This window comes from Juglans microcarpa x Juglans regia, chromosome 1D, assembly GCF_004785595.1.
Source record: "Juglans microcarpa x Juglans regia isolate MS1-56 chromosome 1D, Jm3101_v1.0, whole genome shotgun sequence".
Classification (NCBI taxonomy): domain Eukaryota; kingdom Viridiplantae; phylum Streptophyta; class Magnoliopsida; order Fagales; family Juglandaceae; genus Juglans; species Juglans microcarpa x Juglans regia.
In genome coordinates this window covers 49,278,611-49,387,673 of record NC_054594.1, presented here as the reverse complement: position 1 = coordinate 49,387,673, position 109,063 = coordinate 49,278,611, and the positions used below count along the sequence as shown (strand labels likewise).

The following is a 109,063-nucleotide window of genomic DNA, read 5'->3' as shown; positions in this document are numbered from 1 at the left end:
AAATACTAAAAATACTGATTGATTGATCAATAATTATGAACTTAAAATTGTTAGTATATAGTTTAAACTTTAGAACATCAAGTACTGGCCGAGGCCGTACTGGTATATATATTAAACCAAGTAAAAAATTATATATATATCATAATTATAATTCGATGCATATATATATATGCATGTGTGTGCATGTGGTGTTTCATTTCTCATATATAATTCCATGCATGTATATATATACACATATATCATGTTATATATGTTTGTACTTCTGATCTGCTAGATATATAATATATTGCACAAGCATACATTATAATACAAATAAACAACTACTTGCGATTATTTTCTATCTTACTAACAATATTCCGATCCCTGCTGCATGATGGTTGAGAAGAATTAGGGCTGGTTTGGTTACACAAAATCAAACTATCTCATCTCATCTTATATAATTATTATAATTTTCTAAAACTCACATATAAAATATAATAAGCAATTCAATTTTTTCAAATTTTAAAATAAAACTATTATTAAAAAATTATATTATAATAATATTTTATTCAACTTTTAATAAAATATTTCATCTCATTGTATCTGAATTGCATAACCAAACGAGACCTTAAAGAACCTTAATTATATAAAAATTCAACTAAGCATGACTACCAATATTGGGAATTAATGATCATGTGGATATATATATGTATATATATATATGTATATATATATATATATATAGATCAGTACGTAGCATGCATATCGTTATCAAGCAGTAACGAGAAGTTGCATCCTAGTCGAATTACAAAATCTAGAAATTGGTGATTGAACCAGTATTAATGTAATTAATTAGTCATGTGTCTAGCAGCTAGCAATTAGTACAAATTACTAAGAAATTATTAATTCCATGGTTTTAGGTATAGACTCTTCTTAGTATGCATGGCTTCAGATAGAGAACCGTCCGATCATCATTAACAGAAATGCTTTGGAGATAATGAGTACTACTGTGGAGATAATATATATAAATATATAATAATATTGATAGTTATATATATAGGGACTTTTCCGATCAAAATAATGAGTACTCTGACTTTTCCATATATATAGTACCATATATAAGTATTCAAGTACTACTTTGTGCAGATAGTCCCGGCCGGCCCTTTGATATCTACGTTCCAAGTCAACTGAAGTAGTTGATCAGTAATAGATCTTCTACAGCGATGTCGTTGAATTATAAGCATGCATGCAGCTTCTGCTTTTTCGTTATGCCTACCTTTCTCAATCGGTGCCACAAAAAGGCCACCAAGAAAGATCAGTACCTAATTCATTTGGTAATTGCATGCTTTGAATAATTCACAATATAATCTTTAATTATCCTCTCCTTAATCTTTCTTTTTTCTACGACTAATGATCCTATGATCTTACTTTTATAATAGCTAGGTTTTACTTCCATGGAAGAGGAGGAGAAGAAAACAGCAGCTAGCATTGGGATAAAACCGTACTCATGGAATGAGTTCCTCCGTATGGCCAGTTTCTTGATGTCTTCTGAGAAAAAAGTATTTGTTTTTCTCCATTGGTAAATTATTTGAAAGTTATGCTTATAGTGTTTTAACATTGGGCAAGAAAGTGAAGAAGAGGTGAGGGCCTTGTAAAGATAGGAGTGACTTATATTTTTACTTTGATATTTTATATCTTTCTTTTCCCCCACTTTTCACATTCCATTATTGTGAGAATCATATTTTCTACAGCATAATTTTAATTTCATATACTCTTTTCATATTGAAACATATAATCTGAAAAATTTTAAGGATTATATTTTGTAACTATTCTGATTTTAATTTGTAGTAAATAAATGGCATGGAGAAACCAAGATAAAACAACTATTTATCTTGTGATTCTCATCTACTTAAGGAAAAAAATGAAAGCGTGTAATTATTTATCATCTACTTAATTATAATTAACTTTTAAATTTTTTATGTTAGAAATTATATTTTTTTTTCAAAAAGCATTACATTATTAATCAAAATTTTTTTCTTAATAAAAATAATATTAATTCATAAAAATAATTGTATAATTAAATTAGACAAATATTTTTTGTATGTTGCTTTCACCTAATATATATATATATATAGATGGTGAAATAGGAAAGTCAAATAAATGGGCTGAAGTCTGAACCGTATCTTTGGGCAGGTAAACTAACACGCAGAGAATAGCTAGCTTTTGGCATGGATGCAGATATTTCCTTTTCTAGTCAATTTTAATTTTAAATTTTTTAAAAATTATAAAAATATCTTTCTTAAAATGATAATTTTTTTATTTAATAAATGATCTACATATACAATCTTCAAGTAGAAATTATAAATAAAATTTCTCTTTTTTATATATTGACTACTCCTGAGGTGAACTTAATTAATATTGGCCATGGAAAAAGATAGGGAGTTCGTTTAATTTATGACCTATTTGATGTAATTAAAATCGTCGTCACAAAAGTAGCAACTCTCACCGAATTGCATGCAAAATATTTATCGACTAATGGTTGGTAAAAGTTTTAAAAAGATAAATTTTATATAAGTTTTTTTTTTTTTGTAAAAATATAGGTTCTACTATTAAATAATAATTTTTTTTATATTTTTTTAAAGGTGATATTTACTTTTTTACAGGAGCTTGCGTGAAGGCTGTTTATTTAGAACTTTTACAAATCATTTATCATGTTAATTTAAGGATTGTTTAGATGTAAAAATTTTCTCAATTTATTTTATTTAATCATTTTAATCTTTTCAAATTTTCATATTTTTAAATTTTAAAATAAAAATAATATTTTATTTAATTTTTATCTACTAGACGCGTGTCGGCTCAACCCATTATCAAAAACCTCTCCTTAGCCGGTACCGGTGAAAGTTCCAAGTCTTTACCAAACTACCAAACTAATTAATGCTGATGCGGTAGTAGTATCCAAAACATCTCCTTACACCATAGCTCCTGCTGGGAAGCTTTCATTAATATATTTTATGTATATTTTTTTACTCTTTTTTTACATATATATTTTTTAATACATTTAAGTATTTTTAAAAAATAAATAAAATTACAATATTATTATAAAACACTTCATTAATCATGAAGAAAGGAAAATCTCAACGGGAGCCCAAGACTAGTATTGTGCTTGCATATAAAATTTTTAAGGGCCGGGCCGGCCGGGTCACGCCATATTAATTGGCATCGAACAAGTAATTTGCATTTGAACTAATTAAGCTGATAAGTAGTTAAAAACTCAAACGGATATAATTTATAAATTCAAATCTGACTTCTTTTAATGCGTTCACAAAGGGCAAGGTACGATCAATAGCAATCTTCAACACGTATACATGACCACATTAATATTGTTTACTACTTTCTTCGCAACTGGCATGGCATGCGTATATATGATCAGTTTTAGGAGTGCAACTAGTCCGATTGAATTCGGTTTTGTATATTTTTTAGAATCAAATTGATATATATCTGTTTTGATATATAGTAATAATATAATATTTACATATACTAAATTATTAGTCTATTTATATTATAGTATAAGTACATTATTTAACAAAAATTAACAAATACTAGTATGATATTGAATAAAACTATAGTCTATATAAGTTATAGACTTTTTATATGAATATATATGATTAAATGTGTAAAAATATATTTATCCTTAAAATATATATATATATATATATATAATTTATCAAAAGTAAGTTTATATTAATAACTTAATATTAATGTTTATGTTTAATTTTAAAATTTATATGTTATAACATCAAATGTTGTATTAAAAATTATAAAATTAATTTTATGTTATAAGATTAATATACTTGAATAATAAGATTAGAATTTCATGTTATCTTAATTAGCAATTTAGTATATAATATATATAATATAATATAAAAAATTATAAATATATATACCTATCCAGTCCGATTTTCAAAACATGAAAACCGGTACTGCACCGGATTAGGACCGATTTTGATTTTTAAGAATTGGTACCGATTTAGATCGCTTACAAACTAGAGTGAACCCACTACAAGGGAAATCACTTTTACCGGCGATTCATTTTCATTAGCAAAACCAATAAAATCGCTGCCATTGACCTTTCCCAGCGATTTAAAACTCGATGTATGTTCGTCGGTATTATCCCCCTGCTTCTGATCAACCCCAACGGAAGCCAAAAATCGCTACTAAAAAGGTTATCTTTTCCGGCAATTTTGTTTCGCCGCAAATTTGAAATAAAACGCTGCAAATACCTATTTCGTTTGTCTATTAAATCGCCGGGAAATATTTTTGCGGCGAATTCTAGTCATCGCTAAAAGTTAATTAATCGTCGCTAATAATGAACTATATTCCAACGACCAATTTAAATCGTTGGTAAAACTATTTGCGGCGACTATTAATCGCTGCAAATAATATAAAAGTATTTACGGCGAATTTTACTCGCCGGAAAAGATATTTCACAAAATAAAATAAAAAATCTACAAAATTATCCCTGATGATCTATACCCAAGCTATACTTTATATTAGAGACCCTTATATATAATATCTGCAAATGTTTATAATAAGCCATATGATGAGAATATTCTTCTTCTACTCAATAAAATCTCAAAAGACTTGAAAAATTCAAGAAATGCCAAAAAGAGCATGACAACCACAACAATGGTAAGAGCCAGTCTTCTGCATTGCAGAACAAATATAGCAGAGACAGATAATGGAGAAGGTTAGACCAAAAAGCACAAACCAAACACAATTATGTTGAATATCAAACCTTACTTATAAAAAAAGCCAGAGCAAAAAAAACATTTTTCAACATCAAATTTTCTAAGGATAAAACATAAAAAATATAATACACATCCAAATTATATTCACTATGAAATTTCTGGATGGCCACACAAAGCTCAAGCTAATTGCAATTTAACATTTATATCAAACAATAATGTGAATTACTAAAAAAAAAAAAAAAAAAAAAAAAAAAAAAAAAAAAAAAAAAGACCCAAACAAGCACTAACATCAAGCAACAACTTTAACTCAAAATCCAGGTGCTCAAGCCTTGGCTAGCATTTGTTGGTTAAGTTAAAAAAGAATTTAACTTAGAATTTTTAGTTATTATCATCCTTTCTAGGGAAGGTAAAAAAAACATCCATCCATCCCCTGTAACCATCCCTGTAACCATCTCCTTTCGACCAAATTGCCACTTGAACCTCTGCATTCCACCAGTCTCTTTGGACAATGGTCCACCAGACTTACCAAGTACCTCTTTGGCCACTAGTCAATAGAATCAGTTCTACATCTTCTAATACTAACATATGGCAATACCAACCTAGGATGAGTGATTATAATCTCTCTCCAGGAATCGCTTTAAAATCTTGACAACATGCACTATCAAACTTTAAACGATTTGGCTGACAACTGATTCATTTTTATAGGTTATAAAGGGTGATCCCTCTTGTTAAACCAGTTCATTGCCAAAGATAAACAACGAGCAAATTAAGCTACCAATATAAATGTAACACATAGTTTCGCTTCTCATGCATTTAATGCATGGAGCACGTCCTCAGAGTCTTTCATATCATTATAAATCTCTTTCTCTCTTTTCTCTATTAACTTAACTTACATATTTGATCACTAGTCTTTATCTAACTGTCCAAGCTGTCATTTTAATCTTTTTTACATTATCACTGGTTAATTTATTTTTTGATTCATGTAATGTTGAGTTACAAGATAAAGAGAAAATAGAAGGCCATAAGTGAAGAGGGAAGACTAACCTTTGATAATGCATTGCAGCATAAGAGGACAAAGGCCATGGAGGCAAGAAAATCTGTTCAGAACCTTACTGAAACAATTCATTCTCTACTAGGACTAAAAGCCCATTTTACCTCCAGCTGGGTCAAATCGTTTTGTGATATAATAAGACACTTGCCATCCGAAGGACCATCCAATGACTTGAAAGCAGAAAATTCTAAAACAAGTGTTTCTTTTGGCAACAAAGAAGATGATTTGGCCAGTGCAATCTCAAAAATCAAAGGTAAATCCTTGATTTTCAAGTACGAAAATGTATCAAAAATTTCACTCTCTCAATTTCCTCCTTACGCTAATGCCAAAACTTTTCTTTTCCCATGAACAGATGAACTTACTGCCTTAACTGCAAACATAAATCAATTAAATATTCAGAGAAGGCAGGTCCTCAATGATTTTCTGGACTTGAAAGGTTAGTCTTATTTGGCTGAAATTATTATTCTGTACATCTAAGTATGATATTTCAGCTAACTTTTTGTGAAAGATCAGTATTGCTTGCTTCAACTCATAAAGTTTGAGTGGCCACCTTAGAAGGGTTCGATTCATTAGATAATAGGGGTCATCTTTAATCGGAAAAATCTATGTAAATTCTTTACTGAGACACACTAATATATGTTGTAGTAATATGCTCATCATACTTGCACTGCAGGGAACATTCGTGTATTTTGTCGCATAAGACCCGTCGCATTGGGGGAGAATTTTGGCAATTTTAAACCTATTGTAGCTATGGATTCAAGTTATGTTCTTCTAAGGCTTTCAGATAATAAGAGTAGATGTTACAGTTTCGACAAGGTTTTCCTACCAGGTTCATCACAGTTTCGATAAAGTGAGAAAGAGATACAATTAAAGTCAGTACCTTTTTAAGAACATTTTAAAAACAACAAAAGTAAGGATGTTCCCATTTTCCGACAAAAGCAAGAACTTTCAGCCTGTGAACTGCCAAACACAAGCTACTAATTTAATTTAAAGTCAAATATACAGGCAACCAATTAACTAACTAACTAACTAAGTACTATATATTAAAAACATGCAAGCATTAAAATCAGTTCATAGGAGCTTGTCAAAGATGCAGGGTATGCCATTCAGTTCAGCAGCAAACAACTTGCTGGTATGCTAGCCTAATCCGCGACCAACTTCACTTGCTTACATTTGGAATCAAGTCTGAGCTTTGGAACTACTTAGTTTACGCCTTAAAATCAAACTGAGACTTGAACAGCTAACATTACCAGACATTAACCAACATAGAGATTCACAACTGTATGTGTTTACAAAGTGTCTTACACAAAAAATAAAAGCATGTAAATCTCTTAAACAAAAAATCAAAGCATTTTAAAAGTGATATTGAATCTCAAATAAACAAAAAATAATTTGAACTGGTTGCATAGAAAATATTCTCAAGGAAAAAGAATCCATTTCTATAGTAACTTATTCACGGGATCCCAAGATAGGTATCCTTCAAATGTTTCAATCTTCAAATTGAACAAAGATCTCAATAAAAGCTGCAAAAAAAAAAAACAACAACAACAACAAAAAAAATGATGGGTACAAGGAGAAAACAACGCATCCCTAAACGAGAACCCACAACTTTTCCAGAGACATTACATACAAAAATCTATGGGAAGAAAAAACAAAAGAAAAGAAGAATCGAAACTCACAACGGAGTGGCAGATCAGTAGCAAACCGCGTGGGGGCCATGGTTTGCGAACAGAGCAAGGGAGAGAGGGAGGGCCTCGGGCTGCTGGGCTAGGCGTGGAGGAGAAGGGGGCTCCGACGGAGGACTAGCGATGGCGTCGAGGTGTGAGTGGTGGCGAACGGTGCCCCTAACGACAACAACATAGAGAAATCTGAGAGAGAGAGAGGTCGAGGCTAGATTCGGGGGAAAGGATATTCCCACCGTGGGGGCTGGGGGAGAAGGAGGGGGTGGCCGTCGAGGTGAGGTGGCGGTGGCGTGGTGGGGTCGCTGGCGACGAGCTGTGTGTGGCGGCGTGGGTTGAGGGAGAAGATGGATTGGGGAGGTAGAGCGAGAGAGGGAAATAAATTAGGCGAAAATATAAAGCGGGTGGTTTAAATTTAATTTCACTTTCCGGCGATTTGGATTTACCGCTAGTAACATTTAATTTACTTAGATATGCTCTTGCGGCGAAAATACAGTGAATATTTTCGCCGCAAATAGTATCTGTTGCTTGATTTCTCTAATCCATAGAAATGTTTGCCGCTTACTCAATTTGCGACAAAATTAAAATCGCTGTAAAAAGTAAAAGTAATAACTTCTCCACCAGCTCAAAAATTCGAGATGGAAAGCAAGCGGCGACTTAGAAATCGCCGGAAATAATGTTTATTAGTGGTATTTTTTGTTGCGACGATATTAAAATCGTTGGGAAAGGCCTATTTTTATAAAAGACTATTTCCAGTGCTTTTTATTCGCCGCAAACTAACTATTATGGCGATTTTCCCATTCGCCGCAATTAAAATACTGCTATAGTTTCTAATATTATTTGCAGCAATTTTATGTCGCCGCAAAAGGTCAAATAGTCGCCGCTAATGAATGAACAGTAATTTCACATCAAATTTTCGTCTACATGGCTTTGGATTTCAGCGGCAATAAGAAAATCGCCGCAAATAAGGGTTAATTGCAGCGATTTTTATTGCAGCAGTAATAAAATCGCTGGAAAAGACGTTTTTTCTTGTAGTGACCCACTGGTTCGGTTTGATCCAACCAAATTTTTTTTTTTTTACATCCCTAATCAACTTCTTCTCTCTTCTTTCTACCACATTTATGATAATTTTTTTTTTAGTCTTTGAATCAGTTGTAATATTTGTTATAATTAGGGATGAAATCGGTTTGGTTCAGTCTAATTTTGAACATTTTTTGAAACCGAATCGGTACCCACCTATTATAAAAACTTGAAAATCGATATAGACCAATTCATTATCAAAACTAAAACTTTTTATTTTGATTCCACTATTATTAATGAACATAATAATGATTAGTGAACAATAATGGAATAATTCCTTCATATTTATAGAGATAGGGGATATAATTCACATGGATATAGTAAGTCTCGCTTGGGCTGCTTTAATGGTAGTCTTTCTCATTTAGATCTAGTCCGATCCGATTTTACCTACTTACCGTTATCAATTTGATCAACTTATTTTAACTTTGTGCAAGCACATCACTTGAAGTGCTTGTAGTACTAATAATTACATAATAACGTTGGCATATTAATACTGACTAGTAAAGGGATCATGTTTTATGTACAGATAATTAGAAGAAAGAAAGGATCGAAGACAAATCTGCATGAATAACTGAAAATACTAGCTAGCAGTAATGAAATTTTTCTAGTACCGATTTCTGGCCCGTGGACTAATAGTTTGGCGTTAACATTAATTTTAATAAACTATATATATTGAGAAAAGATATTTACAACTGTGAATTGTGCAATCATTGCGTAATCGCTTTAAAAAAATGAATGAAATATGAGATCTACGTGAAAAAAATTAATTTTTTAATAGTAGACCCTACACTTTTTCAAAACGATTACGCGATATTTACACACTTCACAATTATATATAAAATTATTCATATATATATATATATAGCTAGTACTAAAACTTTAATCAATTATAACAATATTATCAAACCTGGCTTGATGTATTTTTTAGTTAATACCTACAATTTTTTGCTTTTCCCAGTACCCTTCGACATGCATTTGCAGTAATTAGCTACAAAATCGAAACCTTCTTTAGTGGCAGTACTTCCCATCAAATATTAACTATTAGTAAACTCAAAGTGCTAAGTCTTGTTTTGTACACCGTTGGATCATGTTTTAATAACTCAGGTTTGCAGAATTGAGTCTGTGAAAATAAAGAAGGAGGCAACTGGGAGAAGGTGGCCTTAGAGTCGGAGAGTCTTCGATGCCAAAGTTAATATCGTATTTTGTAAGTTTGTAAATAATGAAAGAGTCTAGAGATCAAAAAGACGTTTCTCACACCTGAGAGTTGCTATTTATACCGGGAGTCTGGGAGGAACAGATTGTGTCTCCCCCATGGAGTCCGTATCATTTTACTGTTCCTTTTATCAAAGTTATTTAAAGCGATGTGCCTCTACGACAACGTCATTGATGTGGCGTGTAGCTCGGATAATGGTGCAATTAATGCGGCGTGATTCCCCGATTTGTCTTACCCTGCTGGCATAATTGGTGGTTCGCCGATGTCTCCTTATCAGAGGATCGATGCCTTACTTTCCGCCCGTTATGTGGACAGGTACTCAAGGAGCTGGACACTGTTCGAGGGGTCTCCAAGACGGCAAGTCTCATCCCCTGTAGTACGCTCTCTCAAGGAGGTTGCGTTCAAGGGGCCTACTCGTGAGCTGGGTCGAAGATTTTATTCGTTCTAGACTGGGCCTTCATTTCTTATTCCCTTAATTGCCATCTTCAAGCTTATTAAAAACTAGAGGGGAAAAGCCCTTTACACAAAATTTAGTAATTATTAACTATCAAATAAAAACTATTATTTTCTATAATATAAAAAATCATATAAAAAAAAAAATTATATATATGTATCGATTCGGTTCGGTTCGGTTCAGTTCGAATTGGTGTTCTAAAGATCAAAATAAAAATAGGACTGATTTTCAACCGATTTTGCTAAATTGGAAACAGACCGAACACATCGATTCGGTTTGGCTTACTGATTTCTCGGTTTTTTTAAAGCCCTAATTATAACCTAAGGTCCTAATTAGTTGATTTTCGTTGATCGATAATTCAAGTTAATTTGGACTGCTTATAATTAATAGATGCCCAGTTTTCATGGTTAGATCTAAATTTTATATTTCACCAAACTTTTTATTTTAGTACTGTGTAGTAGTTGTTCATGCGTGGGGCCCCAAGTCAGGCAGTCCGGTCCCATGTTAATGCCATGTAAAATTTCAATACGTGGGCCAATAATACGCTCACAAACCAAATCTATATATAGATATATATATTGGGCTGCAGCCAATCGTCCATATTATTTTAATTAGGCATCTTTGAAAGCATTCAAATGATCCATGACCAATTCATGGATTGAAGCCGGTGGATAATGCATGCATGGATTGGTTAAATACTATAGTATCATGACCAATTCTTTTAACATTTATAAATCATGATTCTGGCCTTAATATTTAGTAGTACTTAATTACTAGCTAGGTAACTCTATAATATATAATAAAAATATTTGATTTGTCGTCAAAACCTAATTAATTAGATCAAGTACTAGATATATCATATCTAGAAGTAGATTATATATAGCACCTAGACACGTACATGCATTAATATCTGTCTTTTAATTCATATAAAAACTTGTCAGTCATATATATTAATTAGCTAGGAAGAAATATAATCTTACAACTATTTTACAACAATGGAGGATAGTTTTGTAATATTAAAATTTAATTCTAAGTGGAATGTAGCACTGTTTATCTGGGTATATCTGAACGTGCATTACAAGAAAAATAAGCTTTTGTGCCCATTTAATTGTGGCGAAAATACTATTTGTGATCAAAACAGACTTATTTTAACAGTAAATAGTCATTTCGTTGAAATTAACTGGTCATAAATAAACAATTTTCTTGTAGTAACGGCCAAAACCCGTATTTCAAACTCAAGCCAAAATCTGGCCCTGATTAACCCAATTATAAACCAAGCAGGAACGAATCCGAGTTTTTGAAACTCAGAAATCTGGTTCCGACTTTACCTTTTTTTTTCTCCAAAAAAAATTCAACTTAGTGATGATATATGTGAAAATAATAAACCGTCATGCTGCATTCTTATATTTTTTATAATTTATTTTTAAAAACCGCACAAACCGTTTATTTAATAAGGGTCCAGCAGGTGGCAAAATATTGAATTATAGCGCGCTGCCTTACCGATCGATCATCGAATTAAGCGTTACATGCTAGCTAGCAAGATCAGCACCATGCAGGTGATCACACATGCATGCATGCATCCATCCATCCCTCCCTATATATTATATTATATATTCAAACTTGTAACCCCAGAGGAGACCTATCTATGACTACTTTGCCCTCCGTTTGATGATGATAAACCACCTCCTTCGCTTCTGTGACTTCCTTCTTGTAAATATACTTACTTGATGCCCACAAAAACGCTACTAAATTGAGTGTGGATATGACCAGAAGGAAGCCATAGTAGTAATCCAAGTGACTCTCATTCAGATTATTACCTATCCAACTCTTCCCTCCATCCCTTCGTGTGACTTTGTCCACCATTGTCACTAGAAAGCTGTTCATGAAGTTGCCAACACCAACCCCACTTGTGAAGAACGTTGTCCCAAGGCTTTGCATGTCTTCTGGAGACTGATCATAGAAGAATTCTAGCAATCCAATTGCATTGAACACATCGGCAATGCCTAGCAGAACATACTGGGGCAGTAGCCAAAATATGCTCATGGGGACAATTTCCTTCGCACCTACTACATGGTTCTCTCTTATGACATGCATCCGCCGAACTTCCACAACATAAGCAGCTGCAGTGGCTATAACTTGGATGACGAATCCAATACCAAGCCTTTGAAGCAGTGTGATTCCCCTAGAATTTCCAGTTCTTCGACGCATGAATGGCACAAAGTAACGGTCGTACATGGGCACAGAAAGGAGCATGGAGAGAGTTACGAAGCTCCCTAGGGAGGCAGCTGGAATCTGGAAGGTGGGGCTTAGGCTTCGGTCCAAGGTGGTTCCTTGCTTGACAAAAAGAGTGTTGATTTGTGCCCAAATCGTGTTGGGAACTAGTGTCACTACCCATATCAGGATCATCCCCAATACTAGCTTGGCTCCTTCTACCTGAGTCACTGTGCATGGTGGCCTTGAGACGTCCGAGCTGGCATCTTTTATTATTGCAGCCTTGTCCAAAAACCTGGGGAATAGTGGTAAATCGCCTTAGTCCATCACGTGTTTTGCTGCGTTCAACATAATATCTTTTTTTTTGTCCAAAAAAAAAAAAAAATGCCATTAAGAGTTGTGGAGGTGCCCACCATTAGGGACACGCACTTAAGCGCTGCCATCCCACGATGAGATCCTCTATCAGAAACAACTTGACTTAAAGATTGTGACCATACATATAATTCATTCAAGACGTGCAGAAGAAGCAGTGTGAACAGAGCATATGGGGAGAGTTTTCGAAACGAATGGCCAGCAACGTGCTCATATGACACCACCCTTTTCTTTGAAATAGAAGATTTCCTAGCTATGCACGATAAATGGGAGCTGGTCCACTCATTCTTTTTCTTTTTTTTGGGAGGGGGGTGGGGGGCTGTGGAAGATGGGCTGATATAAGTGTTCTTATAAGTTAAGTGTTTTGGAGAAGTCATGTTAAGTGTTCTTATATAGTTAAGTGTTTTAGAGAAGTAATGACGCTCCATGTATATATATATACCTAGTAACGGATAAGCAAGCTGCGTTATATATATAGTCTCAAAAACTAAAACTGAATGAGGAAAAATTCGTAAGGAATTCGGGGTCACTGTTAGATTATGATCACCACAACCGTGGTTAAAAGAAATTAAAATACTAGTTAGTAATATGGGTTTTAGAGAGCTCACCTGAAAATGGGGGTGTGTTGGACCTGCCTCTTCCCGCTGCTGGTGTAATGCTGCAGCTCAAACTCGTGAAGCTCTGAGGGGTTGTTAGGGAGCTGAAGCTTCCTATTTTTGAAAGCTGCAATGGGGACTCGAATCAAGTCCGTTGCAGGGCTCTTAGACTTCCTAACTTTGTGCCTGTACATTGGTGTCCCTAAATAGAAAATAAATACAGATAGCAGAAGCGCAACTGTAGGGATACCATAGCCTAATCCCCATCCCAAATTATCTTGAATGTAAACAAGGCCAAGAGTGGCAAGTAAAGCCCCTAAGAAAGAGCTGAACATCCACCAATTGAAGAACGAAACCTTAAGCTCTTTCTCGTGGGGGTTGAAATCATCAAACTGGTCTGCGCCAAAGGTTGATATGGTGGGCTTTGTTCCACCTGCCCCGATTGCGATAATGTAGAGAGATAAGTAGAAGAAGGAAATTTGTGAAGCTGTAGCTTTGTTGCAGAATCCATCTGTACATGATGGCTTCAAGCTTTTGAGTGAAACTACTGCTGTCAGAAGCACCATTCCCTGTTGAGACACCACATGATCGAGAGTATAATTAGCTTTTACTACAACGAGGAACAAGACAGCGTACGTTGTTCATCGTGGGCACGTGGAAGTTACAAGGCTTAAAAATCCTGCTATGTTAATGCATGGGAAATCGCACCGAAGTACTGCCAATCTTCTGTTATAAGTAGCATGACATGTTGTTCCTATGATCAGTACTAATTCATGATCAGTAGTACCGATTGTTTTTTCGGGCCTTATTCCGCTGATGGAGATAAAATTTAGGTTCCTTGCAAGCAGTCGTCAGTTGAAATTCCATCTTTGATAATCTATTAATCAAGCGTTTAAACTAAATAATTATGACCAATACAGCTTAGTGTAAATTGATGGGATAATTGGATGGTCCTACGAGCAAAAATAAAGAAGCTCATTGGTGTTGGGGAGTAGGTAATCTAAAATATGGTCCAAACATGTGCATGGTGCATTTTGCTTTGCTTGGAAGCTAAAGATATATAGTGAATGTAATACTACTTGATTATCATCTAGCTAGCTAGCCAGCTAGAAGATTAAGATCGGCTAGCTCAGAAATATGGTCAGGAATTAAAAAAAAATTCTAATTTAATGCAGATTATATATGTTTAATGATTGATAAACACAACATATATATATTCTTAGTGGACGAGGCATATTAATTAATTAATTTATATATATATATATATACCATGACGTATACAAGCAATGAGACAGTGAAAGTCCAGAAGCGACCGATGTAAGTATCTGCTATGTAAGCTCCAAGAATTGGTGTAATCCACACCGATCCTGACCAGTTATTCACATCCCTTACTGACGAGATTGTGTCTTGATGAAGTTGGGTTGTCAAGTAATTTACTAAGTTGGACGCTACTCCGTAAAAGGCCATCCTCTCAAATGCTTCATAACCTGAATTAAACATTCAACAAATTATTAATTAATTAGACGGAGCAATATTATTATATAAATACCAGTCTGCTATCTACGAGTACGTACGTACAATATTAAGAAATGTACATGCAATTTATATAATAACTACTGCAAGAAACTTATGATCAAACAATTAATTTGGTACAATTAATGAAGTTAATTTTTGCTGCAATCCTCTTAATTAAAGCTGGTTTCTTTGCGCGCATTCCACCCGAAGTTTACGTATGCCTAAGGACCAAAAATAAAATGCTTGCAAATAGTAGCTAGCGATCGAACGTTTTCTTACGAAGGAAACAAGCGTACGTACGTACATGATTTGTAGGTCTTAATTAATAGTTAAATATTTATCATGTGCCTGCCGGCCGGCCGCAATCTTATTACAAAATATGAAGTTTTTGACATTCAATTAATAAATTAATGAGCTAGGTGGAACCATATATATATATATATATATATATATATATATATATAAAGGATATGATGATTACCAACAAGGAAAGCACAAGCTCTCCATTTCCCAGTTTTAGATGCTAGTACGGGGCGACCACGAAGATCAACAGTGCCATCTTGGGTGTAAGCACTTCCTTTGGCTTCCATCAGATCAGATATATATATTTGCTTCTTTAATTTGCTTTGAGGATTGAAGCAGGAGATCATCAAGCTTTATAGGAAGCTGCTAGTGAAAGATGAGAAGAACTGCTTAGGGTAGCGGAGGCGGTGTCCTCGTATAAGTAGGCAAAGCTCTCACAAAGTCACGAACCTGATTACCCAGCTGTGACGTCCCTTGCTAGCTAGCTAGAGATTGTAATATTATAGGGGAAATGATATATGTCCCGCTGGGGGAAATGTATTTTTTTTTTTTTAATTTTTTTTATTTAATGATTAAGTATGTATTTTTTAATAATATTGTGATTTTTTTATATTTTCAAAAAATATTTAAAAATACACATATAAAAAAAGAAAAAACAATCTAAGACTAGCGGTGGCTCCTAGCGGGAGCTGGGAGCGGGGGCTGTAGAGCCACTCATATTATAGAGAAATGCTAAACATTATTCATTATTCACTTTTACATCTCACACTTTTTTTTTTTTATTCATGAGGTGCATGCATGGATATTTTCATAAGGCGTGTGGTGTGGGGTAGTGAATAGTATCTGATGAGAATAATTTTTCAATATTATATATGGCCATATGATATATATATATATATATTCATATATAGTACTTCAACCTGATCGAGCTTATATTAATTAATCTAATTCCAATGCTTAAGTTGAGATAAGAGACCCCAACTTCGATGGGCCCAATTGCTAGTACTAGTCTCGTCCATTGCGTTTGAGAGTACTGTTTGGGCACAAAGGTGGGGTGGCCCTGAGATGAGACCATGAAGTACCAGTTGTGGTATAACTAAAAAAAATCAAATATTGGCTTAATTATATATAATGTGAAAGGGGATAAAAAAGGACGTTGGACCCAATATTTGAATTCAAGCACTGATTAAATCTTTCTGTTCTGTTAGATAATCAATGATTATTATCGATCGATATAAGATTTATGACTCAGAATTCCAATAATATATACTTAGAACCCACTAACTAATATTAATGCATACGATCGATGATCATATGTTTGCTTTGACTCTATTGTCAATTGATAAACAATTATCCTCTGATCTACTCGATGGTTTTAGCACTACCTACCTCTACATTAACATTATCCCCCGCAGATCCATTAATTTCTTTTATATATATCTTTTTATTTTCATTTTTCCCAAAAATGTTGTTGCTAATTAAATCAACAACTAAAATTGCTCTTCCAAAATTGGCTAAATTATTAATATTCTTTATTCTGAGAAATTAAGTTGGGAAACACATGACCATATTCATGACGTGTTTTCCGGAAATTAGATGATGATCATATATGTTCACATGATCATGGAGCCTTATCCAACTGACACGCGGAGCAGCAACTTAGTCCTCCTGTAATTGCTTACGCTCTGACCATATACCTTCTTCTTATGATCTATATAGTTTTTTGTTTTTCTTTTTTTGTGCTCGACCGACCATTATTCATCTTTGGAAATTATGGGCTTCTTTGAATACATATTTTTTATTCCCTCATCTTTCGTACTTTTCAATAATGACTTTCTAGCCATTTCAAAAAGTATATAATGTTTTCTTTCGATCGTACCCTCTTACACACACATATAAAAGCTAGTAGGGGCGTATAAAATCCGCCTAACCCAGCCGAAAATTGATCAGATTGGCTGCCGGAGTAAGGAATCGACAAAGAATTGGTCGGCGGGTGGTAGAAATTGATGAAAATCGATATCGGCCGGTTCGACTCCTTAGAAAACAGCTGAACCGGCCGACCCTTTATATATATATTTTTAAATATATGTATATAAAACGGCGTTGTTTCACTTAAATAAGTGAAACGACATCGTCTTTACTTTGGAACTTAAAAAAAAAAAATGTATGGAATGGCGCCGTTTGGCTTTAATAAACCCCTAGCCCCTCTTCTTTTTCTTCCTTGCATTTTCTTCCTTCCTTCATTTCACCTGCAACTTTCTTCTGCTCTCTTATGGTAAAAGTCAATGCATCCCTCCTCCATCACAGAGACGTCGACGGCAGACCAAGGACCGAACCACACTGCGTTAAGATCGATAATATCGATTTTCTCTCTCCCAATCGACCAGTCTCGGCCGGTTCTTTCATCTCATGGCAAACGTTGGTTTGGCACCGCAATCGCACCGAACCCATCGATTTTCAGCCCTAAAAGCTAGCTAGCAATTTAAAGAGCCTCCCGGGCCATTTTTCATTTTCCTTTTAAAAGCAAGACATTAGTTGGACCGTCTCGGCCCACTGCATCCCAGCCTTGTGGGGGGTCACCGGTCCACCTTGGACTAGGTACTGGTGGGGGCCAGAGGTCTTAATTACCGCTTACCATGCAGTGACATTGTGGTAGGTCAAAATTAAAAGGAACGACCCGACCAACTAGCTTTTTGTGACCACAAATTAATTGCAATAAAATTGAAAAAAGGATATTTATTGCTGACCGACTAAGGAGTTTTTATTTTAATTTCCCCCTAGTTGGCTAACTAGTTTTTTTTTAAGGAAACAGACTCATTTAATTAATAATCCGAAGTTACAACTGTGACTTATAAATACATGAAAAATTCAGACTATAAGCTAACTACGCATCAGCTTTGGGGCTTCTCCACACAAAAATTTCTTTGTGATAGACATTGTCTTAACTTCACAACAAACTCTCTCCTAACAGAGAAATGAGTTCTGTAAAAACAAAATTTAAAGGCCCCCTCTATCCTCTCAAGAAGGAAGAGAATAGGACACTGCTATGGACACTAAATTCAATAGTCTATTTCTAATTTATTAATAACTACAATAACAAAAAAAACTACAAATTAAACACACTAACAACTACATAACCACAAGCACCAATGTGACCCTGGACGTCACGTCCACCACAAGCATCGGCATCTCGAGCCATGACGGCACGATCACCTAGCTCACGCACAGACAAAACAACCTCCATTGGGCATGTGGCACCTACGCATGAGCACTGGCCGTACGACCACTAGCCGTAGCGTCACCCGCCACTCTCAAACAACTCTTGCTCCAGATTACGTCCAATCCAAAAAACTAAACACCTCACTCGGGTCAACAAGAAAACAATGAGACAAACAAAAAACAAAACACTAAAACGGAACACCAAGAAACAAAAAAACAAAAACATTGAAATAACGAATGAACAATACACAATGAACAGCTGGCTAACAAGTTTGGTACGTGCACATGAGATCATTTACGTTTATGACTCCAAAATCATGATATTCAGGTAGTGGTGGTGTCAAAATCTTGATCTCACAATAATGATCCAAGAAATATATGATCAAAGGTAAATATATTTTTTAAATTATTTATTTATTTTATTTTATTTTTAATATTAATTTATTTCAAATTCCATTTATTAATATTAAACTATTATTTGCTCTTACTTCAATTTTGTAACTTGAACTCTATATGTTTGATTATGTGAGCTCGATTTATTCATGCTGAATGTGAACAAATTTAAAAAATTATTGAAACTAAACCAACAATTCTTACTACACGGTTAAAAGTCACTTCTTAGTTCTTCCAATGGTATTATTAAAAAATAAGAATTTTATATTTTAGTTTTATATAATATGCCTACACTATATCTAATACATATTTTTAACATATGACTTTCTTTATCATCACGACCAACAAATGTGTTTACAATCAATCCTCTCATTCCTAGCGTAACATCATTGCAAAAGTGGCAATACATGTTTTGTTCTTTTTCCTTTTTTTTTTAAAAAAAAATTTTAAGACTAACACTTAATAATTCATTACTGATACAACAACTATTACATTTTCAAAATTTTTGTCTTTGTTTTCAATATTCTTTTTTAAGAAATTTCAGAACAACACTCAATGATTCATTACTTGAAGACATAATTATAAAACGCTTGGATCAAACACATGCATCTGCCTCCAGTCATAATATCCATCCATTAACCAACATTTCTGATGTTGCAGAATTGCTCAAAACTTCACAATCCATGACGCTAAAATCATATTTTTAACAATAAATTCTTATTTTTATGAAAATTTCATCAACTTTCTTCTAAGTACATCACAAAATTTTCTTAACTATGTAATATTTACAACAACTTGATTTTAATATTTGTTATAAATATGATGTAGAAACCAAAATTTTTGGTAAAAGGGAAGATAAATGTGCTCGACCTCCACCAAATCTTTTTTTCCATGTCTTGCATTGGATGTAACAGAGGAACATGCTATGAATACAATGAAACATTTCTGTGTTATCATTGTAAATATACAAGCATTGCACAACCACGGTACGTACTTTTTCTCTAAACTTTTAGTTTTCATCACTCACTTAAAAAATTTAATATATACTTTCTATCCATCCTAACACATAAGTTCATAACTATATTTTTGTTACTAATAGTTGTCGAGCATATATTGAAGTCAATGATGGTACAGGACAATTAGTTACAATGATATTTGGTGCAATTGCAGAGGAAGCACTAGGTTGTTCAGTAATTAATTTTATGAATTATGCTAGCGATGTAACATAATATTACATTTTTTTTTAGCTCTTTTCAATTCAAATCATAGAATCTTTTTTTCTTTTTGCCATCGCATTTCAATTACTCTAATTTGCAAAAATATCATAAATCAAAACATGAATTTTTATAATAAGCTGATATTTCCATTTCAAACTTTTGAACCTTCAATTTTGTACATTTAGATTATTTATTTATCTAATAATGACATATAAATACTAAACTCATATCATCTAGGAGCATCTCCCATTCTCGAAAAATATTGCCAAAGAAACTTCACAAAAAGAGTGGATAACTCAACTTGGCGCTGACATAGATCAACTCAAACAACAGCATCACAAAATATACAATATTCTCTCAATTGATATTGCAAAGAAATACGAAACATGATGATTAACTTATTTACTATCTGATTTATCCTCTCATATATATTGTCTATATGACTTCATTTTGGAAACTTCTATCAAACTACAATTAATATTAAGCATGTATATTGCTTTGTTTTGTAAACTTGTATCAAATTTCTTTAGGATATATAATGCTATGATTAATACTAATACATATATTATGCTATGATTGATGTGTATATTATTTTATTTTTTCCATATATATAGTTGATATATATTTTCTCTCAACTAGGCGAACATCCCTTGGACGTTGCTCTGCTACCGTCGCATCTCCAGACCTGTGGGAATATATTCTCGTTATAATATACATTACGTAACTTATAAAATAAAAGGAGGAGAAGTCGCTTTTGAAGAAAAAACAAAACATGCTCTAATACAAATTAACATATGTCAATGTTTTACCGACTCCTCCCGATATATTCTTTCCGTTGCGAATCCATATCCATAGCTGCTCGATATTTATCCCTCCTAAGGTTGGCGTGTGCAATTCACACCCCTCCATTGCCCCCTTCTCTCTCTCTCAAGATTCTTAGCATCGCTCGCTTTCGCAATCATCCCTTGGGCTGTTCTCAAACCCTTCTTGGATTCTCAAAGGTAATTTTTTATGCTTTTGAAAATTACGCAATGTATAATTCATTTTTTCTACCTCTCTCTCTATGGGATATGTATTTTCTTTTCTTTTCTTTTTATGATTTTCTTGGGCCTTTTTGAACTTAAACATCGGAAAATTTGAGAAAGGCGATGTTTTTTGGTTTAGGGTTTTGCGATTCTTGTCATAATTCATAGGCGAAGTTTTTACTGGGAGGGACTCGGGAGGGAGGGTGGTGGAGCCCGTCAAGGGCTTTAATTTCCTGGGAGGGATATGAGAGAGAGAGGGAGAAAGAGAGAGAGGGAGAGGGAGAGAGAGAGAGGGACTAAGGAGGGAGGGAGGACTTGGGAGTGATAATATGTGGTGTCTACGTGGCAGACCACTTTTAAAGGCTGTTATTTAGAGAAAATTGAAAGGACCCGTGGGAAGATATTCTCTTAATTAAACTGCCTCTGCCGGCTGATCTGTGCAATGCATGCGGTGATATTTTGTATTATAATTATATATATATATATGTGTGCGCGCGCGCTCGTAGGAATTCGGCGCCACTTACACCCACTGCATGCATGCATTATATATCTTGATCTATCGCCGTGCCGCTTTGTCTTCCTTTACTACGTACATACGTAGTAAGTATACTGATCATCATGCATGCTGCATCTTCGATCACTTTGAATTTAATTTCTTCATGATGATCAGTACTTTTTTTGAGTTCCAAATTAGGGGATTGGTGATATATATTTAGGAAATTCAGTTTATGAGCTGACTGTAAATCGGGGGAGTTTCAAGTTGCAAAGTGATCATTACGACAAAAATTAAAAGGAACTTGTTGATTTCGTGTTTCGCGGGCCTGGGCAAATCCACACTCCCGGTGCCGCGATGTGAATTATTTGAAGCCCCTGGCAGTGTTCCGATGCGACTGTACGGTGGCGTTTAGTATGTCCATGGCGACGAATGGAAAATAAGTACTGTGAAAGTAAAAGTAGATGACACCAAGATTTATGTAGTTTGGCAATATGCCTACGTCCACAGGGTTGAGGGAGGGAAATATCTAATATATTATATCAGTTTACAATCACTCATGGATTCTTATATCTCACTGTATAGAGAAGGTTGAAACTCTTCTTGTTGAGGGCAATGTTTTCCTCCAAGGACTGCTTGAAGAAGAAGATCTTATTAAGGGAGAGCTCGGTCCCTCTGAAAAGTAGAAGTCGTTCATTATTCTATATATTTTCATCTGGTTGTATGCTTTATATATGTACCTATTTGTTGCATGTGTCAGCTTCCTTCCTTGGTCTACTTTCTTTCTGACATACTCTGAAACTCCCTACCATGAAATGACTTCTCTCCTTGGCATGTCTGACTTGCTCTCCTTTATTCCTTCTTCTCTTTCTGACATTTACAACTTTTATATCTCTTTTATCCTCCTTTTATCTCTAGTAATATTTTGATGGATTGGTCCGAATTTATGAGCTAGTATATTTTTTTTCCCTCACATAACTCATGGCTTTATAATTAATTGTTACAATATACATGATGAAGAGGCAACGTACATTAATTTAGTTTGTCGGCAAAGTACAAAATATATTGCTGTTTATTTTCTCATGATGATGATTAAAAAAAAAAAAAAAAAATTCCTCATGAGTCATGATGATGATGGGAAATTATTTTATGCATTAAGACCAAGGGTGTTGCAAAGAAAGACGTGTGCATGATGTGGTTGGGACGTTGTGGCTTCGCACTAATTGGTACCAAAAAGTTGAAGAGCCGTGGTAGGCTTCATTTCTCTCAATTCATTTTAATTTATTATTATAATTTTTTTAAATTTTAACATAAAATATAATAAATAATTCAATTTTTTTAAATTTTAAAATAATAATAATATTAAAAAATAATATTTTAACAATATTTTATAATCTCAATTCAACTCAGTTCAACATTTAAACGCAGCCTTACACCCACAGCCCGACAAATTCTAGAAGGCTAAATATATATATTTTTTATATAATATTTTATATTTTAAAATATTTTAAAAAAATTCATAATATTATTAAAAAATACTTATTAAATCACTAAATAAAAAAGAAAGAAAAGAATGTCAATAGACACTCTTGAAATTCAATCTTATGAGAGCACTCTTATTAGATTAGTTAAAGTTAAAAGATATTTTTGATAAATGTAAGAGAAATTTAATTTTTAGCTATTTTATTCACATAAATCTCTACATTAGAATAGTTATTTTTTCATTATATAATAATAAAATAATATAAGATAAATTTGGTTTTAGCTATTCACATTAAATCTCCACATTAGATTATATATTTATTCATTATATAATAATGAATAATTAATAATTAAAAAAATATTTAATTTTTTTAATTATTAATTTAATTTATTTTATCATATTTTACTATTCTACCTATTATATATTAATTAATAATCATATTCTTATTAAATTAATATATCATTAACTCAAATTAATATATCAATTGTGATAAAATATGTGATAGAAAGAAAAAGAAAGAAAAATAAATAATAAAATATATATTTAATGTATGTACAGAAATTTTTAAATTTAAAAAAATATTTAAAAATCACTATAATTAAATTCTAAATATTTAAAATTTAACTAATTCAATATAAATATATTTTACTCTCTAATAATTAAATATACATTAAATTTAGCTTTTAGTTTATTTAATCCAATGAAAGAGCTCTGAGTGAGTTCAACGTTATTGAAAGTTAAAACTAGGTAGCTAGTAGCTACAGCTTTACGACTATAGTCTGATGGACCACAGTGAATTGGAACAGCTAGCTAGCTTCTAATTGCCAGCTGAACCCTTGCATTGGTAGCTAGGGCGCCGACAGCTAGACGTGGACGAATCATTCTCGATTTGAACGTCTTTGAAGGTACGTGCAGGGATACTCATGAATTGCAAAAAAATATGTATATAGAATCTGTGTGATGATCTCTATATATCAATGCAACGCCACTGTCATGAGGTTCATGCAAAGATCGACTGCGTCGAATAGTTGCTTTCGTATGTGGTCACAAAATTACGGCTAGCTAGCTGGTCAGCCCAAACATGGATGGATCGATAGAATATAGAACGCCATAATTAATTAATTAGGTTATATATATATATATGATATGTTCAATTAATAATGTCTTGGACCTTTGACCACGACTTAATTTGCTCGGTTATAAGATTGTTCATTCGGGTTTCAACTCAGAAATTTGGATATACTCGGATCGCAATCCGGATTTTAAATTTGGGCCGGATTGATCCGGGTCAACTCGAGCATGAACCCGAGTGGATTCGGATTCTTGAAACCCGAAAATCCGGGTTGTACCCGATTTTTCTTTTTTTTTTTTCTCGTTGGTTTAGAAGCATAATTTTTTTTTGATAAAAGCCTATAATTAAAATGTTGAAAAGCATAATTCTTCTTTATTTATTAAAAAAAATTTAAAAGAGTGTTGAAAATCATAATTTTTTTATAAAAGAATATATTTATGAAAAACTTTTCTGAGTCATCATTAAAAAGTATAATACTAACATTTACCAGAATAATAAAAATATATAAAAATGAAAAACTAAAATGCATGCAATCCACTACATATTACATTATTTTGTTATTTACACATTACATTACATTGCAAAATACAAAATTACAAGATATGAATTGTAAAATAATTCCGGCAAGTAGCAACTTCAAGTGATCTGACTGAGAAAGATCCTACACATTCTGTAAGCAAAAAAGGTCAGTACAAAATTACTAGATAAGGGGCTAATACAGAAAAAAGAAAAATATTAAAATGTGCAATGCAATTACAAAATACAAAATTAGTACAAAATTAAACAACTATGTATAACTTTAATTATCACCATATTGAACAAAAATTAGCATCTATAGATTTCTGAGAATACCTTTATAAGTTGGATTCTGTAAAACTTCTATGCTCTACACATCTATATAATTGGCTATTGCAGGATGAACAATGTTCCCAATACACTTAGTGCGCTGCTGGTTCCCAAGTCACACATTTCTTTTGAAGATCCATATTAAAGTTCAATGCATCTAACTAGCTAGCTACTTTGAACTATAACAAAAGGTTATGATCTAGCCAGCAAGGTTGCATTCCCATTTTCCTTCTCGAAGGACATACAATGCATTTGGATTCAAAGTGCTAGTTACTAGTGTGTGTATATATATATATATATATATATATATATATATAGATATATTAGGATGCTAATATTAAATGCTTATCATATATATATATATATATATATGCTATCTGCAATGATCTGAGTCTTGATCACCCTTATATTACAGTCATAATCATGAAGATAGAAACAAAAACAAAAACAACAACTACTACTACTAGGAGTACTCCTGCAACAATATATAAGAGAAGAAATTAATACACATTGATTCAATAAGAAAGATGTATTATTCAAAACTAATGTGGAATCCATGTCCAATATATTGCAAGACAACAAACAAAAGCTTTATGAAAGATTAGCCTAGCTCAAAATGATGTCCAATATATATCTAAACCATCAGCAGAGCAACAATATGTCAGTACTTGTGTTGTCTATCAAGTTACAGAAGTATCATTTTTTTTATAGGTAAGTTGATATTATATTTAGTTAAAACAATCTGGAAATGATTTAACATATCAGATTGAGCTGATATATAAGGAAAAGTTGGATTTCAAAGTTCAAGTGAAGATTTGCAACAAAAATCAGCATATGTAAAATCCACAGAAACAACACATACAACATAAATATGGAAAATGCCAGATTATAACGTCCTGCTTCCAATGCTCTGGCAGATACGAGAAAAATGTATGAGCCAATAAAATTTCATTTAGAAAAAGAATCCAACCACAACAATAACAACAATGTTATACACCAAAAGTCTCAGAACACAAATTGCAATGCGATGCTACAAACACTTCGAAGAAAAAACTAAAAAAATGCAACAAAACCCATCAAAATCTTTCAAATACTGAGACTTTAGGTATAACTTTCTCGAACACCCAGCAAACCTACCCACCACTCAGAGAAACAGTGTAACTTTCTCGAACACCCAACAAAAACTCAAAGAACCCAGAGATAGACTTGCCCAGAACAGTCTCTCGTTATCTCTCACAGAGACTCCACATGCTCACAGATCACAATGTTTAAAGTCACTACCACAAATGAAGTCAACCAATTATGAACTCAAAGACCGGGTCGGATAAAAATCCGGCCTGGATGAACAGCCTTACTCGACTACCCAAATTAATTCGCATTTTAATTAAATAAGGAAATTATTAGTCATTGATTGTTCCATCCATGCAGCGCATGATATACTTGAACCTCGACGATCAATTCTCGTACACAACTGAATATTGTCCCGTGATCGTGACATGATTCTAAAACTGATCCAGTCTATATGTCTGCATGCAGGAAGAGTACTAAACATAACGATAAATTAATATAAATTGAGCATTAAGCCGTTAATTAACTTCGTGAATTTTATTCTCCATATATATATATATATAATTAATCTTGTGGAATACGACAAGTAATTAGTCATCATCACTCGATCTGCGTTGCTTTCTTTTCAAGTCCAAATTAAGTGACCTTAATTTGTGATATATATGGAGTCTTTTGCAAATGGCATCAGCAACAGCAAGACACATGCGCACAAATCCATTAGAGTCCAAATATTTAAACCTGGGCAATTTTGGAATATTCAGGCCTCTCATCACATCATCATGGTTAATTTGGGCCAGAAAGAAAGAGTTCGAAAGCGCGCAACTAGGTTTTGATGTCTGCTTTTAATGCGATGATCAGACGAGACTTTTTTTACATACATGATTTTCTAGATCCAAAAGTACGTACTAGCCCCACCATGTTAATTTTTTATCATGAGGCTCTGATCACTAACTCCAAAATGACGCCCATTAATATTGAGGCCAGCTAGCTAGGGTCGATGAATTGTTAGGGCAGCCTAGCTATCCTGCATATATTATACTTTGTGTTTCAGTCGTACTCTCTAGCTAGCTAGAAACTATATATGTGGGGCAGAGACAAACCTACTTATTTCTCTCGATCTCTAAAAAATATACAAGTTCACAGAAATTAAAGCAGATTTATTCGCAAACAAGATCAAATAAAGCAACTTGATTATTGTCTTCCAGGTAGTAGTACTATTCTTACAACGAATATCTATGATCTTTCAGTCCATTATGGTACAGATCGAGAATAATATAGATCATATTATATATATATATATATATATATTAATTCCTTTCAATATCATGGCATCGATCGATCATCGGCTGAGAATATATATAGGAGTCTACCGAATTGGATACGTGAATTAGTTCGCTTTCTCTGATCAATCCATAATAATGTAGGCTCCATTGACAGGCGGCCTGTTGTTCCTTTAATGGGAATAGGGAGAGATGAAAACAGCTACAATATCTCGATCTCTAGATAGTGTAAAAGATAAGAAGTGCACGCCACTCATCGTAGAATTACTATTGAACTTTCAATATTTTATATATGGACGAAAACGAGTTGTCATAATGTTGATCATGATCACGATCATCAGCTGCATTGCAACTTGCATGAATGGTAGTACTCATGACTAATGGTATTAATAAATTGAACATTGACTAACAATAACCAATAATCCCAAGCTATATATATATATATGCATGCACGAGTACTCGAATCAACAAAGAAAATGTGGCTCCGATCCGCCGGCAGAATATGATTCAGAAAGTTTTGGAATCTTCAATGGATTTTAGATCAATGGGAAAATTAAAAATGGATTGAAAATATTATGGGTCAACTGTGAGCATGGTGCTGCAGTATCGATCATCATGTCTATTAAAGGTGCGCATACACTTGCAGTGGCTCCAAAACATGAACCACTTAATTTCAACGTTTCTAATGATAATATTTTCGGTTTTAAAGACCGCCGTCGTACGTGGTATATGGAGTCACAAATGCTCCAAAATATAAACAATTATTAATATTAGGTAGTATTTCTGATTACACAAAAGTAGTGGTGTTTTCAATCGATCATGATAACATATCATTATTAAAAAGTAATGGTTATGCAAACAATTTTAATGATATATATATATATATATATATATATATATATATAAACCTAATTAATCATGATAACCCGATCGATCGAGTACATATCATACTATAGATCCAGCAGTATTGTGAGGCAAACTATATAATAATTAGTCTCAAGACATGATTATTAATCTTGGTCGTCCAAAATATTGCATCGCCCCACCCAAAAGGAAAATTCAGTAAACACCCCCGGCTGCCTCCTAGTCACATTGATAGGAAATTCAGAAATCTAGATTTTTCTAAGCTTATAAATTTGACCTTAAGAAGTTTCTAGAAGTTAATTAATTGATAAATTCTCTCTTAAATCCCATATATACTGCCTGATTTTCCTTTATCCGTCTTCCATGACTAATGTTACGTACCCTGATGTTGAGGTTTATATATATATACATACATATATATATATATATATATATATATATATTTCTGTATGTCCATAAATATGATATATGTTGAGGTTTTTTTATATAAAATAAATTAGTTAGGTATAAGAAATTTCATAAGTCTTCAAAAGGAGGGTACGTCCAACGATGAAAAGAATTTAGAGAACACAAAAAGGGTAATTAGAACCAAATCTATCTATATAGGAATTACTACTCCGGTTGGAACTAGTTAGTACTTAGTAGTAACACCTCCATGCTCCCCCGGCCCACCCTTCCCTACCCTCCCCTCCTCTCAAGAGTAGGGCTAAGCAAAAATTCAAAAGTCCGATTCTGAATCTGACTCTTCTTTGACTCAGACAAAATGGAGTTAGAGTTAAATTTTTTTTTTAATTTTTCAATTGGAGTTCGGAGTGTCGTTGGACCGACTCTGACTCCGACTCTGACTCCGACTCTGATATTGTATATATGTTATAAAAATATATATTTATTATATATACTAGTATAATTATATAGTTATATAACTAGAACTTATATAGTTAAATTCAATAATATACTAGTATGAGCTAATTATTATAAAATAGTATACTTATACTATAATATAAATAGACTAATGATAGTTTAATATATGTAAACATTATAGTATTACTACCATACATAATTAAGTTGGACACTAATATTTAAATAAGCCTAGTATAATAAGTTAATAATACATAATACTAATTTACTAAAGTATAATAACATGTAAATAATATAGTATGATAACATGTAATTAGACATTATAGTACTATATGTCTAGTATAAAAATAAGTTAGATATTAGTATATATAGAAGTAAATTAGCAGCGAATGATTAAGTTTTAGTTTTTAATTTTTTTGAACATTGATATTTGAAAGCTTATAAAAAATTATTTTTAAATGGGCTAAATATGAGGCTAAAAAATAAAGAATCCCAATGTAATGCCTCAATGGAAGATCTAAATCACATAACTTATACTTTAAAATGATTAGTCAATGATACAATTAGCGCCTCATTGGAACTTTATAAAGAGCAAGAACTTCTTCTTCCAAGCAATGTGGGATCTCATACACCACCTACCTTTATCCTTATTATATGGGGTATCACAATCTACCATTCTTAAATTATTGACGTCCTCATCAGGCCAGTCCATTATAGGTGACATAGTTCAAGTCCCACATTTCTAGTTGAGATAGACTCTGATACAATTTCTAACGCCCCAATGGTAGGCCCAAACTACATAATCTATACTTTAAAATGACTAGTCAATGATATAATTAGAGTCTCATTAGAACCTTATAAGAAGTAAAAACTTCTCATTCTCAAATAATATGGGATCCTATACACTATCTATTTTTATCCTTATCATATAGGGTATCAGTACACTTAAAGTTGAGAGCCCAGATCCGATTCTGCTTCGACAACTTAGAGTCGGATTGAAACCTACACAATTAGTCAGAAACAGCCTAACCCAACCCAATGAAGTTGGGCTTAACTCAACTAAAGTTTGGGCTTAAGTGGCTGAGCACTTCAGTGCAACTTTTCATCTGTTGCATGCCGAATAGGCTTTTGACATGAAAACTGAAGGAGTTTTTGGTCGGTCCTGCTCCTAGATACGTGGTGTGCAGGTTTACTCATGATGTACTGTCGGTGAAAGTAATGGACAATCTAAAAAAGACGTAACATTTAGAGATTAAAGGTTTCTTAGAGATAAGATCTATATAGATTAAAAGATAAGATAAATAGGTATACCAGTTTTACTCTCCACATGGTTTTTATTTAGTATTTTCTTTTCTACCTAGATGCATGTGACTTAACATTCTACCTGCTTGGAACCAGACATGGGCTCAAATAGCGATCGAGAAACCAATTTTTATTTAAGTTTATTTTTTTCGTAAAATTGTCTGCAGTTTTACGTATACGTACAGGTGATGTTATAATTTGCAAGTCTATTATATATATATATATATATATATATATATATATATATAACACATCATGATTTATTGTGAGGTACATTATTTTCATAAAAAGTCAAAATACTATTAATATTATTATTATTATTTATGTAAACTGATATGTATATATATATTTTAGACTTTTAAATGAGTGATCATGTATATTTTAATGTATCTAGTGGTGGAACTAGGAATTTGTTTTAGTGGGGCAAGCAAAGCTAAAACTATAATAGAACAATTTTTATTCTATTTCTATACAATTTTTCCTGCAGTATAGAACAATATGATATTAAAATCTAAAATAAAAATAAAATACGTTTAATACAACCTATGTATTAAAAAAATATATGATATGTCAAGAACAATATATCATACAAATAATATAAAGACACTCATATAAATATATGTCAAAAAACACAGTGTCTAAATTAATTGTAACTTGCGTTCTTTTAAAAAAAACAAAATCATCAAGTATTAAATCTAAATCAAAATTTTTAAATATTTCTCTTTCAATATAGACAACTAAATTATTTGCTAGAAACACAGTTTTAATTTTGTTGCGAAGTCTTGTTTAACAATTTTTATAGTTGAAAATGCTCGTTCACTGGTCGCTGTAGATACTGGAAGAGTCGAAACAAGACGAATCAATCTATCAATAAGATAGTATATCTTTGATTTCTCTGTTTTTACCAATCTTCGACATAAATCTGCAATGGATGACAAATTCTGAAATTTCGGATTAGTAAGCACATCAACTTCAAAATGCTTCAATTGAAACGTTAAATTAATTTTCTCATTCTAAAAAAATCAAGAGAATAATAATTTTCCGCAAGAGAATAGATATCTTCAATATTAAAGGATTTGTAAGCATCATTTGGGTCCAAAGCTGAGTTAAGGATTAAAAGCTTTATCTCTCCTTCACCAAACCTACTGTTTAGCACTTGCATTTGAAAATCTATAGTAACGTTAAATATTTCAAAATGATAATGATGTTTTATCGTAATGTGATCTCGTTGATGACAACCATGACCTTGTATATAACGAGACCTCAATTTTGGAATATCAATAGTAGTAGAAAGTTAGAAATTGCACAATTGTAGGCGGCAGCGGGCGGGTATAGGAGAAGAAAACCATCCGACTTCTTTTTTTTATTTTTATTGATAGTAAAAACGTGTCATCATTTTATTAGATCATTTTATTTTATATGAAATGTATTTTATTTATTTTATTTTTAAATTGGATTAAATTTTTTAAAATTAGACTTATAAATAATTAATTTATAAGATTAAAATAATTTTATAGAGGGGAGGCTAAGGAAATTAAACAAAAGTTAAATTGAAGGTACAATCTTTTACAATCTTTTGTCATGGAAAGTCAAAAGTTTCTACCCTGAGAAGTACACGGGTAATTCAACTGAACCAAGGAAATTAAACAAAAATATATGAGATTTACTGAATACTCCGCGTCATTACTCCGGGAGGGCAACTTGAAGGTACATCTATCGACTTTGCTTTACTCTTTTGGTTGTCTGCCGTCTTTTTCCACTGTAGACTGAACAAGACTCCAACACCACACAATCACGCCTATACCTAAACCCAAAACAGAGGACACTTTACTACACTGCACATACATGGAATGCTATGAATGCAGAACGACATAGCAAAATGAAGACAATGTTGATAAGCACGAGAATAAACAGAACGGAGGAATTCATTATATATATATATAAGCTGCATGCTAGTATAAACGGACCCTTCAAATATACGTACCTACTCGGTTATAAATAGCAGCAAAGTGCCTACCATCAAGCTAAGAAGAAAAAAAAATTCCAGTCAATGCCAATAACCTAAATTGCAAAAAAAAAAAAAAAAAAAAAAAAAAAAAAAGAAGGTTCCCTAGACAATTCATCATAAAACAATTCTACCAAAATCAAATACAGACTAATATGGTTTGATATGATACTTTTAAAATTATTTTTATTTAAAGTAAATCTAACATATCATATAAAAACATGTCATTTGCGAATTTATTTTATAAAATCTTTTTGTAGTTGTAACTAGCACTTCTCTCTTTTTTTATATTCAACTTGGAATGTTACAATCTTTGATCTCCTTAAATATATGATGTACTGTTTAAATCATTTTTTTTTAAAAAGATGACGGTATCTCAATTTTATTGATAATCCTCATTTTTTGTGAGAAAAAATTATGGTTACAAATAAACATAAAGACTAAAACTCAAGTATCAAAAACTAAAAAGACCCAATCACAAACTAAGAAAGTCAAAAAATTACAAACCAAATAGAAAAAACAACCTTAAGAAACCAACCAGCAAAAAATCAAACATATAAGAAAATAACAAAGAGAGGAGAACCAAAAACCAAGTACGCTTTAAATCATTGATAGACGTTTCATCCATTGAGAGTTCATAAAAGTAGATTGACAAATTTATGTAATTTGATGTGAGACGCTAGTTTATAAAATTATTTTTATTCTTAAAGAAATCTAACATATCAAATCAAATTACGTTAATATATGAGTTTATTTTTAAGAGATTATTTTATAGATCTAACACTTTTCTAAATCAAGAAAAACTTAAGTCATGTCTAAGTTTATATTTCAAAAGAATTTTGTTATAAATTATTCACTGTTCATATTATATAATCCACACTTATAATTTTTTTTATAGGGTGTGAGGGTATTTTCATAAGATGTAGGGGTATTTTTTAATAAGAAGTAAAATGAATAATAATGAATAATAGTTAATGAAAATAATTTTTTATTTCAGAATGATTGGTTAAAATTTGGTGCAGTTCTCAAGATTTTAGTGGGAATAATTATACAGTTCGGGTGAAGTTTTGGAACATGTATATTGTTGAGAAGCATTAGCCTTTGCAACCCCGTGTTTCTCACAAAACCATATACATGGATCTGTGTACCCTGTCACCCAAAATGGTAAGCGTCAAAACAACCATAAAAGAAGTCGGCAGCTCTCACTAAAACGGCTTTCCGTAGCACTTTCCACATGTTTACATCTCACCCAAAATAAAGAAGCCCAATGTAATGTTTCAATATAAGATTCAAATCACATAATTTATACTTTAAAAGGATTAATCAATGATATAATTAGCGTCTCATTAGAATCTTATAAAGAGCAATAACTTCTCGTTTCAAGCAATGTAAAATCTCATACACCACCTACATTTATCCTTATTATATATGATATCATAATCTACTATCTTTAAATTTCCGATATCCTCATCAGACCAATCCATCATAGGTGACACAACTCAAGTCTCACATTTTTTGTTGAGATAGACTCTGATATAATTTCTAACGCTCCAATAGAAGGTCTAAATTACATAGTCTATACTCTAAAATGACTAGTCAATGATACAATTAGAATTTCATCAGAACCTTATAAAAGTAAGAAATTTTCTTTCTTAAGTAATGTGAGATCCCATACACAACCTATTTTTAACCTTATCATATAGAGTATCAGTACACCTAAAGTTGAGAGCTCAAATCCGATTCCGCTCCGACAAATTGGAATTGGATCGAAGCCTACACAATTAGTCAGAAACAGCCGAACCCAACCCAATGAAGTTGGGCTTAACTCAACTAAAGTTTGGGCTTAAGTGACTGAGCACTTCAGTGCAACTTTTCATCTGTTGCATGCCGAATAGGCTTTTGACATGAAAACCGAATGAGTTTTTGGTCGGTCCTGCTACTAGATACGTGGTGTGCAGCTTTACTCATGTACTGTCGGTGAAAGTAATGGACAATCTAAACAAGACGTAACATGTAGAGATTAAAGGTTTCTTAGAGATTAGTCGATTATATAGATTAGATAATATATATTGGTATACCAGTTTTACGCTCCACATGGTTTTTATTAAGTATTTTCTTTTCCACCTAGATGCACGTGACGGAACATTCTACCTGCTTGGAACCAGACATGGGGCTCAAATGGCGATCGAGAAACCAATTTTTATTTAAGTTTATTTTATTCGTAAAATTGTCTGCAGTTTTACGTACAGGTGATGTTATAATTTGCAAGTCGATCTATTATATATATATATAATATATATATATAACACATCATGATTTATTGTGAGATACATTATTTTCATTAACAGTCAAAATACTATTAATATTAATTTTTTTTTTTATATGTAAACTGATATGTATATATTTATATATATATTTTAGACTTTTAAATGAGTGATCATGTATTTAATGTGTCCAGTGGTAGAACCAGGAATTTGTTTTAGGGGGGCAAGCAAAGCTAAAACTATAATAAAATATTTTTTATTCTAATTCTATACAATTTTTTCTCGGTATAGAACAATATCATAGTAAAATTTAAAATAAAAATAAAATATGTTTAATACAACCTATGTATTAAAAAAGTATATGATATGTCAAGAACAATATATCATATAAATAACATAAAGACACTCATACAAATATATGTCAAGAAACACATAGTGTCTAAATTAATTGTAACTTGCGTTCTTTTAAAGAAACAAAATCATCAAGTATTGAATCTAAATCAAAATTCTTAACTATTTTTCTTTCAATATAGACAACTAAATTATTTGCTAGAAACTCAGTTTTAATTTTGTTGCGAAGTCTTGTTTAACAATCTTTATAGCTGAAAATGCTTGTTCATTGGTCGCTGTAGATACTGGAAGAGTCAAAGCAAGACGAATCAATCTATTAATAAGATAGTATATATTTGATTTCTCTGTCTCTACCAATCTTTGACATAAAGCTGCAATGGATGACAAATTCTGAAATTTCAGATTAGTAAGCATATCAACTTCAAAATGCTTCAATTGAAACCTTAAATTAATTTTCTCATTCTCAAAAAAATAAGAGGATAATACTTTTCTGTAAGACAATAGATATCATCAATATTAAAGGATTTATAAGCATCATTTGGGTTCAAAGCTGAGCTAATGGTTAAAAGCTTTATCTCTTCTTCACCAAGCCTACTGTTTAGCACTTGCATTTAAAAATCTATAGTAACATTAAATATTTCAAAATGATAATGATGTTCTATCGTAATGTGATATCGTTGATGACAACCACGACCTTGTATATAATGAGACCTCAATTCTGGAATGTCAATAGCAGTAGAAAGTTAGAAACTGTAAATTTGTAGGCGACAACGGGCATAAGAGAAGAAAACCATCTGACTTTCCTTTTTTATTTTTATTGATAGTAAAAACGTGTCATCATGTTATTAGATTATTTTATTTCATGTGAGATGTATTTTATTTATTTTATTTTTAAATCGGATTAAATTAATTTTTTTTTTAAATTAGACTTATAAGTAATTAATCTATAAGATCAAAATAATTTTATAGAGGGGGGTCAAGATAATTTTTAGAAAAGGAGCCAACACAAGATGGGATTAATATCATCTTATTAAATTATAAAAAATTAATATGTATTATTTTTTTTTCAAACTTTTGGGGGGGGGGGGGGGGGGGGGGGACATGGCCAACCTGCCCCTTCATAGTTCCGCCACTGAATGTGTCCTCCATAAATAGATTTGTAAACAGAAATAATATTCTCGTTAATTTTTTTGCAAAGCTAATTTGTAACTTTATTAAACCAGCCAATTAGCACCTAATTGTGAATTGTAACATGAAAATGCCTTCATTTTTAAGTGACCAGTACCGTAAAACTCTGCTAGAGAAGGCTAGTAGCTAGCTAGTATGTGATGTGAGATTTGGTCTGCTTTAAAGCTAAAAAAATGGTGGATATGACGAGCGACCAAGACAAAATGTTTAAAAATTAAAAAGTACTTCCCTGAAAGAGGGATAGACGTCGTTCCATCCATCCGAAGGCCGGGTCCTTCACAGCTAATGCTAAAAGACAAATCATGTATGTATGTTACTTGAATCATGTGGACTCTGTGCTGTAAACAAGTAGAACTATATATGGATTGTTCTCTCAAACACATCATTAGCTTAGGCCAGAGGGGAATTAAGCTACTAGAGAAGTCACGCTCATGACTTGGAATAACCTTATAATCAGTGCAAAGTAGTGGGGAGTTGAAAAACATGGTCATGATGAGTCTCGCTTTGTGGGTAAAAGAAATGGATAGCGAGTTTATAGCTTCAATTTTACATGCAATAATTGCTACATTTGTCAACATGGATTAACCCATGCATGCACGGTGTTTTGTTTTTGAAAAAAAAAAAAAAAAGGAGTACCCCAATTATATTGATAGCTTTCACTTATGACGAAGAAAATCGTAGTTACAACGAGACTCCTAGATTATACAATGTATAAAATAAAAAAACTCAAGATTCAAAAACCAACTAGGCATCCTAATAAAACACTATAGTTCTAAAAATACAAGCCCAAACCAATCCAAAAACAATCTTGAATAATAAAAATAAAACCTGCAACCTGCAAAAAAGATGGCACATAGAAATAATGATATGAAATAAAGTAACCAAAATACAAACTTACCAAGGACAAATCTATGAGATGCGCAGGCGAGGGAGACCAATCTTATCCAAATAAAAAAGACCTCTTAATTGACTAGGAAGAGAATCATCACTAACCAAATGCATATTTAAGTCTCTACCACTTTGCTTAGCAAGGAAGTCGGCCATTGTATTACTTCACGAAAAATATGACGAACACGACACTCCATACAGTTAAGGTAATCATGCATGGTTATCACTAGCTAACTAGCTTGGTTATGGGAGTAGATTCCTATTCCTTTTCTAAATTAAAATATTTCCTTGTCATCGGTTGTTCAGCAGCCACTATCATACTTTGCGTTTATAAGGCAATGCCTAATTGCTTTGTTTAGTAGTAAAGACTAAAGGTAGCTCGCTAGCTAGAATGGCTTTCTACAACGTCTTGCTTCTGATTGTCCTCATCATTGCTTCCCGGGCATTAATTCTCAAAGCCGATTGCAAGCTTTCCCCAGAATACTATTCCTCCAAATGCCCCAAAGCATTGTCTGTTGTTCAGGCAGCAGTTATAGCAGCCATCAAGCGCGAAACACGTATCGGGGCTTCTTTACTCCGCTTGCATTTCCATGATTGTTTCGTAAATGTCAGTGCATATATAGCTTTCTAGCATATATAGCTTTCTAGCCCACGGGCACGCACACATGCACACACACATTTGTCATCGACGTTTTGGTAAATTGAAAATGGTTGTGTTGATAAAATGAATGATCAGGGCTGTGACGCATCGGTACTGTTGGATGATACGGGCAGCTTTATAGGAGAGAAGACAGCAATTCCCAATAATAACTCGGCTAGAGGATTCGATGTCGTTGATGCCATAAAGGCCAGATTGGAGAAGGTCTGCCCCCAAGTGGTGTCCTGTGCTGATATTCTTGCTCTGGCTGCTCGTGACTCGGTTGTTTATGTAAGCGCTCCCTTTTGCATCACCTAATTAACATCTAGCTTTAGGAAAATTGTTCTTAATTTTGTTTCTCCCCAAATTAAGGTTCGAAGAAATATAGTTCTTTTACCTATTATGTTGGACATTTGCAGTTAGGGGGTCCTTCATGGGAAGTTGGTTTGGGAAGAAGAGATTCTACCACTGCTAACAGAAGTGCAGCCAATACCTTTATCCCTCCACCTACTTCCAGTCTAGGCGATCTCTTATTAAACTTCTCCGCGCAGGGGCTCTCAATGAAGGAAATGGTCGCCCTTGCAGGTACATTCAGTTTCAGTTTGGACCAAACGAGTATTAACTGTCAAGAAAGCCATGGGCACTAGTACCAATGCTTACATCTCTCTCTCTCCCAAAAAAAAGAAAACAAAAGAAAATGAAAAGCCCCAAACGACAAAACGGGGTGGAGAACTTTTTATTTTTTATTTTAAGAAAAGCACCTCTAATATTATAAATAATAAAGTGGTAGTTGCCAAAACAGCAACAGTAGAGCTGAAATAAAATTTATATATATGAGAAAATATGCAAATCAGCTTACAGCTACAGCACATCATGTCTAAATTTATATATATATATAATATGTGAGGTGTGCGGAGAGAGCCGCACTCTTTATACATTAACAGGTGGGTATGAAAACGGGGTGGAGAAATTAATGTTTCTTCCGGCATAATGTCAAAAGTAATCGTTCCTTGTTTTGCTTTTAGTTTTTCAAAACTTATAGTACTGGATTGGGATATCACGCAATTCGATCCGACTTGATAGTCTAAAGCAATTACTACCCTTGGTGGCAGGTGCACATACTATTGGCCTGGCTAGATGCACATCATTCCGAGCGCACATTTACAATGAATCCAATATTGATTCCTCCTATGCCCAGTCATTGCGGCGCAACTGCCCTGTTAGCGGAAATGACAACAAGCTTTCACCCCTTGACCTCCAAACCCCGACCCATTTTGATAATCTGTATTATAAGAATTTGTTGGCTAAAAAGGGTCTTCTTCATTCCGATCAGGAGTTCTTTAATAATAATTCTACTGATTTCCTGGTCCAGACTTATGCTGCGGACACTCAAGTATTTTTCCAGGACTTTGCTAAGGCTATGATTAAAATGAGCCAAATCAAGCCTCTCACAGGAAGTAAGGGAGAGATCAGAATCAACTGCAGAAAAGTCAATCAGAATTAAACTATCTGTACATGTCTTAACCTAAGCACAAGAGAAGAAAAATCATGAGCTGAAGAATTCCACATCAGCAGACTCACTAGAAGCTTCAGGAATATGATCCTGCAACTATGTTATTCCTTTTTACAGCTGTTGTAACTGCTTTTTTATTCCTTTTCTGTTATTTTCCTATTGCTCATATGTGTGTACTTATGCCTATATAAGGCGTTGATGGTATTGTACAAGTGTGAGGAAATATTTGCAGAAGACTACTTTTCTGTTTCTCTTTATTCTGTTCTGATATGGTATCAGAGCTGTTGACTAGCAGTCTCTTTGATCCCTCATCCACAACCTCACCATGACCACAGAACTAGTGAACCTCACCACACCTTCCACCTCCATTTCCTCTTCTTTTTCACATATAGTCACCAGTAAGCTCAATCCTGATAACTATTTGCTTTGGCGTGTTCAAATCTCAGCCTAGACAAGACCTCTTCTCCTATGTTGATGGAACGAAGACACCTCCAACCCAAAACCTTCCCACTGACTCGGATTACACCACAAAAACCAACCCAACATATCTTTCTCGGCGTAGAACAGAACAATTAATTCTTAGCATTCTTTTTTCTTCACTTACTGAATTTATTGGCCATGTTGTTTCAGCAAGAATCTCAAGGGAGCTATGGCTAGCGCTTTAGTCAATGTTCAGCTCACATTTTCAAGCAAAAGAGTTTGAAATCCGTTTCCAACTCACCAATTTATCCCGTGGAGAGCAACCTATCTTAGATTTTTTCAGCAAATAAGAATGCTCGCCGACACCCTTGCAACCACGGGCAACCCTCTTTGTGATAAGGAGTTTGTGACCTATCCTCTCAATGGCCTTGGCCCTTCCTATGAATTCTTTGTTACATTCATAACCACCAGAATTGATGTAACGTCCCGTTCCCGAAAGTCTGGAGAGTTAACTCCTATTACTCAAGAACAAATAAACAAAAATTTCACAAAATACTTAACTTACTTGTTCGATCCAAAAATCCGTGTTCCTCCATAGAAATACTAAACAAAAACCTTAATAAAATAACATCTCCACAAAGATTCAAATTATTCATATCTTGACGTTCTGAAATAACCGCTAGAGATAAAACTACTAAATATGATTCTCCAAAATACTTGCACCCTTAGCACTCATTCATCTATGATCGTCAGACTTTTCCAATACGTCATACTCTTGTTCTCCAGTTGAACCATAAAAATATTTGAAAAATGTTATGGAGATAAGGGGTGAGTTATCAACAACTCAGTAAGCGGAGAACATATACTAGTATGTAAACATGAGCATTTTTATAGAGTTCGGAATGCAAAAACAAAACATTTCAGTTTCAATATGCAAATCTCAAAAATACATATTATCAGAAAATCAGAGCGACATTTCAAACATTTTATATTCAGAAACCAACTTTTCGTATTCAAAAACTCCTTTGGCACAACATGACTAAACATTTTCATCTTATCATATCATATCAAAGCATCATATCAAAACATATGCCATGTTTAACCCCCGTGGTATGGTTGTGCATTCTGCGGAAAGCTAAGCATAACATAAATCACTATGTTATCAAAGCGATTGCACTCAGAACAGAAAACCTCTATTATATCTCGTGGCGGGTTAGAGGTCATTATTATCTCTCATGATAGGGTCAAAGGTCACTATTATATCCTGTGACAGGGCCAGAGGTCACTATTTTATCCCGTGACAGGGCCAGAGGTCACCACTGTATCACGTGACAGGACTAGGGGTCACTATTGTATCCAGTGACAGGGCCATAGGTCACTATTATATTTCATGACATGGTCATATATCAAAGCAAAACAGAATCAGAAAGTTATACCAAAGGTTTTTCAGATGCCACATCATATCAAATCAGAGTACTGAAATTCAAATCATTTCACATTTTCCAAAACAGATTTAGAATATCTTCACGTCACATGCAAAAATGATCAATTTTCATATTCGCTCATATTTTTCTGAGTTCAATAATAGAATGTCAAAAATAAGTTCATGTCTACACCAGTCATGCTAGAAAATATTTTATTCTTATACATAATTTCATGAGTAATGCAGAACAAATAATTGAAGTCGTTTCAGATTTTTTTTCATAACAAAACATGCATATTTTCCAAAAGAGACCTCAGTTCATTTTATTTTATGCAAAGTCTAGTATAGAAACCCTGTTTACCTGGACTTCTTAGTTTTTCAGAATTTTCCTAAAAAATGTCGAGTTAACTATAAATTGTTACCGAGAAGGGAGGAGCTGCGTGCTGTGCGACGAAGAAGGATGTTGTCTCAGCTGCGTCGTACTAAGAGAAAAAGAGATGAGCGAGAGAGAGAGATCGAGAGGGCCACGGCATGAGGGAGAGATGTTACCGAGAGAGAGGGTGGTGGTTTGAGCCGGAGGCAGTGCAGCAAGGCTATAGGGTGTAGCAAGATTGGGTTGTGGCCATTTCCGTCGAGAACGTTGGCTGAACTCGTGCTTGGGGAAGAGGGTCTGGCTATGGAAGTGCTCTATTTCTTGGTGCAAAAATTGAGCAGTTTCGACTTCTTTCGGTGATTTGTTTACAGGTTGTGTGGCTTCTGGTGGAGGCTTGCAGTGGTTGGTTTTGCTTCGGGTCTAGTGTCTTCTGTCGGGAAAGGGGCCAGTCATGTGGGCTGCGGCATGGAAGAACTTGGCAGTGGGACTGCCCTTCAGTGGTGGTTGTGCGGGTTCTCGTGGGGCTTGGGCAGTGCTTGGCAGAAGCTCTAGGCTTTGGAGGAAGAAGACAAGGGTGCAGGGGCAACGATGCTAGTGCGAAACCATGGAGCTGCTGCGGCAACCCTAGCTTTAGGTTGAAGATCATTTATGTCTAATGTGTATGAGTTCTATATTATAAAGGGATCGTTGCCGTGAAAATAGAATGGAGATATGCGTGAACTGTGAAGTTAACGTGTGAATATATAGGTGATTGGAACAAAAAAACAAAACTCTAAAGCTGAGGAGAAGAGAGGCATACATGCATGAGAGTGCAATCATGCGAGGTGGCCAAAATATCATAAACTCATAGTTGGTTTTCATGGTTTAAAACAAACGGGTGTGGGCTTGGGTCTTGGTCTTTTTCTTGACTCATCGGTCACAACTCAATTTCTAAAAATAATTCAACTAGTCCAAAAATTTTCTCAACTCATAAAAATATTTTTAACCTAATTATCAACACAAAAGAAAAAAAATCATAAACCTCCAAAACAAAGATTTTAAGCCCGTAGTCTATTTCAAAAAAAAAAAAAAAAACTCGAACACTCAATTAGATTTTTCATACGCATAAGCAAAAATATATAAAAAATCGGGTTTGGCTCGATCTGGGTGTTACAACTGAACCTGTAACTTCTCATGAACTCTCCATTTACTGCTCATCCATGAAAGTCACATATCCCATATTTCCCACAGCACTAGCTCTCCCACTCCTTTTGAACCATCTGTAAATTTGAGTACTGGAAGCCCACGTGATCAATGAGGCAGAGGTCGTTGCTGTGGTAGCAGATATGGTCGTGGTTGGAATAGATTTGTCTCCAACAGAGGTCGATTCTCATCTTTGCCACATTTCACTAGCAACCCTCACCAATCCAACCCAATCAGATGTACCTGCCAAGTTTGTCTTAAGCCTGGCCACACTGCCCTCCAATGTCACTACCGATTTGACCATGCATATCAATATGAACCACCACGTTCCTTTTCTGCCAACTACACATCTCCCCCAGCCTCACTTGATTCAATGTGGTACCTTGACTCTGTTGTCACTCATCATATTATACATGACCTCTCCCAACTTAACCTCTCGTCTAAACCGTATCCTGGAAATGGGCAGATTTGAGTTGGGAATGGGACTGGATTGCCCATCCACAACATTGGTGATTCCTCATTTTTCTAATTTTTCTTCTTTACATCTTTATAATTTTCTCCATGTCTCTTCTATTACAAAAAATCTAGTCTCATTCTCACAATTTTGTACTGGCAATTCATATTTTTTGAATTTCATTCAACCCATTTTTTGGTTAATGACAAGTCAACCGGGAAGCTCCTCATCAACGGTCCAACTCATGATGGCATTTATCAGTTCCCTCCACCCTTGTTCTCCTCTTCCCCAATTGTCACATTGGTGAAAAGCATCACTCAGTCAATGACATAGAAGATTGGGACATCCCTCTCTTAATCTTGTTTCAAGAATTGTGCGCACCAATTGCTTGCCTTATTTTCCAAATGCCTATGCCTTCACTTGTCCCAAATTTCCTCTAGTTAAAGCACATCAACTTCCTTTTTCTCTTAGTTCAATTTGTACTGTAAAACCATTAGGATTCATTTGGGCCGATGTATGGGCCCAGCCCCGCTTGTTTCAAGAAATGGCTTTAAGTACTACTTATTAGTTGTTGATCATTTTACAAGATTCTCTTGGATATTTCCTATTAAATACAAGTATGATGTCTTACAAGTCTTCATTTATTTCATTAATTTTGTCAAAAGATTTTTTAACACTAAAATCATTTCCTTACAAACTAATACAGGAGGTGAATTTCACACTCTCACATCACTTTATAAGAATCTTGGCATTTCTCATCGTTTTTCATGTCCTCACACTTACAAAAAAAATGGGTTCATTGAACGAAAACACATACATATTATGAAAACTGGTCTCACTCTCCTAGCCCAAGCCTCTCTTCCATTATCCTTTTGGGATGATGCTTTTGAAACGACTACTTATCTAATTAGTTTACTTCCTACACATGTTCTTCAGAATAAATCACCATATTTTATGGTCTACCACAAGCCCCCAAATTACTCATTTTAAAAAAAATTTGGCTGCGTGTGTTGGCCAAGTTTACAACCCTACAATCCTCATAAATTGAGTTTTCGATCCACTTCTTGTCTCTTTCTTGGGTACAATTCGTTTGCCCCATTTCTCAGCCCAACTCACCCACGGTCTCTCTTCCTTGTTTTCCCCATTTAATTCTAGGCCCAGCTCCTCTAATTCCATCTGGCCCATCCAATCTCTCTCAACCCATACTTAATTCTTCTCCTTCACACTCTTCTTTACCGACAAATTCAATCCCCTTTAACTCAAATTCTCATCAGACTTCATCTTCCCCCTTTACCTCACCTCCCCCTTCCTCTCAAATTGTTCAACGTCACCCCTCACTCATCCCTCCTCAATCACCAGTCATTACAAGATCTCAAACAGCCTCTTCTTGACCTCGTATACTCATCGATGAAACGATCATTTACCCTCCTCGCCTCTGTCTCCTTTCCACCGCAACGGTACCTGTCGAGCCATCCTCCTTTACCCTAGCCTCCAAATATCCTGAATGGCGCACTACCATGACCCGTGAATTCAAAGCCTTCGTTCAAACAAAAACTTGGACTCTTGTTCCCCCTTCATATGCTTCTAACCTTGTTGGTTGCAAGTGGGTCTTCCGGACTAAGCTACACTCAGATGATTCAATTGAAAGGAGGAAAGCAAGGCTTGTCGCCAAGGGCTTCCATCAATAGCCCGACGTCGTTATACTGAGACATTCACTCTCGTCGTCAAACCTTCCACAATCTGTTTGGTCCTCTCCATTGCTATTGCTCAAAGCTAGTCTCTTCGATAATTTGATATACAAAACACATTTCTCCATGGAACTCTCAATGAGACTGTGTTTATGCAACAACCATCAGGTTTTGTTGATCCCCATCGACCCGATTATGTGCGTAAGCACAACAAGGCCATTTATGGCCTTAAACAGGCTTCTCGTGCGTGGTTTGCACATTTGAGTTCTTGGCAACTTAGCTATGGATTCTCGGCTCCAAAGGTGATCCGTTCTTATTCATCCTTCACAAAGGAGATCTCTACATCTTCATTTTAGTCTATGTTGATGACATGGTAATTACCTAATCTTCACCAGCTGCTATTGACAATTTTCTTACTGCTCTTAGTCAAGTTTTTTTAGTAACTGATTTAGGACGTCTCTCTTATTTTCTTGGATTGGAACTTGATTATATGCTTGATGGTATACTAATTTCCCAACGAAAATATACATTTGATATCCTAAGAAAAACAAATATGCTTGAAGCCAATCCGATTTCATCCCCTATGTCTGTCTCCACTAAACTTTCCAAATTTGATTCCCCATCATTAAAAAATGCCACATTATTCAAAAGTGTTGTAGGCAGCTTACAATATCTCTCTTTAACTAGGCCGGGCAATTCCTTCGCTTGCAGCAAGGTCTTTCAATTCATGCATGAACCTAAACTCAATCATTGGACAGCTGTTAAAAGAATTATCCAGTATCTTAAACTCATTATTAATCTTGGTCTCTTCTTTGCAAAAAAATCTTGATTCATTCTTAATGCTTACTCGGATGCATACTGGGCTGGTTGCCCAGATGATAGACGTTCCACAAGAGGATTTTGTATTTTTCTAGGTCATCACCTTATTTCATGGAGCTCTCGTAAACAACACACAGTAGCTTGATCTAGCATTGAGGCCAAGTATAAATCCTTGGCCAATATCACTACTGAGCTTATATGGCTGCAAACTCTGATAAGAGAACTTGGTTTCTCACTTTCTCTACCACCAGTTTTGTAGTGTGACAACTTGGGTGCCACATACTAATTAACTGCTAATCCTGTCTATCATTCACGTACCAAACACATGGATGTTGAATTTCATTTTGTAAGGGACATGGTAGCTGCCAAAACTCTTCAAGTCTCCTTCTACAGCAGTAAAGATCAATTGGTTGATGTTTTTACTAACCCCTTAGTTGCAAACAGATTTTCTACTCTTATATCAAGTCTTACTGTGCTTGACACCCATTGGACTAAGGGGGCATATTAACCTAAATCAAACTAGTGCACAACAGAAGAAAAATGAGCTGAAGAATTCCACATCAGCAAACTCACTAGAAGCTTCAGGAATATGATCCTGCAAATCTGTTATTCCTTTTACAGCTGTTGTAACTGCTTTTTGATTCCTTTTCTGTTATTGTCCTATTGCTCATATGTGTGTACTTATGCCTACATAAGGCGTTGATGGTATTGTACAATTGTGAGGAAATATTTGTAGAAGACTACTTTTCTGTTTCTCTTTATTCTGTTCTGATAACATGCAACTACAAATCACAAACTATTAAGTACATGCAAAAAGGATCGAACCACCTTTTCCTTTCCAAAATATATGTGCAATACATCTTCACTCTTTGAGAGATGACCATATATGTTTATCAATAAAACATCCTATTTATCCATGTAGAGGTTTATGAATGAAGTTCATCATCAAATATATATATATATATGTATGTATGTATGTATATATAGAAGTTGTCGATTTGTAATTGATAATTTTCTCATGAACTGCAACCCACTCAAGCATCATTCTACAATCTTTTGTCATGGAAAGTCAAAAGTTTCTACCCTGAGAAGTACGTGGGTAATTCAACTAAACCAAGGAAATTAAATAAAAATATATGAGATTTACTTAATACTCCGCGTCATTACTCCGGGAGGGCAACTTGAAGGTACATCTATCGACTTTGCTTTAGGCCTCGTTTGTTTTCAGGAAACTTCTCATCTCATCTCACCTCATCATTATAATTTTTTCAAATCCTCACACAAAATAAAATAAACAATTCAACTTTTTCAAATTCTAAAACAAAAATAATATTAAAAAATATATTCTAACAATATTTTATTCAACTTTTTAACTTTAATCTCAACTCATCTCATCTCATTTCTAAAAACAAACAAGCACTTACTCTTTTGGTTATCTGCCGTCTTCTTCCACTGTAGACTGAACGAGACTCCAACACACAATCACGCCTATACCTAAACCCAAAACAGAGGACACTTTACTACACTGCACATACATGGAATGCAGAACAAACATAACAAAATGAAGACAATGTTTATAAGCACGAGAATAAACGCAACGGAGGTATTCATATATATCTCCTTTAACTTAAAAATGGCTATAAACATCAACAGTAATAAACAGTACTACAGTATAAACAGTGCAAAACAGTGCAATAACGAATGGATCATGCTACAGCACCGCTGGGCTTAGTATGAAATTTTTTTATGTGTATTTTTTTAAGTTATTTTTTATATAGATTTTTTTTATACTTTTAAATATTTTTAAAAAATAAAATAAATTTAAAATATCATTAAAAAACACTTCCTTAATAAAAAAGTAAAAAAAATTATTAAAAAATACTTCCTTAATTACGAAGTTTATTTCATGATTAAGAAAGTATTTTTTAATAATGTTATAATTTTTATTTTATTTTTTAAAAATATTTAAAATTATTAAAAATATCCATATAAAAAAAAACTAAAAAAAAACACATATAAAAAAACACTAGAGCCGAGCTCCCAGCGAGGATCTAGCATTTTCTATAACGAATAGTGCTACAGTAATAAACAGTGCTTCATGAACAGTATGAACAGTGCTACGCTACAGTAATAAATACTGTTGAACAGTTTTACACAAACAGTAATAAACAGTGTTACGTGCATCCGTATCCTTCTTTATATCCTCACAGTAAAATCACCACATAAATAACCACAAAATTACCACACAAATCACAAAATCATTACAAAAATCACAAAATTACCATACAAATCATAAAATTACCACACAAATCATCACAAAAATCACCACACAAATCACTACACAAATCACAAAATGAGGGAAAAATGACGGAAAAAGTTAGGGTTTGGAATTTTAAATCTCAATCCTTCATCTTCAATCTCCAGATTTGATCCAACAGTGGAGGTTAAACTAATTTAAAATAGATAATTAAAATATAAATTCAACTTTAATTTATAAAATATTAATCCTTTATCATTAAATAAATGATAGAGTTTTGTTAAATATTTTTAAGAGAGTGAAATCATATAAATAATTAGAGTTTTTAATATAATTTAAATCTCATAATATTCTTAATTAACTAAAATCATTTAGATAAAATGATTTTCTACCATTATAATATTTTTGGAGTTTTCAAAATAGAATAGACTTACTTTATTGATGAAAAAATATGAGAGCAATATAGAAATAAAAGATTCTGTATTTTTTCAATGCTTCCTGGGTCATTGAGTATTGTGGTTAAATTCTACACAATTCATATCTTTTGCTAAGAAAATTATTGTTAAAATATCTAAAATCTTTTAATTTTCATATTACTCATATTACTATAACGTTTTGTTATCATTATGATACTTGTTAAAATTTATTTTCCTACTCTGTACATTAAATTATTAACTAATTATTTTTCTTGAAAAAAACATTATTTTTACACATCATATTATTTTTTTAGACACATAATTTTCAATTAGACAAATGGACAAACGTCCTTTGCACGTTATATAACTGCTAGTGTGTATATATATATATATATATATATATATATATATATATATATAAAAGCTGCATGCTAGTATAAACGGACCCTTCAAATATACGTACCTACTCGGTTATAAACAGCAGCAAAGTGCCTACCATCAAGCTAAGAAGGAAAAAAAAAAAAAAAAAAATTCCAGTCAATACCAAACTAATATAGCTTGACATGATACTTTAAATTGTAAATTTATTTTTATTTAAAATAGATCTAATGTATCATATAAAAATATATTATTTGTGGATTTATTTTATAAAATCCTTTTGTGGTTGTAGCCAGCACTTCTCTCTTTTTTATATTCAACTTGGAATGTTACAATCTTTGATCTCCTTAAATATATGATGTCCTCTTTAAATCATTTTTTTTTAAAAAGATGATAGTATCTCAATTTTATTGATAGTCTTATTTTTTATGCAAAAAAATTGTGGTTACAACAAGACACCTTAGGGTTACAAATAAGTATAAAGACCAAAACTCAGATATCAAAACCAAAAAGACCCAATCACAAACTAAGTCAAAAAATTACAAACCAAATAGAAAGAACAACCTTAAGAAACTAACCTGTAAGAAATCACACATATAAGAAAATAACAAAGAGAGGAGAACCAAAAACCAAGTACTCTTTAAATCAATGATAGACGTTTCATCCATTGATAGTTCATAAAAGTAGACTGACAAATTTATATAATTTGATATGATACGCTACTTTATAAAATTATTTTTATTCTTAAATAAATCTAACATATCAAATCAAATTATGGTAATATATGAGTTTACTTTTAAGAGATCATTTTATAGATCTAACACTTTTCTAAATCAAGAAAAACTTAAGTCATGTCTAAGTTTATATTTCAAAAGAATTTTGTTATAAATCAGTTATTGTTCACATCACACACTCCACATTTATAATTTTTTTTATAGGGTGTGGGGTGTTTTTATAGGTTGTAGGAGTGTTTTTCATAAGAAATAGAATGTGTGATGGTAAATAGTGGTTGATAAAAAGAATTTTTTATTTCAAAATAATTGGTTAAAATTTGGTGCAGTTCTCGAGATTTTAGTGGGAATAATTATAGAGTTCGGGTGAAGTTTTGGAACATGTATATTGATGAGAAGCATTAGCCTTTAGCAACCCCTTGTTTCTCACAAAACCATAGATATGGATCTGTGTACCCTGTCACCCAAAATGGTTAAGTGTCAAAACAATCATAAAAGAAGTCGGCAGCTCTCACTAAAACGGCTTTCCGTAGCACTTTCCACATGTTTACATCTACTGTGTTCCCTTTTGCATTTTTTTTTTTTTTTTTATGATGATGATGATGTGCTCCGTTTTGCTTGTTTTGCTAGGTTCCTGACATAATATTGCTCGGATGAATTGGCAAGACTCCCTAAAGTACTATCAAAATAGCACGTAAAAAAATGATAAACATATCCATTCATCAAATCCAACGGCTTTAATGGTTTGGTCGGCATTTCTTTTATTTTTTTCAATTTTCTCCACAATTTTAATATCTAGTTCCTTGATCACGCACGTGCACATCTGCAGATTCCTTGCTTTTGTACGTTATATGTAGATCTCATAACCATTTTGAGTAAAATGGGATTATATGTTTAATGCTTGATAAACACAACATTCTAATTAGTGGACGAAGCATATTAATTTATTAGCGTCAATAATATGGAAACTAGTGTTTACTGTTCCCAAAGACCGTCCAATTACTTTAGAAACCTTATTGCATCGAAGCATCAAACAGTACTATATATAATTCTAGAGGTTGGAAAATCCATTTCCATTACCAACAGGCAACAGTACCATATTCCAAAAAAAAAAAAAAAAAAAAAACAGGCAACAGTACCTACTGGCCTGGCCGGTGAAAAGTAGTTCGAAAATTCTATACTATATAGTCTGAGATTCTGAACATCTTCAGCTCATAGATCGGTACTTTCATCTAAGTAGGAATCCAACGGCTAACAGCATTTGGGCACAGGTACGCAAAAGCAAGAGTCCGAAACATGCAGCGGGGCAGTCAGAAAAACCGGATAAGTAGGCCTCTAGTTTAAAACGTCAACTGGTTTAGGGAAAGAGAGGAGTAAAATCAAGGGGCCACACCAAACACAAAAGCACGTTTTTCAACAGTCACTCCTATATATATACCAACATCCCGATGCCTCCCTCTTTCACCCCACTCATTCTTATTCACTACTATTCTGATCAAGAACATTTTTTTTGTGCACAAAGAAGAAGAAGAAGAAGAAGAAGAAGAAGATGATGGAAGCAATTCAGTCATGGGTTTCGGAGCATAAGCTCACTAGCATTGGTCAGTACGTTGTAACCCTCTTTCTGAATTGATGTTACTCTCTCTCTCTCTCTCTCTCTCTCTCTCTCTCTCTCTCTCTCTAACAGCTAGGCTAGGTAATTAACTAATAATAATATAATGAAATGGCTTGACATTATAGGGGCACTCTGGGCATCAGGAATTGGGGCATCGCTCGCTTATACACGCACAACATCTCCCCTAAAGCCAAGTCTCAGGCTTATCCATGCCAGGTACATACGCACTTACCATCTCTTCAAGACGGCCTCTTCCTTTTTTTGTTTACATAACGAGTGAGTTTGTGCACGCACGATCGATCGAGATACTAAAATTAAGGGTGTGCCTTAATTTGTTGTGAATTGTGGGTAGGATGCATGCACAGGCCTTAACATTGGCGGTGCTCTCTGGCGCAGCGGTCTACCACTACTACGAGAAGCGTGCCTGCACGGAACAAGCTACCAATGCTTCTCCAAAGTGATCGGATCATAGAAATCCATCTGTCTCTGATTTGTGGGTATGCGTATTAGGGGGCCTTTTTTTTTTAAAATCATGAGCATCCGGCCGGACTTACGCGTGCATGGATCGAAGAGAATGAAATAATAGATAGTGATCCATATTATAAGTTTGAGTAGTAGTACTAGTACTAGACCACCATGATGTTGCTAGCTTGTCTTGTAAGTACTCTTAATCCCGCAAATTAAGAGTACTCTTAATTTTTCAATAATATTCTGTCCTTTGTTGTAAATGCAATGAACTTGGAACTCCTTTTTCTCAGCAAAATCTGATTTTAGAGCCTCTAATCAATTGATCCCTCACTGGCTATACGCCTCATGTAGTGATTGATGGATATATAATTTTGCTAGTCCTTGGGACCGAATTATGATATTATTTTCCGCCTGCTAGCAATATATGGTCACAACAACGTTTTCGACATTCAATTTGATTACAAAGTTCAGCACGTCATCAGCACGTACGGATCATAACTGGAACTTGATCATGCACAGGTATGCGGGCACGAGCGTTTAATTTGTTAAGGGCTAACATATGTATGAAACTGTCACGCGCGGCAGCGTTTGACATGAATATATATTAATGTTGATTTGCTGCGCGCCAACGTCGACGGGGATGGTAGAATATTATGGAATTATATCTTTCAATCATTTACCCTCCTTAATTTTGGTTCACAATAGGATGGAAAAATTAATAAACAATTATATATTTTCCATTGTTCATTTATTCGTTATCACACCTAATTTAATTCTCTTCAAATTCCACCTATTTTGAAAATAAAATGATACATCCAAAAACAAAAATTAATACTGATGATGCAAGACTAAATAATGGGTCCTACTTATAATTAGGTTAAAAATTATGTGCAAAACGTTCTAAGATTAAACTCCGTTTGTATATATGAAAACGGTTTCATCTTATATCATCATCATAATTTTTTTAAATTTTCACATAAAATATAATAAATAATTCAACTTTTTCAAATCTCAAAACAATAATAATATTAAAAAATAATATTCTAATAATATTTTATTCAACTTTCAACCTTCATTTAAAACCATCTCATATCATCTCATAGCTATCCAAATAGGACCTAAAGAAAAAAGTTCAAATTAGAAAGTTGACAAAAGGAAAATAGCCAGTCATCGATCGGCGACCAACTCGGCTCATTATAAACCATCCTAAAGGATGTCATGCAACCACTTGCCAAGCTATTTATTTTACCCTCTTGACCTCCAAATACATCCTTATACTTATGATCAATATCTCTTATATGTGTGTGTATATCTATTCTATTATAATAAGTGGATATCTAGCTGTTACAGTAATTTTTTCTAGTCCATTACTTTTAATTAAGTCCATTACTTACCCTTCCAGTGCACCTATTACTGAGACCAACCATGCAACAAAGATGTCCATATTCAACGAGAGTGGAGGAGCAGTGCGAAGAACTAAGAGGTGGAGATGAGTGACGGTGGCAAGTGGCTGAACAACAGAGAAAAAGAGTGATGAGTGAGAGAGCATGGAGAGAGAGAGAGAGAGAGAGAGAGAGAGAGAGAATGCTTTGGGTGGCTGAAACTTACCCAATGAAGGAAGAAGAAGCAGCGGCACCGCGCAACAGAGGTTGAGTTTATGGTACTTCCAAGCTCGGCTAAGAACGTGGGCCAACAAGTTTGAAATCAGCAAAGGTTGATCTCGACATGAAGGTTGCAATGGAATTGGCAAGTGATGGTTTGCTCTGTTTCGGGAGTGGGAATACAGGGGATAATGCTGCCCACTACCAAAGCTCCTTCACACAACTGCCATAACACTACCCTACCAGTCTGAAACCCAGCCACAACCTCCCTTTAACACCAAAAAATCACCTCTATTTTGCTTCTTAAAAGCTGAGCAAGTTCTTGCTCAAGTCTCCGATCATGCTCCCCTTCATCGACCTCTCACTAGGTGTTGAACCTTGCGTCGCCTCCACCTGCACGGAAGCTGCCGCCGAGTACTGTGTATCACTCCAGCGGCTTTCCTCTCAATAAGTCATGACCAAACTCCCCCATTACTTTATGAACAGATTGTAATTACTTTGTATATTTATTTAATTACTTTATGGTTAGATGTTAAAATCTTGGTTATGCATTCTTTGAGTGTGGTGGCAGTATTAATTGTCGTGGCAATGATGCTATTTTTATTTATCTATGTTATTCTAATGTATCTTGACTTTAATTTTGAACTATTCTTTTTGTTTTCTAATATATCCAAATATGTAATTATTATACTTATCGACCTATTATTATCTAAAGATATTTGCTAAAGTTAACTCTCTTTTTTTCTCTCTATATGCATTAAATTATTCAATAATCAAGTTTTTTTAAAAAAAAACCAAATTATTTGTATAAAAAACCTGCCAGCTAGGCAAACTTGCTTTGCACGTGCTCTTGACCTAGTATGTATGTCATGTGTGTGTGTATATATATATATAAATATATATATATATATTTATATATATTATTATTATTGTTTCTGCGTGTTTTAATCTTGGTAGTGATCAGTCAGATATCCGTGTTGATCATAGGCAAGTTGATGATCCGGCTTATATATTCGAAACCAGAGAAACAAGATCGATCGAGACATCCATCATCATAATTGGACCAATCATATTATCACAGGCTGGCGGCTGGCCTAATAATTAATTAAACTGATTTGTTATGTAGAATTTGATTATATTGAAGAAGAAATTTGAAAGCTTTACATTACAAAATTATAAATTTTAAAATCTATTTTAAAAATAAATTATGTCACGTGGATGATGTTTAGTGTAAAAATATTTAAATAAAAATATTCTATTATAATTATAATTATTATTATTATTATTATTATTAAGACGTGCATGCCTGCCTTGCACAGTCTTGCTGTTGTAAGGTTGGAAAGTCTCTTTCTTCTTCCTAACTTCCTGATTCCCCTACTCATACTCATGAAGCTATTGTTTAAGTAATTCTTTATATAATGATTACTCGTAGGCCATGCCCACCAACTTACAGTTTTTCTTTGATTGACCGCTCTGCCCTCCACCTTATCTTGCTGTGCATGCCTGGCCTCAATTTTTTTTTTTTTTTTTTGTATCAGAAAGACCATGCATACATACATACATACATACATATACGGTATCAGAGAGAAAATATCAGAATTGAAAAGGAAAATTACTACAATTGCTTCTAAAATGCGTTTTTAAAAAAATAAAAATAAAAATAAAAATCCTAGCTAGGCTGAATGCTTCTAAAATGCAGTAGTACCACTTGGCTGGCCTGTTGTGCAAATGATGCCTCCTGTTAAATGACCAAAATAGCAATCCCTCCTTTTTTAAAGGCTAAATTGGTCTTTTCAACCACATTAATTAAAGTATAAATGTGCACCTTACGCAATGCAATTATAGTTGTGCGTTTATCATATATATAATATTAATATTAATTACAAAAGGGGAGGAATAATTTATAGCGTCCAACAAACCTCTCACGCGTAAACAATAAGCTAATGGCCAAGTGCCAACCTTACCTTTTAAATTGAGTTCAAAAGACGAAAAGGGTTCTGAGAAACCTTTTCATCATCGTTTCCTCTTCTACGTACGTCTTCTTCCTTCCGGAGCTCATCAAGCTAGAAGTTCTCAGACTGACACACAAAGAGATCGATCGAAGCCAATCAATCTCTCTCTCTCTCTCTCTCTCTCTCTCTCTCTCTCTCTCTCTCTATATATATATATATATATTAGCGCGGAAAGAAATTAGATAATTAAGGCGGATCATCATGGACTGCTCTATATGTACATCAATGCCCGTTATATTAAGGTCTCCGAGGAATACAATATGCGGGGCTTGCTATGAGGGAGCTAGGGCCATAATCGACCTGGTGAACAACCACCTTCATAGTCATGATGATCAATTCGGAACTGATTGTCAACCAAATTCCTGTAAGGCAAGCTAGCTAGCTCCACCTCTAATTCTTGTTTCTACTTGATCGATCTCCGGTCTTACTTTAATTTCCTGCTTTTGTGCGCGTTTGATGATTTTCGTCGTTAATTAGCTGCTCGCTCTTGATCTTAATTTTCAGAGTTGTCACATGTCTTTAATTAAGTATATTAATTAAGTAGGCCATATCGATTAATTTCATAGGAAACTCTATTAATTAATGCGTAACCTTTTTCTTTAAGCACACCGTATGTTAGTCCTCCCATATTCGACATGCCCCTCCTGGCCTGTATATAAAGGTTGCCCTTGTATAATGATATATATGTATAATGATATATATATATATATATATATTATATATATATATATATATTATATATATATATATGTATATGTATGTATCATTCCGTACTGTAAGTTATGGGGATTTAATAGTTTGTACATGACCCATGGGCTCAAGATTATGTCATGCTGTGGGTTTTGCCCATCCGAAGAATCAGATACTCTCGATCGTTAGCTCGGCCTATTTGGAGATAGAATTGGGCAAACACTCTCATGTGCCAGCGGCTGCTGCTCCTCACCTCAGGCTCGCCTTAATTTTTTTTTTTTTAATTATTTTCTCGGCCAATCACTTTAAATTCTATAATAACTCAATATATATATATATATATATATATAAATTAAATGAATAACGTATATGTCAATGTAAAGTGGCCAATTCCATATATGCATGTCGCTCTTGCTAGCTACAATCTTCGAGAGATTATTATTATTATTATCATTGTTATTATTATTATTATTATTTGTAAATTTGAAATTAATTAATTATATATCAATATTGGAAGTATAAAATATTATAAGTCATATGAAAGAACAAATATTTCGTAGCTCTAATTTGGATCAGAGACCGGAAATTGCTAGCTACAAACCTATCATGTATAATTATTATATATATTGTCATGATTACAATTAAGGGTGTTATATACATTGATCATGGAGAGCTAGAAGAGTTTTAGGTACCTAATTAAAGAAGCCATGGAAAAGGATCTATTTTAAATACAAATCGAAAATATGATGAAGCTGTCAAATCACCCGTACTAAAATAAGATATATATTGTTTAATTTTACCATCATGATAATATGGTACGGGATATGCATGTGTCTAGCTAATTTCATGTTTCTCGATCCTCAGACACTCGGAGATGTTTCACGATGGATGTCGGATAAGAAGGACATGGAAAATGCGATAAAAGAGGAGCAAAGTTTTCTTAGGGCGGGCTTCTTCACTGCGCTTAGAGATCAAATTCACACCGATATTCAACTCAAGCCTGCCAATAATGGGCTTTCCATACCCGCTCATAGAGCCATACTGGTTACTCTCTCTCTCTCTCTCTCTCTCTCTACATTTTTTTTTTTTTTTTTTATCGAATTAGGGGATTCCTAGATCTAATAATTCGTGATCGATATCATTATAGACGTGATCGATATATAATTTATTAATTGACTTGGTTGGATCTAAAATTTGTAATTCACATATATTCTTCAATTAACATTGGTTAACTAATTTTCTACCTAATAATTGTGAAGTTGTAACAGATCGATCATATTATATATAATTTGGTACATATATTAATAGGCAATAAGATCACAAATCTTTAAGAACATGCTAGACTCGGATGTATGCAAAGCCCCACCACTGGACGCCATAACATTGCCCGAGTTGAGCTATGAAGAGCTGGAGTGCCTTCTGGAGTTCCTCTATATTGGGAGCTTGCCCACCGACAAAGTCAACAAGCATGTCAACTCATTGTCACTAGCAGCCGACAAGTACGAAATCCCATACTTATCCAAGTTTTGTGAGCGTCACATGCTTGGCTCTTTGAGTCCATCCAATGCTCTTGATGTTTTAGAGATCTCAGATGTTTGTTCCTACATATCTCTAAAGGAGACAGCTTTGAAATTCATCGTCAAAAACATGGACGAGATAGCCTTCGAGGCTAGATTTGAAGAATTTGCAATCAAGAACCCACATCTCTGTGTACAGATAACAAGGGCTTCGTTGATGGGAGCCAAAAAAGTTTAGAGTTCATTGTAAGGTCCGGCCGGGCATTACTGGAGTACTGGACAGAATAAGATCATGTATGCGTACAAATGCTTTAGATTAAAAAAAAAAAAAAATTACGAACCCCATGATGATGACGAGATTACCGAGCATATTAATTGCATGGTGGAATCATATATTAATCTTACGAGTAGCCCTACGTGAGTTTTCTTTACGATACCAAATTACATATTATATATAGAGTTAAGCATGCACCAACAAGGCTTTTTTTTAATATGAGATTTGAATAAATTAACTAATTGCGTTTGTTTTGCTTTTGATACGCCTCTCTACGTTAAAACCACGCGTTTGCGTTGCTTAATTTGCACTATCGATTAGGTTAAAAGATTGAATAGCCAATTCTCCTCCAGGCCAGCTGTCGATTCCATTGTTTTCCAAGATTAATCATGTTGAGTTTGGGTGAGCAATGACGTTTATACTTGTTAGGGACTAAAATAAACTTGTTAGGGACTAAATTGATTGGGTCCAGCGTTTTGAAAACCTATCACTAATAATAAAGGAAGAGATAAGGTAAGTAAGAGATAACTCAAAAGAAATTGGCTCATACTCCTAAAAGGAAAATGATTCACAAGGCAAGTTGAACTCTATCACTCCAAGGAAGAAAATAAATCTCTATAAAATGAGGAGATCTCCACAAATGAACGATGGACTCTTCAAGAGCTCGGGATGACTTCTCTACACCTGGACTAAATTCATCTATTGTATTGAACGATATGTGAGGTCAAGAAAGATTTTAAAATCATCAATCATAGTGGATTTTGTCTCCAAACAACCTGTGGACGTAGGCTTTTATGTCAAATCACATAAATTTATGTCTCTATTTATTTATTTCTATTGACTTATTTGCTATTTATTTCATGGATAAACGCAAAGAGAATCGTATCGAAGCCCGAATCATGATTCATGTAGGTTGGGGATAATTCTTTCCTTCATTCTGATCTGTTATGTGAATTTAGGCATTAAAAATTGGTACCATCTATGGGATTGACTCATTTTCTGCACCGGAATTGGGAGAATGATATTCTCTAACTCACGAGATCTTTCCCAAAAATATCATATAAGTTCCTCATCTTTGCACCTATAATTTTAACTCGGCAATACTGTTAGATCAGATTATATATATATATATATATATATATATATATATATATATATATGGAGGGACCCATGAAATGGGGCGTGCACTATGAACATGCACCAAGCACTAGGCGACGTATGCCATGCACGTTACGTGCTCGTGCATGGCCCAGCGGTATGTGCACCTACTTGGCCCCTTTGAGGACTGTCGCGCATGGCGAGTTCTCTGCCCACCGCCCCTATATGCGGTGCGTCATAGTCCCAACCACTGAACCCAGCACTGGGATAGAGCCAACTAGGGTTCCCCCGCCGGTGTCTCATCACGAACAACCTAGAAACATGTGGGAAACCACCCATCAGTTGCCTAGGGACAGTTGAGGCCTTCAGTGGCCATGAATGGGCCTACCAGTATTTTCTTTCACCGGCGATGCCCTTCCTGCATGATGACACACCTGGATCCGAAAAACAGAGGCAAGCAACATGCTGCAGGCTGCCCCACCCTCCAATGACTCACTAGCCAGCGAGGCTGTCAGTGACCGCCACATAGCTCGCCGGTGGCCTCTGTAACCAGCACTCCTACACCCCGTAGCTCCCTTTGCCGTGATGCTCCTAGACCCAAAAGTCGTCGACAAGCTCAACCACTGGAAGCTAAATGAGGCGTGGTTCAGCTGAGCCATGTATGTGCAACCGAAGCCAACCATTGACCACAACCTAGCTCGCCGGCATCATTTGTCTCCATCGTGGTGGACCCCAACCTCACTAGAGTTACTCACCACCGTTCCTCGCCGTTCTCACTAATGCACACTACTGGATGCTTGCTCGACTGTAGCTGGCCACAAAGGTTTAGCCATCGACCACCGCTTAGTTTGCTAGCACAATCTGTTGTTGGTGTGATGGTTCAAACCTCACAGAAGTTCTTTGCCGCTAGCATAAGTTGCTTACCACAGTTGCTCGCCCGAAGGGTTTTGCTCGCCATTTGTTCACAGAGAATTCCTAGCCAGTCCCAACGGGTCCTCCCCACCAACCAGGTCTGTCGTAAGTTCTTCGCCACCATCGACGTTCGTGAGCCATGGTGTAACTGCAGAGACGATGAATAGAGGGCGAGTTTGCTACCCACGCCCATCGTTAATCGCCACCCCTGTGGCAAGTAGCGATCTTGCCAAGAAACTCATAGTCTACGAAGGGTAATGAAATGCGACCAGCAACCTTGCATGGCAGGCAGCGTCCCTTGGCAAGCACCTATCCGGTCTCCACCGTGTCAATGCCCATCTTGCCATTAAGCTCAATCGCAAGCATGTGGAGTCAACCTGGTCCACACTCTCTGTAGCCCATAACTATTGTGGCGGCCAGCGAGTCGTTCACAACCAAGTTTGGATGCCACGGAAGCTCCCTCACCCATGGATAGAACTCTGAGGAGTCCACATGGCAAGCAATGTTGCATGGAGGGCAATGTCCCTTGGCAAGGCATCCTCCACCATTGCAGATTCTTTCTCACTAAGAAGATAAATGAAGTATACTGCATAGGCGTTTTGCAGATTTGCGATTCTCTCAATTGTGTATGAGTGCTCCGTCAACAACTGCATTGCCATAGGGAAACAACCGTCGCCCAACGCTCTCACTGCCAACTGCTCCCTACTAGATACACAGTGAAGCACCAAATTGCTCAAGTGGTTGGAGCATTAATAGTTGTAAAGTCAAGATTCACACAAAAAAATGGTGAAAAAAAATAGTACTCAGGAGTAAACGACCCCATTTCGCAAAAATCACTCGGTAGCGAACAACTTCAGTCAAAGGAACAGTTGGACACAACAACCAAATTACTCTGGTTTGTCTCTTTCAAACTTTCTATTTTATTTTTACTAACGAATTTGATTTGCGGAAGATTTTCTCCGCAAAACTCCTTGAGGTTCCACAAGAAACCTAGTGGTTGTACAACCCGAGAATATAATTTGTTGGGAATTACCTGCGTGGCAAGAAACACCGGCTGCGTAACCCCTCTCAAGCATCACTTATCATCTTAATTTGTTGTCATCAAAACAAACTGTTTGGTATTGCAAGCATCATGTGTCCTCATTATTGCCATAGCATAGTTGCCAACGGGCATCGCTCATTTGTCACCAGCTTTCACCATACTCAAGCGAGATAGCCAAGGTTTGCAAATCTCAAACTTGTGATTTGGATTATTTAATCTAACATGTTTGGTTTTTATTTTGGTACAAGGCGAGCTCTAGCTCTCGCCACATAGTGTGGTCGCATTTTGTCTTCCACCAATTGAGCTTAACTTTAACATCAATGCAATCGAGGCATCCTCCCGTCACGCTTTCATTGCCAGATTATGCGATCGAGACAATCTCCCTCTACATTCTTATCGCCAAGGTTACACGATCGAGGCATCCTTCTGCTACACCCGTCACCAGAGTTACTTGGTCAATGCATCCTCCCGATACACTCTTATCACCAAGGTTATGTAGTCGAGACATCTTCCTGCTACACCCATCACCAGAGTTACGCGGTCGAGGCATCCTCCTTCTACACTCTCATCGCCAGAGTTACGCGATCAAACATCCTCCCGTTACACTTGCATCGTCAGTTTTACGCGGTCAAGGCATCCTCCCGCTACACTCACATTGTCAAGATTAAGCAGTTGAGACATCTGCCTGCTACACTCTCATCGCCAGAGTTACACGGTTGATGCATCCTCTTGCCAAAAGTAAGCCGAGTGTCTTCACTCGCCACAACTGCCATAAGTGGGTTACCTTCGGAAATGAGCCTCTGAGGTCTTCAACCGCCTCACACGAGTGTCTTTCGAGAACGAGTTGACGGACTCAACAATCGCCTAAGATGAATCCGGGGGGTCAACGAGCTCCCTGACCACTTAAGCGCGAGTCACTACAAACAAACTCTTACATCTACATGAAAACAGAAACATTAATCACCAACAGAAAATCGTGATAATGGGCAAAACCCACTGAAGCCACCAAAAACCAAAAACGATCACCGAGCACGGAAATCTGCACACTTCACTAACCATCACATACAATCATCAGTGCACTCAATTATCACGCAAATGTTTTTACAAATAAACTTCACAAAAGTCTATCCTCGAAGGCCTTTACTACAAACTACAAAGTTCACAAATTCTTCTTGAGAACTGTTCATGGAGATCACCATTGCATTGCATAACAGTGACAAACTATGAACCAATTCCCAGAATTGCTTTTTCTACAGTTTCTTATAGGTTACCCACATCACCATTGACTTGAAGATTCTTAAAACCTTCTTAATAAACAAGTTGACCTTAAGAATTACGGATGTCTATTAGGGACTAAATTGACTGATCCAGCCCTTTGAAAACATATCATTAATAATAACGGAAGAGATAAAGTCAAGAGATAATGCATGAAAGAGATAAGGTAAGGAAAAATATAAACTTGGCTCAAACTCCTAAAAGGAAAAGACTTCACAAAGCAAGTTGGACTCTATCACTCCAAGCTAGGAAGAAAACAGATCTCTATAAAATGAGGAGATCTCTAGAAATAAAGGACGGACTCTCCACAAGCTTGGGATGACTTCTCTACGCCTAGACTAAATTCATCCATTGTATTGAGCGATATGTGAGGTCATGAAAGATTGTAAAATCATCAATCATAGCAGATTTTATCCTCAAACAACCTGTGTACGTAGACTTTTATGCCGAACCACATAAATCTCTATGTATCTCTTTATTTATTTCTATTTGTATTTATTTTATAGATGAACGCGAAAAGCACCATATCGAAGCCCAAATCACCATCTTAGGCCAGAGATAATTATTTCCTCTATTCGGGTTTGTTATGTGAATTTAGGCATTAATAATATTTTTCCCAAATTAATAAAATTCTAATTAATTTGGCCGTGAGGTGATCAATTACGTTCCTCATTAGTAGTGATATCGATCCTAGCTAGTTAGTTTGAGGCGAGGTTGATAATTTTCATCACTGGCGTACGTCTTCTTTGGTTTTTCCTTCTCTCGTGTATGATCTTCTTATATTCATCAGACTATGTGGTGATACCACGTACAGTTTAAAGTGATCTTGTCTTGGCATGACCAGTTTGAGGTATAAAGCATACACACAAACACACGTATATATATATATATATATATATATATATATAATTGCGGAACCGGACACTGCATAAATATAAAAAGACATGAAGAATAGTCTTGTACTACGTACGTGCATGGCTAGTAATTTTCTTGCGCTTCTATACTTCACCTTCTCAGATCGAAGAGACTTAGGACGTGTACGTAGCTACTAGCAAAGTTGTTCTTCTTGGTCGAGGCGTCACATGTTGTACCACGTGCTATATATTAATTTCCACTTTCTCATCCGTAACTCCATAATACTTAATTATATAAGTATGTAATGGCCTAGTCCATATTATAGCCCAGCCCATCATTTTCTTTTTCTTTTTCTTCCCCGTAACTTCCCCCTTCTCTGATTCTCTCGACAATTCCCTCGTAGCCTCTATCTCTCTCTCTCTCAATCCTCGGTATCTCTCTCTCTCTTCAATTCTCACACGCACAAAGGAGTCAAGGTCCCCCCCCGAACCACCTGTATATATGTTCTCTCTCTCACTCCGTATATATACATATACATTATTTTAATGTATATTATTTTATTTTTTCTCTCTTTCTCTCTCTCTCTAAATCGTACATTTATATATTCTCTCTCTTTTTCTATAACCTTTACAGCCACTGCTCCTTATTGTTTTATCACCATTATCGACAATATTAGGTAAACTTGCATGCCTTATAAATAGTATATTTAATAAATTTAAAATATAAAATTTGTTAATATTGGGTGTTGTGAATTGTTGAGAATATACCTAGTTGATTACGTTGTTAGGGTGTGTTGAAGATGAATTTAATATTCTAATGTTAGCGGTAGATATTAGCTAGAATTAATCTATATTTATGTCATTGTTATATGGTTGAGTATAGACATTATTTACGTTGAATTAATAAGGGGATATAGGCCATGTACGTGATGTCTTGTAACTTATTTGCAACCTAGAAATTTAGAATTTGTCAATTTTGGAGAATAATCTTTTAGAACAAAACTAAATTTATATTATTAAGGATTATGTGAAATTTTAGAGTTAAGTGAGATCATTTTAGAGTCAAAGCTGATGGATTATAATTGCCTTGAAATAGGTTCCTAGTGATCGTTGGCGAAGGAATATCGTGACTATTTTGACTAGAAATCGAGGTAAGCGGCTCTTTAATGGGTTTTTAATAAAAGAACTGTTGGTTTTGTTTGGAATTGTGCACTTGAATATTATATTTGAAACTTGTATAAATTTTGAATTTATGCACATTCTTATGTTATTTTGGCTCTGCTCGTAGAATTTGTGCAAATGTTGTAATGGTTGAGATGTTTGAAAAATGTTATGTGACTTATTAAATTTGAAAGTTAAATGTGAGCATGCTATTTTTTTTTTTTTTTAAATAAAGGAGGACGGAACCTCTGAGATTTATTGAAAACCCTCACTTTTGGTGGAGGAAAACCGTGGTAACATCAGCCAATTTAAACCAACCCGTGGTACAACTACTTGCCGTAAAACATAAAGACTTTACAAAGACCAAAAAAAACAAAGCAAGAAAACGGAGCAGACTAAAGTCTACTAATCCCTTTATCTCCCATTTCTGATACTAGGCAAACCAAGTTTTTCCAAACGTAAAATTCCTCTAAGGTTGTTGGGGATATCGTGATAACACCATTGTTGAGTGCAACCCCTTGCTCCCAATCGCGCCAAATAATCCGCCGAGGCGTTTCTTTCCCGATATATATGCATAACTTGCGAATCTACTTCTTTCAACAACTCCATTAGTTCATCCCAGTAGTCTACTAGATACCATACTTCACAAACCGATGTCTTCAACCATCTGACCACTACCATGGAATCTAATTCCAGATCAATGCGCCCCACCCCCATCATTTTAATCAAACGTATACCATGAACTAAACTCATAAGTTCTGCAATGTTATTAGTACCTGTAACGAGGTGAACCGAATATGCCATGAGCAAGTCTCCATTTGCATCTCTAAGCACTCCACCCGCACTTGCAGCACCTGGATTCCCATTTGAGCTTCCATCTACATTCAGTTTTAGATGTCCAGTTGCCGGCTTTGCCCATCGAACCAACTTTTGAACTAATCTTTTCGAAGGTTTAATTGGGATGTTGAGCTCCAATAGAATTATTTCATCTTGTCTCGACAACAATTTTCTCGCTTTGAGTTTTTCTCCCACTTTTGCAATCCATATCTTGATATTATACCACATGGTAACAGCTGAGTCTTTAACTCCATCCATACGTGCCTTACATCTTCTCAACTAGAGGGACCAAGTGACAATAGAAGGAATTATACCAAGCAGCTGCCCCATTTGGGATGATTTCGATGCCTTAGTAAACCAAACCTCTACTAGTTGGTTCCATGAACATCCCTTAATTCTGCCCAAGCCCATCTGCATAAAGACTCTAGTCCACACTTTCTTTGCAATATCACCATTTGCAAGAACATGATTTATGTCTTCATAGCCACCATTCAAACAGCAATCACATTTTGAGACTATAGGAATGCCAAACTTTCTAACTTTATCATCCACACTTAAAACGTTGTTGAAGACTTTCCACATAATAAACGAAAAATTCTTTGGAATACAAGGGTGCCATACCCACTCAGCCCATCTAACCTTGGAGGCAGTTACTCGAACACAGTTCCATGCACTCTTTGTAGAGAATTTTTCATCATTATTTTCTGTTCATACCAGCAAATCAGCCCCTTCTCTGCTTTTGCTTAAAACATCCAACACTTTTTCGGCTATTTCTTTCCGTAGAAGGCGACATAACATGGCAACATCCCAGCCATTCTCTATTTTGCAGTCTTTTACCTGTAAGCTTGGGGAATCACCTATAGAAATCAAGTTACACAAAAGACCCTCATCCAGCCTCGTGTCAAACCAGAAAGAGACATTCCCGTTTTTAATCTTCCATTTTGAATGGTTAATTATATTCGGGATACACGAAGCTATCATCCTCCAGAATCTCGAGCCTTTTCCTTGATCCACAAGTGAAATATGGTTATTTCTAACATATTTGGCTCTAAAAAAATTTTCCATAAAGAGTCTTCCACCATAATCTTCCACGCAAACTTCATGAAAAGAGACCTTTGAACATCTTTAAAATTTCTAAATCTCATTCCACCTTCTGCTGTTGGGAAACATAAATTATCCCATGACTTCCAATGATTTTTTGGCTTTCCTTCATGCATACCCCAGAAAAAATTGCACAGACATCTATTTATACTTTTCAACACCGAAGCAGGCACATTCACAGTAGATAATAAGTATATAGGAAGACTCATTAGAACATGCTTTAAGAGTAGTACACGGGCCCCTTTAGCTAACAACTTATTTTTCCACCCCTTCAGCCTTGACGTTATTTTTCCATCAAGTTCCTCTAGATATACAGCTTTCATTCGCCCAGTTGTGATTGGCACTCCCAAGTATTTGAAAGGCATTTTACCTTTCACAAAACTAGTGAGATTAAGGAGAGAACGACGTTGAGTACTAGTAACATATTTCGAAAAAGTTATAGAGGATTTGGCTTTACTAACCTTTTGTCCTGACCATTGCTCATAAGTAGACAGAGTATCCCTATGGCTCTCACTGACTTTTTACTCCCATTAGCAAAAACAACTATGTCATCGGTATACAGCAAATGCGATATCAGTGGTGTGCCTCTCGGTTGCAAGTAGGCTCTAATTTTCTTTTCTTCAAATCTCACCTTAAGCAATCTAGAAAGGATTTCTTCAAAAATGATAAATAAATAAGGTGAGATTGGATCTCCTTGCCTCAAGCCTCGACCACTTTTAAAAAAACCTTTTGGGACCCCATTCATGACAACTGAGAACCACGGATTAGAGATGCATTGCCTGATCAAACCACACATCTGATTTGAGAATCCAAAGTGCGCCATAACGTGTAAAAGAAAGTCCAATCCACACTGTCATAAGCTTTCTCCATATCAAGCTTCAGGATGATGTTACCACCCCAAACATGTTTGTTAATACTATGTGCTAGTTCCTGAGTGAGACTTATGTTGTCGAAAATGCTTCGGCCTGGAATGAAGGCTCCTTGTTCTGGGGATATAATTCGTTGGAGCATCGGAGCTAGGCGACTCACCAATATTTTTGAGCAGATTTTGTAGAATACCGAGCATAGACTAATTGGTCTAAACTTGTCAAAACTTGTTGGTGCCTCCACCTTAGGAATAAGAGTAAAAAAAGAAGCTGCAAAGTTCATGGGGAGATCAGCCCCCCAAAAAAATTCATGTACTGCACCCACCACATCCTTCCAAACAATAGGCCAATAGGCTTGGAAGAAACTAGACCCAAAACTATCTGGCCCTGGACTGCTGTCAACTGGGATGGAAAAAACTGCATCTTTCACGTTTTGGATTGAAGGGAGCTGGCATAAAACCTCATTATCCTCCTCTGTAATAACTACTTTCACCATCCTTGATAAATCCGGTAGTACCCCCACTTGCTTCTGAGCTAAAAATTGACTGAAATGTTGGACTGCCCCATCATGAATTTCTTCTGGTGTCTTTAGCCATTTGCCATCTTGTAATCTCATTTCTTTAACCTGCATTTTGGATCGAGCATTAAAGGCCCGAAAGAAACCTGTGTTGGCTTCACCTTTCTCAAGCCAAGTTTGTTTGGCTTGTTGTTGTAGACGGGTCTCTTCACGTCCCAGTCAGGTATTCAGTTCAATATTTAGTTCATTAAAGCCATCTTGCATTTTTTCCTCTAACTTCGCCACTCTGTCTTCCAAGAGCTTTATATTAATTACAGTAGAACCAAACACCTCCCTATTCCAACCTCGTAATATCTTTTTCAGTTTTTTCAATTTTATTGCCAATCGAGCCATCCTAATCTCCTCTAACCCCTCTTCCCAAACATCCGCCACACATGCCATAAAAGCCTCATGCTTAACCCACATTTGCTAGAATTTGAAAGGAGGAAAACCATATTTTGAAGAATGATTTTTTAAGCTAATCACCAAAGGGGCATGATCAGAAGTACTCCTAGACAAATATTCTAGTTGAGCCTCTGGGAAAACCGAAAGCACATCAGCACTAAAAAGTCAGTGATATGAACGTCTATGATATGAATGTCTTTGTGACATGTTTGACGTCCCTCATGGTGTGATGTCTCCATAACATGATATCTTTGTGGTATATTAATGCCCTCGCAGCATGATATCTTCGTGGCATGATATCTTTGTGGTATATTGGTCATTTCCCTATTATTATGTAGCCTTGAATATGACATTTGGCTGAATATGTTGGTTGAGATAAAATTATATTGCCCACATTAATTTATTGAAAATTCATTCACTCTTTATAGTCAAGAAAATTGCCATGCAACTCCCACACCCCCATTAAATTGCTACTTATTGAGCACGGGACAGCTCACCACTTTATTTCACATATTTTTCAGAGTTGTAGAAAGTCCATTCCTTTGAAGTGATAGCTTTTGAGCCAAAAATTTCAAAGTGGACTTGATTTAGTCACTTGAGGTTGGAAGTTTTGGAGCTTGATAGTTTTTGTTGCTTGAAGATGATTTTGGTTGTCCAGAGAGTTTTCTTCTGGCTAGTCATGTTGAATATTCATGTGGTAGATCTGGCCGTATTAATAACCCAACCCATCTAGTCGCAAAATTAGGGGATCGAAGATCTGTCCAGGATGATAGGAAAACGACCAACAATCTAATATACGATTAATTTCTTTTCACCCAGCCCCTAAAAGACATAAATGGGATCGAATTACATGATATCTTATTTATCACGCGACGATAAAAAAAAAGCTGAGTCATGAGAAAGAATACCCGAAGCCTCAATTAAGTAGATATGCAGATGTAGATTCCATTAGAAATTAAGCAATATTAAGCCCTGCCTACAAATTAAACAGGACGATAAGCATATGGCACATCTCAGCACAAGAAATCCTGTACTCGCGCATGCAATATAAAAGCAAAGTCTCGCAGCGCATACTGACGGCCTAATAAGATGTATGTTTATGGTAAAGGGAGAGATACTTGTTTACTTGGTGTTTGCTATTGATCTTCAACCAATTTCTAATTCAATTTAGAAGCTAATTGGTTCTTGATTAACAACATTGCCCACGTAATAATAAAAAAAGGAGAAATTGAGTAAAAGCAAAAGATCATGTATACGGATGTTTGATTATTCTTGTTCAATACTTCCACTCCAATTCTTAATAGCCTGCACCACTGTTTCTTTCACCACTTCAGCATCAATGATACTTTCGGCTTGTTCTTCATTCTGGAAAAAAAAAAAAATTATCAGCAGTCTTACTTTGCTAGTTAAAGATGAAATACACACGCGCACACAGTACATGCAGAGTTAACGAGCCCGGTTTACGTATGTCTAAGACATAAATTTATTGACTTACTTCTCCTCCAACTGCTTGTAACTGGAAATTATCTGCACAAGAAACCCTAGCTTCCAGAACGTTAAGACCCAGTTCTTCAAAGGCTTCCAGTATGGAGACGAGCAGGCCTGGGCAACTTTTCTCTGATAACACATTTATTAGGAATCCCTTGTCTAGGGTTTCCACCGTAGCCTGTGGAAATGTAAACTCAAGATAAATTACTAGGTAGGTATATAAGGCAAATAAAAATGATAAAAGTTTTTTTTTAAATAATAATAATAAATAAAAAAAAAAAGAGGGAAAAAGAAGAAGAAGAAGAAGAAGAAGATCAAGAATGTGAATCGGAAGTGGTTAGGGTGGGGGAGAAGAAAGAGGAGATGCTAGAATATACCACAGGCAATGGATTTTGGTCTCTTGAGGTCTGTTGATCACTCGTTATATCTTGATTCAATCTCTCCACTTTCTGTTTTAGCTCTTCGATGTACTTTGATGCATCTACTAGGATTGAGGTCTCGTTGAGCTGCCAAGCATGCAAAAGTACCGTAACTCGTGATTTAGAGCCCAATTGAGAAAATTTTATTTTCCTTCACGATGGAATTAACTAAAGTATTGCAAATGTCCCAGAAGATTGTATTTTTAAAAAAAATCGTTATCTGGGTTGCTGATATCCCCTATACTTGTTTTATATATGATTACATCTAGCTAGCAACTAGGAACGAATTTAATCTACTTACCTATATTAATGCATCTATAAACTCTTATATATAGTTTCCTAAACGGTGTCATCAGCGAAAAATAACAAAGAGACAACATAAGAAGAAAGTGATTAAATATACGCAAGGCAATTGTGGAATTAGACCATAGGAGTCAGGAGTGAAAGTGCAGCAGTTCAGAAGTTTGAGAAGATGTCGAAAGAAGACCAAAGGTGAAAAACCAAGAAATTATAACACTAAAAGAAAAAAGATGGATAGCATATTGATTATGCTCAATAGAACTACTCTGATATAAAATTATGACCTAATCCGTGAAAATAGGCAAGAAGAAATTAAGCAATGGAAGCAAGGCCTCAGGAAAGAATGCAGGGCATTACAGCATGAGAGTTAGTAATGGAACGAAGTAGTTGCAGCTTCTCATGCAGAGCTTCTCTCTTGTGCTCCCTAGAAACCATGGGTAGTTTACTTCTATCTTTATCCTTCTTTCAGCTCTTTATTTCTCTTCCTATGATATCTGCAAAGCTCTGAGGCTGTTTAAATGAAGGGGAAGAGCTCTCAAATCGATATGATCTCCTGTTCGCTTCCCACATGACTGCATCAGTTTCTTCACAACTAGATACAAAACTACATGAGCTGAACTTACCACACTACCCTTTCGGTAATTATTTGAAAAAACTAGAAATGTCTTTTTTTATAATGAAAAAGTTAGAAATTAGGGAGGAGTACTGAGTCCAAAGGTGATATGACCTTCGTGGTCCCATTGCAAATTGCGACACCCAAGAGGTGACATATATATTAAGAAAAGAGACTTTAGAAGAGATTTTATAAAAATTATAATATGCAAAATTGATTTGGTTTTACGTGATTGATAAGTTAGTTTTATTTTATAGAATCGACTTCCAACACCGAATTTGATCTATATACATATATATTATATGTATATGCGTGTGTTTTAAACCATCTGATCAGAGTAACGGCCATATTATAACAGCTAGATCTACCACTGGCCACCAAGAGTGGTGAAAGAAGAAAAGAAGATTTTCCTTGGTGAAAAACATTGTTCATTTCTTAAAATAACCATATATATATATATATATATATATATATATATTTCTGTAGCCACTTTGGGTTGGGTCTGAAAACTGCATGCGGAAAAAAAAAAAAAAAAAAAAAAAAAAAAAAAAAAAAAAAGAAGATGAGCAGCATTTTCCTTCGTAAACTAACAAATTAACATATCATGCTCCAGGTTTTTTACACGACTGTTGTCTTGGAAATGTTATCTACTTTTGTATACAAGTACTATCAAATCAAGGTTTTGTACAGATTTAGATAGTTTGTTACTAGTTATTATCAACTATAAATAGAAGATAAATATGAAAAGATCAGTAACTCCACACTGCAAATTCATATATATGCATGCAAAAAAAAATCTCAACCCAATTGATTAAACTTGAAATTAAAGCGGAGCTAGGAGTCAATGCTAGCTTATTTCTTCAATTTTTTCCAGAAAATGGTTATGAGAAAAGGAGGGGGCAGAGCTAGGGATACGATAGTAAATAGGGAATTATGAGGTTGGCATATATAACTTGACGAGAGGTCGAGGCAACGCGGAGGCTAGGGAATCGAAATTAGCTCGTGACGGTGGATGAGGGAGGGAGTGAAATTGGCCATCGAAAGAAGTGAAGAGGAAGCAACAAAAGGATTTTTAGTTGGGATTTTGGAATGCCTCCAAACAGTCCTCACGGGGCTTTTTAGCCTCCAGCCCTCCTGATCTCTCACAAGCTGCCGTCATCCTAATTTTGTCCTCTCTCTCTAGTACTCCTTCTCATCTTATAACGTTATAATTGAGATTGATAATCTTTTCTTGGAAATTGAAACAACTATTTAGCTTGCAGCTTGCTGCATCCCTAAATCTCACGTTCAGTGGGAAAAATATGATAGAGATTAAATCATTTATATAAAGGTGTGTTGATCAGTTATGTTGATTATGTGGAAAAATATGGTTGAAGTAAATTATCTGTTAACCAGGGAAATTGCATTTGCCTTTGATGATGTTTTTATCTTTTGCGATCTTTTAAAGTATGCATGCATGCTGCATGGTTGTACTTAACTTGCGGAAAATGACTGTTTATCTATTAATGCATGCGTTACACTGTGTGTGTGTGTGTTTATATAATGGATGAATCATGAATGTGAATGGTGGTCACATCAAGCGCTTTTAGGCTTTAAGCTAGAGTTGCCGGGCGGATTGGTCCGGCATGCATGCAGATGATCCAGTGTTACTGGTACCAAATTAGGGGCATCTCTGAAGAAGAGAGTATCACGAGATGTCATCAAACAGTTCATGCGCAAGCTTAGAGCTAGCTAGCTGCTCCTTATTGCTTGCAATATTGTCTCTATTCCACACGGACAAATCACGTACGTACACACCCATATTCACATGTGTACCCATTAATCATTGCAACAATACAATATTCTCCATACATATCCCTGCTCCAACCTTGTGATCTCTTGCTTTTTCATATATAATTAATAATAAAGCAGTTACCCATCCTTGATTTTCAGATTCTAGATCACTATTACGTCGTCCTAGCTAGCTATATATTCTGGCCTTTAATTTCCAGGCCACTACTATATATATCTATATATATATATATGTACCAGCTTATTTTCCTGTTCAATCGCTAATTGCCTGCATATATGCTCATGATCATGTATTAGTTTATGATGATGATGATTAGTCTCCTGTTTTTCTAATATATATAGAGTAGTGCGCTGCTCATGTAGATCCAGTAATGATGGTGGTGATCATATGATGTGCATATATATATATATATATATATATATATATATATATATATATATATATATATATATATAGTAGTATTTTCCAGATTGACTATTTTCTTGATTTATTTTCATTCAGCAGTACTAATATTTTCGTAAAGATAACTTACAATTCCTTGAACAATCGTGCATTTCCATCCTTTTCCTGAACTCCTGGATACTGTATCCATCACACTATAAATCGATCAACTTGCAATTTCATATCTAGACCTTTCCGAATTTATTTTATTGGTATTGGGTGTCTGAGACAAAATCTCAACCAATTTAATTCAGAGTATACAAGTTTTCAGTAAAAAGTACTTTTCCGCGGGTAATGTAACGAGTAATGTTTTTGTTGATTTTTCGATCACTTGTTTTTCAAGGACTTTGAGGTTTAGATATGAGTCGCACTCTCCGCACACTTCACATGATTTTTTTTTTTTTTTACTCAGCACATGAGATATACTGTGGCTATAGGCTGATGTAAATAATTACATTTTAGATATATATGCCATTCCACCACTTCCTACCACCCACATGCCTCTGATCTGAAAGCTGACTACTGACTGCTTGCAGTATATTCTTTGTAATTAATCTATGTAATCATATTATCTTGTTTGGGAAAAAAATCAACATTTATTTCTCTTTTTTAGCCCTCATGATACTGTATATCATCCATCGCAAAGTTGCTAATATAACCGTACGGAGTCATTCTATTCGCAAGTCGTTGCAGAGGATATATACCACTAACATTACAAGATTTGATTTGTAAGAATTAAATTCTTAAATTTTTTCTAAAATCAAATCCTAACATATCAACGATATATATGCAGGATGATGTGTCAAACAAACGGCTTGCAAATAGAGTTTTTCTAATTGCCATATTCAGCATTTACCCTTAATATTTATTGTTCTTAATTGGCTATAATAATAATAATAAAAACTATCCTTTTGCATGAAGATCAAGTACTATAGAAGTGTCGTTCTTGTGACATGCTAGCAAAACTCACGTGATGAATCGCACTTCGGGAAAGTACACTGATCACATGCACATATGTGACCGTGAACAAATACAATAAAAGTATAAAGTTAGTGATAAATGCCTATGCGCAGAGGGGAAGAGAGAGAGAGAGAGAGAGAGAGAGAGAGAGAGAGTTCTTTGTTGGCCATTTTCTTTTTAGCAATATCAAAGAATCTTCAAGGATAGTATAAGCAACGTAAGACAAGAAGCTGCTGTTTGGCTCTAGCTAGTGTGTGTGTTGTGTGTGTATACATACATATCTATATATATATAGAGGAAGGAGCAGCTAGCTGATCGATGATTTATAACCAGACTGATCATGACAACGAAAATTAAAGTTGAAATATATATAATATAAGAGAATGACAAAATACAAGGTTCCTAGCACCACCAAAAAGAAAAATATAACATTTATAATGATCAAGTTATTGATATTCATGAGCTAGCTGCATGCATGCTAGCTTCTCTTCTTTATTGAAGTCATGTATATATGTATATGATGATGATAATACAATTAGTTGTTTTTAAAAGAAGAGAAGTCATTATCATGAAGCAAATTCCCTAGCCTCTCTCACACACGAGTGAGTACGCACTCGCTATCTTAGATATAGAATTTGAATAAAGAGGTCGCTGTCCATCGGTTGTCACCGTTAGAATTCTAGGCGTCATCAAATGCTACAAACTGGTTTGTTGTCATAACCCTAGCTGTTGCGTACTGCACAGCGAGAACCGTGCATCCAAACAAATCAGCCTCACACTTGGACAGCTATATTACTTCGTCTTCTTCTTCCCCCTAATTAAATTCTTCTTTGACGAATGGAATTGCAAATAAATTAATTGACCAGTAGATATAGCTACTTGCATTTGTATTCTTCTGATCTGGGTTTGCTATCTACATTACAAGAATTTTTTTTCTCTCTCTCTCTCTCTCTCTCTCTCTATATATATATATATATATAGATATATATATATATACACATGACGGCCGGGTCTGTTTCAAACATTAAATCAAGCTAGCTAGCTCAGATATTAATCCACATGCACCGGTATATATATACATGCATGACTTGTATGTTTAGGATTGTGAAAAGAACAGACAAATTAATCACGAATACGGTACAGTAATTAATATATATGCTGTATGCTGAACTCGATCTACGATATATGTTCATCGCAGCGTGCGTGCATCCCCCGAAATTGTGACAAAAAGGGATTGCACATGCATGTGGCGTCAGTTGCAGCCATCGATCGAAGGCGAAATTATTTCAACTACAAATTATTAATTAGGACACATACAGTACTGACAATTGGTAGTAAAAATATAGGGATATTGCATATCACAACAAATTACGGGATGCCCCTTAGTTGTCCCTTATTCCACACATGTAATGTGAATTAATGAGGGCAAGTGAAAACAACCAAAAACCACACACGGGCACAGGAGACAGACCCCCCTATCATGGCCCATATATATATATCAACAAGACATATCAGAGAAGGAGTTTTCAGTTGCTGCGTCTCTTTGTTGAGTACTTTTGGATAGTATATGAAAGGCATCGATTGTTGCATTTCAGCCTGATCATCATGTGAAAAACCTTTTGAATTTCTGGAGTATTTTAGACTTTCAAGCGTTTTGGAAAATGACCTTTCTCCAATTTTCTTACAATAGGCGGCCTTCTGTTTGATTTGTACAGATCAAAGTTGTAACAGTACAACAAAAACGACATATAATCATTTGGATAGACAAAGCTTAATTCGCTGACTCCTAGTATCTGTATGCTAATGAGTGCTTGTTTCCGTGGTTTAATTATTGGCGATATTAAATGCATAATTATTTTCACTATCATCAAATTAGACACTTCCGGCCAATCTACTGTCAAGAGCAAATTATCTGTACATTAGTAATTCTTCATTGCGCCACTTAAGTCAAGAATCCCTAGCAAAAAATACGGAGCGGAATATTTTAGCGATCAGTTGGCGATTTTTGGGCGATAGGAGGGCGATTTTTTTGGGTTGCCATATTGAGTGTGTTTAGGGTTGCATGGCAGCCACAGGTGGCCCCCAAGTCATGTCGGTGGTGGCAGCCCATCCGAGGTCCTTCACAGACATGGTTTCAGCATCACCCCAGCCTCTTCCCAAGGTGGTGGTGCCGTTTCGGCCTCTCAAGATGCTTGAGGTGGAGGTTTGCATTGTATTTTCGAAGGATGAGATCGAGAAATCTACGGTGCCGTTCCAGTATTTGTTGGTGTTGAAATTCTTACGTCTAAGGCCATCTTTGGATTCTATTCGGTCATTTATCAAAAGCAGATGGGGTTTGCTTCACCAACCTGTGGTCTCTTCGATGAGAAGGCGAAGAAATGTTATTACAGCGCCGATTGGAAGATTCCTGAAGAGGGATAATCCAACAAGATGTGCAACTCGTACTGATGGTGCGAGTGTTTGTGTGGAGATGGATGTGACAAAGGAGCCTTTGAAGGGGGTATGGATTAGTACGATGATAAATCCTCAGAGTTTCTATCAGGAAATTGTGTATGAGACATTGCCTGCATACTGCATGCGATGTCATGTGCAAGGCCACAATGCGAAGACCTGCAAATGGGATGATAAACGACGAGAAGTGAATCAAAAATGGAAGAAAGATAATGGAAAGTCTGATCATGTGTGGACTCGAAAAGAAGCAAAGGCTGTGAAACCTGTTTTGCAGAAGGGGGAGTCTAGTAAGATGGGAGAGATGCAGATTCAGAAGAAAGACAGTATACTAAGGGCACTGAAATAGAAAATCATGAGAATAAAAAAAATGATGGAAGACATGGAAATAAATAACCTTGTTTTTAATACAGATACGGAGGCTATCAAGCTTAGTAGAAAACCAATTGAGAGCAAATAGACAAAATTATGAGATTGGAGTTTTTTGCTCGTGGGCTTCCTATGGTACTACCATGACCTTAAGGTATGTATGCCCCAACCTGGGGCAATTCAGAGCAGCTCTTATTTTTACCACTGTGCCCTTACTTAGTAAAAAACCAATTGAGGACAAAGTGGCAAAGTTATGACGTTCTAGTTTTTCGCTCGTAGGTTTCTTATGGTACTACCATCACCTTAGGGTATGTATGCCTTAACCCGGGGCAATTCAGAGCACCTCTTATTTTTACCATTTTGCTCTTGCTTAGTAAAAAATCAATTGAGGTCAAAGTGACAAAGTTATGAGGTTGGAGCTTTTTGCTCGCGGGCTTCCGATGATACTAGTATGACCTTAGGGTATATATGCGCCAACCCAGGGCAATTCGAAACACTTTTTATTTTTACCACTTTGCCCATGCTTAGTAGAAAACCAATTGAGGGCAAAGTGGCAAAATTATGATGTTCAAGTTTTTTGCTCGTGGGCTTCCTATGATACTACCATCACTTTAGGGTATGTATGCCCCAACCCGGGACGAATTGAAGCAACGCTTATTTTTACCACTTTGCCCTTACTTAGTATAAAACTAATTGAGAGTAAAGTGGCAAAATTAAGAGGTTGGAGTTTTTTTTTGCGTGCTTCCTATGGTACTACCATGACCTTAAGGTATGTAGGCCCCAACCCAGGGCAATTTGGAGCATCTCTTATTTTTACCATTTTGCTCTTACATAGTAGAAAATCAATTGAGGGCAAAGTGGCAAAGTTATGATATTCGAGTTTTTCACTCTTGGACTTCCTATGGTACTACCATCACCTTAAGGCATGTATGCCTCAATCCGGGATGAATCAGAACAACTCTTATTTTTACCACTTTGACATTGCTTAGTATAAAACCAATTGAGGGTAAAGTGGCAAAGTTATGCGGTTGGAATTTTTTGCTCGCGGGCTTCCAATGATACTACTATGACCTTAGGTATGTATGCGCCAACCCGGGGCAATTCGAAGCACCTCTTATTTTTACCACTTTACCCTTACTTAGTAGAAAACCAATTGAGGGCAAAGTGCAAAGTTATGACGTTCGATTTTTTCGCTCGTAGGCTTCCAATGGTACTACCATCACCTTAGGGTATCTATGCCCCAACCCGAGGCGAATCGGAGCAACTCTTTTTTTACCACTCATTGACTTATGGCTCCAATGACTTATGGTTCTCGGCTTCAGCTCTTCCTCCTCTCATTCGGGGTCTTACTAGATTGCATAGGGGGGACTTTCCTTATGTTCGGAAAAATTGTAAATGAATTAGTTTGGGGACTAAGTTGTTTTTATTATTTAAAGGGATTATAAGAGTGTATAGGTGCAGGTTTTTTTTGTTGGCATTGTTGTGGGGTGGGTTTCTTGTCAATTAATTTTTTTCTAGTATCTAAATTGTTACCATGGTTTTTCTCTACCATAAGTGAGGTTCTTTTTCAATAAAATTGGGAGGGGGTCACTCTTGGACATGTGACATCTTTTTCTTTAAAAATAAAAAATAAATAATCTGTACATTACCTGATGCATGCAGCTCCTCATGTTCTTATGAGTCGCTTGATTTTGATGACTTTTGATAGTACAAAACTTAGGGACGACAGGATTGGCGTTGGGCCGTTGGGTTTGTTGGCCCCTTTAAACCCATTTCCAGTTCCACGATTGAAGCTGGTTGTCAAAGAAAAAAGAAAAAAAAATAATGATGATAAGACTCCTTCGTTAAATCTTATAACGTACAAGGAAATCTGAAATTATTTTCTTTGCGTTCACTCTATAAGTGCCCGTCATGTTTATTTTAAAAGAAATAAGATAAAGAATATCTTTTGTTGTCAAAACATTTTGTTGTCTTTTTTATTTTTATTTTTTTGGCTTCGGAGACCCGCACGGATCGAGTCCTATTTACCACTGATCAGTCTAAAGACTCTAAATTGGTTTTGGAGTTTCCTTTGTTTCATAGTCATCGATCCACTTTCGCAAAAGGAACGTACGAAGTGTTAGGTAGATATTTTTTTAATAACAGCGAAAAAGTAATAAAAAATAATATTAATAAAATATTAAATAATAGTAAAAAGTAGATAAATAATAATAATAAAATAATAAATAGTAGTGAAGTATTAAAATACCTTAAATTCTATTTTAGGAAGAACATTTGCTTTTTATCCAATTTAAAAGGGGCGTGGGATAGTATGCATGAATGCATGCTGGAATCTAATAAAGATGAAAAATTTTATTTTTCGACATCATCCACATTACTTATATTAATATAGAAGATATTCCTTCTCATACTAAGGAACCGTAGGCAGTGTACAACATTGTAAAATTGTATTTTTTTCTCTATAGTTTTGTAACTGTTTTGATTCCATTCTGATTCTCAGAATATTGTATGGAAACGTGTATAAAAACCCATGTAAATGCATTGAGATATATACATAGAAATTCAGAGGAAATGCTATTCTGTTATGGTATCAGATAAATCTGACCAACGTCTCTTGATCCATGGAGTTGTCTTCTTCTTCTTCCTCCTCCTCTCTTTCCAATACCTCCACAAATTCTCCTACTATGCCATCCTTCTCTCACATTGTGTCTACCAAATTAAACACAGCAAACTTTCCCATCTGGCAAGTCCAGATCTCTGCATATCTTAAGGGTCAAGACCTTTTTCAATACGTTGATGGCTCCCTTCCACCGCCCTCTGAAGTTCTTCCAAACACTAACCTACCCAATCCAGCATACCTTTCTTGGAAACGAACTGATCAACTTATTCTCAGCATTTTATTTTCCTCCATTTCAGACTCGGTACTTGGTCATGTCCTTTCCTCAAACACCTCTTGTGCTCTCTGGTCATCCCTTTCCTCTCTTCTTGCTTCTCACTCCCAGGCCAAACAATTTCAGGTCCGTTTCCAGCTTGCCAACCTCACCCGTGGTGATCAAAGCATTACTGATTACTTTGGCAAAGTCAGAGCACTTGCCGATATCCTTGCTGCCTCTGGCAAACCTCTACCAAATCCTGAGTTTGTTACCTATCTCCTTTCGGGCCTAGGCTCGGCATATGATGTCTTTGTCACATCCATTACCACTCATACACAGCCCATTTCCTCTCATGAGTTATATCAACTTCTCTTGATTCATGAGAGTAGACTTGCACATGGTGCTTGTGGGTCTCCTCCCCTAGAGCCCTCTGTGAATATCACCACAACTGCTAGATGTAGCAGTCGCACTCAGTCCCGTGGAGGTCGCTCTGGTCTTAATGGACAAGGCCGCTCCAACTATCCAAACAGAGGCAGTCGAAGCTTCTCCCCTGCCACAAGTCTGAGACCAAACTGTCAAGTTTGCCAGAAATCTGGCCATGTAGCTCTTCAATGTCGGCATCGATTTGACCACAACTACCAATATAGAGCTCCAACCTCATTCTCAGCAAATTATACTCAACCCAGTTCTTTTCAAGATACGACTTGGTATCCGGACTCAACTGCTACTCACCACATCACCCATGATTTCAACAATCTCAACCTCAACTCAGAACCTTATTGTGGTAGTGAACAAATCCGAGTAGGGGATGGTTCAGGTCTTTCTATTCAGAATACTGGTGACTCATCTCTAGCTTCTCATTCATCTTCTTTTCTACTTCAAAATCTTCTGCATGTTCCTAACATTACCAAGAATCTTATTTCGGTTTCACAGTTCTGCAAGGATAACTCCTGCTACTTCGAATTTCATGACTCTTGTTTTTTTGTGAAGGACACTTCGACGGGGACGACCCTCCTCACAGGGCCAACCCGTGACGGTCTATACATCTTCCCTCCGACGCCTGCTTCCTGCTCAAACTCCACTCCTTCTGCTCACTTCAGCGCATCCTCCTCTGTGGCTCAATGGCACCGCTGTTTGGGACATCCCCATCACACCACTCTCTCTTGAGTTCTGCACAACACCTGTTTGAACAAACTCCCAAGTATTTCCACCTTCAAATGCACTGAATGTCTGCTAGCTAAGAGTCATCAACTTCCGTTTGAGTCTAGCTCGGCCCAGTCCAATAAACCCTTAGCTCTAGTTTGTGCAGATGTTTAGGGCCCGGCCCACACTGTATCTAGGCTTGGGTACAAGTATTATGTTTCTTTTGTGGATCATTATATTCGGTTTACCTGGTTTTACCCTTTAAAATTAAAATCTGATGTTGCTCAAGTCTTCTCTATTTTTTTACCTTATGTTGAACGTTTGTTTAATTCCAAGCTCATCACCTTTCAAACCAACGGGGGTGGCGAATTTCAATCCCTAACACCTATTTGTCAAAATTTGGGAATTCATTATCAGTTTTCTTGTCCACACACTCATCAACAAAATGGACTTGTGGAAAGAAAACATTGTCACATAGTTGAGACTAGGCTTGCACTCTTAGCTCATGCCACACTTCCTTTCACTTTTTGGACTGATGCTTTTGGAACGGCTGTGTATCTTATTAATTGCCTACCTTCTCCCATCACCAAAAATAAATCTCCATTTTATTATGTTCATCAACGTGATCCTGACTATATGTTTCTCAAAGTTTTTGGTTGTGAGTGCTTTCCCAATTTACGTCCCTATAACTCCCACAAATTAAATTACCGATATACTTTGTGTATTTTTCTGGGCTACTCTTTGGTCCATAAAGGCTACAAATGCCTGGACCAAAAGACCAATCGGCTCTATTTCTCTAGGGACGTCCAGTTTCATGAAGATTCTTTTCCATTCTCTCAGTCCAAACCCACTTCATTCATTCACTCTAATTCTCTCACCTCCTCTTTCCAAATTCCTGTTGTTCTACCACTTATACAATTCAAACCTTCTCTTCTCGGCCCAGGTCCAGGCCCAAACGTTCCTATCTCACCTGACCCAAACCCATCCCCAGCCTCATCTAATTCAAACCCGAGCTCTCTTCTCTCGCCCAACCCTCCCAGTTTTTCCCCAAATCTTTCAATCCCTAATTCCTCTCTCCCTGCGTCTCAACATCAACCTCCGATTCTTATTCCTCCCAGGTCCCCAATCATCACATGAGCTCAAACTCACTCCTCTCGTCCACGTATTCAAACCGATGGCATGATTCCCTTCCCTTCTCAACAATGTTTCACTACTACAATCACTCCCGAAACTCCCACTAGTTTCTCAATTGCTTCTAAGCATTCCGAATGGTGGGATGCCATGGCCAAGGAGTATCAAGCTTTGGTTCAGAACAATACATGGTCTCTTGTGCCTCCTAACCCTACCTCTAATGTACTTGGTTGCAGATGAGTCTACAAAACCAAAGTTCATGCCGACGGCTCTATTGAGAGGAGAAAGACACGTCTCGTAGCTAAAGGCTACCATCAACAACATGGGCTTGATTTCCATGAAACCTTCAGCCCGGTGGTCAAGGCTCCTACCATACGACTCATTCTATCTCTCTTCGTGACTCAAGGATGGCCACTTCGACAGTTGGACATCCAGAATGCCTTCCTGCATGGTACCCTCACTGATCAGGTATACATGCATCAGCCTCAAGGTTTCATCAGTTCTTAGTTTCCTGATTATGTGTGCAAATTGTACAAAACCATTTATGACCTTAAACAGACCCCGAGGGCTTGGTTTGCCCAATTAAGCTCTTGGTTACTTGATTATGGCTTTCGGGCCTCTCAATCTGATGCTTCTCTGTTTGTACTTGCACATGGTGATCTGCGGCTTTATCTCTTAGTCTATGTTGATGATTTTATCATCACTGGGTCTCAATCATCTGCTATTGATACCTTTACACATGACCTAGCCTTGGCTTTCCCTGTGAAAGATCTTGGCCCATTGTCTTACTTTCTCGGTTTGGAAGTCACCAAATTAAACATTGGTTTACTGCTCTCTCAGAGAAAGTATATAAAAGATTTACTTACTAGAAGCAACATGTTACATGCTAAGCCTGTTACCTCACCTATGCCGGCATCACTAAAATTGTCAAAATTTGATGCTCCAAGCTTTGATGATGTTACACTCTTCAGGAGTATTGTTGGTGGGTTACAATACCTATCTTTCACACGGCCAGATATCTGCTATGCAGTCAATAAGGTGTGTCAATTCATGCACACGCCTAAACTGCCTCATTGGGTTGCTGTTAAACGTATATTATGTTATTTGAAGGCTACTATAAATCATGGTCTGTTTTCCTCCTCAAAATCCTCTCTTACTTTGCAAGCATACTCTGATGCGGATTGGGCTGGATACCCAGATGATCGAAAGTCTACTGCTGGCTATTGTGTGTTCATGGGTCACGACCTTGTCTCTTGGAGCTCTAAGAAGCAAAAGACTGTTGCAAGGTCTAGCACAGAGGCTGAATACAAGTCAGTAGCCTCTTCTGCAGCTGAGCTCATCTGGCTCAGCCTCTCTTATATGAACTTAGTATTCCCCTCCCTCGAGCTCCGACGTTATGGTGTGACAACATTGGTGCCACTTACTTGGCAGCCATTCCAGTATTTCATTCACGGACCAAACATATGGATATTGATTTCCATTTCGTTAGAGATCGTGTTGCTACCAAGTCTCTCAATGTATCCTTTATCAGCTCCAAAGAGCAACTTGCGAATGTATTCACTAAGCCTTTGGTTGCTGACAGATTCTTTAGGCTAAGTTCAAGTCTCAAAGTTGTCGATACTCCTTTGGACTCGCAGGGGCGTATTAATATAGAAGATATTCCTTCTCCTACTAAGGAACCGTAGGCAGTATACAGCATTGTAAAATTGTATTTTTTTCTCTATAGTTTGTAACTATTTTGATTCCATTCTGATTCTTAGAATATTGTATGGAAACGTGTATAAAAACCCATGTAAATGCATTGAGATATATACATAGAAATTCAGAGGAAATGCTATTATGTTAACTTAAATGATAAAATTTAATTTGTAAGATTTAAATTAAAATTTTTTTTAAATTAAATTATGTCATATAAGTATTTTACTAAATCTGCTTTACATTACATACTTAGATATATATCACGCAAGACTTTTAATTAAGTTCGAATAACTGATCATAATTCCAACAGCTAGTAATAATTTACATATATGTATCTTCCCAGATCTTGGCACTATATTATATGCAAATTCAAGAGATCAAGCAAGCTGATGGATTAGATCTTGTCTGACCTTCCAACCGCGTTCTCTTTTATTTTATTATTTTATTTTTCTTCAACTCTTGCTAGCTACCGCGTGCTTGTATATCTTCAAAAAGCTTTCTTGATTTCCAAGAAATGATACCATGCCCTCGATGACCTATTTAAGTTGTTTTCTATCTTGCTGAAAGATCATGAAGCTAGCTAGCTCGAAATTGCAAACACGGAACGACAAAGTACTTGAGATTCCGAATTAGTTCTATGCTGTTAAGTTGTGTACCAAGCATTTACTTTTCCTATATATACTTTCTTTGATCAGGCTAGCTGTAGTTAAGATGGCAGGACATTATCCAAATCTCCCCTCTCAGAACTCCGTTTTGGAAAAACCAGCACTAAGTAACGACCCTTTTGCAAACGCTCCGGAGATGGCATATGGTGTTCCCGTGATTAATACCAATACTGTTGTCGGAAATGGCTTTTGTGTCCCTTATGAGGTGGAGTTGACTGTCAAAAAGAAACATCATGGACTCTTTGCTGCACGTTTTGAAGTTGTAGATATTAATGGACACCTTTTATTCCAAGTTGATGGCTCTTGCTCCAACTTCCAGAAAAAGAGAGTCCTGCGTGACCCCATCGGCCATCCTATCCTCACAATGCGCCAAAAGGTTAATCTCTAATCTTTGTATGTGTGTGTGTGTGTGTGTTTGTTTTGTGAGTTCACGTTTACATACGATTGTTACATCCTAGTGGAATTCATATGCATGCATGGAAGCTGACTTCCTAGCATTTTGTAAAATGTAACAAGGTGCTGACACCCCATCACCGATGGATAGTACATAGAGGAGAAAGCTCAGAGCGAGAAGATCTCTTATTCAGCGTGCAGCGTTCTAACCTCATTCCTATGAAAACACAGCTTGATGTCTTCTTGGCAAGTAATATTGATAAACATGTGTGCAATTTCCAGGTTATTGGGTGCTGCTCTTCTCGGTCTTTGAGAGTTTACAGGGGTGATACAGTGATTGCAGAGGTACTAGCAGGATGGGTTCCATTTTTCATATGAATCGTGTCTTTGAAATTTGGTTTTAATTCCCTTCCCTTATCATTTGCAACCGCGAAATAACCCCCTTTTTTATGTGGCTACATATACAGGTAACTCACACCTTCAAACGGGGAAGCTGCCACAGAAGCAAAGAATGCTTCAGAATAAAACTCTATTCTGGTGCGGACGATGCATTCATTGTGGCACTAATTGTGACCCTTAAGGAGAATGCCATGCACATGTATCTTTGAAATTGCATTGTTGGCATCTGTGAACTAAACTGTATTCGGGTATCCTTGTAAATTTGTGTTGTGTGATCTACGTTTGTTAACCACCTTGTTACCTAAAATATCGCTCTCAAGCGTTTGTTTATTTTTTTATATGTTTGAATTGAACTTTTCAAAGCTAGTTTTAGAGGCCGCGCTAGACTTGGTAAAGTGGAAAGAGCTCGTGTTTATAGAGAGCTAAGGGTTTCATCGGTTGTCCACCTTTCAGGATCACAAGCTCTTTTAGAGGCTAAATTTTAACCTCATCAAGGTGACAGTCCTAGCTTGAATCTCAATTTGGTCGTTAGCATTCATCTAGCGGTTTAAAGACGGCAAATAATTTTAAAATTACATATTTCAGCTCTTTAAGATTTTAAATATGGGTAATGAATGGATTTCAATCTTCTTTAAATGTGCTCGATCGCCTACATTTCCATTAGAAAGGGCAGACGGCAACATCTGAAGAATACATGACTTAAACTAAAAGCTTAATTTTTGGGAGAACTATGACTTGTTTCCAAACAAATTGTAGATATTGGTGGAAATGGCAATCGTGCTCGTTACTACCGCCAGGATTACCATTATCGCTGCCATAATCCTATCCCTTGTTGTTGATATACCATGAACATCCCTGAGAACAACAGCACCAGGGAAGATGAAGGCTAGGGAGACTGCAGAGGTTGATCCAAGGAACTGGAAAAAGTACCATATATTGGGGATGGCAATTGCTGCCAGGTAAGAGATGGCTAGCAGAACGAGGGTGAGAGATACAAATCTTTTGTTGTCCTTTGCCAGAAGCGGCTTCTTAGGGAAAAGGAACTCATCTATATTTGCCCTCAATGAGAAGTTCAAAAGAGGAAACACGAACATGACGTGCAGTGCATAGCTCAACCGAACGATGTCATTTAGTAATGAACCAATTGCTGAACCTGAACTTTGATCAAAATTGACTAGTATGTCTGGCATAATTGAGTCCCCGAACAATAAGTACCCAAAAAGGCCAATGGCAAGGTAGATGGCCGCGCAAAGTACGAGTGATATTCGAACTGCCCTGATCATATCAGAAGGCTTGCCCAGCTCAAAGCCAATTGGGTGAACTGCATGCATCCATTAAAAGGCTTTTTTGAGTCAAACTCAGGAAAAAATTACTGCTTACAACAACAAATAAAGCCATGCGCGCACTAATTAATAGCAATGCTCCCTATTCGATCTGTTGATCTTACCGTTGAAATGGAATGTGAAGGCTGTCACAATAACTGGGACAGCGGTGAAAAGGTCAAAGAAGGAGACTTGGTTGTCCAAGTGAGGTAGCAGTCTCGGGCTCTTTGTTTTCCCTTCCGGGAGCGCAATGATTGCCATCACAGAACTTACGCCAACAAACACCACTGCAAGTAGCATCGAAATTGCTGAACTGAACTTCAATGATTCTGGAACCAAAGAAGTTAGTAGAGCAAGAACATGTAAGTGCATCAAAAATAAAAGATTTCCAACCCTAAATGTCTACCCACATAGCCTATGCTGCAAGCATTCAGTTCATTATTAAAAATAAATGTTTCGACTAATGATAATTAACTGCATTGGAAGATCTATATATAGTGGCATCAAGCTAGCAACATATATACTCAAATCATGTGCTTCTGCCTAAAAGTCAAATTAATATTTTTCAATTAACTAACTTGTTGCTAATTGGAATGAATTATGGAGTTCACTGACCTATTCGCCTTAAGAGGACCAACGGAAGCAAGATGAAGCCAACGGTAACAAGCAGAGCAAATTCACGGGAGTTCCACCAATGAATGCCAAAGCATTGTTGCAAAATGCCAAGATGCGTTGCTCGTTCAGGCTGACTGCCACAGAGTACGTCCCCTACAGAATAAAAAAATATATATATACAAATCCTCCTCATGATCATCATGCTTTAAACCTAATTTCTCTTTTATGTTTTGTACAACTTTTTTTATGTAAAAAAAAAAATATTAGATCCCTATATATAAATTATTATCAGATGCTTAGAATCGAAGGGTGCTATAGTAAAACTCAAAACACAGCAACTTCACGAAGTTGTTGCTTGGAAGCGAACACCTCATGAGACTCGGCCTCAAACATCCAAAGACAACATGAATTGCAGAGCCCCCCAAGAAAACTCAGCTCTTCCAACCAATCATTCACCTCAGAATTAACAATCTGGCCCTAACCATAACTTATTTTAAAAAATAAACAAATAACTTGTTGTGGGTTTCCAAGAATCAAGGCTGAATATCTGAGACATCGTTAAAAGTGCTCGACATAAATACCACAGATCAATCTTAAAAGGTAGCGAACACTAGATAGATGGCAATCCAATACTAAATAAAACAAAAACGAGCTTGCTAAATAGAAGTACTGGATGCTCACCGATAATAATCAGGTACATGATCAAACACCCAAGATTAGTAATCATGACACATATTTGGGTGGCCGTCGATCCTGCCTGACCAAAAGACTCCCTCATGACACCGGCATAAGTTCTCGCGTTTCCTGAGTCTGTAAACCTCATTAGAAACTCCACCGAGACATCAGCCAGCAGAGCAATAGCCCCGATCAGCAAAAATGCTGGAATAACACCTAGGACCTTAAGCGTGGCTGGAATGGACATGATACCAGCGCCGATTATGCTCGTTGATACGTTGAACACTGCCCCCGAAAGCGATGCGTGCCTTATCTTGGGCTTGTGCTCTGGTAGGAGTGGCACGTGTATTGCTGCCGGAGACATCTGATCCAGACGATGAGTTTTACTTTTCCCGAGTAGCAAGCTAGCTAGGAAGAGGTTTTTGTTTCTTTTAGGTGGTTGTCTTCTTGTACATGATTTAGGAATTTAATGGCTGTATAAATTAACAAGGCGGCCTTGTGTTTGGTGGTGGTCCAATTTACAAAAATCCCCATTGGAATAGGAGGAATATGATTGGGTTGAAGAAGGTCGGAGAGAGGGTAAGATGGGAATTAAAATTGAAAGAAGTATGATTGCAGTTCTGAATGATAAAGGACGGCTCGGAGTGGCTTGCGATGCGAAGATCCGAGTCATGTTCAGGTACACAGCTATGGAGACGGAAAAAATGTAAGGGGACGCAAAAGTGGGTAATGTGCATTTTGTTTTTATTTTAAATCCAGAATTCAAAGGTTTGGGGGCAGTCCAGTCATATCCAGCTGGCTCTTCCACTATTCCATCATTGTGTTTTTTTTTTTTTTTTTTTTTTATAAAAAAAATGTTAGATTCTGGTTGGCTCCGATAATTTTATTTTATTTTTTACTTAATAATTAAGAAAGTATATTTTAATAATATTATAAATTTTTTTTAAAAATAAATATTTAAGATTATTAAAAAATAAATAAATAAATATTTTTATTCTTTGTCGAGGCTTGTGCTGCATCTTTTCTTTTGCTAAACTCTAATCCATCATTGTTGGTTGTTCCGCGTTCTTTGAATTTCATTTAGGATTTGTTTATTTTCAGAAATGAGATGAGATAAGAAGAATTGAGATTAAAATTAAAAAGTTGAATAAAATATTGTTAGAATATATATTTTAATATTATTTTTATTTTAAAATTTAAAAAAATTAAATTATTTATTTTATTTTATATTAAAAGTTAAAAAAAATTATAATAATTAAATTAAATGAGATGAGATGAAATATTTTTTAAAAATAAACGTGGCCTTATTTTTATTATCAGATTCCAATTCCAACTCGAATTTGACAACAAATCCTGGGTTAGAATCATAATTTACTTCTTCCCTTTTCTTTTTTCAGTGAATTAAATTGTTAGGATGAGAACGGCCCAAACCTTTTAGATGGGCTCATTGGGCTTTGAACTTTAATTCTAGTATTCCAAACCCAACCGAACCCAAGACTACAAAAGCCGAAAGGCACCCCCTTTCTCGTTGCAATCAAACCTGACCTTGACCCCAACATTTTTTCCATTGCATAACTCTCTCCCTCTTTGATCTTTTCTCTCCCAACTCGGGAGAAAAATCTCAGTATTATCAAATGGGGGATCAGATTGCGAGAGCAGAGGAGTTCCAGAAGAAAGCAGAAAAGAAGCTCAACGGCTGGGGTTTGTTCGGTTCCAAATATGAAGACGCCGCCGATCTCTTCGATAAATCTGCCAATTCCTTCAAGCTCGCCAAATCCTGTACAATTTTAACTAATATATCATACAATAATTTTTTCTTCCTCTTTTCCTCTGCTTGTTTACGGGTAAAGAATCGGGGAAAAAATAATAGGAATGGAAAGTTTTGATCCTTGTGACAAATTGGTCGTATTTCAAGTTTACTCCATTAACCCATTAATTTTTTTGGTTGGCGATAGTAATGAACCAATTTTGGACATTAATCATTTATTTTCCTTTATTTTTTGGGAAAATTTTGATTTTTGTATTCTTTTTTTAAAAGTTAAGTTGGGCGAGGGTGCCTTGTTTTGTTCTAATTAGGAATGACACTGTGTTAGGTTTGATGTGCTGTGCCTTTCTGCTTGGTTGGTTCTTAGTGGCAAGCTTGGATATTGATTAGAATTGGGAATATTTGATTGATTGGATTAGGGTGGGCAGATATGGCTTTTGAATGATTTGACAGTTAGATAAATTGGCTTATAGATGTAAATTTTGATGGGATTAAATTTGGAAATGATACTTAAGACTGACTAAATTATAACTTTTTGCGAAGAATTTGGCAAGTGTGATAAAAGATTTCACATTTTGCCCAGTTTTTGTGAAGATGGGTTCAACCTCAATTTAATTGAAGGAAATCAAAATTATTAATTCACGTGGGTTTAATCCAGGGAATGGTTCTTAAACCATTTTTCATGTTAAAAAACTTACTTCCATTATCTATCTTGTTGGCCTCTCACCGATGATCTCAGTTATTCAAAAGATGTTTCCTTTACCTTTTCGTTGAGAAGGATCTCTGATCAATATGGTTCTGTTGGGATATGGGAATCCAAGAATGAAATTGTTCCGTAGAATCCCAAGGGGTTGGGGTTGTCTTAAGTGGTAAGGACTTTAGTCTTGGTGGCATGCTCCCTTCAAGTCTAAGGTTTGAACCAATAATTTCTAGGGGCCATCACATTGTGTGAATTTCCCCTTATAATACCCAAGGTGCACTTGCGGAAAACTCATTGCCAAGGGTCTGTGCACCCCCGGGATTAGTCGGGACTTTGTTCCTGGACATCCGGTGCCAATAAAAAAATGTTCGCTTCGCTAGACTTAATTTTGTCGTCATTGCTGACCCCTTCAAGTATGGTTTTCTCAGGGGATAAGGCTGGTTCAACATATGTGAAATTGGCAAACTGTCATTTGAAGGTAATTACTTTTGGATTTTTGGGATTAAGCACTGTTACTTTAATATTACTTTAGCTGCTATGTGACAATCTCATTCCATTCGCTTGTGCTTTTAGTTGGAAAGCAAACATGAGGCTGCCCAAGCTTATGTCGATGCTGCTCATAGCTATAAGAAAGCATCTGCAAATGGTATGTATGGTTTTGGCTCATAGGCATGATGTTACCTATATAAATGTCACCATGAAAGTATCTAGCCCCTCCTCTAGTTGGGGTCTCTCTCTTAGTCAATTTGAGTTCCCTGGCCTTGTCAAATTCCATGCCATCAGCAATACACCTTGCAGTTCAGAATCAATCATATAGTGAATGAGTCTTGCCATTATTGTTATTATTTTTCTTTTTATAAATGAGTCTTACAATTCAAAAGAACGGAAGAACAAAGATATAGTGGACATAAATATTTGTAAGATAGGTGCTTCAAATTTCAATTACTAAGAAACTGGAGTATTTTCCCTCTATGAGTGTTTATCATACATTGTTACTGCATTTCTACTTAATGTTGGGCTTTATATAGATCGCAGAAATAGTTGCCTGGAAATATATATTGCCTTTTTATCTTTATATCAATGAAATATCTTCTTACTTATAAAAAATAAATAAATTATTTTCTTATTGCAGAGGCCATATCGTGCTTAGAGCAGGCGGTAAATCTGTTTTGTGAAATTGGACGGCTCAGCATGGCTGCGAGATACTTAAAGGTATTTTTTCCTTGGCATTATTAGTGATTTTACCGTTTCCTTGGAGATGCCGATTTAAAATAATTTCTTACTTTTCATGTTATTTTGAAATCTCCCATTTTAGGTTGTATTGCCGTGCAGTTCCTTTTTCATTTCTATCCCCTGTTGAAATAATCTCAAGCCTTCTATAAATGAAAGAAAGAATGATTTTGGAGGGCTCTTGATGACTATGTTTACGTGGAATACCTTTTTGGGACCATTCTAGAGATGAATGTAATAATAAACATAAAATACATTTGTTGAATTTGGGAAATCTTTTCTTTACACAGGAAATTGCAGAATTGTACGAGTCTGAACACAACATTGAGCAGGCTATTGTTTACTTTGAAAAGTCAGCAGACTTCTTCGAAAATGAGGAAGTAACAACTTCTGCCAACCAGTGCAAGCAGAAAGTTGCACAATTTGCTGCTCAACTAGAACAGTAAGCCTAGCAACTCTCCTAAAAATATTTTACTCTTTTTGATGAGTCAAAAAAAATGGTAAGTATTTTACTCTTGGGACGCCATACTGTAATAAGCTTTTGTATGGGATTCTGCTCTATCTCATCCCGCATGTTTGTGTATAGAATTTTGTTGCTGCACGTTGTTTGGTGTGAGGAACAAGAACAGTCAGAGATGGGTTTTTTTTTTTTATGTCAGTCAGTCAGAAATGGCTTATCTGAACATGATCCCAAGGATTTTCACAACCTGATGCACTTTTTAATTTAATTTCAGGAAAATTTATGTATTTTACTCTTGGTTTTGTGCTGCTGGAGTATCTGGAAAAATTATTATCATCTGCAAAGTGAAAACTTCATCATTCATTTCTATGCATGCGGATTTGGAAGGGTTTGGTTGTGTGAATGATCATAAAACTTAACTTGAGATCTGTTAGTTGTCAACCAAATATAGATGATCTTGATGCCACATTGATAAGGCTGCAACTAGTTTGTAATTCTGCTACTATCCTTTCAATGTGTTTAATTTTCTTGTAGTGGTTAGTGGTTTTTGTACAGTTTTTTTTGTTAAGGACTGTAGCTGTAAATGGTTATTATTTATCATCAGATATGTCCTTGTTCACCTACACTTGGTCCTCCCCCCCCCTAAAAACACCTTTTCAATGCCAAGTGACCATGAAAAGAGAAATCTTATTCTGAGACCCTTTCATTTATTATCATTGATGGGGATCTGGATAGTTTGCTTTTGATATTTCTACAGATATCAGAAGTCGATTGAGATTTATGAAGAGATAGCACGACATTCGCTCAATAATAACTTGCTGAAGTATGGAGTTAAAGGACATCTTCTTAATGCTGGCATTTGCCAACTCTGCAAAGGTGACGTTGTAGCCATTACCAATGCATTAGAGCGATACCAGGTCTGAATTTGTCCTTAGTTCATTATCTCAGCATTCAACCTTTTGGTTCAGTGAACTGTACCAAGGCTGCATTTACTTTTGCAGGAATTGGATCCAACTTTTTCTGGAACACGCGAATACAGATTCTTAGCGGTGGGTTATAAACTTTTTATTATATTTATTTTCTACTGTATTCTTTAGGTGCCTTTGTTTGTGTTAACTGCATAGTTTGAATTGTTGACGTTACCTTTTTTATAGTTGACCTTTTTTCTTTCATTCGGGTAACATGCCATTTATAGCAACATATCTACCTTATTTAGATTGTGATATATAATATATTTTTTTATTTAAGTGTGATCTTTGTTTTCTCGAGATAAGAGATTCTTGACAAAGAAGCTTGTATCTTTGTGCCAGGATATTGCTGCTGCAATTGACGAAGAAGACATTGTGAAGTTTACTGATGTTGTCAAAGAATTTGACAGCATGACTCCACTGGTACAACTCCCTTCAGTATTGAATTTATTATTCCATTAGAAACTCTATTAAAGTTCAAAAGTGACTTGTCAAAAAGAAAAAAGCTTGAAAGCTGATTACTTAAAATTGATTTTGTCAGAGTTGATCTGGAATGACGTTTAAATTCGGGATAGATTTTTTGTTGTAAGGTTACCTAGGGAGCAAGGGGGTAAAACACCTCACTTACTATTTGAATTTTTCTCTACGCACTGGGGTGTCTCCAAAATTCCAAATGCAGAAATGAAAACTGTTAAACATGATGTATTGAGAATGGATTGGGTTGACCACTAATGATACAATGTACTTGAGTATTATTATTTTTAATTCAGCAGCTAGAATTAAAATCCATGGATGAAGAGATGCTAAATTATATAAACGAAATAATTGACCTGAGGCACTTTATGGATTTCTACTTCATTTTTGGATTTCTTTTTTGAATTGTGTCTCAATGGTGATTTTAACTTCTGTTCTTGATCTCATCTAAGATAGTAGATCTTTTCTTTCTTTTCTTTTTGTTTTTTGGTTTGCCGTTCATTTGAAGAATTGTTTTATAGCATTTTCCTGACGCTGTTTACCTAAACTACCCTGTAGGACTCTTGGAAGACAACCCTTCTGTTGAGGGTGAAGGAAAAGTTGAAGGCGAAAGAATTGGAAGAAGATGATCTTACCTAAAATTTTATATCTCAAAGTTTGGTTTTCGCATTTGGTCTTGATGATTGCATTGTATTCTGTGATTGTGTACGATTACTTTTCCTTCCTTTACAATGGCTGGATTTTTATTTTAATCCATCCGAGTGTTTATACATAAGTTTGTGATGTGTTTATAATTCGGGTATGGCCTCCCTCGTTGCTCTAGCCTTTTCATTCATACGGTGGGCTTGACATTGGTGTTGATGATTGACATTGTATTGACTGGCTCACAATTTCTGATGGCTGCTTCATATTTTGACTTTCACCGATACACACCTACGCCGGGTTCCTTACGAAATCTCACCGAATCATCAATGCAAAAAATGTTTCAGTATGCCTTCTCTCTCAACAACTCATTCCTTACACGGTTTGAATATAATAATAATGAATAAAGAAAACCTCAGTCGTTTTGAAGTTGTATGTGTAGAATGTCAAATGCTTTTATAGAGTGGGAGGACAACAAATTTATTTTCAAAAAATTAACAATATTTAATATAATCAATTTCTTTTCTCAAACCTTAGGTCCAGCTTGCTTGTGAAATTGAGGATCCTCCTGAACGTAGGCAATAATTCAACATATATAGTTAGTAAGATAACTTATTCATCATTGTTAAGATATATTAGAAATAGCTTTTTTTATAAGTAATAAAACTATATATACATATATATATATATATATCAATAGGATAACTAAGTACATTGGACGTATACAAAAAAACACATAGCTCATATAAAAGAGCCCTTAATGATCCAAAAAGCTCATGAAACCTATCCAAAATACACCAAGCTCGAATTGGAATGTAACACACCTCCCCAACACCAGCCCCATGTTTTCGTAAAACTAATCCTCTACCCGAACATTCACTACAAGAACGTCTTCACAATGCCCTCCCTTTAATCTTCCCTTGACTTGAGTTACTTCCCTTAGCATCGTAGTTTATTACCCATGAAAGACGTTTTAACTTCCTGTTTTTCTTAAAATTTGATTTGGCTTCAAGCGCGTGGCTCGCCTCAATTATAGTGAGCAGTGCTTTAAATTGGTCTTTATATTCTCCATGTTCTCCATATGAAATCCCTAGGATTTGCTAAAACCCGTTAACTTTATTCAGAACTCAATCTGATAGTGAACCCACTATATCATTTATTAGAGGAAGAGAAACCAAGGGAACGACATTATCCCCAGCAACCACAGTACCCAACTGCACTCCCGACTCTAAACCTTCCCCCACACGAGGCACCAATGACAAACTGATAATTTCCTTCCCGCTATATGGTTGCTTGACAGCTATATGGCTGTTGTTCATTGTTTATGTCACCATTACAGGTTCCTCCCCTCCATCAACATTGCTTGTGTTAGCTCCACCCCCAGACGATCATTGGCGTGCCACTTTGTCTGACCCTACTTCTCCCTCAGGAAAAAGAACAGGTAGGGGTAGCACTACCTTCTGTTACCCCGTTTGCATCTTCTAAAAGAGGCTCAACTGTTTCTTCCAAAGTACTTGAGACCCTGGAGGGACCATCGTCTTCAACTAAAAATGAACCCTACATAGAAGTACCAACCCTATCTGCAACTGGTGACTAAGGCCATATAGCTCTCTCAGGAGGCATAATGACACTAGCATGAACAAAAATGCCAGCGTCCAACGACCTTATCTGTGACAGCGTTGAAACGCCCTTTGCTAGCAAACTTGTGGCCTTCAAACCCAAAGGATTTAGCTCTCGCCCTCCCTTATCCATTCTCGACTCACCACAAAAACCTACGACTAGGTCCAATCCTTTATCTACTTTAATCATCAAATCTCTCACATATTCCATAACTCCCTTCAATTGAGCTTTGACATCCCACAAGACCCCATCCACCTCTCTCAATGTCACCTGACGGCTTTTTTTTCCTACAAATGCCTTACCTTTCCTTCTACCACTGAGCTGATCTCGGCTGGATTATCCGCCAGTGACCTCAACACCGCAACATAAGAAGCACCTTTGACTAAGGAAGGCCTTCCCATTATTTTTCCAACAACAAACTCCCCACTTCGAGTAGTGGCTTTGGACTCAGTAACACTTCGAATGGACATCAGAAAACCTTTCCATCTAATGCCATTTGCACCCTCCGGAATCACCAACAAACATTTCCTCATTCCATTCCGGAATTCTGAGAGTTGCATAAAGCTGCCACTTGCGTTAACATTATGTTGAATGATAAAAACTACATTACCCATCCTTAGCTCTCCGAAGAAACCTTCATGATAGTTAAGTTCTAAACAATCCTCAATCCCCTAGCCACCCACGAAGCTGTCATCCCCCCTAAACATATGAACTTAACTATCTTTTTGCTGCGTTCAAAAATACGAAAACTATTTCCTCCCTTTCTCATAAAAACGAAAATTTTTTATTCCACTTTCAACCACCTCTCGCCTTCCAATTGAGACGAATCCACATTGCGCGTCGACATCGTCAAATCCCACTACAAATCTGTGCCCACTGCTCCCTACTGCTCCTGCTTCATCCTCTTAAGGTAAAAAGTAGATTTGTGCCCATTGCAAACATAGACATAGGTCACAGAACCCCTACTGTGTTAACAAAAAGAATAGAAGAAAAACTCAGGTCATAGGTCGCAGGTCATAGGCAAAGGCTCAGGTCGACCTCAAAAGAACCATGTGTGTGCTGACTAAATGCAACTCAAAAATCCCGGTCGCCGAAGGGTCCTCAAAAGAGTCGTTGGAGCCCATCGACCTTGTCTGGGCCGGTGGTGAGAAGTCACTCGCCGGTGGTCGAGGGTGCGATGTCGAAGGGCTCCGAGAAAGATAGAGAGAGAAGTCTTGTGAAAAATCCAGGTTGCCGGAGCTGGGACCTACACCGGAGTCAGGACCTACGCCAAACGGCCCTCAACGAGGTCGCCGGAGTCTGTCGACCTTGTCTGGGCTGGTGGTGAGGAGTCACTCACCGGTGGTCGACATTGTCTTCGAGAATGGCAGAGAGAAAAATTGCAGGGGAAAAAAAATCGGGTCGTCAGTGCCAAGACCTACGCCAGACGACCCTCAACGAAGTCGCTGAAGTCCCTTGATCTTGTTTGTGCCAGTGGTGAGGGGTCACTTGCCGATCTAAGGAGGTTGCACGATGGTGGTTGTTCTTCTCTCTCTGTAGGGTTTTCTCTCGCATGTTGGCAGCTAGGATTCTTCTCTCTCTGTAGATTCTTCGATAAATATCTTATAAATAATAAAATCTACATTTTTTTGTCTGATAAATTTTTTGGGACATACAATGAAAATTGAGATGCTGAATAGCACTATTTTAAAATAATTAATATTAAGATAAATTATGCAAAAATAAAATTCGAATTTATATTTTAACAACTTCTAGATGTAATAATTAATTTATAAACTCCCATCTCTGTATAAGGTTGGGAAAATTAACTTCACCAATTCAGCACGCGAAATTTTGTACGCGTTTGCAACTTACGGCATGAAGTTGAAATACTCTCTACGCGTGGACGAGAACATGGGATTTTGATCCCTTGCTCATTGACACAAGCTATTTAAGGGCACTTTGGATTAGTTAAAATTAAAAATATTTTTTAAGAATATAAGAAAATTTTAACTTTTAACTATTACATTAATAGAATTATCTACATTAAAATAATTATTTTTTCATTATATAATAATAAAATAATATAAGATAAATTTAGTTTTAGTTATTCACATCAAATCTTCATATTAGATTATACATTTATTCATTATATAATAATAAATAACTAATAATTTTATAAATATTTAATTTTTTTAATTATTAATTTAATTTTTTTTATTATATTTTACTATTTTACTTATTATATATTAATTAATAATTATATTCTTATTTTAATATATTAATTGTTGTAAAATATGTAATAAAAAGAAAGAGAGATAAAAATAATTAATAAAATATTTAAAAAAATTTTGAAAGTCACTGTTTTTGTGAGGCCATCCTCGTCAGGCCACTGTATTAGAAGTATATTTTACTTAAGTCAGGCCATCCTCGTCTACCCTCTTTGGCATGTTACCTCTTCGAACCTTCGAATTTGTAGCTTCTCGTTCTAGCAACCATTCCCGCTTTAGCAAATTGTATTTTGCTGAACCCATAGAAGCAGCCCAGCAACAATAATTTTCACCGAGTATAATAATTTGTGAGTCATTGATCAGAGTCTCAGAAATGAAACTCGTTTCAATGAAAGCTTCTTCAAGTCCCTCAAGTTTCCCTATTATGCCATAGGTACGTGTTATTACTCTTGTTCACTAGCTTTTAGATCTTCTCTTATTTCTTTGGTTTTTTTTTTTTTTTTTTGGGGGGGGGGAGGGAGAGAGAGAGAGAGAGTTTCTTTCTTTGGGTATAAATTCACTAGCAAGTTTTGGTTGAAATATGGAATATAAATTTTTTGAAATCTTTTCTCGTTATTCTTGCGAAAACTCTGCTTGAAAAGATTGTTCTTTTAGGTTCAGTTTCCAGGTTTTGAAGAATTGTATGTAAAAATTCTGTATTGTGATCCGCAAGAAGAACTGAGCAATTATTTCGAATTTTTTATATTAGAATATTGAAAGTATTGTGCTTTTATGTCGAATTTTCCAGTTTGAGTATACATAGTTTTCATCTGCGTAAGGTTTTATAGGTCGAACTTCAGTCTTTGTTTGTGATTATTGTTCGTTGGACAGCTTCTTTGGCTTATAGATTCTACAATTACGGACTTGCATTGGTTTTTGGATAGATTCCTTGCTTCCCCACTTTTAAAACAATATTCTTGAAATGCAAGGACAAATTCCTAAAATGTTTATTGTGAGATTTAAAACTTAGGAGGAAACATCGAAAGCCAACATATAGGGCTCTCTTTTGTGTCCTTTCGTGTCCTCGTATACGGTGAAGGGTCAACAAGGCTTGATCAGCGTTTTGATTGAGAATGGTTTTAACTGATAAAGGCTCTCAGAGGGAAGAAATTGAGGAGTCTAGTCGTGCTAAAGGGAAGGGTGAGATCCCTCTGCACGCATCAACGTCTCAAAGGACACTACTAACCAATGAGGAAGATGAGATTTCACGCTCTGTGACTACTTCAAGTGATCACCGATTTCGAGAACACCTCAGTGGGGTTTTTGCTCAGAAAATCGATTGGGATTCACTCATGGAAATGAGCAAAGAATGGATTAGAAACCCAATGAACATGGCTCTGTTTGCGTGGATCACCTGCATTGCTGTTTCAGGTGTGATTCTATTCCTCGTTATGACTGGAATGTTAAACAATGTTCTTCCCAAGAAGTCCCAGAGGGATGCGTGGTTTGAAGTAAACAATCAAATTCTTAATGCACTGTTTACCCTTATGTGTTTGTACCAACATCCCAAACGGTTTTATCACCTTGCACTTCTATGCAGACGGAAACCAAAAGATATTTCTAAATTAAGAAAGATTTACTGCAAGAATGGAACCTACAAGCCTCATGAATGGGCACACATGATGGTTGTTATTGTTCTGCTCCATGTAAATTGTTTTGCTCAATACGCACTTTGTGGTCTAAACTTGGGATACAGGAGATCTCAACGACCAGCCATTGGTGTTGGAGTATCTATATCTGTTGCAGTTGCAGCACCTGCAATTGCTGGCTTATACTCTATTATGAGTCCCCTTGGAAGGGATTATAAAATTCATATGAAATGTGGAGAAGTAATTAATACTGAGGATTAAGAGTAACAAAAAGCAATTGTTTCTGTCATCTAGCCCCAACTATCCATAAGCACAAGGGAGACAGATTGTAGAGGATGTAGGCACACAAAGTTAGAGCTGTAGAACGTTAGTCGAAGTTTGTTAAAATGGAGTCAGAATACTCACTATAGACCAGTAAAAGGTAATGGCTTGTAGAGAACCAATATTTACGTTCTATCGATGTTAAGAAACAGGCTCTTGTGGAGAACCAATAATTAAAAACGTCTCTACCATTTGTATTAAGGGTTTCATGCTATAACGTTTAGTTTCGAATGTTTAGCTCTAGATATTTTGATAACTTGGGAAATGAAAATTGAGTGCTGTACGCGCGTACGTACAGCACTTGAGATTTTGGTAACTTAAGAAAGATATGTTATAATATAATCTAGCCGGATTTGTCAAGGGCCAATACCAATTAAATGTTGAGGCAAATGCAAAATTAGGGAGAAAGAAACATCATTTAGGCAAAGAACCAAAGTGGGCGAGTCCATCTGCTAAACGTGACAGATATCAGATGATAACAGTGAAGACTCAAATGTTATGTCCTCCCAAAGCTCAAAAATTGGCAAGCAGGCTGAGATTTATTCGATTGGCAATAATATATACATGGTAGGGCTTGCTGTTTCCTATTTGTTTGGTGCTCATGAAAGTGAAATGTTAATTTCTCGTACACGTCATTGTCATGGCCAAAACTTTCAAGCTGTCAAAAGGTATGTGCAGTGATGTATATACGACAGTGCACATCACTCGGAGCCATTTGTTTTAACTGACTGAATAATGTCACCATTCTGGCCTAAACGAAAATGCATAAATTCAAGGCCTCTATAGACTCATAGGGCATGGATTTTGGCTGGTTGTGAGAACCAGGCTGCAATAAATTAAGGGCTGCTACCAAAAGATTTATTAAAACAGTGGGATTGTTCTTGTTCTTTCCCAAGTAGAACAACAAAACCATTGTAATGGAAGGAAGGAGGTTTTTTTCCCCTCTTTTTGGACGGTGTAATGGTGTATACTGTAATTATGGGAAAATTATACCGAGTTTCCTCCAGGGGGCGACGTTGGACAACAAGGGCACCAAAATATGGCCCACTTATTCAAATCAAAATTTAAACCCATTACTTTGGAAGGACCGGCAAATTCACTCGTGAGACACGTGCCCGCCTTATTTTTCTTTTCCCTTATTATTCCTCTTTCGCCAATCGCTATTGCTTTGCATTATTAGAAGTGGCCTTTTCAGGTATCCAGCTGCAACCCATGATCTGGTCACACATGTACAAGTTCGACAACATCCATCCCCTGCAATTGCATGGTAATAAGAGATTATATTATGGAGCCAAGATCGTGAGTGTGATATCTCATATTATAAGAATAAGATTAGGTGGTATATAAGATCTCATATTATTTAAAAACGAGAAGTTCTTATTTTTTATAAGATTTTAATAAAACTCTAATTATATCATTAATTTTAATTATAAGTTTTTGCTCTCTAGACAATACGGGGAAGGCGGGACAGAAGCACAAGAGCTAGGCAGACCTTGTCCCATATTATTGCATGCGTGTCACTGGGGAAGAGAACCACAGTTACACATGGACATTGTCATGAGTTGCTGGATACCGTATGTTGGCGTGATACTACGTTTGATCAGCAGTACGTACGGTGTCTGAATGTCTGTATATAATCGATTTCTACGTACGTTTACTACTCAATGTTCATTTCTGTGAGTTTTGGAAACGAATCTTAAACATGAAATTTTACTTCAAAATCATTATATATAGACTGTTTCAAGGAAAATGACAACTAAGGATAAATTAATATCTCAATAATTTTTTAAGTCGGTCAATAATTTCGGCTAAATCAGTTTTGGCTTCCGAAACATCTTCATCCACGAGACTATGACAGGGTTGGCTTCGTCTGTTGGAAGTTGGAACACGAATTTTCAGCTTATCAACTTTAACAATTGTTTCTTTAGATCATGGCATCGAGCATGAATACTAGCTATAGCATACAAGTTGGAACCTACATTCTCACGTACGATAAATAAGATGGTCAGTATACAGTCTAGCATTAATGCCATTGCAGGGTGTTTGACGAGAGACTTGTTTTTTTTTCCAGTACTGCATTATAGATGTTTAAATTTTACGTGGAGTACCGAGTCAGCACTTTGGGCCCCTAATTTTGATGATAAATTATATTTACAATATTAGTACGTAAGTTGTGTATTTTCTTTATAAAAAATGATAAATTTAAGATTTACTTGTCGTATTAAGCATGTCTTTCTTGGTTAGGAAACAAAAAAACAAAAAAGAAAAGTATCCTTAATAATAGAAAATTTGGGGATAGCGCCATCGAATAACAAGCGAATAGCGTAATGATTTTTAACCTTTTAGCATAAAATTATAAGATAATGATAGACTTATTACTTGTTATCATTTATTTACTATTTTATAGTGTATTTAAAATTTTTATTTTTTTTAAGTATTTTTTAAACATTTTTAATTATTAAAAAACTTAAAAAAATTATACAACTTTATTAATAATAAAATTTTAAAAAATTAAAAAAATGGTAAATAAATGCTTCGATAAGCTATCATGAATAATTCATTATCCTAACTTATTTAGTGGGGTCAAAGAGAGTTGGCTTGACACGGTCCACCATAACTACTCCCCCTCGTATCTCCTTCGCATGCTACAAATAGATGCTCCTTTCATATCCACCGATCCAGTAACAATCCGCCACGTCATCGGGTTGTTTACTTTGCCAATTACGATAGCTTTCACTTTTCTTTTCTTTTCTTTTCTTTTTTTTCCTTCGCTAAACTGCCCTTATCTATCGATTGGAATGACGAAACGGCCCAGAATTCGATCACCCGATTCAGCTTGCTGTCTGTAACATAACCGAATGAAAACGGCTGCAGACAATCTTAATGCCCTTCCCTTCCCCTATATAATGAATGATAAGAACTTAGTACCACGCCTCAGCCCATCTATCGCATAACCCCCTGCTCTCTCTCCAGCCCTTTCTGTTTCCTCCTTTCCTCATCTAAAACTTGAGACTCACCGCCCTAGCTAGGCTTAGGCTAGAACTGGCTAACTCTCAGGAAACTCTGGAGGAAACTGATTCCAGTAATCGAAGGGTGGTTCTCGCCCTCTATGAGGCCCTGAGCTCGCACGACGTGGCCACGGTGCACCAGATCGTCGCCCCCGACCTGGAGTGGTGGTTTCATGGTCCGCCTTCTCACCAGTTCTTGATGCGCCTTCTGACCGGTACTGCCCCCGCTTCTGCCACATCTTTCCGATTTGTGCCTCAGTCCATTACTTCCTTCGGGCCCACCGTCCTCGTCGAGGGCTGCGACCACGCCCGCTCTATTTCCTGGGTTCACGCCTGCACCGTCACTGATGGGATAATCACTCAGGTCAGGGAGTACTTCAATACATCCCTCACCGTCACGCGCCTCAGTAACTCCAACTCATCTTCAACGCTGTCGGATTTCTCTTCTACGCCGTCATCCTCATCAACGATTGAGATAACGCCTCTCCATTGCCCGTCCCTTTGGGAGAGCAGCGTCTCCAGCCAGGTCGGAAAGTCGGTGCCGGGTCTGGTCCTGGCGATATAGTACTATTTTCTCCCTATATTCGTCCGATCAGCTGCAGTCGTTACTATTATTAAAAGTAAATAAAAGTGCACAGGTGTCAGCCCCTGATTGAGTGAATCACTTATGGGCTGAGCTGGATTGCCGTAAAAGATCGAGTCGGAGAGATGTAAGCTCCTTATTAAGGTCGTGTATGGGTGTGGGTTTGCTTGTTTGGCTGGCATCCTAATTTGTATGTTTGCGTGCCTGTCTGTCTGTCTGTCTGTCTGTTGTCTGGTTGTCGTGTTTAGTATCGCGGTGGTGTTGTGTTGATCGTGTGTGAGGGACATGGAAACCATGACGGTGGAATATTCGTATTGGTCATATACCGATGCATCTTATGTAATCTCGTGTTTTGGTTGTGCAATAAAGATATATGCTCGTGATTGTGATATGATTTTTCTGACGTCCGATTGACATATTTTGATACTAGGGGTACATACGGAGGTGGGCATGGGTGATGGATCCGATCCACCTTCGCTTTAATATTCAAGTTTCCCTTTGCATGGTCATAGGCCTACCAACTCTATTGCATTAAGAAAGAAAAGAAATCACATTTTTTTCATAATGAAAAATAAAGATGTATTATATATAAAATAGAGAAGGACGGTGGTGGTTCCGTGTCCACCTTAATCTAACAATATATGAAGTTGCGTACGTGGAAAATTGCTAACAAAATGCATCTTGACATCAGATTTTAACTTGCTTAAAATGGTTGATTGTTGTCTTAATGGAAAAAATAAAACAAAAGATGGCAAGATTCAATTGGGTAATTACCAAATCACTGGGGATTAGTGATAAAACGAAGACGAGGTTTTTTACCCAATTGTGTCTGTTTGAAATTTTGTAACGAGCATGATGAGGTAGACAAATATTGTCTGATCAGAGAAAAAGATGTGCATACTCAAAAGTTCCCCGCACAATATGAACAAAAAGTAATGAAGACGGTGCCTACTGACATGCAGATTGAGATAATAGGATCCACATATACATAAACTAGAATTTGGCAGTTTTTGATCATTAATTTAAAGAACAGTTCCGAAGCCACGTGTTCTGTGGATATGACGTCATGAGTCACGACAGCTTATTCTTTGGACTATATACATAATTAATAAGTAAAGCTAGCCTATATATATAATAAATGAAAGAATTTTATTTATTATTCTCACGTCCTACACATAATTTTAATTTTTTTTTATTAAATATATAATGTATAGATGATAAATAAAATAATTTAATTAGTTCAAAAATAATAAAATAAACATAAAAATTTTAAAAAAATTAAGTGTGGTACATAACATGTGATGATAATAAATAACAAAATTTGATCTGCATTTTAGTATAGTTATATATAGCGATCAGATTTTGACTTAGATTGATAGGATTTTCTTATTATTTTTTTATCCAATCATTAATGAATAAAAAGTAAATCATAGATATTAAAAAAAGTAAAGTATTGCTACATAGGGTGATGAAAACAAATTTAAATAAAAAATGCTATAACTAAAAGGTCGGACCTAATCTTTGTAAAGAGGATTGCCCGACGACGATTTGATCATCATGTGGACTAATCAATGGTTGCATTTTGTTGAAGATCTTTACTTTAATTTTCTTCGTGTCCCCATGCACGATTCAAAGAAAACAGGAACATATATATAACATGATTAAAAGGATAAAAAAACCTCAATCGTTGGTTGCATTTGATCAAGAACACACGCGATTATATCGGTAATAGGAGTACTTACACGCTATTGCGAATGGGATGGCGAAGGTGGAATAGATATTGAAGACCTCAGGTTAAGGAATATATATGTTATTGCCACGCATGTAGTCGGTGGAGTCAGGGTTAATTTGTGGCAGCAAGTAGCCGGACGTCTCGCACATGGCTTAATGGGCGATGCATTAGCCGCTCACACTACATATTCAGATGATAGAGGTTTAACTCTCATTAATTTGTGTTGAGGGAAAATTTAGTTGATTGGTATATTCTTATGAAAATCTGTATAAAATTGAGTTGTAATAAGTGTTGAAGCGGTGTAACATGAAAAAGATTGAAGTGTGCTCAACATGGCTCGACTGGCGCTCGAGCGGGATCTTCCAGAGAGTTTCGCTCGGTGTGCGCTCGACGCAGCGCTCGAGCGGAACCATACAGAAAGATTCGCTCGATGTGCGCTCGACGTGGCGCTCGAGCAGAACCCATCCAGAAAGGTTCGCTCGATGTGCGCTCGACGTATCGCTCGAGTGGTTTCAGAAGACAACGTGCGCTCGACCTTCGCTCGAACCAATGTTCAAAACAATCTAAAATTCATGATTTTGAACGCCGTGTCTTGTTGAGACTATAAATAGAACAGCTTATTTCTGTTCTTTAGTGTGGAGAAACAGAGCAAAAATCATGGTTGCTTCAAGAGTCATAGAGAGAAACCTTTCCTTACATTGTGAATCTCTCTTGGACAAACACATCTCCACCACACCACACTCAAGATCAAATCTTCTTTAAAGTCCATTGAAGTGGACGTTTTAATTGGCAGGAAGGTTTCCGGAGCTGCTGTTAATGCAGAGATCGAGAGGTTCTCGTGGGATGCTATAGAAAGGTCGGAGTTCTGACACTACATGCGTGTAGAGATCGAGTGGGTCACTCATGATGTTGCAAGCTAAGTTTAGGAACTGCAAAGGTTTTTTGAGTGTCTCTATATTGGTTGTAACAAACTTTTTCTATAGTAGATTTTAGGTAATGGCTTACACCCGGAGTAGTTTTAGAATTTAAAGACGTTCTTCGAATGAGTTTCCACTTTGTGACCAAATCTCTGTGTTGATTATTTGTTTGATTTGTGTCATCTTTTAATTGCTTCTTGACATTAAATTTTATTAGATTAGAAAATTTGAACTGCACCTATTCACCCCCTCTAGGTGTTGTATGGGATAGAACCACTACTTTTTCAATTTAAAAGAGTAAAAATAAAATTATGGAAAACGAAAGGATAAGAGAGGAGATCAAAGGAAGGAGCTCGGAGCTCGGAGCTCCATCCCCTCTTGGATTGGCTCAAAAAGAAAGGATGTATTTGGGTTTGTTCTTGTTGGAGAAAGAGATCAGAGAGGGAGAAACGCGTTAGTTGTTGATACTTTATTTGGTGCTTTCAATTGTAGTGTGCGAGTCTACTACCATATGATCAGCTACACTTCTTATATATAATTGAATGGTTAATTAAGGATTTATTAAAAGGAAAGTTTTGATCAGTTGATCATGTGAGCTTATAAGAATATTAGGAATTCGTACTCCAACTATATGAAACTAACGGCTTATCGAAGATGCATGCATGGCAACAAGCTGCTAGCTTAACCATTGTTGAAGAAGGATATATATAGTATGAGCTAATTTTTTCTGAATTCATAATTAAATATTTTTTAATTCATCTTCTGCCGTTCGTTTGGCTGTCTTTTATGAAAAATATTGTAAGATCATGCAGGACGGCCTAAAGAATCAAAACGTGCTCTGCATTCTGCATTAAATGATTTTATGATATGAGAGAGATCAGAGAGATGCAGGACATTCTACTCGCACAAGATTGCCAACTTCCATCATTCGTAGGCACGCATCGATCTCAACCAGATGTCAATATTCCAGATTCTCTAAAGATTCCTTGAACTAGTGTAGCTTTAATATTACAGCTTTTTTAACTAAATAAAATTGCAATTTAGATAATATTAACATATATATAATGGGTTGCTGTATCCCAAAGTAGTTCAAAAAAATATTATTCCAATTAAATACACGAGTTTGGTAATTAATTAGGTCTGTATATATGTAGGCTTGTAGTTAGTGGCCTGGCTCGAATATGCCATGTGCAATTTATTTCAATTCGTAGTTTGTGATAAGAAGACCAACATGCAAAAGGTGATGCATACATGATATGCATATATACCGGATATATATATCCAGTTGCGGCCTGCCTGCAAATGTATGTGTGGAAACTAGACGTACGTGGGATTGAAATGGATGGTGGGAGAGCCACTTTTCACGCTTAAATGACTTTAATTTCATGCACCTAGACGTTTTGCCTAAAATTAATGATGGCTATATATTGTACAGTGATATTATGCTTTCATGACTATCGAAACACTTACTTTGACATGTTAAATCAGCTCGAGCTGTTAAGTCTACACGAGCTAATTAATGCAACACGCACAGATCTTGATATTATATATCGATGTGATCATCTGCACTAAGATTTATAATGTCGAGTACTGTAATGGTGGAAATCTAGCTTTCTTTCAAATTACAATAACATGAATATGAGGGAATATCAACTTCTTTGTTTTTAATACAAATTAACCTTGTCATTGTCACGTAATTTTCCATATATTTTCTATCATTCCCTACATTTCCCCATCTTTTTTTGTCTCCCTAAATGGGGAGACTAGTAGAAGTGGTCAATTCACGATTTGTGGTTTCTTACACATATTCGCGCATAAATAAATAAAAGTTGTCGAGTATATTCTTCATTGTGGTGCTATTTTAAATATATATATATATATATATATTTATTTATATTAATTGTGATTTGTGAAGTGACTGCCCTTATCTTAAAAGATATCATCTCTGATATAGGTTTGGCAGCTTATTCTAAAGGGTGTTGCGTCGGCGTTGAAATCGATTGAAGAGGTCGAGATGTGGCCCTTGTTTGGGTTCGCTTTCTCTCTCTCTCTCTCTCTTTTTTTTTTGAAAAGGGTGGCGTTTTATACATGTCAGATGAACAGTTTGTTGATCGGTGGGATCGATATATTTTAAAACTTTTATAAATATATATAAACTTATTTTAACGTATAAATATATATAAATTCATTTTAAATGGACCTCATACAATGACAGAACAAAGATTTAATGCGTGGGAGGCGATTAGCAAAGTGTCGTATGTAGGAATGAACAGTAATCTATACTTAACGTAAAAAAGTGTGTCACCGACATTTAACATTAAAATTTAATATAGAAATAGCTATGTAAGATTTTTTTGAAGCAAATAATAAAAATTAAGTAAACAAAGATAAATTTTTTTATTGAATCTAAGATTGAATATTATAAAATCTCTATAATATAGATAGAAATAGTTATATGAAATTTGTTGCATTCACTCCTAATTGTTAACTCAATAGTAGTATATATGTAATTACTAATAGAACTAATCCAAACAAGTTAGTTGGTGGAAGACTTGAAAGGAAAAGTATAAATAAATACGAAAAATGAAGTTGTAAATTTATCAAACAACTTGTAAAAAGAGACCAATATATCTTCTTGCCTCTTATGAGATGTAAAAAAAAAAAAAAAAAAAAAAAAAAAAAAAAAAAAAAAAAAAAAAAAAGAGGAATGTGAGATTTTATTAATGACAAAAAATAGATGTAGGTATGAAAAAATTATTAAAAAATTAAAAGAAACCTAGACAACTAAGTATTAAATGAGATTTTTGAAAATGATTTGGAGGAGCAAATTATCTTTATATTAGGATATCTTTTAAAAAAATCATATACTAAAATATGTTTTAGAAATTTTTTTTTTGGGAGGGGGGGGAAATCAACATAGGTCCGCCCCTGATCTCACATAACTCATTTTACTATTTCAATTCACTACTATTTATAAAAAAATTCAATTCAGCTTAACCTAGCTCAACATCTAAATACAGCAAAGGGAAAAAAATTATGGTCGTCTGGATTTTTTTGCATAAATAGTTTGCAGCAAAGATTCTAACACCCCCTTCTCATTGAGTTTTTAACTCGCTAGTAACCTTTTTTGTTCTTTACAAAAAGGAGAATGAGGGTTATTGAATGATGCGAGAATGAGTTATTGAATGATGCGAAGCTTGTCGCGAATATATTTAAAAAAAAAAAAAAAGGAAAAAATATTCGCAAAGAATCCGTAAACTTATATAAATTCACTTGGTGGTAACTGATCTGCTGATGAGAATCTTTTAAATTCATTAGTTGGGAACGCTTTTAGCACTTGCAATGCTTGAATTTGTTCCTTGAGAGAGAGAGAGAGAGAGAGAGAGGGATCTAATTCCAATATCGGTATCTCAAATGAGTGATTATAACTTATAGGTTGACGTGTTAACACATCGTTTATTGTGGTAAC

General features: G+C 35.7%; 10 protein-coding genes and 1 long non-coding RNA gene across 13 annotated transcripts; 7 read left to right on the top strand and 4 right to left on the bottom strand.

Moving 5' to 3' along the window:
- Positions 1 to 5,808: 5,808 nt before the first annotated feature.
- Positions 5,809 to 6,627, top strand: LOC121248556 (kinesin-like protein KIN-14T). The gene is made up of 3 exons (XM_041147053.1): positions 5,809 to 6,031; positions 6,131 to 6,214; positions 6,452 to 6,627. Exons 1-3 carry the CDS (start codon positions 5,809 to 5,811, stop codon positions 6,625 to 6,627), a joined length of 483 nt encoding a protein of 160 aa, XP_041002987.1.
- A 5,003-nt stretch (positions 6,628 to 11,630) lies between these two features.
- LOC121243159 (protein NRT1/ PTR FAMILY 5.1-like) lies at positions 11,631 to 15,602 on the bottom strand. The gene is made up of 4 exons (XM_041141228.1): positions 15,380 to 15,602; positions 14,653 to 14,870; positions 13,396 to 13,952; positions 11,631 to 12,710 (listed from the first exon to the last, which is right to left on the bottom strand). The coding sequence occupies exons 1-4, from the start codon at positions 15,546 to 15,548 to the stop codon at positions 11,819 to 11,821; spliced, it is 1,836 nt and encodes a 611-aa protein (XP_040997162.1). The 5' UTR covers positions 15,549 to 15,602; the 3' UTR covers positions 11,631 to 11,818.
- Positions 15,603 to 37,368: 21,766 nt separating this feature from the next.
- Positions 37,369 to 46,208, top strand: LOC121241450 (peroxidase 4-like). 2 transcript variants are annotated; one of them, XM_041139237.1, is made up of 5 exons: positions 37,369 to 37,624; positions 37,754 to 37,945; positions 38,074 to 38,239; positions 38,767 to 39,183; positions 46,050 to 46,208. In XM_041139237.1, exons 1-4 carry the CDS (start codon positions 37,409 to 37,411, stop codon positions 39,156 to 39,158), a joined length of 966 nt encoding a protein of 321 aa, XP_040995171.1. In that variant the 5' UTR covers positions 37,369 to 37,408; the 3' UTR covers positions 39,159 to 39,183; positions 46,050 to 46,208. The 2 variants fall into 2 exon arrangements, with proteins under 2 accessions (XP_040995171.1, XP_040995164.1); XM_041139230.1 differs by lacking the exon at positions 46,050 to 46,208 and having other exon boundaries at positions 37,370 to 37,624; positions 38,767 to 39,398.
- Positions 46,209 to 54,963: 8,755 nt separating this feature from the next.
- LOC121239150 (BTB/POZ domain-containing protein At3g56230) lies at positions 54,964 to 57,642 on the top strand. 2 transcript variants are annotated; one of them, XM_041136302.1, is made up of 3 exons: positions 54,964 to 55,368; positions 56,559 to 56,738; positions 57,003 to 57,642. In XM_041136302.1, exons 1-3 carry the CDS (start codon positions 55,330 to 55,332, stop codon positions 57,447 to 57,449), a joined length of 666 nt encoding a protein of 221 aa, XP_040992236.1. In that variant the 5' UTR covers positions 54,964 to 55,329; the 3' UTR covers positions 57,450 to 57,642. The 2 variants fall into 2 exon arrangements, with proteins under 2 accessions (XP_040992236.1, XP_040992229.1); XM_041136295.1 differs by having other exon boundaries at positions 54,969 to 55,373.
- LOC121239169 lies at positions 55,000 to 62,734 on the bottom strand. Its single transcript, XR_005935252.1, has 2 exons — positions 62,688 to 62,734; positions 55,000 to 55,127 (listed from the first exon to the last, which is right to left on the bottom strand). It is a non-coding gene; the product is annotated as an uncharacterized LOC121239169 (long non-coding RNA).
- A 6,003-nt stretch (positions 62,735 to 68,737) lies between these two features.
- LOC121239161 lies at positions 68,738 to 70,357 on the bottom strand. The gene is made up of 4 exons (XM_041136317.1): positions 70,157 to 70,357; positions 69,458 to 69,586; positions 69,088 to 69,258; positions 68,738 to 68,957 (listed from the first exon to the last, which is right to left on the bottom strand). The coding sequence occupies exons 1-4, from the start codon at positions 70,232 to 70,234 to the stop codon at positions 68,859 to 68,861; spliced, it is 477 nt and encodes a 158-aa protein (XP_040992251.1). The 5' UTR covers positions 70,235 to 70,357; the 3' UTR covers positions 68,738 to 68,858.
- A 13,503-nt stretch (positions 70,358 to 83,860) lies between these two features.
- On the top strand, positions 83,861 to 84,778 carry LOC121234644 (protein LURP-one-related 14-like). The gene is made up of 2 exons (XM_041130674.1): positions 83,861 to 84,308; positions 84,449 to 84,778. The coding sequence occupies exons 1-2, from the start codon at positions 83,979 to 83,981 to the stop codon at positions 84,701 to 84,703; spliced, it is 585 nt and encodes a 194-aa protein (XP_040986608.1). The 5' UTR covers positions 83,861 to 83,978; the 3' UTR covers positions 84,704 to 84,778.
- Positions 84,779 to 85,328: 550 nt separating this feature from the next.
- Positions 85,329 to 87,803, bottom strand: LOC121234641 (amino acid transporter AVT6C). Its single transcript, XM_041130661.1, has 4 exons — positions 87,343 to 87,803; positions 86,662 to 86,814; positions 86,172 to 86,375; positions 85,329 to 86,045 (listed from the first exon to the last, which is right to left on the bottom strand). The coding sequence occupies exons 1-4, from the start codon at positions 87,698 to 87,700 to the stop codon at positions 85,453 to 85,455; spliced, it is 1,308 nt and encodes a 435-aa protein (XP_040986595.1). The 5' UTR covers positions 87,701 to 87,803; the 3' UTR covers positions 85,329 to 85,452.
- Positions 87,804 to 88,855: 1,052 nt separating this feature from the next.
- LOC121233934 (alpha-soluble NSF attachment protein 2-like) lies at positions 88,856 to 93,708 on the top strand. Its single transcript, XM_041129711.1, has 9 exons — positions 88,856 to 89,115; positions 90,230 to 90,279; positions 90,375 to 90,447; positions 90,934 to 91,013; positions 91,322 to 91,473; positions 92,249 to 92,408; positions 92,493 to 92,540; positions 92,802 to 92,882; positions 93,492 to 93,708. Exons 1-9 carry the CDS (start codon positions 88,971 to 88,973, stop codon positions 93,570 to 93,572), a joined length of 870 nt encoding a protein of 289 aa, XP_040985645.1. The 5' UTR covers positions 88,856 to 88,970; the 3' UTR covers positions 93,573 to 93,708.
- A 3,876-nt stretch (positions 93,709 to 97,584) lies between these two features.
- On the top strand, positions 97,585 to 99,266 carry LOC121242717. The gene is made up of 3 exons (XM_041140659.1): positions 97,585 to 97,838; positions 98,415 to 98,815; positions 99,141 to 99,266. Exons 2-3 carry the CDS (start codon positions 98,518 to 98,520, stop codon positions 99,227 to 99,229), a joined length of 387 nt encoding a protein of 128 aa, XP_040996593.1. The 5' UTR covers positions 97,585 to 97,838; positions 98,415 to 98,517; the 3' UTR covers positions 99,230 to 99,266.
- Positions 99,267 to 102,357: 3,091 nt separating this feature from the next.
- LOC121248545 (wound-induced protein 1-like) lies at positions 102,358 to 103,336 on the top strand (the record flags this gene model as incomplete). The annotated part of the gene is made up of 1 exon (XM_041147030.1): positions 102,358 to 103,336. A coding segment is annotated over one exon (570 nt), but the record flags the coding sequence as incomplete, so codon positions are not given.
- Between the last annotated feature and the right edge of the window lie 5,727 nt (positions 103,337 to 109,063).

Coding starts and splice junctions, on each gene's coding strand:
- LOC121248556 (XM_041147053.1), top strand. CDS start 5,809: ATGGAGGCAAGAAAATCTGTTCAGAACCTTACTGAAACAATTCATTCT. Junction 6,032..6,130: donor TGCAATCTCAAAAATCAAAG/GTAAATCCTTGA, acceptor TCCCATGAACAG/ATGAACTTACTGCCTTAACT. Junction 6,215..6,451: donor TGATTTTCTGGACTTGAAAG/GTTAGTCTTATT, acceptor CTTGCACTGCAG/GGAACATTCGTGTATTTTGT.
- LOC121243159 (XM_041141228.1), bottom strand. CDS start 15,548: ATGATCTCCTGCTTCAATCCTCAAAGCAAATTAAAGAAGCAAATATAT. Junction 13,953..14,652: donor CATTGCTTGTATACGTCATG/GTATATATATAT, acceptor GTGTCTCAACAG/GGAATGGTGCTTCTGACAGC. Junction 12,711..13,395: donor CAACACACCCCCATTTTCAG/GTGAGCTCTCTA, acceptor ACTATTCCCCAG/GTTTTTGGACAAGGCTGCAA.
- LOC121241450 (XM_041139237.1), top strand. CDS start 37,409: ATGGCTTTCTACAACGTCTTGCTTCTGATTGTCCTCATCATTGCTTCC. Junction 37,625..37,753: donor TCCATGATTGTTTCGTAAAT/GTCAGTGCATAT, acceptor ATGAATGATCAG/GGCTGTGACGCATCGGTACT. Junction 38,240..38,766: donor GGAAATGGTCGCCCTTGCAG/GTACATTCAGTT, acceptor CCTTGGTGGCAG/GTGCACATACTATTGGCCTG.
- LOC121239150 (XM_041136295.1), top strand. CDS start 55,206: ATGGACTGCTCTATATGTACATCAATGCCCGTTATATTAAGGTCTCCG. Junction 55,374..56,558: donor GTCAACCAAATTCCTGTAAG/GCAAGCTAGCTA, acceptor CTCGATCCTCAG/ACACTCGGAGATGTTTCACG. Junction 56,739..57,002: donor CCGCTCATAGAGCCATACTG/GTTACTCTCTCT, acceptor ATATATTAATAG/GCAATAAGATCACAAATCTT.
- LOC121239161 (XM_041136317.1), bottom strand. CDS start 70,234: ATGGTTTCTAGGGAGCACAAGAGAGAAGCTCTGCATGAGAAGCTGCAA. Junction 69,587..70,156: donor CCATTACTAACTCTCATGCT/GTAATGCCCTGC, acceptor CATGCTTGGCAG/CTCAACGAGACCTCAATCCT. Junction 68,958..69,087: donor TACAAGCAGTTGGAGGAGAA/GTAAGTCAATAA, acceptor TTTTTTTTCCAG/AATGAAGAACAAGCCGAAAG.
- LOC121234644 (XM_041130674.1), top strand. CDS start 83,979: ATGGCAGGACATTATCCAAATCTCCCCTCTCAGAACTCCGTTTTGGAA. Junction 84,309..84,448: donor TCCTCACAATGCGCCAAAAG/GTTAATCTCTAA, acceptor AAATGTAACAAG/GTGCTGACACCCCATCACCG.
- LOC121234641 (XM_041130661.1), bottom strand. CDS start 87,700: ATGTCTCCGGCAGCAATACACGTGCCACTCCTACCAGAGCACAAGCCC. Junction 86,376..86,661: donor GGTCCTCTTAAGGCGAATAG/GTCAGTGAACTC, acceptor CTTTGGTTCCAG/AATCATTGAAGTTCAGTTCA. Junction 86,046..86,171: donor CTTCACATTCCATTTCAACG/GTAAGATCAACA, acceptor GGATGCATGCAG/TTCACCCAATTGGCTTTGAG.
- LOC121233934 (XM_041129711.1), top strand. CDS start 88,971: ATGGGGGATCAGATTGCGAGAGCAGAGGAGTTCCAGAAGAAAGCAGAA. Junction 90,280..90,374: donor TGGCAAACTGTCATTTGAAG/GTAATTACTTTT, acceptor TTGTGCTTTTAG/TTGGAAAGCAAACATGAGGC. Junction 90,448..90,933: donor TAAGAAAGCATCTGCAAATG/GTATGTATGGTT, acceptor TTCTTATTGCAG/AGGCCATATCGTGCTTAGAG.
- LOC121242717 (XM_041140659.1), top strand. CDS start 98,518: ATGGTTTTAACTGATAAAGGCTCTCAGAGGGAAGAAATTGAGGAGTCT. Junction 98,816..99,140: donor CACCTGCATTGCTGTTTCAG/GTGTGATTCTAT, acceptor CTTGGGATACAG/GAGATCTCAACGACCAGCCA.